Raw genomic sequence first — 144,179 nt, 5'->3', positions numbered from 1 at the left:
CTACACATCCTTTACTATCCATGTTACATAACTAGTCTGGGTTACCCTACACATCCTTTACTATCCATGTTACATAACTAGTCTGGGTTACCCTACACATCCTTTACTATCCATGTTACATAACTAGTCTGGGTTACCCTCCACATCCTTTACTATCCATGTTACATAACTAGTCTGGGTTACCCTCCACATCCTTTACTATCCATGTTACATAACTAGTCTGGGTTACCCTACACATCCTTTACTATCCATGTTACATAACTAGTCTGGGTTACCCTACACATCCTTTACTATCCATGTTACATAACTAGTCTGGGTTACCCTACACATCCTTTACTATCCATGTTACATAACTAGTCTGGGTTACCCTACAAATCCTTTACTATCCATGTTACATAACTAGTCTGAGTTACCCTACACATCCTTTACTATCCATGTTACATAACTAGTCTGGGTTACCCTACACATCCTTTACTATCCATGTTACATAACTAGTCTGGGTTACCCTCCACATCCTTTACTATCCATGTTACATAACTAGTCTGGGTTACCCTACAAATCCTTTACTATCCATGTTACATAACTAGTCTGGGTTACCCTACACATCCTTTACTATCCATGTTACATAACTAGTCTGAGTTACCCTACACATCCTTTACTATCCATGTTACATAACTAGTCTGGGTTACCCTACACATCCTTTACTATCCATGTTACATAACTAGTCTGGGTTACCCTTACCCTACACATCCTTTACTATCCATGTTACATAACTAGTCTGGGTTACCCTACACATCCTTTACTATCCATGTTACATAACTAGTCTGAGTTACCCTACACATCCTTTACTATCCATGTTACATAACTAGTCTGGGTTACCCTACACATCCTTTACTATCCATGTTACATAACTAGTCTGGGTTACCCTACACATCCTTTACTATCCATGTTACATAACTAGTCTGGGTTACCCTACACATCCTTTACTATCCATGTTACATAACTAGTCTGGGTTACCCTACACATCCTTTACTATCCATGTTACATAACTAGTCTGGGTTACCCTCCACATCCTTTACTATCCATGTTACATAACTAGTCTGGGTTACCCTCCACATCCTTTACTATCCATGTTACATAACTAGTCTGGGTTACCCTCCACATCCTTTACTATCCATGTTACATAACTAGTCTGGGTTACCCTCCACATCCTTTACTATCCATGTTACATAACTAGTCTGGGTTACCCTCCACATCCTTTACTATCCATGTTACATAACTAGTCTGGGTTACCCTCCACATCCTTTACTATCCATGTTACATAACTAGTCTGGGTTACCCTCCACATCCTTTACTATCCATGTTACATAACTAGTCTGGGTTACCCTACACATCCTTTACTATCCATGTTACATAACTAGTCTGGGTTACCCTACACATCCTTTACTATCCATGTTACATAACTAGTCTGGGTTACCCTACAAATCCTTTACTATCCATGTTACATAACTAGTCTGAGTTACCCTACACATCCTTTACTATCCATGTTACATAACTAGTCTGGGTTACCCTACACATCCTTTACTATCCATGTTACATAACTAGTCTGGGTTACCCTACACATCCTTTACTATCCATGTTACATAACTAGTCTGAGTTACCCTACACATCCTTTACTATCCATGTTACATAACTAGTCTGGGTTACCCTACACATCCTTTACTATCCATGTTACATAACTAGTCTGGGTTACCCTTACCCTACACATCCTTTACTATCCATGTTACATAACTAGTCTGGGTTACCCTACACATCCTTTACTATCCATGTTACATAACTAGTCTGGGTTACCCTACACATCCTTTACTATCCATGTTACATAACTAGTCTGGGTTACCCTACACATCCTTTACTATCCATGTTACATAACTAGTCTGAGTTACCCTACACATCCTTTACTATCCATGTTACATAACTAGTCTGGGTTACCCTACACATCCTTTACTATCCATGTTACATAACTAGTCTGGGTTACCCTACACATCCTTTACTATCCATGTTACATAACTAGTCTGGGTTACCCTACACATCCTTTACTATCCATGTTACATAACTAGTCTGGGTTACCCTACACATCCTTTACTATCCATGTTACATAACTAGTCTGAGTTACCCTACACATCCTTTACTATCCATGTTACATAACTAGTCTGGGTTACCCTACACATCCTTTACTATCCATGTTACATAACTAGTCTGGGTTACCCTACACATCCTTTACTATCCATGTTACATAACTAGTCTGGGTTACCCTCCACATCCTTTACTATCCATGTTACATAACTAGTCTGGGTTACCCTCCACATCCTTTACTATCCATGTTACATAACTAGTCTGGGTTACCCTACACATCCTTTACTATCCATGTTACATAACTAGTCTGGGTTACCCTTACCCTACACATCCTTTACTATCCATGTTTGTAAGTTGGAGAGAAGCTCCCAGTCCCAAACACTCACCACCTCCATCGGCGTCTGCCCGTCGTAGCCTGGCGTGTCTAGGTCTCCCCCAGCCAGGTGCCACATCTCCAGGCCCTTGATGTCAGCACAGGCTGCCAGACTGCGACACAGTACCAGATAATTCATCGGGAAGGTTGATATTCAAGAGGTTTCATGATAAAGGGACTAAACAAGCAATCAGATATCTACAGTAATAACATCAGGTTTTATAGAGAATAAACACGCTACTTGATTCTGAATAGGACTGAGTGTGCTTGTTTGCTTCCAGAGACAAAGGCCTTGCTCCAGTAACAGACAAAATATTCACTTAAAAAAAAAGAGAGATATCAGTTAAACGGAGCAATTCAGGGTTCTGTGGTGGTGGTGATGTTTGGATGCTGCAGAGGTATGAAGCTATGTGGTCAGGGAGCATTCCAAGTGTTTATGGCAAGACAACTAGGACAACTGGTCATACCTGCACAAACTATGTAGGATCAGTCTTTGGCCAATGTATGTGTGAGAAAGTGCTGTGTGTTTCTCACCTGCACAGCTCTGAGCCGGCATCCTCCAACTCATCCCTGGAGAAATGAGCTCCAGTCTTTCTCAGCAGCTTCACCACCTCTTTGTGTCTGAATGGACAGACAGACACACATGCATAGATATGACCGACCCTTTTCAAATATAGATGCTATACACAGTGTACAAGAATCAAGGAAAAGATGAAAGGTAGAAAGAAAATCAACATCACACAGTGTGAGTCGGAGTCAACTGAAACCATACGGTGGAACAGTACTGATCCATTGTTTGAGGTCTGATTTATTAGGACTGCAACGTGCATTAGTCATATTTCTAGTTTTCAAAGTATCTGCTGACAGTGACCGGTTATGGCACTGTGACTGGGTGCTAAACAAGCAGGGACGAGTTCCAGTTAACCACCCACACATGGAGTTTTAACAGAAAGTCTCAGCAGCTTCAAGGATACACTACACAATGGGGGGGGGCAAAAGGCAACGCTCCAAGTTGGCACACTCCTCAAACAGAGACATTTCTAAAGATGGCCAGAACCAGGGACACTTTGAGATAAGGTTTGGCCATAGACAGTGGCAAGCCAAGGCTAATGTATTTCCAGTCCTTTTGTTAGAGACTAGTCACAGTTTCTATCATCCATGAAACTGAAGACAGACAGGTAAGACTGGTTCAAGCAGCTCCACTCAGTTTCACTCCTTATATGGTCATAAGGAAGGTGGCTTTTGAAATGTGGTCTAAACTTAAAATGGCATAAAGCCTAAAAAACAAACAAATTCCATAAATTGTTATTTATTGCAAGTACTGTAACTGTTACAAAATGGAACATATTGCATTATCATAGAGACTTAGTGATTTTGACAGTGTAAGAGAGCCTGAATGGGACAAGGCTATTTCCTCAAGCACACAGGTGTCTGAGGTTAATTATGCTGCCAGGTTGAAAATCCCCTATCTGCAACCCTCTGTCCTTCAGTTCCAAGTAAACATGGGCATGCCTGTGCCTGCCCTGGCAACGGTTTACAGCCACTTTTCTTGGTGCTCTCGCACATACACAAACACACACTTGTACACACTTGTGTATTTCTCCTTGAGCACCCACAACATGATATTTAAGACTGCAGCCTTGAATGTCTTACTGTACCCAAGCGATGAGCACACTGCAATGTCAATGGATGATAATAAATACATGAAAATAACAATTTTGGGTGAAAATAAATACTGTCGCTATTGGCAGATTACAACTAGCAGCTAATTATTGTGGTGGCCTCAACTCCATCAAAACTCCTCTAGTTTCAACCCCCACCTGAAAGACCCAGTAGCAGTCCTCCCCTCCTGGACATTATAGTAATTTAGCAGGCCCAGACTCCCTGCCTCAGAAACTGTAATGAGCTGCAGTCTAACGGCCTGATGTTTGTACACTATTCCCTCTAAAGACTGCCATGGAAATATATGGAGGTTGTTAATGGCCAATGGGGGATTTCAAATGCCCCACTTAATTCTGTGTGAATGATATCATTACTGTGTGATGCACACCCTCCTCCCTGGGCAAATAAAAGCAGTCAGTTAGAATGGGCTACTGGGGGGCTTGAGTCATAGGGGATGGGTGAACATCAACTGTAGAGGCAAAGCTTTTAAGGACATATCATACTCCATTTCCACCAACACCCATCTCTCTATCCCTCAATGCACCTCAGCCCCCCCCAAATGTAAAGCTCTCATCTTGGCCCACATGTTAGCTCAACCCTACCTGAAGCGCACAGCATTGCGCAGGGGTGTGTCCCCATAGCGATCTCTGGCGTAGACAGTGGCGCCCTGGCTCAGTAGATACTGCACCACATTGAGGTGGCCCTCACAGGAAGCGATGTGCAGAGGGGTACGTCCATCATAGTCCCCCAGACTTAAGTTACTGCCCTGATGACAAGAAACACATCTCATACTGTATAGTTAAATAAAGGTTCAATAATAAATCAATATTACGGTGCCATGATCATACTGTGTATTTTAAAACCATGTGTTGAGGTATCAAACCCATGTAGTGCTACACATTGACCTGTTGCACACCTTACTGTCACCGTTCAGACTCATCTCGAATTGATACTGGGTGGCTTGAGCCCTGAATGCTGATTGGCTGACAGCCGTGGTATATCAGACCGTATACAACGTGTATGACAAAACATGTATTTTTACTGCTCTAATTAACTAGGTAAACAGTTTATAATAGCAATATGGCACCTAGAGGTTTTGTGATATACGGACGATATACCATGGCTAAGGGCTGTGTCCAGGCACTCCACATTGAGTCGTGCATAAGAACAGTCCTTAGCCGTGGTATATTAGCCATATACCACACCCCCTCGGGCCTTATTGCTTAAATATATCCCTTAGAAAATAAGCTAATTTCCCAAATAAGTATGTTATATAACATTTAATTGCCTGGAAACACAAGGCAATCATTCTCATGTCAAAAGTTCACTGCAAAGGAAGCCATATCAAAATCAATCTTTACATCTAACACAGTATGACTACTGAGTTTACTGTCTGCCATTTGATGAAACTCTGCAGGTATCTTTGGTATGTACAGCACTGACCGGTTCAACCAACTGTAGCGTGGGACTGAGGGAGTAATACAAGCACACACATTTCTCTTTCACCCTGTACACTGATGATATTCTGGGTCAATTTGACACAATACACTAAATACATACATATTTGATACTTATACCAAAGTCATAAATGAAATGACATTTTAATTTTTTGCCAAACTTCAGATCACTGTCCTTCGGCCTCTGAACATCACGAGGAAAACATACTTATATCCTAGAGATAGTCATGGTTAGACCTTTACTGCATAAAATACAATTTGTCTCTAGCACAAAGGTCAAAGGTCAACTTGCAGGTCAAGTACAGAGTTATTTTGTTTTACAAATTAATTAACCCTACCGAGAGGACTAGATGAGGGGTCATTGTGAAAAAATGAAAATAGTATTTCAGTGTTAAACTCACTACGGGTTCAAATTGACCTTCAACATAAGGGGTCTCGTAAAAGAAAATCAAATATGCTGGATTCTTTTCTAGGTGAACAGTCTTCAGAGTGGAACAAGAATAGATAGAACTGGTATTTAACATTGGATTTTGAGAGTAATTTGGGCTACTAGGTATCTATCTGCATTCTGCATTGAGCCAGTGAATGTAGCAGAACCAGTCAGGTCATCATAACATATGTGACGTTCATGGTACAGTGCAAAGTCTGTGGTATCAGTATGGAAACGTGTCTATTAACACACAAACATATGGTTTGAACTTTGTCCTGTAATCATGTCGTTGGAACAGGTGTTTTCTTCTCCCCCTCCTGAAAGTATGTGAGGTCAGTTGTTGCAGTGATTATTTTTACTAACAGACATGTTATATTTATGTAAATGTTCCTCACCATCTCCTTTATGGCATCCAAGGCCTCCAAGTCTCCTATCTTAGAAGCGGCACAAGCTAAGGTGGGTGTCAGAGCATCCCGGACGGCTTCTAGCTCCTGGAAATATCAGCAGAAAAACCATCAGCTGTCATGTCAATACAAAGACTGACAATCAGTGGAGGAATGCTGTATGTAACGTGTTGTAAGTGACACCTATAAAAATTGGATTTAACACTTTGGAAAAAACCCTACCGCTGGGCATTGCAATTACTTTTTTGTACTTCATTGGGAGCTCTGTCCGATCAGATAAGCCAGAGCCCGATGAAAACATGTTAGGTGGAAAGTAACCCTGCAGACTCAGTGGTGGTGACAGTGTGTGTGATGTGGCTGGCTGTGCGGTGGCCTCACCTCCTTACAGCTGATGCTCAGGGACTTGGCGATGACCTGGATGAAGCGACTGTCACTCAGAGTGAGCTTGGCCCCCTGCAGGTCAGCGATCATCTCTCCCCGCAGGTTCTGACTCAGCATCTGGACAGGTACAACAGAGACAACAAAGGACAGATAACACACAAACACAGTCAACACAGACAAGCATGATCAAGGATTACACCATCGTGTCACTGACCTTAATCCGCATGTGAATCATCTCTGCCATCTATTGCCGTTACCTTCTTGTTAAAATGGGACTAAGACAAATGTCACTCTAAAGTTCAGCCTAATGTTGACATTCGCTTCAAAAGATTTTCTATAAGGGGCCTACAAAGTGTAGTGAGGTAATGAGTGTGTTTTGACTGGGACTCCTACCTTTCTTTTGGCCTCTATGCTGAGGTCCGTCCTGGCCAGCACGTAGGACAGCTTGCACAGGGCAGCCTCAGGAGTCATGTCACAGCCTGCCACCAGTCCTGCGTCACTCAAGGCCTGAGGGGATCGGGACGACATGTTAACAAACATCCATCCACATCATGTGTACTCTCCCACTCCCACTGAACACAGGGTTCTGGTGTACCTTTCCAGTGGCGTACGATGTGGTGACAGAACCCCTCAGACACTGGGTGCAGTTGACCATGATCACGCCCCTCTCTGTGGCATTTCGGAACTCCTCAAGCAGGTCAGCACGGTTATCAGGGGCGTTTCCACTACCATACGTCTCCAGGACAATGGCCTCCATGGGCGCCTGCAGGAAGGACTTCACCTGCGCACACACACAGACAGCGGGATGAGCGGCCATCTCAGTCTGGCTTGTGGACAAAGAAGGAGTGTATGAAGCTAGGATCGGGTTTAACAACCCCCCCAGGGTGATTCACTGGCTCCAGGATCGCTCTTTAAGAACACCAGCTCTGGTATCTGGAGAGGAGATGGATCAAACGGCCAGGCACGGGGAACCATTAACTTCAAGGTGTTCAGAGACAGCATCATTTCACTTGGCAACTGTCCTTAGACCTAACTTGTGGAGGGAGGGAATCATAGCAAGTTATCTTCCATTAGATTTCAGATAAAGCAGCTAGCTAGCCAAAAATGTGTGCAACACAGAACTCCAAATAAACCCCATGCTGGCAGAGACCATGGAAGGCAGAGGAGACACTGATGCATAATCAAAGAAGCAGATAATAACATACATTTAAAAAAAGCATCATGGCCAGCGTCGGCAGAGGGACCAGATTGAGACAGTAAAGCCATCCTCCCCTCAATCTGTAGCGAGGGAGGCGTATCTAAGCGTTTAAGTGTCTGTGCCAAGCCCCTCGTCTTTAACGGGTAATTGGACATGCCCCATAACCCAGTCTCATTTTTCACTGGACTAAATGCAGCTGGCAGCCCAAAGCACCTCCCGGCTGTATGCAGACCACTTGGAACGCCACACGATGCTGGCTCGTCAGAAAACACAGTAGGACCTGCATGAGAGGATTCACCACAACAGAGCTACAATGAAGAGTTCTGGATAAATATGGCCCCAAATGGCTGTTCTGATTTAGTCTTTCTACAATAGGGTATTACTTTCACTATTACCGTACATCAGAAGTAGGAAGGCCGTAATAATGTGGTTGAATGGGCAACAGAAACAGGGCAGCCACTATCCTCCCCTTCTCACCCCCACCCTGGGAAGCCTCTTACGGTCATCGCAGTGATGCCTGGGAAGAGTCTCAGCAGACCCACGTTACGGTTCATCTGAGTGCTCACTCTGAACCGCGAGGTTGTGTTTGCTCTCCACACTGTGTCCCAGTTAACTGCAGGGGAGAGGGAAAGAGTTCAGGGAAAACATCAATCCATCGGCCATGTCAAAGATTTGAACACAGGACAGACCCAATATTACACCACTTTATTACTTTTAATATCCACTTCAGCATTGGCCAGAGGAGCCAAGTTAGGAGAATTGAAGGCATTGAAACTCCCAGAATCCACCTTGGTCACACGGTTGCCCCGGTACAGCTTGTTGTGGAAATACAGACAAACCTAGAGACACAGATGAGAATTAATTAAACCTCCTAAGACATCATTATTAAGCAGGTACACTGAACCAAAATATAAAATGCAACATGTAAAGTGTTGGTCCCATGTTTCATGAGCTGAAATAAAATGTCCCAGAAATGATCCATATACACAAAAAGCTTATTTCTCTCAAATTTTGTGCACAAATTTGTTTACATCCCTGTTAGTGAGCAGTTCTCCTTTGACAAGATATTCCATCCACCTGACATGTGTGGCATATCAGGAAGCTGATTAAACAGCATGATCATTACACAGGTGCACCTTGTGCTGGGGACACAAGGCCACTAAAATGTGAAGTTTTGTCACAACACAATGCCACAGATGTCTCAAGTTGAGGGAGTGTGCAATTGGCATGCTGACTGCAGGAAAGTTCTACACAGCTGTTCCCAGATAATTAAATGTTAATTTCTCTACCATAAGGCGCCTTCAATGTCATTTTAGAGAATTTGGCAGTACGTTCAACCGGCTTCACAACCTCTGATCGCGTTGTGTGGGCGAGCGGTTTGCTGATGTCAACGTTGTGAACAGAGTGCCCCATTGTGGAGGTGGAGTTATGGTATGGGCAGCTATGGACAACGAATACAATATAATTTTATCAAAGTCAATTTCTACGCAGAGATACCTTGACAAGAATCTGAGGCCCATTGTCCTGCCATTCAGCTTCTCTTCCCCTCTAACCCTGACCTGCGGCACTCCAGGAACGGGGTTGTCTACACGGAGTGTATAAAACAAGGTGTCGAAAGTGTTCCACAGGGATGCTGGTCCATGTTGACTCCAATGCTTCCCACGTTGTGTCAAGTTGGCTGGATGTCCTTCAGGTAGTGCACCATTCTTGATACACACATGGGAAACTGTTGAGCGTTAAAAAAAATAAAAAAATCCAGAAGCATTGCAGTTCTTGACACAAAGTGGTGTGCCTGGCTACTACTACCATCAAAGGCACTTAAATGTTTTGTCTTCCCCATTCACCCTGTGAATGGCACACATATACAATCCATGTCTCAATTGTCTCCAGGCTTAAATCATTGTTTAACCTGTCTCCTCCCCTTCATCTACACTGATTGACATCAATAAGGGATCGTAGCTGTCACATGGATTCACCTGGTGAGTTTGTCATGGAAAAAGCGTCTTCTTAATGTTTTGTACACTTTGTATGCACCCTTCAACAGTCACAGCCATTTTGTGCTATTGATGTAACAGAGCTTATGACAAACCAATTGATAAAACACAATTACAATCACATTTTCCTCATATCTTCATTTAAAATATATCATTCCATCTTTATCGATAGTAGCACATTGTCTAGATACAGCATTATATAAAGGTTCCGGAGAGTGTGTACATTTTGTTATTCTCGTGAAGATAAACACGCTTTGACAACTCTGAAGTCTCATCTGGCAGGTTCAGGTACTGTATTGTGACACCTTCATGCTTTACTGAACAGTCTTGTTAGACAAGTGGTTTAAGGCCTTTGGTGCCTATTGTCTGCCAAAAAAGTTCATCCTCACACCTTTATCAATCAGGGAGGACATAGCCAGTTATAAAACCTTAATACCATAGCAGGCTAAAAAGCTAGACACATGTCAACAGCTTGGACAATAGTATGAACACACGTTCAATTTAGAGAGAAGTGATACAGTTCTCTTCTAAAAATGTGCAACTGGAATAGGGTGATATTTGGCCAAGATGATTCAACTACATTGCATTCAAAAACAAGTGCAGGTGCCATGCAGTCAGGTGTGTGTGAGTGCTGCTCCAAGAAGTGTGCCTCCCTCCTCTACTCACCTCAGGAATAACAAACTGACCAGCGATCAGCAGCGCCCCCAACAGGTTGTCTCTTCCATCGTTCCTCATCTCATAGATCGGCACCTGAAAGAGGTCATAAAATAACATTTCACCCTTCTGTTATCTTATCTTTATGAAGCAGTTTAGCTGTATGGATGGCAGGTGTACCTGGGAGCTGGTGAGGATGACAGGCTTCCCCAGATGCTCACACATGAAGGACAGAGCGGATGCTGTGTAGGCCATGGTGTCCGTGCCGTGGAGAATGACAAAACTGTCATACTTCTCAGTGTTTCTGGAACCAAGAGACAAAGAGAACAGGATCAGACTTGAACCCAAGGTTCCAAGGTCAACATGTGTAGCCTACATCTTGCCACAGGCTACTTGAAATAAGTACTGTATTTAATACAAAAGCTGTACAGTACATTTACATAAAAGGAAAGGGACAACTGACTTTTACTTCAGTGGATGACTGGAGATTGTTGTTTTACTGCATTATAATGCCTCTGCTTATGTAAATGGTAAAAGTCAGGGTTATGGTTAATGTGAAGTGCAAGATAAATAAAATGACCACACCAAGTACCTCAATGTCCTTCCCAATTGTAGCCCAGTCATCTGTGGTCATATTGCAAGAGTCCAGCAAGGGGCTGTACTCTAAAACAGTGTACACTATCCTCTTATTTTGTTTGCACAGCCTGGGAAAAGACAAGTTGAGTCATAATGATCGAATAATAACCAAATCTACAGAAAACACCCAAAGAAGCTCTGTGCATCAACAGATCAGACAGTTTACATAGACACACAAACAATCCAGGTTAAGCAAATGTGGCTATTACATAACATAAGGAAATCCCTTTAAGGGTGTAGAGACACCCCTCTTTTTTGACTTGGTTATTCTGTTTACTTTACAAACTCATTAAGACATGGAGCCGGTTCTGTTTACATGAGGAAAAGGCAGAAGATAAAGGAAAAGAGTGAAACAAGCCTAGCCTGCGTTATGAAGCGAGACAGAGTCTATTTGGTTGGGCCTTCTGTTTCAGCAGCAGGGTGCACAAACCAGTTCCTAAGCGCTGGGTGTGAATTATGGGCATGATGAGGGAGGGGGCGACTCCCTGGGAAGTCTACGACGCTCTATGAGGAGTTACTAATTTGCGGGTGTTCTGAGGGGTAAGGGGTGCCTTTTGGGATTATGGAGGGGGGTTGAAAAGGGGTGTGTTCGAGAGCGAGACCCCATGTTCTAATTAGACAGGGGCAGCTCATCCTGGCCTCCCATGCATATTAATATGTCCTCTAGATGGAGGTAACGTTGGCGTCTCGTATTCTCCTGCTTGCGCTTTATTAAGAGATTGTGCCTGGGCTAAGCAGCTGTGCAAAGATCTTTCCCCTTAATCTCCCTTTTTAAGACACGGGACAAGACACTGGAGGGCGGAGGGTGCAAACCATTGAACCCCCTTATTGGGGGTTCAATAGAACAGCAGGGGAAATAGCAAGCTTACCCTCAGCACCTAACCAAAGCCCTAAAGACACTACCCTAATTATCCCTGGCTCCAGACACAATCCTCAAACATATGTTGTTCATAATCTTAGTGATTGTGTCGCTGTAAACAATATTCAAATCACAAATTACTCATTTATCTCCTGGTATAGCCGACGGTGTGGCAGAGAAAAGGGTATTAGCATATAGAGGGTTGGGTAGGATGCCTGCTGGCGAGGAACAGAGTGGTGAGAGGGGCAAATGGGAGGTTGAGGTAAAGGCTACCCACAGGGAAGCTCACTACTGCTTTTCACTCCGCTATTCAACAAATCAATTTCCTACTCCACACAATGTTAAACATTTAATCAATGTTAGGATTTATTGACATGATCTTTGTCAATGTTATTTCAAGTCCACTGCACATGCTCACTGCAAAGCATAATATAAAAAAAAATAACTCAGGCATTAGGGACATTTAATAGCAATGTTTGGTGACAGCTAGTATGTGTTAATCAACATTAACTTGAAGCAACAAAAAAGGAACATAATGATCGTAATAATTCAAATGAACCTTACAGAAAGAAGCAAGTAGGAAAGAGGAGGATTGAATAAACTACTGAAATTACACCGAAAACATAATGAGACTGATACATTTGTCTGTGGGACGGATTCTGAATCCATACGTCCTATGAATCTCCTGTGAGACTGTTGAAGCGATGAGGAGTAGAAGGCTATGGAGGTGACATGGCAGTCCTCCAAACAAATATTACCATGATCCAAGCAGGCACAGTGCCACCATCCCTCCTTCATGCAAACAGCTTTAAAAATAGCGCACTTGTGTAATTCTCTTATCTGTCCCCTATAACCCAGCCCCACCCTGCCCCCTCCAGTCTCTATATCTGTGGTCCTGAGCTGCTCTGGGTTTTAGGTGGTGGGACTGAGCCCTGTGCTGGTTGTCTGTGTAGAGATTAGCGTGCAGGCAGGCAGAGGCGCCCCCACTGTCACCGGCATCACAGGCCCAGAAAGGAGAGGAGGTTGCTGGGAGGGATTTGACCCAGGATGCCTTGGCCTGGGCTCAGGCAACCTCCATTTGGAGGGGCAATAGCCGACAACCTTTGGATCCGACCTGCCAGGACCATATTCAGCAGAGGGCCCTCTCGCTGCTCCTGAACACACGCACTGAGAATCAGACTACAGGAATCAAACACACTCAACACAGATTATCCTCGCTCTCTGCCAGCGTGGCACCAGCAACCCCTCGCAGGCCTATTCTCTCTCTCTGGCAGCAGCAAAACTCCTGGGGTACTACTGTAACATTACATAAGTGTTATGAGAACTTGTCTGTTCTGCACTGGTTTTAGCTAGACATGAACCAATGGGAGGAGCTCCCTCCAGTGGGAGTGAGGAGAGGTATCAGAAGAGAGGAAATAAGGGTAGAATGTCAGACAGGCGTGAACACCACTACTGAAATGCTGAAGCACAACTCCCTGCAGGTGTGTGCTCCAATGATCACTCCCTGACAGGTCCACACAGACAACAGCAGCAAACCGTTCCTGCCAGGCACTTTTTGACACCAGGCGGAACGGATACAGAGGATTCAAACCACACAGCGTAGCGCAGGCACACAGTATGCTACCAGTATTTCAGGACCTTTTTGATAGTTCATCAGCGAGGTCTGTCGGCATCCTGTCAAAACAACAGACAGTTTTAGAGTGAAATGTTCCCAGGCATGCAGGGAATAGAAACGTGTGTATGATATCCCCTAACAAGCATTGTATATCCTGTAGGCCTACTGCTATGGAGGCATCATAGTGAACAGATTTTGGGGGAGGATGTCAACCTTTATCCTGCCTTGTAGGTTGAAAAAGCCCTGAAATAAAAGCTGTCAATGGTTATAAAACAGGAAGCGGAGCTTCAGTCTTGTGGGATGCAACGCTACCGTGGACCCACAGGTCGGTAGGTATCACGCTTTGTGGGTCACGCTAATGGTACGGTTTCGCTATCTTTATATTTAAGAAAATCATTTAAAACACATCACCCTTAAAACAACGAACTCTTTATTTTGCCTGTAGACAAATCAAACTTTCCATCCAGTAAAATGGCAGCATGACTGACTACGCCTGGTTTCTGTCTCTACTGTATGAAATCAAGGGGAGAAAAACATTACAATTAAAAGTGCTTCTTAGCTTTGACAACCTGTAGCTCTTCATCTCCCAATCCAGTACATAGTGAACCGTCACAGTGAGGTAGCTTTGAGTTGCTCTGCAGGGCCAACTATCAGTGGAGAGCTAGATTGGGTGTCTGTGTCAATTCCTTTTCAATTTCTCTCCGTGATGTTTCACAGAGTTTGGGAATTTGTTAGCTGCTTGAAATGTCTGTGTCAATAATGCGCTAATCATTTTTTATCAGGTGACGAAATCCCGAGTCAGTAACCACCGAATAGGGCTGCAAATCTTCAGATATGAATACTCCCACTGCTCTCGTTATTTCGTTGTTTTTCTGAATTTGTCCCAAATTGTTGTTGGAAGGCAGCAGCGAGAGATTGTTCTGTTTTGGCGAACGAGTGGACTCTCCTTGCTCCAGCTCCACCTGCAAGGGATACGGCCGGGTGATGGCCACATAAACGACACGTTAGAAGTGTTTCCACTCGAGTAGCCGACAGTGGCCAAGCAACACTTGCAGACTGTACTTTGTTTGTTTATGGTCTTCTTACCCCCATCATCGTATTGACCGCTGAATCCAAAATGTTCCCACACAACAGATTTGAAAGAAGACAGTGCCTCTTTAAATGTGCTTCTCTCTGTCTCGCTAGCGCTCGCCATTGCCACGTCGGAGATGAGATAATATTTGTTTTTAGTTTCCCCCCTCTTCATGGGGACCCTTTAGAGAGATTTCCTACTGGGAAGTCATTGCAAATCGTCCATTAGTTGTTTAACAGGGAGGGGGTTGCGGTCACTACATTTTGAGACATTGGTGTGGAGTAAAGTTCGTCAGCCCTCTAGAAGCCCCCTAATGGCCACAAACTGCACGGTTCCCTGGATGTGAATGTACAACGTGCGTATAGTCTGCAGCGCAATAAGAACATTTTGGAAATTATAGGAAGATGACAGGCATACCGTAATTCTGCTGTTCACGTGTGCACATTGAACTGTACGGGGCGTACCGAACGGTTCGATAACACTGTACTGTTGCATCCCTACAATAGACACTCATCTCCTGTGTAATGAAATGGTAAGGGCGTGAAAATGTATGTATCGGTAGAACAGGTAGGTTGAGGTCCCCTTCACATATTTTTATAAGACCAGTTATAGACTAACTACTCTTACTCTACTCTAATTTTATCATCATCTGTATCAAACTACAAACTCTCCATCTGAAGTTTGTCAGTCAAATAGCACCTTTTCACAGTTTGAATGATTGTACGAAGACTGTACAATAAAGTAAACCATGTCAACATTTAACTCTAGCCTATATATTAATAACAGCAAAGAAAGTAAAAACCCCCAGAGAAAACAGAAATAGAAGGCTGCAGAGGAGCCCAGGAGAGGTGGGGTGAGGGGGAGGCGGAGTGTATGGGTGACTTACGGCAGGACAAGGGTGTTCTCCTGTGGGCCACTCGTGCTGTAGTAGTCGTACATACGGGTCTGCAGGGCATACTGCTCATCATGGAGGATGGGAAGCTTTCGCAGGGCCTTCACAAACGCATTAGGCTCTGGGGACAGCACTGTGGATGAGAGAGAGACAGAGAGAGAAGGTGTTGCCATTCGTGTACAGAGCAACATAACTAATCAGTCAGAGTTCAGGAAAGGTGAGCCCAATAATAGCCTACATAGATCTGAGTGTGGTGTTACTTTTGAAAAGAGGGTGGCAGTACACAACATTTTGGAGCGTTCAGATAGGAATATGCCATGTAGAACACACGCTGTTTCTGACATGTAGAATAAGGTTTCACGTCAGCTCTATTCGTGGCATTTCTATCTGCAACGTTCAATAACGTTTGGCTACGAAAGCGTTTGGCTATCGAATGTAGCCCAGGTTTACTATTCCCAGTAAATCATGCCTTGTAATATACTCAACCCTAGAGGCAAATGTAAGAATCACATCAATATGAAAAGCAGGCTGTTTGGAATATAGTTCTAATCATTCATCTATTGGGAAATGTCTTATATAACTCATCATAGGTCAATAGCCTACCAGAATATGCTAATCTGATAAACCAACAACAGAGCCTGGGTCTTCAATGATGAAGTCAGTTACCACTGAGTGCCTATTTCCAGAAATTAGTCCCCAAGTAGCCAGAGTAGGAGAAGGCTGCAGGCTAAGTGTCACACTGGAACATGACTGCTAATGCGTTTCAATGGGAGAGATGAGGCAGGGCAGCTGAGAGGAGTGAAACCTGAGTCCAAGCCACTGGAAAAAACTGCTGACTAAAATTAGGACCTGTGAAAAGTGGACCACCAGCCACTGGTTACAGTAGATGGAAAGATTGCATAAAGACAATTCTCGGGGCCATTCCAAACAGAATCTTTGGAATGGTGTAAAAACAGTGTACCTAGAAACTATGGCCATGTTATTTATGGTCTAGTGTTTACTCCAAGTACAATCCACAGTAGTGGAAGCTGAATGAAATGAGAAGGGCTGGTTAGCCTAGAGATATTATTCAGCAGACATCTGATCCAAAATGCTTGACAGTTAATGTTTCCTTGGCCCACGAAGGAATATTCATTCTTTCCACATTTCCCTTTCCAGGACATAAATTATACAGGAAAGAGTAGCCTTTGGTTTTCCTCAAGGTTCCGTTTTAGGATCTCTCTCTCTCCCCTCCTTTTACTGCTATCTGTACATTTTAATGAAACATGGTGAAGCCTCAAAATGGCCTACCCTGGAAGCATGTGTTTCAGTCATAAGGAAGAGGATGGCAGCAAATGTTTTACTTTTAAACGCAGACCAAACAGAGATGCTAGTTCTAGGTCCAATGAAACAAAGAGATCTGCTGTTTGATCTGACAATTAATCTCAATGGTTGTACAGTCGTCTCTAGTAAAATCGTATAAGACCTCAGTGTTACTCTGGACCCTGATCTCTTTTGACAAACATATCAAGAACATTTCAAGGGCAGCGTTTTTCCATCTTCGTAACATGGCAAAAATCTGAAACCTTTTATCATTTTATGCAGAAAAGCTATTCCCTGCTTTTGTCACTTCTAGATTAGACTACTGCAATTCTCTACTCTCAGCCAACCTGGATAAAGCACTAAATAAACTTTAGCTAGTGCTAAATATGGCTGCTAGAATCTTGACTAGAACCCCCCAAAATGTATCATATTAATCCAATGCTAGCCTCTACACCTTCTTCCTGTTAATGCTAGGGCTGATTTCAAGATGTTACTGCTAAACTACAAAGCACTACATGGACGTTCTCATACTCATCTCTCCGATTTGGCCCTGCCATACATACCTACACATAGCCTACGGTCACAAGACACAGTCCTCCTTACTGTCCCTAGACTTTCTAAGCAAACATCTGGAGGCAGGGCTTTCACCTATGGAGCTACATTTTAATGGAATGGTCTGTCTCTCCATGTGAGACGCAAACTTGGTCTGAAACTTAAGACTTTACTGGAGATTCATCTCTTCAGTAGGTCCTGTGATTGAGTGTAGGTGAACGGAAAGGTGAACGGGAAGGCACTGGAGTGATGAACCGGCCTTGCCATCTCCCCACGGGAACTCTCTGCCACTATTACGGGGGCTGAGAGTTTCTCTCTCTCTCCAAAGACTGGGGTTGAAAAGATGGGCAGATTAAAGTTCCAGTGTTGTGTCACAAATGTAATTATCTTTGTAAGGGTGTGTGGATGAAAGCTCCTGATTCAGCTGATCTTTTCCTCAAACTCATTCTAGACTGGCAAAGGTTTGTGGTGAACACCATCATTTAGGTCAACTGTGACTGATTGGACAGTTAACCAGTACTGAAACAAACAATACCTTTGGTTGTCTTGTACCCTTAACATAATATTATGAAGTTGAATCCTGCTGTTGCCTAATCTTGTACGTCATAGGTAGTTAATCATTAGTTGACCGTTAGGGCAGTACTCATCCATCCACATAGTGAGTGTGTTCTCAAATCCATCTTACAATGGGAGGAAGGAAGTGAGTTGAAAATGTAATCTTCACTAACCATGCATGGACAAACATGATCATGATCTTCAAGGGGCAACCAATATATGTTGCAAGAAGTTCACATGACCTTCTACAGCAGGATTCCCCTACTGGCAGCCCAAATGTGGCCGGTTTTACCCCCCCCCAACGTTTCTTGAACAAAAATAATATTTTTTTCATGTTTTATTTTTTATTGTTGGGCTCCCGAATGGCGCAGCGGTCTAAGGCACTGCATCTCAGTGATAGACCTGCCACTACAGACCCTGGTTCGATTCCAGGCTGTATCGCAACCGGCCGTGATTGGGAGTCCCATAAGGCAGCGCACAGCGTCGTCCAGGTTAGGCTTTGGCCAGGGTAGGCCGTCATTGTAAATAAGAATCTGTTCTTAACGGACTTAAATAAAAGAGAGACGTGATCATATACAACAGTAATGCATGTTAGAAATGACTGTCACATATTATCTCTGTTTGGGCTTCTTGTTATCAATTTGCAGTTATTTGTAATTATGTTCCACCATACGATCATCCGCGGCTGAATCTAGTTGATGGTAGATAATTACGTCTAAGTGTTTTATTGTTATAATTTACAAAACAAGTGTAGCAGCAATTTCATTTGACAACTCACGAGACTCGACCCGAGTGCCGGGGGTGTATTCATAACGTTTCGCAACGGAAACAGTTTACCGTTTAAGAACCAAACGGAAGGAAACGGAGAGGGACCTACCAGAATTTAACCAATATAAACTCGTTTCCGCTGGAATAGTTTTTTGTTTCGAGTAAATGGTTTCTGTTGCAAAACCTTTCGTCTGCGTAATGAATACACTGCGACTGTAGCTAGCAAGTTTCCTCCATCAATGTGTTCCATCAACACGCTTAACACAGCATCATTCAAATCAAATAAATGCACTTTGTTTGGGCAACAACAAATATATTTTTAAAAGTCCCGGTCAAAACCTATTTACCGTTATTATGGTACATCATCCCGATAGTTCCTCCGGTGTTGATGACCAAGACTCGCGCTTCAGCACTGGGGCTCACATCCAGAGACTCAACACTGTTGCTGCTCGACAACCTCCTCCGTCGGCCTGGCTGTACCACATTGCTCCGGTAAACAGAAGTATGCGACTTGAACACAGACTGATCAGGTTGACTCAACCTTGAATGGGACAAAGCTCTAGCGAGAGAGGTCATTTCTGAAGCTGGAGACGGACATGAGGTAGACTTTTTACATTCCGCCATGATTCCTAGACGGCTGGTGGCGGGGGAAGAGTGGAAGTCAAACCAAGGGATGTTCTTAAAGTGACAGACTACCAATGACAGGTTGTTGTGAAGTGACAAAACGCAATTTCAAGAGAAATTTAGCCATATCAGAACTGTAATGTTACTAATCTGCTTGATTGTATTATAAACCTAAGCAAATATAATGATTCACAAAAATAATGTTGCCCAAAATGTTTTTCCAAGTAAAACAATGCACATGCAATGATAACAATGAGACTAACACCATGCCCAGACCCGGGCCATCCTGCGCAAATTGATTTTGTCCAATCAGACCAAACGCGATCACGACACTGAAATATCAAAACAAACTCTGTACCAATTATATTCATTTGTGGAAATGGAAAAAGCATCGAAAAGTTGCTGTTATTTTACCTGAAATTGCACAAGGTCCTCTACGCAGACCATTGATCCACACATAAAATGGTCAACGGAATCGTTTCTTGTCATCTCTCCTCCTGCCAGGCTTTTTCTTCTTTGGACTTTATATGGCAATTGACATCTAACTTTCATAATAAGTTGTATTACCACTACCGACCAAACTCAGTTCATCTTTCAATCACCCACGTGAGTATAACCAATGTGGAGATGGCATGTGGGTATCTGCCTCTATAAACTAATGAAGAGATGGGAGAGGCAGGACTTGCACTGTGTTCAACATCACAAATAGAACTGACTTCTATTTTAGCGCTAAGCAACACAGACGCTCATTGGCACATGTGATCAGTGTGGATGCAGTGATTGAATAACATGTATGTGTAAATATATTTTGCAAAGCTCTGTGGTCAGCATGTGAGACTCACCAGAAGAAGTCTATGTGGTATGATAAGGGACATATATAAGCCTAGGCAACTGTACCACCTGACATGACATGACGCCAACGCGTTACTAACGTCTGCGTGACTCCTGTGTTACGTGTCTGACTTACATGATTAGTGAGATATTTAACATTTCTTCTTCATTATGGAGAATGACTAGTTCTGAAAACGAACGTTTGTCTGTCTCATTCTGTTACACTATTAATTCAGGCATGTAATGTGTGAAAATGCTATATGACTCAAAATATTGAGGTAATATGGTTAATTACATAGTCCATGAGTTTGGTGATGTTTGAAGGCAGTTTTAACTGAGTGGAGAACTGGTTGGTATTTTCCCCATTGTAAGTAAGTTGATGGAGTTAGGCTAGGTTGCTAATGGTTTACATGAACGAGAAGGGATTAATTAACATGGTGTCCAACCTTTGTGTACTATTTTTTTCAACCTTATAGGTCCAATTTGTTTTATTTTCTATGAACAAAGGCTCAGTTTACTTTAGGTAATATATGTAAATATGTGATGTCACGATCAAATGTGTCAGTGTTAATATTTATACGAAAATAGCGTGTAAAAGTTTGCTAGCTTGATGCTAACCAAATTTAGCTTGGAGTTTTTTTAGAAATTGACACTGATAGTACAATGAGTTTATAAATATACATACACATACAGTGTACATATACAGTTGAAGTCGGAAGTTTACATACACCTTAGCCAAATACATTTAAACTCAGTTTTTCACAATTCCTGACATTTAATCCTAGTACAGATTCCCTGTTTCAGGTCAGTTAGGATCACCACTTTATTTTAAGAATGTGAAATGTCAGAATAATAGTAGAGAAAATGATTTATTACAGATTTTATTTATTTCATCACATTCTCTGTGGGTCAGTAGTTTACATACACTCAATTAGTATTTGGTAGTTGTTAGAGGAATTTAATTCCTATATGTTCATTAACCAATTCAATTATAACAAAGCAAAACACTTTGTCCGTTTCTAAGAATTTGTAAGGTTCTTATTTGCAAAAATAGACAAAGATCAGTCTCAATATTAATCAATAGCGTTTATTCCCGAGAGCTCTGATCATAATACCATGTACATTGGTTTATATACCTCACATTTCGTCATAAATGTCTCTCCTCCTCTCAGATACAATGGCAATATCGTTCACAAGTCTTCTCACATTGTCACGCCTTGGTCATAGTGTTTTGTGTTTTCGTTATAATTTTGGTCAGGCCAGAGTGTGACATGGGTTTATGTTGTGTTTCTTATTGGGGGTTTTGTAGGTATTGGGATTGCGGCTGAGTAGGGGTGGAGCATAAGTTGGCTGCCTGAGGCAGTTCTCAATCAGAGTCAGGTGATTCTCGTTGTCTCTGATTGGGAACCGTATTTAGGTAGCCTGGGTTTCGCTTTGTATTTCGTGGGTGATTGTTCCTGTCTCTGTGTAGTGTTCTCCAGATAGGCTGTAATAGGTTTCACGTTCCGTTTGTTGTTTTTGTATTTATTAGTTATTTCATGTATCGTTCCGTTTTTCTTCATTAAAGACATGAGTAACCACCACGCTGCATTTCGGTCCGACTCTCTTTCTACAAACAAAGAACGCCGTTACAGAATCACCCACCACACACAGACCGAGCAGCGTGTTAACAGGCAGCGACAGCATGAGCAGCGAAGGGAGGACGTTATGGACAGCAGAGGCATGGAGTATACTACGTGGGAAGAAATAGACAGGTGGGCAGTCGACCCAGAGAGAGTGCCGGCGCCCGCCTGGGATTCGCTGGAGCAGTGCGAAGAGGGCTATAGGAGAATGGAGTCGAAGAGAAAGACAAGGCAGCGACAGCATGAGCAGCGAAAGGAGGATTAATTATTCGGAGAATGGACATGGGAAGACGTGTTGGATGGCAAAGGTTGTTACACTTGGGAGGAGATACTGGCCGGAAGAGATCGCCTCCCATGGGAACAGGTGGAGGCACTTAGGAGAGCAGAGGCAGCAGGAGTTAGGAGCCGACGATACGAGGGAACACGGTTGGCAAGGAAGCCCGAAAAGCAGCCCAAAAAATTATTGGGGGGGGGGGCTTACAGGGAGTATGGCTATGCCAGGTAGGAGACCTGCGCAAACTCCCTGTGCTTACTGGGGGGCTAGAGAGACCGGGCAGGCACCGTGTTATGCTATGGAGCGCACAGTGTTTCCAGTGCGGGTGCATAGCCCGGTGCGGTTCATACCAGCCCTTCGTATTGGCCGGGCTAGAGTGGGCATCGAGCCAGGTAAGGTTGGGCAGGCTCGGTGCTCAAGAGCTCCAGTGCGCCTGCACGGTCCGGTCTATCCAGAGCCACCTCCACACACCAGTCCCCCGGTAGCAGCTCCCCGCACCAGGCTTCCTGTGCGTGTCCTTGATCCTGTAGCACCAGTTCCAGCACCACGCACCAGGCCGTCAGTGCGCCTCGCCTGTTCAGCACAGCCAGAGCCTTCCTTCCCTCCTGCGCTGTCGGAGTCTCCCGCCTGTTCAGCGCTATAAGGGGCCTTCCTCCTCTACAGTGCTGCTGGAGTCTCCTGTCTGTTCAGCGCTATCAGAGCCTTCCTCCTCTACAGCGCTGCCGGAGCCTCCTGCCTGTTCAGAGCAGCCTGAGCTGTCAGTCTGCATGAAGCAGCCAGAGCTGTCAGTCTGCATGAAGCAGCCAGAGCTGTCAGTCTGCATGAAGCAGCCAGAGCTGTCAGTCTGCAAAGAGCTGTCAGTCTGCAAAGAGCTGCCAGTCTGCAAGGAGCTGTCAGTCTGCAAGGAGCTGTCAGTCTGCAGGTTGCTGTCAGTCTGCATAGAGCAGCTAGATCCGCCAGTCAGCCATGATCTTCTAGATCTGCCAGTCAACCAGATTCTTCCAGATCTGCCAGTCAACCAGTCTCTTCCAGATCTGCCAGTCAACCAGTCTCTTCCAGATCTGCTAGTCAACCAGAATCTTCCAGATCCGCCAGCCAGCCAGGATCTACCGGAGCCTACTACCTGCCTGAGCTTCATCTCAGTACTGGGCTGCCCCTCAGTCCCGGGCTGCCCCTCAGTCCCGGGCTGGCCCTCAGTTCCGGGCTGCCCCTCAGTCCCGAGCTGCCTCTCAGTCCCGAGCTGCCCCTCAGTCCCGAGCTGCCCCTCAGTCACGAGCTGCTCCTCAGTTCAGTGGGGTTCTGGGTGAGGACTATTAGGCCATGGTCGGCGGCGAGGGTGGATTATCCCAGGACGCGAAGGGGAGGAACTAGGACATTAATGGAGTGGGGTCCACGTCCCGAGCCGGAACCGCCACCATGGACAGACGCCCACCCGGACCCTCCCTGTGGTTTTGAGGTGCGTCCGGGAGTTTGCACCTTAGGGGGGTTCTGTCATGTGTTTTCGTTATAATTTTGGTCAGGCCAGGGTGTGACATGGGTTTATGTTGTGTTTCGTATTGGGGGTTTTGTAGGTATTGGGATTGCGGCTGAGTAGGGGTGTAGCATAGGTTGGCTGCCTGAGGCGGTTCTCAATCAGAGTCAGGTGATTCTCGTTGTCTCTGATTGGGAACCGTATTTAGGTAGCCTGGGTTTCGCTTTGTATTTCGTGGGTGATTGTTCCTGTCTCTGTGTAGTGTTCACCAGATAGGCTGTAATAGGTTTCACGTTCCGTTTGTTGTTTTTGTATTTATTAGTTATTTCATGTATCGTTCCGTTTTTCTTCATTAAAGACATGAGTAACCACCACGCTGCATTTCGGTCCGACTCTCTTTCTACAAACGAAGAACGCTGTTACACACATTGTCTGCCACCTGTTAAACAATCTACTACAAGCCCAAGGCCCCTCCCCTCCCTGGGTAGGGACAGAATGTCCTGTAAGGAACACAGTATTCCAGCCAGTCTGACGATAGCTCCATTCGTTTCTAACAAGGAACAGAAAGTCCTTGTTCTAATTCTTGACTACACACTGTATATTCAGTATTATGATTATAATAAGATTCATACATTCATACAGTAACAGGGTAGTATTCTGTTTATTTATCATTCTAAGCTAAATGTATACATCATTTAGTCAGTATTCATAAAAATCCCATAACAGTAGTACTGCCTTTAAATTGTTTGACTTGGGTCAAACGTTTCGGGTAGCCTTTCACAAGCTTCCCACAATAAGTTGGGTGAATATTGGCCCATTCCTCCTGACAGAGCTGGTGTAACTGAGTCAGGTTAGTAGGCCTCCTTGCTCAGACACGTTTTCTTTTTCAGTTCTTGTCCACAAATATTCTGTGGGATTGAGGTCAGGGCTTTGTGATGGCCACTCCAATACCTTGACTTTCTTAAGCCATTTTGCCGCAACTTTGGAAGTATGCTTGGGGTCATTGTCCATTTGGAAGACCCATTTTCGACCAAGCTTTAACTTCCCGACTGATGTCTTGAGATGTTGCTTCAATATATCCACATAATTTTCCATCCTCATGATGCCATCTATTTTGTGAAGTGCACCAGTCCCTCCTGCAGCAAAGCACACCCACAACATGATGCTGCTACCCCCGTGCTTCACTGTTGGGATGGTGTTCTTCAGCTTGCAAGCCTCCCCCTTTTAATAACAATGGTCATTATGGCCAAACAGTTCTATTTTTGTTTCATCAGACCAGAGGACATTTCTCCAAAAAGTAAACTGTAGTCTGACTTTTTTTATGGCGGTTTTGGAGCAGTGACTTCTTCCTTGCTGAGCAGCCTTTCAGGTTATGTCGATATAGAACATGTTTTACTGTAGATATAGATACTTTTGTACCTGTTTCCTCCAGCATCTTCACAAGGTCCTTTGCTGTTGTTCTGCGATTGATTTCTACTTTTCGCACCAAAGTACGTTCATCTCTAGGAGACAGAACGCGTCTCCTTCCTGAGCGGTATGACGGCTGCGTGGTCCCATGGTGTTTATACTTGCGTACTATTGTTTGTACAGATTAATGTGGTACCTTCAGCCATTTGGAAATTGCTCCCAAGGATGAACCAGACTTGTGGAGGTCTGAAATTTATTTTCTGAGGTCTTGGCTGATTTCTTTTGATTTCCGCATGATGTCAAGCAAAGAGGCACTGAATTTGAAGGTAAGCCTTGAAATACATCCACAGGTACACCTCCAATTGACTCAAATGATGTCAATTCGCCTATCAGAAACTTCTAAAGCCACATCATTTTCTGGAATTTTCCAAGCTGTTTAAAGGCACAGTCAACTTAGTGTATGTAAACTTCTGACCCACTGGAATTGTGATACAGTGAATTATAAGTGAAATAATCTGTCTGTAAACAATTGTTGGAAAAATTACTTGTAATTTTTATTAGATGTCCTAACCAACTTGCCAAAACTATAGTTTGTTAACAAGAAATATGTGGAGTGGTTGAACATTTTGTTTTAATGACTCCAAGCTAAGTGTATGTAAACTTCTGACTTCAACTGTATATATAACCTGAATGTGTAGATGTATGGTGACTTCACGTTTGGGTGAACGGACCAACGGAACTGCCATGGTCAAGTCCCTTGACAGGTACCAGGAATGGTGGAAGGAGGAAAATCTGAAGGTAATTATCTTTGCACACAACACAGCAGTGTCCAGACCTCCAGAGTATTCACTCTGAATCGCCTGCTATATGGAGGGAGCCGCAGCAGTTAATTAACTGATGTAAACAATATATAACATTATTGCATGTACTGTAGTATCAAAAATGTTTGATTGACTTAGTGTTTTTACTTTGCTGTTTTTGTATAACGTACTTTGAGGTCACTGATACTCCACCTGATGTGGAAGTTGTCAAACCAGATCAGAATGCCTTCGAAGTCCACTTTCAGGATGGATGTGGAGGTTTTTGACCAGGTAAAAATAATTGTCCGCTGTTAATTTTATTTTCTGGCCTTCCAAGAGATATATAAGAGATGTATTTGTAATAATATGACGTTTAATTGCATTTATTTCTTTTATCAATCAAGGTGAGACTGAACATGGACCGGGCGCATGAGAAAAAGGAGAGCCACCTGAGAAGAATCAAGGGGACCAAGTGCTTCAACATCTGGGTGAATTACTTGGCTTGGAAGAAGGACGAAAGGAAGGCGAGACCCAGGAAAGACCATCCCTTACCAACCCCACTGACATCAAAAATTAGACAGGTATCTTTCCTTTCTGTCTGCGATTAACATTATTGCATGTCTAATCAAGCATTTAAATTAAATAATTAAATAACTGTATTTTTACATACCTGATAATAATTTAACCTGTGTGTTTGCTTGTTTAAGTCTGTCTCCTACCCTGTTCCCTTTACTCTGCTCCTGTTCTCCAGGACCTAGGGATTCTGCCTAACACCCAGACATGATGTCCTCCATTACCAACCACCCTCCAACTTTTCATTACACCAGTTACTGTTATTGTCAAGTTGTCATTATCTGCTAAGAAAGAGCAAAACAACTATCATACTGGGCACATACTGTGAGGTGCACAGATTAGCTAAAAACACTAGCACTGCAAACACTCAGAACAAAGAGAGCAGCAGCGCCTCTTTGAGTTCACTACCTGTTGAAAACAAGTGACAGGCAGAACCTCCCATCCACACAAGACCCACCCACCTCCTCTCTATTCCACACACCATAATTATGTATTTCAGTCTGATTGCCATGTGACTGTACAAAAAATCTGAAAGTAAATTGACACATGTACCAAAAAAATATCAATGGTTATGTTTTTAAATCTAAAATATTGCTAGATTGGTTTTCACAGCTGTTTCATAAGGTGTTCATTGTTGTAAATTGTAACATCTCTTGATGGTATTTGTTAGTTCAACATTATTAATTGTATCATAAGACATCCAATATATATATATTCAAACACAAGGGTGTTCTAATGAGCTATGATTTAAAAAATAATAATTGTATCAATATTGAGGACTAAAGTTATTTCAGTGTAGGTAAGGGAATGCCTGTTTAAAATGAATACATGCCAGCCAGATAAGCCAGTGTATGAATCAAATGTATTTGCTTATGAATGGAATGGAAATTGGTTCACTTTGTGATCTGTAAGGTAAGTAACATTAATGTATGTGGGGGGCATTGGAATTATATTATGTTTATCCTGATGCCTGTTTATTCATAAAAAGCAGAAGATGATAAATAACATTAATCGCAATGGTTATTTTATGCAAATTATTTGGAATACATTTAGCCTAATTGTAATATGATGTGGGGGAAAATCGGGATCCTAGTCAGGAATTTCCAGGTTTAAAAAAGGTCTTCATGTCTATCAAATCTGTTGGCAATTGTGGGCCAAATCAATAACAAACAGATTAAATGTTCATGCTTCATCATGACGTGATCAAAACAGGCTGGGGGTTTTTCGGTTCCGTTAAATCTAGCTGCGCAAGACCTTCGGTAGGCTAGACATTGTTATAGCCTAGACTTTATAAAATCGGGACAGTTGCTTTCTTATGGCTAAACAAACACGTGGTAGCATATGTTTTTTTCACGTCTCTATAACAAAGCCTATATCCTCACATAACCCCTCAATTCGAACCCTGCTTTTAAGCATAAAACATCTCCACAGAAATGTAAAGACTACTATGATTGCATGGTGACAGTCTGTTAATCCGGTAAACTGGGAAGTGGGGGGAAACGAGGTCAAATCCTGACATCAGGGATTTTCAGGTCAGAGAAAGATGCCAGAGATTCCGAGTTGGATGACTGTTCAAAACAAAAATCCCAGTCTGAGCTAGTTTTTTTCAGAGTTCCCAGTTGTCTTGAATGTACTCTACTCGGAAGTCAGATTTCCGAGTTGTTTTGAATGCGTTACTAGAGACCTAGACTACCCCCATCAAAGAAAAGGAAAGGAGGATACCTAGTCAGATGTAAAAAACCGAATGCATTCAACTGACATGTGTCTTTCTCATTTAACCCAACCCCTCTGACTCAGAGAGGTGCGGGGGGATGCCTTAATCTAAATCCACGTATTCGTCGCCCGGGGAACAGCCTCACAATTGTGTCATTCTGCCTTGCCCGAAACCTGTTCTTTTTAACTTATTATTTATCTTTCTGCAATATTCCTACCATTGCATGACATTATATTGCTGTTGATATATTGTCAATGCTATCATAATGTTTGGTGTTTTTACAACAGTCGTTTCTAAACTTTCATTCTTCTCTCCACTAAAACGTCATCGTCCTTGAATGGATGTTCCGTTATTTGCCAGTAGATGGCACACAATTACACATAATGTAATTACACAGGACAATAACAACGACATAGTTGTGTCTAGTAAGTGACTAACAGACGTCCATTAAACTCAGCTCACTCTGCTGACCTATCTTGAATATCTTCAGTGAGATTGCCGTTAGCCTGGTTACCATCTCTGTTCAGCTATTACATTACACTCCTTGCCACTCCTGTCATTGAATACCACTCATTGCCACTCCTGTCATTTGCCAATGGATATGCAGGATAGGAACACTCCATTCCATCTAAACAATGGATATATAGCAATTAGCAAAAACAGTAATATTTTACTAGAGGTCGAACAATTATGATTATTGGAGGACCAAAAAAAGCCGATACCGATTAAATCGACCGATATGTATTTATTTATTTGTAATAATCTGTAGCTCAGTTGGTAGAGCATGGCGCTTGTAACGCCAGGGTAGTGGGTTTGATTCCCGGGACCACCCATACGTAGAATGTATGCACACATGACTGTAAGTCGCTTTGGATAAAAGCGTCTGCTAAATGGCATATTATTATAATGACAATTACAACAATACTGAATGAACACTTATTTTAACTTAATATAATACATCAATAAAATTAATTTAGCCTCAAATAAATAATGAAACATGTTCAATTTGGTTTAAATAATGCAAAAACAAAGTGTTGGAGAAGAAAGTAAAAGTGCAATATGTGCCATGTAAGAAAGCTAATGTTTAAATTCCTTGCTCAGAACATGAGAACATATGAAAGCTGGTGGTTCCTTTTAACATGAGTCTTCAATATTCCCAGGTAAGAAGTTTTAGGTTGTAGTTATTATAGGAATTATAGGACTATTTCTCTCTATACCATTTGTATTTCATTAACCTTAGTATTGCCAGTGTAACAGCTTCCGTCCCTCTCCTCGCTCCTACCTGGGCTCGAACCAGGAACACATCGACAACAGCCACCCTCGAAGCAGCGTTACCCATGCAGAGCAAGGGGAACAACCACTCCAAGTCTCAGAGCGAGTGATGTTTGAAATGCTATTAGCGCGCACCCCGCTAACTAGCTAGCCATTTACATCGGTTACACCAGCCTAATCTCGGGAGTTGATAGGCTTGAAGTCATAAACAAGGCAATGCTTGAAGCATTACGAAGAGCTGCTGGCAAAACAGATGAAAGTTCTGTTTGAATGAATGCTTATGAGCCTGCTTGTGCCTACCACCGTTCAGTCAGACTGCTCTTTCAAATCATAGACTTAGTTATAACATAATAACACACTGAAATACGAGCCTTAGATCATTAATATGGTCGAATCCGGAAACTATCATCTCGAAAACAAGACATTTATTCTTTCCGTGAAATACGGAACAGTTCCGTATTTTATCTAACGGGTGGCATCCATACGTCTAAATATTCCTGTTACATTGCACAACCTTCAATGTTGTCATAATTATGTAAAATTCTGGCAAATTAGGAGGCCTAAACTGTTGCATATACACTGACTCTGAGTGCAATGAACGCAAGAGAAGTGACACAATTTCACCTGGTTAATATTACCTGCTAACCTGGATTTCTTTTAGCTAAATATTCAGGTTTAAAAATATATAATTCTGTGTATTGATTTTAAGAAAGGCATTGATGTTTATGGTTAGGTACACATTGGAGCAACGACAGTCCTTTTTCACGAATACGCACTGCATCGATTATATGCACGCAGGACACGCTAGATAAACTAGTAATATCATCAATAATGTGTAGTTAACTAGTGATTATGATTGATTGATTGTTTTTTATAAGATAAGTTTAATGCTTGGCTTACTGCATTCACTTAACAGCCAGGCTCCTTTTGGAGTGCAATATAATCAGGTGGTTAGAGAGTTGGACTAGTTAACTGTAAGGTTGCAAGATTGAATCCCCGAGTTGACAAGATAAAAATCTGTCGTTCTGCCCCTGAACAGGCAGTTAACCCACTGTTCCTAGGCCGTCATTGTAAATAAGAATTTGCTCTTAACTGACTTGCCTAGTAAAATAATGGTAAAAAAAAATTAAAACACACACATGAACGTACACATAAACAATCATTTCTGATGAAAAAACACAAATGGGAAAAATGTGGAATTCTGGAATAAACTCTTCTGGATATACATAAGAGTACAAAACATTAGGAACACCGGCTCTTTCCATGACATAGACTGGCCAGGTGAATTGAGGTGAAAGTTATGATCCCTTATCGAAGTCACTTGTTAAATCCACTTCAATCAGTGTAAATGAAGGGAAGGAGACAGGTTGAAGAAGGATTTTTAAGCCTTTAGACATGGATTGTGCATGTGTGCCATTAAGACGGTGAGTGGGCAAGACAAAAGATTGAAGTGCTTTTGAACGGGGTATAGTAGTAGTTGCCAGGCACACTGGTTTGAGTGTGTCAAGAACTGCACATCTGCTGGGTTTTCACACTCAACAGTTCCCCATGTGTATCAAGAATGGTCTACGACCTAAACAACATCCATCCAACTTGGCACAACTGTGGTAAACATTGGAGTCAACATGGGCAGTGGTGGAAAAAGTACCAAATTGTCATACTTGAGTAAAAGTAAAGCTATCTAAATAGAAAATCACTCAAGTAAAATAGAAAGTCACACAGTAAAATCCTACTTCAGTAAAAGTCAAAGTATTTGGTTTTAAATATAGTATCAAAAGTACATGTAATTGCTAAAATATACTTAAGTATCAAAATAAAATATAAATAATTTTAAATTCCTTAAATTACGCAAACCAGACGTCACAACTTTCTGTTTTTTATTTATTTACAGATAGCCAGTGTAACACTCCAATGCTCAGACATAATTTACAAACGAAGCATGTGTGTTTAGTGAGTTCGCCAGATCAAAGGCAGTAGGGATGACCAGAGATGTTCTCTTGATAAGTGCATGAATTGGATAATTTTCCTGTCCTGCTCAGCATTCGAAATGTAACTTTTGGGGGACATGGAAAATATGTGGAGTAAAAAGTATATAATTTAATTTAGGAATGTAGTGAAGTAATATTAAAAGTTTGCTGTAAATATTTCATAGCCACAAGTCTGTCATTGGCTCTTTCTTACACCACAACAATAATGTAACTCACATGCAATGTCCTGAGAGCTATAGCTAAATAATGGACATACCAACTCTCAATAGTGGGGTTTACATGCTCTTTTAAATAAAAAGGGTCACCTGTCAATTAGCAGGGATTAAATTGTTCTACTTTGTTAATGAAGTAAATGAAATCCATAGGGTTGTAAATAAGGCTTATCAAGAGATCACATGACTACCAACATCTACATGGGCCAGGGGATCAGATTACATAATGAGAGAGAGAGAGAGAGAGAGAGAGAGAGAGAGAGAGAGAGAGAGAGACTCCCTATAAAGTAGAGAAAACACAACCAACTTTACGCTTGAGTTCCCTGTGAGATTTGGGGAAATGACACAGTAGCAGATATGTGTCTCGTCAAATTCATCAAAGGGATGCTGATTTCATTCTCAGGTTAGTGCAATTTATTTGACTTACTCTGAAAAACATCCTTTGATGAGTAAAATGAATAAATGAGTTTGAACAAGGATATTTGTATGAGGTGTCTATCCATAGTATGATTTTACATTCCTTTAAAATGAGAACGATGTATTGATGAAGACCTTTGTTATTACACAAGAGTAAGGGCCATTCCTTTTTACATTGTTGTAACAATATAAACAACACAATGCTCAACTCCATTACGAAGCAATTATCACATGTTAATATAATGGCGATACCACAGGAAATACACAGTTACTTCACTGGTATAGCTAATTATTGAACTACCATTGTTTTGCAATCCGTTCCCCCACACGGTGATACTACAGAAGCCACTGACAACTAAATGCAGAAGCCGTTGACTGCCACGAAGCACGGACTACACAGGTACCAAGTCCAACAGCATAAGGGCCTGCTCCGTCGCCTGGATTTGGAGCATAGATACTGTATGAGGGGGATCGAGCAGCAGCAGAGACAGTACTACAGGGCACTGGGGAGACTGGGGCCTGGCTGCTGTCCCTCATCCCAGAGGTCTAGAGCAAAGACTCCCGGCAGCTCCACTCTTCCTGCCCTCCACAGTGCACAGACAGGGAGCTGGAGAATGGGGTCTACCAGGGCCCAGATGGCCACATCTGTGGATGGGAGGAGTGACACTGAGGAACCACAACCCGACCCGAGATTGTCCTTGGACCATTCTGCCGGTGTTGAGACTAACATGATTTGGAATAGGGCTGTTGTCAGACAGCCTACTTGGGCAACCTTGACGTTTGCAGATATAAGACACAGACACATGGCCATGATCCAAACGATGGAACCCTTCAGGAAATGGAAACACATCATTTTGTCATCTACATGTCAGCCAGACACCAAACAAGAGCCTAGCTGGAACCAGCAAGATCCAAACAGCCCACAGGTCATGAGGTCAGCCAGCATCAGAACACAGAGAGTGTATCCACATGCATCCACACAGAGGTTTAAACAGTTTAACAAAACTGACAGATAATAGACAACCTACCCACCACTATTGGTGCTCCAAGAGATAGACTAGGACTTTAAACTGTTCAGTCATTGTCTGCAAACAACAATAAAACACTTAATTCACCACTCCAAAATGCATGCTTCATTCCTCCACCTAGCTACAAACACTGCCCTGGGGCAGTAAACCTGGTTTCTCTGTGGCCAGAGGGCAGAGGTCAGAGGTTAAGAGAGAAGTGAGGTCTGCCTGCCAATGACCTCTACCTCTAACTGCTCAGATTAATCCAAGTCTGCAAACCCTTAAACCGCTGCAAGGCTTTCTCTGTTAATCGTTCTGGGTAATCTTTGCCATTTGTGAAGTCCACTCTGTATTCATATTCTTATGTTTTAGTATATACTATATGTACCTATGGGGGGGGGTGCTTGTTGACTGACCTGTACCCTTGTTGCAGTCATAACACAATACCTACTTATCTCTTCTAGCCATCAGAACAACCCTGCATAAACTCACACTGGCACTGGCTGTACAAAAAACAAAGACATACAGTACACACACACACATTTCTAAACATACACAATGGAAGCGACTGGAATCAAAACAATTTCAACCAATGAATATATTGGTTAACTTACAATGCTCTTACATTGAACACAGTGAGAATAGAAACAAAACATGAAGGAATGTTTCTAAAGGACATTGTTTGTACAGTGTCTATCATCAACTATAAACTTTGCTTGACAAGGAGCTTCAGGGATGCAAGCTTTGAAAGCAGAGTGTCGATACACCAGCTTGTATACCTAACACACAATGGTTTTCTTTCCCTGAGCCCTTTTTTCTCTTTCAAGGTTTGGGTGATAGTCAGAGATAGGGAGGGAGGATACTCATTTCAACCACCATATCAAGTAACGGTCAGCATGTCTAGACCAGAGGTTTCAGATGCTGTTGCCTGGTCATCGCTGAGGAATTAAAGCCCTTGTGGGTCACAATACCGCCGGGCTTTAGGGCCTTTAGAAACCCAATGGCCCATTGTTGTCACTGACAGCTCCTTAACTTTTCATGAGATGGCTGACAGTGCAGACAAAACAAACCTTCCTCCTCCCAATCCATCACATGGCACGGCCAAAATATTGAGTAACCCTTTCAGGGCAGAAACCATCTGAAGGAGTGTAGGAGGGGGGTATTGTTCATTAAGTGCGGGTGGATCTGAGCCAGGTGTACAGGTATTGTCTTTCTATAGACATGTTGAATGTTGACAGATCCTCTGATTACGGGAGAGGGGTAATTAGTGCTTTGAACATGAGGTTAGCCTTTAAGTGACCATCTTTCCCCTGATTATACCTTACCTTGCCTTCATGTCCAGCCACATGAAATATAGTGTAATATCTGATGTAGTCATCCAAACGTTCTGCCATTTACCATTGAAGAGTCTTGTTAGTTTTTAATGATATGAATCAAATACTGTACATTAACCAGTTGAATGCCTTTGATTGGGGGTGAGAATCAATTCTGCAGAACCTCAGTGTCTCCACTTCAGCTGCCTCTTAAGCAACGCCCGTTCTTCTTTAATGCTCTTCTGTCTAACAATGTCTAGTTAATGTGTGTCCAAGTCACTGTATTTTACTTTAGAGCAGGGTCTTACCTCAAGGACAAAACTCCATCATGACAGAGTTAAGCTTTAGTATTACTCTAAGTTGAGACTTGACATATTGTATTAAGATTAGTAGGTATTACGTGATTGGCTGTATTTAGTGAGGTAGAGTAGAATGGGTGATGTCAGACAAAGCACATGCCAGCTATAAATATTAAAACAAAAGATGTTGGTGACACGGGAACGGCTCCTCTGAAAATGAAACAGGTACTTAAAGTCGGCAAGAGTGAAAAAAGACTAATTGCTGTCACTGGTTGAAGTCACCTTCAATGTTCTAATGCTGACCCTGCGTTTCCCTCGACAACACCTCCCAGCACAGCAGCAGCCGTCTCCCTCCCAGTCCAGCTGTAGTGTATGCTGGCTGCTGCTACTCTGAGCTCCTTCAGGTTGACACTGAGCCAGTGGCCCAGAATATAGAGACACTAGTGAGAACAGGAGCTCTTTAAGTTCCCCAATGAGTTACAACAACAACGTTAGACTGACCTGATAGGGTTCTTTGAAAGAGAAACAGGATAACACAAAAGCCACCTCTGAAGCAGTTCACTGTGTCTTTGTATTTCCTAGTGAAGTCTCCCAAGCCAGTCCCTGCCTAGGGATACAGCATAGCACACTCATTAAACCCAAACTGTCTTCCTTGAATGTATCTGTTGGTTGTTACTGCTACTGTACTTGAAAAATAAGTCTACTGTCACGACTTCCGCCAAAGTTGGTGCCTCTCCTTGTTTGGGCGGCGATCGGAGGTCAACGTCACCGGCTTTCTAGCCTCCACCGATCTACATTTTAGTTCCATTTGTTTTGTCTGTATTGTACACACCTGGTTCCCATTACGTTTGAATTATTTCCTTATTTAACCCTCTGGAGCCATCATGGTTTTGTGCGTGTTTATTGTTGTCAGTTGTCTCGTTTATGTGATTCTGGATTTTCGTTCTCCTTGTTGGAAGAATATTTTTGAGTAAAGTTACTATAATTAATGTGTCCTGCACCTGACTCCGCCTTACCCACATCACCTAGCCTCTGACATCTACAGGAAGCAGAGGGGGGATTGTCTAGTGGGCAGGCTGACGTCCTCATCACAAAAACGGGACGGCAGGAGAATAGGGCAAGTAGGGGGGTGTCGTGGCTTTACTTTCATTAATCTGATGACTCTTATTTAATCAACTAACTATGTTTAATTGTTACCCAATTTAAATTAATCATGTAACAATTAACTCATTAGGATTTGGGGCACCACGTGAGCAGTTGTCTAAAGAGTTACCATCTTGCAAATTAAACTCTAAAGGTCTTTACCTATCACATCAAAAAAACAGTCAATGTATTCATCATTACCTCTTATAATATCATCATTCTGAACAGTCATAACCTTCTTGGATCTGCAAAAACCCCAGCCTTGCTTATGATTCAGTACTACACAAATTGGTTAAATCATTTATTTACTAGCTAACTAAATAATAAAACAGGATAATATACACACTTAATACATGAGAAAAAGGTCCCTAGCGGACTGACAACATATGGCGGCTTGCTACACAGAAAATGAAGAGTTGGGGAGAAAAAGGGACACTTATCATTCATACATTCTTTAAACTATTCTCACAGTAATCATATACTTTGCACACGAACCACCACCTGTTTGAAGTAAGACATCATGAATATATTTATGTTTGAATGCCTTCGTTCGTCGTTAATCTCTGTCGGAACCAGACCTCCTTAGGAAGGTTGTTGGCCTTTCAGCGACACGCTTGTATGGCTCTGATTATCCGAAAGGGGTCTCTCCTTTCCCGTCTTCTATTGTTGTTCACTCTGGAAGATGCTCCTCGGAAGTGGTTAGCCAGTTGTGTCGATGGTTCCCATTGGTGATGAGAGTAGCATACCACAGTGATTTGAGAAGAGTAGTTCAGTAGGATGATTTGAAGAGTAGTAGGATGGTCCCACTCAGATTCGCATTCCTAAATGTTTTACTCAAGACAGCTAATCAGCCGTATCAGTGATTGTCTGAGAGGGGAGTTTTCTCCACTCTCCACCTCGTGTTGATGGTCAGACTTTGAACCACTCTACACATGCAGCTGCAGCCTGGCGATGTTCTGGTCTAGTCTGGGAGGTGAGTGTATTTCCTTCACCTCATGTTGAGGTTCAAAGTTCCAAACATTTCCAATGTGTAGCGACTGCACCACGCTTTTCTCGTCTTTGTGATTCAAGTTTTAACCACTTTAGACGTGGGCTGCAACTCCCCTTCTTTCCTGGTCTCATGTTAATTTGTTACCCGTCATTTTATACAGTTCATTCAAAAGGGAGGTTCCGTCAGGCTGACATGCTCTCTGACCTCACTTAAGTGCGTGGCTACTTACTATGCACAATTTATAGGAGATAGATTCTCTTATGGCTCCTAAAATCCCATTCATGTCTTAATTAACAAAAATACTTTAATCAATTTTCCATTTATCATTTACAATAATAAGGATGGAAACATGACAGGATGTGAACTGTCATCCAACATGGTTCCCAATCAGAGGCAGCTGTTTATCGTTGTCTCTGATTGGGGATCATATTTAGGCAGCCATTTCCCCTTTGTGTTTTGTGGGATCTTGTCTAGGTATAGTTAGTTGCCTGCGAGCACTACTTTTGAGCTTCACGTTTCATTTTACGCTTTATTGTTTCTGTCTTTGAGTTTCTCTTCCAAATAAAGAGGATGGAAACATACCACGCTGCATCTTGGTCCATTCATTATAACAATCGTGACAGATAGTATATGTCTGTTGGCGGAGGGGGGACTTACCTGATACTTCAATATATAGAGATCTGATATGATTTAGGCCACCCCGCATAGAGACTAGACCACACATACAGAGGAAAGTTTTTCCCCGTCCCGTATCTCCCTGTTCCCATAAGACATTGGGTGTTGAGGGGATTCAGAGGAGGCTGGAGGGTTTGTAATCCAAGGTAAGCATGAGACCGTCCCTCAACACAACAACAAAGGAGAAGAAACCCTGGGGCAAACTCACGCAGAAGCAACAACAACAAAAAGAGGCCTGTATTTAACAGCGATGGGAATTGTGGGGCGAGCCATAATGGAACACTTTCAATGCATGGCGAAGGTCAATTGGGACATAACTACGTCACTCCCTTATTTTCTCCCCTCCTTGCCCCCCCACCCCCACCCCTCTCTCCTCAAAAATAAAGAGAGAAGCATTGTTTAGCATAACAATGAACCACTTCCAAACATCTTTCAGTCTCAGACGATGAGTTTTCACATCCATAAACAGCTTGTGGCCGTGAGCAGAGGAATAAAAAAGACTTCACAGGAAGACTGGGACATTATAATTGAAGTCATTACCCCACAGCCTCTCATGACTCCGTGATCTACAGAGGAGAAGGACTTGATATGTATTACCTCTACACCCAACCAGAGGACAAAAGCAGCTCTATAATAAGGTGTGTTGGTATGGGGAGTTATAGCCACAGCTAGGGCTGTTGCGGTGACCATATTACCGACACACCAGCGGTCACGAATCATGAAGGCAGTCAAATTCAATATGACCGTTGAGTCACCGTAATTAGGTTTCTCCAAACTCTGAGGCTGGCCTTGTTAGTTATTGGTCTGTCACATGTTATGAACCAGTATTGGTCGGTCACATGAATGAAGCAAAACAGTAATGATTAATTAATTATGATAAATCATGCAAATATATAACTTGTCTGTGTATAGCCTTATATAAGATGACTGCCAAAGCAGAGCTCCTGATTGACGTGTACATTGAGTTGGTTGGAACCTCTCCAGTGCCTGACAAATAAGGATGATTCATTTAAGATTTAGTTCGAGTGTCCCTGTATAAGAATTTCCCAAATTGAGGATATTAGATTGACATAGGCTAGTGCTTTTGCTGTTCCTTAGGCCTACTCATCTTGTTGGCTGACGAAAAGTAAATGTGGACAGTTTTTCCAATATCTTCAGTATGCACCTCGGAATTGGATGAGGACACGCATAGTTGCGTCCCGGATGTGTCTGACTTGTAAGCGTGTGAGAAAGACCCAATCACGTTGTGACGGCCCTGAATTTTTCTGAACCGTCTCAGTGCTTCTCCTTCCAATAGGGCACTTTCCCATGAATTCCCAATTAAATAGCCAGCATCAGCTGCGCAAAAGTGGGGTTGTGATGGAGACGTGAATGAGGATGTGTTCAACCCTCAGTTCCGAAACTTCTCTATTCCGTTTGTTTTGTTGCCGTTAAACGTGTGTTTTGTAGGCTAATAGAGTTTACCCAGGATCGGATCCACTCTTTACATCCGTGGACTACACCTCTCCGTTCTTCGTGGCCTTTCTCCGCTGGAGATCTATTGGCGGATTGGATTGTCTGATTGACCGACTACCACCTTTTTGTATACGGTATTTCATTTGTTTTGATGTGATGTATAAGGTGATGATTTATGTAGTTAGTTGTAGTTGAGGACTAAGTAAGAGTTGATACGTTTTAAAGTTCTGTGGTAAAATATATATATAAAATTGTTATATTGATTGTATGATTAATACTGGGTTTACGCTACACTTGAATTAATGAACACACATTGCGTGACAAAGGTCACTTGAGTTCCCTGAACTCCTTTACCAGGCTGGACTCTTTAGGCCCGAGGTACAGGACATTGCTAGAAGAACCAGAACTCATTGATATGTGTGTGTAATCATTGATGTTGCTAATACAACCCACGCAAAATAATATAGTTGTTTTTGAAGTTCTTTCCAATGTTTTAAGGGTTTATGAAAAGTTTATTTCCATCCTGACTTTTACATAAGTCCTTTGTATTGGTGTAGACTTGACGGACCAGATGGGACTCATTCCCTCCCAAACCAAAAGGAGAAACCAAAGTCTTCTCTGGTAGGCACAACCTACCTGGCACCCCTATAAATAAATAATAACCTCAAGTCAAAACCGTTACAACGTGACGGAGAGCCATGTGAGTGTGAGACGCTTCGGATTGCGCAGCACTCTCAGCGAGAAGGGCACAACACAGCACTCTGGCCTCAAAATGAATGGATTTTTTTAGGGTGCATTACTGCCACGAAGGGGATACCGCCATGAATTTCGAGGGCATTATCAAGGCATGCTTGTCAAATTGTGGTTGAGTGACATTTGGAGTGTGTACAGCCTTCACAAAAAAAACAAAGCAGAGCTCGTGCCTTTCAAGCAACTTTTCAAAATCATCATTAGTCTCATGCAGCCTTACGATGTATTAAAAATCGAAACATATAGCTACATATACATATAACATTCTTTGTAGAACAACTAAAGGTATATTAATAACTCTAAAATAACCATATAGGGGTACATATTTCTGTGCGCACTCCCTCAAATAATTTGGAGAAAATATCTACATTTTATTCAGCTTTGTGCAATTGTATTCTTCATACTATAACATAATAAAAAAGAATGCCACGGAATTATAAGCAAATCTTGTCTGCTAAGTGAACTAGTGTAGCCCACAGCCATTTGGCATAGCCACATCAGGACCTAACATAAGGATAGCTATTTTTTATTTATTCGGAAATAGACTACATTTTCTTCATTACGCTTCTTTACAACTGTCTCTAAATAATGGATTTATTGGTGTAGGTTATATTACAGGGATTTATTCGACTTTTGAAATTGCTTGTTGGCTGTGTGGAAGGCAGGATGTGTTTACATTAATTAACGGTCATTTACCGTGAGACCAACAGCTATTTGCTTGACAATCAACACAGCTTGAGCAACAGCTACTACATGCTGGGAATACAGAGCTCACAAGTCTTACAGCCATGTGTACCCATTGCACTGGACTATCTCATAGGCACATTTGCAGTGAGTACAAACATAAAACCATCGGAGGGGTGCCCATCAGTGATGAGGAACACAAGGCAAAGCTGGGGCATGGGTCATGACTCAGGACATAGTCAGAAACCTGCAGAATCACAGTGCATGCCTACAGTTATCTACACTGGGAGGAGGGTTTTATTCTGAGCATGACATCTGTGTCCCTATATCCCCTGCAATAAATGAGTGGAAGTTGGAACCAAGGCAGCCTGTCATTGTCATGCAAACCGAACATTTACGGGTCAAATACAACCAGCACTTGAGTGTCAAAGTAAAGTTAAACGTTTATTCTGGGTCTGCCAAGACCAGCGCTTGCCTCTTCAGCTCAGTCACATTAATTTGACATTGTTGGCAAAAGCTTCCTTTGCCGTCCCTTCTCTCTGACTCGGAGACGGTCACCGACCCAGCGCCCTCGGGTGGTGGCCGGCTGTTACACCGCGCATACTCGGATGAGTGAAGAATTTTCCTGGTATTCAGATCAAGAGGGAACCGCGACTCTCCGCTGGGACAACCCTCCACCTTCGTCAGGAGAGAAACGCAAGTCAGTTCAAATAGATTCATTGATTTCTATGTAGGAAAATACAATGGTTTCAAACTTGTAGACGCACAACCACAGGTGTGGAAGCCTAACGTTACTTGTCTGGAGTTGTTTATTGAATGCCTTGACAAACTGCATGAATGTCAATATGAATAGGTAAACATTACCAATCTGCAGAGGTAGGCAAAATGCGATCCAAAACAAAAGGGTGTGCTGCGACAGGTGTTATTGTAAATCGGAACCGAACACTTTAACTGTATGTGTAAAACACTTTATATGACAAACACTTACAGTAAACCTGCAGTTGTCAGGGTCCCGTCCATGAGTTGCATTTCCCCGAAATGAGTTCATTCTCCTTGGTCTGGGTATTCCTACTAGACGTAGTTCTCACATACACTCAACTGCGAAGTTGTAAATTGAAGTGTCAGTGCCTACACACTTGTGACGAAAGCAAACCCGTCTGCTAGCTACCACTTCTGTAGAGAGTAGACTAATAACCATGGTTGTGTGCTGCACTGGATCAGTCCCATGACAGTACATTACGAGAGAAATTAAGTATTTGTCCTGAGGGCGGGAATGAACTCTTTTAAATGGGTGGGGTTCACAAGACAACTTTTGGGAAACCTTTTGGCGCATGATTTGACACTGCAATAGTAAATCACTTAAAAACCGTAGGTTCATGGATCAGACATGGTAGTTCAATGTGTGGTAGTTGTATTAGGTTTGTAGGTTATTAGGCTAGATATTTATAAACCTGAACTTGCCCATTGTAATTGCTGCTTTTATCAATGCATTGCAGTAATTTCAAGTTGTATTAGTCGTATGTACAGGATACACATGGAATACAGAATACCGTCTAACGAAATGCTTACTTGCAGGTTCCTTATCGAGAATGGAACAATAAGACATAATAAAATATAAGATATATGAACATAAAGTCCAGTAGAATATAATAAACATTTTAGCGTTTTACAATAAACAAGTATAATACAGGAAGTAATGTTCAATATTTAGACATGTATCAGAGACAGGGGCGATTTGGGGTGCAAGTGTTTAAATTGTAATGCAACAGCTTCGCAATGAGCCGGTGAAACAAGGCTTGTGACTTGTCCCTTTTATCTTAGTTGGATCTTCCCGTTTTTTAATGAAACTATTTTGTAGGGAAAACCGTGAATTGATCAGTGCAGTGCACACAGAGTCAGAACTTGCATTCAGGTGTGTGTAACTTGTAACGATTGTCCCGTAGGAAGGATCGGAGGACCAATGAGCAGCGCACTAAATGTCCATTTTAATATATAAAACTGAACACTACAAAAATACAAAATACCAACGTGAATGAACAAAAGAAAATCGAAACAGTCCCGTATGGTACAGACACAGGAAACAATCACCCACAACTCAAGTGATACCAGGCTACCTCAGTATGGTTCTCAATCAGGGACAACGAATGACAGCTGGCTCTGATTAAGAACCATAAGAATCATAGAAAAAGGAACATAAACAACCCACCAAGCTCACGCCCTGACCATACTAAAACAAAGACATAACAAAATAACTAAGGTCAGAACGTGACATAACTTAGGGCTATTCATTACAAGGCTAATATATGTAGGCTGTTGGCTTAGCTGCCTTCCAGTTCCAGATCAAATGTTAATATGTAAAAAAAACTTAATGACAAAAATGAATGTCTTATTTTCAAAGCATTATCAAATACAGAGCCGTTTAAACTGCAATTTCAAAGTAGATAATGTATATTTTATGTGCTTTGATAGCTGAACAAAGGACATGAGGCTATTCTCTTAAGAAAACATCTTATCTGGGGGCACAGAGGACCTTGTATTAGATCAAATTTTATTTGTCACATACACATGGTTAGCAGATGTTAATGCGAGGGTAGCGAAATGCTTGTGCTTCTAGTTCCGACAATGCTGTAATAACCAAAGAGTAATTTAACCTAACAATTTCGCAACAACTACCTTACACACAAGTGTAAAGGGATGAAGAATATGTACATAAAGATATATGAATGAGTGATGGTACAGAACGGCATAGGTAAGATGCAGTAGATGGTATCGAGTACAGTATATACATATGAGATCAGTAATGTAGGGTATGTAAACATATAGAAGTGGCATGTTTTAAAGTGGCAAGTGATACATGTATTCCATAAAGATGGCAGTTGCAGTAGATGCTATAGAGTACAGTATATACATATGAGATCAGTAATGTAGGGTATGTAAACATTATATTAAGTGGCATTGTTTAACTTCTTACGTCGAGCCATCCCGGATCCGGTATCGTGACTACAGCCTCAAGCTCATTACCATAATGCAACGTTAACTATTCATGAAAATCGCAAATTAAATGAAATTAATCTATTTGCTCTCAAGCTTAGCCTTTTGTTAACAACACTGTCACCTCAGATTTCCAAAATATGCTTCTCAACCATTGCAAAACAAGCATTTGTGTAACAGTATTGATGGCTAACGTACCATTTAGCATTAGCATTGAGCATGAAACATTTTCCACCAAAACCATAAAAGCATTTAAAATCATTTACCTTTGAAGAACTTCAGATGTTTTCAATGAGGAGACTCTGTTAGATAGCAAATGTTCAGTTTTTACAAAAAATATTATTTGTGTCGACTAATCGCTCCGTTTTGTTCATCGCGTTTTGGTAAGGAAAATAATAAAAAAATAAGTAATTAAAACGCAAACTTTTTTCCAAATTAACTCCATAATATCGACAGAAACATGGCAAACAATGTTTAGAATCAATCCTCAAGGTGTTTTTCACATATCTATCGAAGATAAAATCCATCGTGGCAGTTTACTTTCAATTCTGAAGAAATGGAACACGCATGGACTTACTGATTACGCACACAGGACACCGGGCGGGACACCAGGTCAATGTAGTCTCTTATGGTCAATCTTCCAATGATATGCCTACAAACAGGTCACAATGCTGCAGACACCTAGGGGAATATACAGAAAGCACAGGCTCATTCCTGGCGCATTCACAGCCATATAAGGAGACATTGGAACACAGCGCCTTCAGAATCCGGGGCATTTCCTGTATGAAACATCATCTTGGTTTTTTCGCCTGTTGCATTAGTTCTGGGGCACGCACAGATCATATCTTTGCAGTTTTGGAGATGTCAGAGTTGTGTCTTTCCAAGGCTGTCAATTCCATGCATAGTCGAGCATCTTTTCGTGACAAAATATTGCGCTTAAAACGGGCACGTCTTTTTATCCAATAATGACACAGCGCCCCTATAGGTTCAAGAGGTTAAAGTGGCTAGTGATACATTTTGCATTATAAAAGTGGCTGAAGTTGAGTCAGTATGTTTGCAGCAGCCACTCAATGTTAGTGGTGTCTGTTTAACAGTCTGATGGCCTTGAGATAGAAGCTGTTTTTCAGTCTCTCGGTCCCTGCTTTGATGCACCTGTACTGACCTCTCCTTCTGGATGATAGCGAGGTGAACAGGCAGTGGCTCGGGTGGTTGTTGTCCTTGATGATCTTTATGGCCTTCCTGTGACATTGGGTGGTGTAGGTGTCCTGGGCAGGTAGTTTGCCCCCGGTGATGCGTTGTGCAGACCTTACTACCCTCTTGAGAGCCTTACGGTTGTGGGCGGAGCAGTTGCCGTACCAGGCGGTGATACAGCCCGACAGGATGCTCTCGATTGTGCATCTGTAAAAGTTTGAGTGCTTTTGGTGACAAGCCAAATTTCTTCAGCTTCCTGAGGTTGAAGAGGCTCTGCTGCGCCTTCTTAACCACGCTGTCTGTGTGGGTGGACCAATTCAGTTTGTACGTGATGTGTACGCAGAGGAACTTAACTTACTACCCTCTCCACTACTGTCCCGGCGATGTGGATAGGGGGTGCTCCCTCTGCTGTTTCCTGAAGTCTACGATCATCTCCTTTGTTTTGTTGACATTGAGTGTGAGGTTACTTTCCTGACATCACACTCCGAGGGCCCTCACCTCCTCCCTGTAGGCCGTCTCGTCGTTGTTGGTAATCAAGTCTACCACTGTAGTGTCGTCTGCAAACTTGATGATTGAGTTGGAGGCATGCATGGCCACGCAGTCGTGGGTGAACCGGGAGTACAGGAGAGGGCTCAGAACGCACCCTTGTGGGGCCCCAGTGTTGAGGATCAGCGGGGTGGAGATGTTGGTACCTACCCTCACCACCTGGGGGCGGCCCGTCAGGAAGCCCCATAGGGGGGCTGAGTGACTGAGAACATTTCCACTGAACATAAACATTGAAATTCCTAAACATACACTCGACCCCCTTCAGGATGGGCTCCAAAGACAAAGAACTCTGTCAAGAGCCAATGGGATACGGACACCAGGCTGGAGGGGACTGTCAATCACCTACAAGCAACCTACCAGAAGCCAGGACTACCAAAATCTACATATGTCATTTCAATGTATAAAATGGACTGCCCATCATGTTTTAGGTCTCTTTTTCCGATAGCTCCATAAGAACTAGACGAATGAGCCGTGCAGCACGTTTTGCCAGATATCATTACGCTTGAATAAACGGCCTTTACTACACCATATCCGCCTTGTCCAGAGTCTCAACTTGGTCTCGTTTCTCATATAGCTATTCATCAACACTGGCTAATGTGTCCTATTTAGCTAGCTTGCTGTAGATAGCTAATTTGTCCTGGGATATAAACATTGAGTTGTTATTTTTCCTGAAATTCACAAGGTCCTCTACTCCAACAATTAATCCCCACATAAAACGGTCAACCAAATAATTTCTAGTCATCTCTCTTCCTTCCAGGCCTTTTCTTCTCTTGACTTTATGTTGCGATTGGCAACTTTCATAAATTGGGTGCATTACCGCCACTGACCTCATTCGTCTTTCAGTCACCCACATGAGTATAACCAATGAGGAGATGGCACGTGGGTACCTGACTCTATAAACCAATGAGATGGGAGAGGCAGGACTTGCAGCACGATCTGCGTTATAAATAGAACTGACTTCTATTTTAGCCATTGGCAATGCAGACGCTAGTTGGCGCGCACGCCAGCAGTGTGGGTGCAATAATTTAATCATATAGATTTCAACGCTCAGGCACACAACGGGAGCTGTGTAGTCAGGGTATCAGTTCCGAAGCGTCTTTACCCCGTTCGTTTTGTTGTATTAAAAAGTGTGCTTTGTAGCCTAGTCTCAAGTTTAACCATGATCGGATCCACTCATCGCTTCCTTTAGACTACACATCTTAGTTGTTCTCTGTGGCCTTTCTCTGCTGGAGATCAAATCAATTCAAATGTGTTTGTATAGCCCTTCTTAAATCATCTGATATCTCAAAGTGCTGTTCAGAAACCCAGGCTAAAACCCCAAACAGCAAGCAATGCAGGTGTAGAAGCACGGTGGCTAGGAAAAACTCCCTAGAATGGCCAAAATGTGATCAATAACCGGTGCGTTCCCAAAAGATAACAACATTGTTGCGAAGCTTTGACAAACAAACCAACAAACCATCAGATGGACAGACAATGCAACCGCAAGCCTCAAGTCAACAGCTAAGACCCCCTCTATTCTCCCCCCACACACCCATTCATACTCCCTGTACTTCCCCCCTGGGAGGTAATACAGGTTATTGCAAATCCTCTATTGTTGATGAGTGGGTTGTTTCTATGAAGTTGCGCTTGTCAATTGTTTTTTATGAAGTTGCTGTTAAGTTACAAATATGTATGACAAAACCATGCCATGGATTGACACATACTAATGATAATTGTATTGACATTTTAATTGAATCAAATAGTTAATTGACCATGAACATAGCAAGTGGAGAAGTGTAGCGATGTCCAGCAATATGACATTGGTCTCTGTCCGGGCTGTTAGAGTAGGGAAACAAGGAAGCACTTCCGACAGTTATGTCATGTTGGCTGGATGTCCTTTAGGTGGTGGACCATTCTTGGGAAACTGTTGAGCTTATAAAATCCAGGAGCGTTGCAGTTCTTGACACAAACGGTTGTGCCTGGCACCTACTACCATACCTCGTTCAAAGGCACTTAAATATTTGGTCTTGCCCATTCACCCTGTGAATGGCACACATATACAATCTGTCTCAATTGTCTCCAGGCTTAAATCATTGTTTAACCTGTCTCCTCCCCTTCATCTACACTGATTGACATCAATAAGGGATCGTAGCTGTCACATGGATTCACCTGGTGAGTTTGTCATGGAAAAAGCGTCTTCTTAATGTTTTGTACACTTTGTATGCACCCTTCAACAGTCACAGCCATTTTGTGCTATTGATGTAACAGAGCATATGACAAACCAATTGATAAAACACAATTACAATCACATTTTCCTCATATCTTCATTTAAAATGTATCATTCCATCTTTATCGATAGTAGCACATTGTCTAGATACAGCATTATATAAAGGCCCCGGAGAGTGTGTACATTTTGTTATTCTCTTGAAGATAAACACGCCTTGACAACTCTGAAGTCTCATCTGGCAGTTTCAGGTCCTGTATTGTGACACTCACACCTTCATGCTTTACTGAACAGTCTTGTTAGACAAGTGGCTTAAGGCTTTTGGTGCCTATTGTCTGCCAACAAAGTTCATCCTCACACCTTTATCAATCAGGGAGGACATAGCCAGTTATAACACCTTAATACCATAGCAGGCTAAAAAGCTAGACACATGTCAACAGCATGGACAATATTATGAACACATTCATTTGAGAGAGAAATGTGATATAGTTCTCATCACCCTTCTGCGGAGGGTGCAAACCATCCCCTTATTGGGGGGTTCAATGACAAGAGCAGGGCAAAAAGCAAGCTTACCCTCAGCACCTAACCAAAGGTCTAAAGACACTACCCTTTTAATTGAGCCTTGGCTCAGGGTTATGGTTAATGTTAGTGTGAAGTGCAGACAAAATGACAAACATTTAGGTTTGTTTGAAACTGTTTTAATCTCAAACATATGTTGTTCATAATCTTAGAGATTGTGTACACTATCCTCTTATTTTGTTTGCTGCCTGGGAAACAATATTCAAATCAAATCTACAAAAACACCCAAAGAAGCTTATCAACAGATCATTTATATAGACACACAAACAATCCTGGTATTAGCCCTTTAAGAGACACCCCTCTTTTTTGACTTGTGTGGACAGGGAAAGGAAAAGGCAGAAGATAAAGGGTGAAACAAGCCTAGCATATAGACAGAGTCTATTTGGTTGGGTAGGATGCTTCCTAAGCCCATGTGGCCTGGCCTGCTGATGAGGACCATTATGGAGTGGTGAAAGAGGCAAGCTCATGGGAGGATGGAGGTGGAGCGTCCCGTGCATATTAATATGGCTTCACTCCTGCCAAAGAATCTCACTGCTGCTTTTCCCCTCAATCTCCCTTTTTAAGACAGCTGGAGGGCAGCTCAATAGACCAGGGCAAAAAGCAAGCTTACCCTCAGCACCTAACTCCACACCCTAATTAGCCCTGGCTCTACATTTATCTCCTGGTATAGCCGACGGTGTGGCAGGGAAATGGGTATTAGCATATAGAGGGTTGGGTAGGATGCTGCCCTGTGGCCTGGCCTGCTGATGAGGACCAGAGTGGTGAAAGAGGCAAATGTTAAAAACCAATTTTTTTAAAATTTTTTTTTGAATCAATGTTAGGATTTATTGACATTATCTTTGTCAATGTTCTGGATAAGAGCGTCTGCTAAATGACTTAAATGTAAATGTAAATGTAATGTTATTTCAAGTCCACTGCACATGCTCACTGCAAAGCATAATATAAAAAATAAATAACTCCGGCATTAGGGACATTTAATAGCAATGTTTGGTGACAGCTAGTATGTGTTAATCAACATTAACTTGAAGCCACAAAAAGGAACATAATGATGGTAATACTGAAAATTAACCTTACAGAAGCAAGGAGGAAAGAGGATGATAGAATCAACTACTGAAATTACATTGAAAACATACAAGACTGATACATTTGTCGGTGGGACGGAATCTGAATCCATACGTCCTATGTATCTCCTGTGAGACATTTGAAGCGATGAGGAGTAGAAGGCTATGGAGGTGACATGGCAGTCCTCCAAACAAATATTACCATGATCCAAGCAGGCACAGTGCCACTATCCCCCCTTCACGCAAACAGCATTAAAATAGCACGCTTCTGTAATTCTCTTATCTATCCCCTATAACCCAGCCCCACCCTGCCCCCTCCAGTCTCTATATCTGTGGTCTTGAGCTGCTCTGAGTGAGATTGAGGTGGAGGAGCTGAGCCCTATGCTGGCTATCGAGGGGCGATAGCCAACACCCCTTGAAGCCAACACCCCTTGAATCCGACCTGCCAGGACCATATTCAGCAGAGGGCCCTCTCGCTGCTCCTGAACACACGCACTGAGAACCAGACTACAGAAATCAAACACACTCAACACAGATTATCCTCACTCTCTGTCAGTGTGGCACCAGCAAACACTCACAGGAATATTCTCTCTCTCTGGCAACAGCAAAACTCCTGGGGTTGCTACTGCAACATTACAGAAGCGTTATGAGAACTTGACTGTTCTGCACTGGTTTTAGCTAGACATGAACCAATGGGAGGAGCTCCCTCCAGTGGGAGTGAGGAGAGGTATCAGAAGAGAGGAAATAAGGGTAGAATGTCAGGCAGGCGTGAACACCGCTACTGAAATGCTGAAGCACAACTCCCTGCAGGTCTGTGCTCCAATGATCACTCCCTGACAGGTCCACACAGACAACAGCAGCAAACTGTTCCTGCCAGGCACTTTTTGACACCAGGCGGAACGGATACAGATGATTCAAACCACACAGCGTAGCGCAGGCACACAGTATGCTACCAGTATTTCAGGACCTTTTTGATAGTTCATCAGCGAGGTCTGTCGGCATCCTGTCAAAACAACAGACAGTTTTAGAGTGAAATGTTCCCAGGCATGCAGGGAATAGAAACGTGTGTATGATATCCCCTAACAAGCATTGTATATCCTGTAGGCCTACTGCTATGGAGGCATCATAGTGAACAGATTTTGGGGGAGGAGGTCAACCTTTATCCTGACATGATATGCTGTGCACTAGAATATGTTGCTATTCAAAGAGCTTTTGAAAAAGTGTTGTATGCCTTGTAGGTTGAAAAAGCCATGAAATAAAAGCTGTCAATGGTTAAAAAACAGGAAGCAGAGCTTCAGTCTTGTGTTTGAATTTGACAGTCAAATTAAGAAGTTACTCTAATCCAGTATGTGCAATACACGCATATCTCCTGTGTAAAGAAATGGTATGGGCTTGAAAATGTATGTATCGGTAGAACCGGTAGGTTGAGGTCCCCTTCACATAGTTCTATAACACCAGTTATAGACTAACTACTATTACTCTAATTTTATCATCATCTGTATCCAACTCCAAGCTCTCCATCGGAAGTGTGTCAGTCAAATAGCACAAGGTTTCATTACTCTAAATCTATAGTGATGATCTGTTACATGGATAGTAATCTTTTCAGTTTGAATGATTGTACGAAGACCGTACAATAAAGTAAACCATGTCAACATTTAACTCTAGCCTATATATTAATAACAGCAAAGACAAAGTAAGGGGGGTGGAGTGTATGGGTGACTTACGGCAGGACAAGGGTGTTCTCCTGTGGGCCACTTGTGCTGTCGTCCAGGGCATACTGCTTATCATGGAGGTTGGGAAGCTTTCGCAGGGCCTTCACAAACACATTAGGACCTGGGGGTGAGAGCACTGTGGATGAGAGCGAGACAGAGAGAGAAGGTGTTGCCATTCGTGTACAGAGCAATATAACTAATCAGTCAGAGTTCAGGAAAGGTGAGCCCAATAATAGCCTACATAGATCTGAGTGTGGTGTTACTTTTGAAAAGAGGGTAGCAGTACGCAACATTTTGGAGCGTTCAGATAGAAATATGCCATGTAGAACACACTCTCTTTCTGACATGTAGAATAAGGTTTCACGTCAGCTCTTTTCGTGGCATTTCTATCTGCAACGTTCAATAACGTTTGGCTATGAAAGCGTTTAGCTACCGAATGGAGCCCAGGTTTACCATTCCCAGTAAATCATGTATATGTCTTGTATTGTACTCAACCCTAGCGGCAAATGTGAGCATCACATCAATATGAAAAGTAGGCTGTTTGGAATATAGTTCTAATCATTCATGTATTGGGAAATGTCTTACAGTTCAAGTCTGAAGTTTACATACACCTTAGCCAAATATATTTCAACTTAGGTTTACATAATTCCTGACATTTAATCCTAGTAACAATTCTCTGTCTTAGGTCAGTTAGATCACCACTTTATTTTAAGAATGTGAAATGCCAGAATAATAGAGAGAATGATTTATTTCAGCTTTTATTTCTTTCATCACATTCCCAGTGGGTCAGAAGTTTACATACACTCAATTAGTATTTGGTAGCATTGCCTTTAAATTGTTTAACTTGGGTCAAACGTTTTGGGTAGAGTTCCACAAGCTTCCCACAATAAGTTGGGTGAATGTTGTCTCATTCCTCCTGACAGAGCTGGTGTAACTGAGTTAGGTTTGTAGGCCTCCTTGCTTGCATACGCTTTTCAGTTCTGCCCACAAATGTTCTATGGGATTGAGGTTAGGGCTTTGTGTTGGAAACTTCAATACCTTGACTTTGTTGTCCTTAAGCCATTTTGCCACAACTAACCATCTTAAATAAGCATGCCCCATTCAAGAAATGTAGAACCAGGAACAGATATAGCCCTTGGTTCTCCCCAGACCTGACTGCCCTTAAAACTAGTTAGGGATAGGCGGGACGCAAATGTCTCAACTGGCCAATTGCCAGGGAAAATGCAGAGCGCCAGATTCAAATAAAATACTATAAAATTCAAACTTTCTTTAAATCACACATGTAAGATACTCAATTAAAGCTACACTCGTTGTGAATCCAGCCAACATGTCAGATTTTAAAAATGCTTTTCGGCGAAAGCATCACAAGCTATTATCTGATCGCCTGCACCAGCAGTAAACAAAGGGGTTAGCATATTTCAACCCTGCAGGCGCTACACAAAACGCTGAAATAAAATATAAAACATGCATTACCTTTGACTAGCTTCTTTTGTTGGCACTCCAATATGTCTCATAAACATCACAATTTGTCCTTTTGATCGATTCATTCCGTCCATATATATCCAAAATGTCCATTTATAAAGCACGTTTGATCCAGAAAAAAACAGCTTACAAAAAATGCAACGTCACCACAAAATATTTCAAAAGTTGCCTATAAACTTTGCCAAAATATTTCAAACTACTTTTATAATACAACTTTGGGTATTTTTAAACGTTAATAATCGATCAAATTGTAGACAGGGCAATCTGTGTTCAATGAATGAAAACAAACCAGTGCAACTTTTCACGTCTTGCGCAACTCACAAAAGTGTACCCAGTTCCTAGTTGGCCTACTGCTTCATTGCACAAAGGAATAACCTCAACCAAATTCCAAAGACTGGTGACTACCAGTGGAAGCGGTAGGAACTGAATACAGGTTTCTAAGAAATATCCCTTGGCAATGACAAGTCAGGAAACTGAGAGAGGCAACAAAAAAAAGAAATCTGAACAGTTAGTCCTCAGGGTTTTGCCTGCTACATAAGTTCTGTTATACTTACAGACATGATTCAAATAGTTTCAGAAACTTCAGAGTTTTCTATCCAAATCTACTATTAATATGCATATCTGAAATTCTTGGCAAGAGTAGCAGGACGTTTAAATTGGGCACGCTATTTATCCAAAAGTGAAAATTCTGCCCCCTAGCCTCAACACAAAAACCTCCTATGGCGTTCTGTATTAGCATCGAACAGCCCCGGTGATATGCAGCTTTTCAGGGAAGCTAGAAACCAATATACACAGGCAGTTAGAAAAGCCAAGGCTAGCTTTTTCAAGCAGTATTTTGCTTCCTGCAACACTAACTCAAAAAAGTTCTGGGACACTGTAAAGTCCATGGAGAATAAGAACACCTCCTCCCAGCTGCCCACTGCACTGAAGATAGGAAACACTGTCACCACTGAAAAATCCACTATAATTGAGAATTTCAATAAGCATTTTTCTACAGCTGGCCATGCCTTCCACCTGGCTACTCCTACCCCGGTCAACAGCACTGCACCCCCCACAGAAACTCGCCCAAGCCTTCCCCATTTCTCCTTCTCCCAAATCCAGTCAGCTGATGTTCTGAAAGAGCTGCAAAATCTGGACCCCTACAAATCAGCCGGGCTAGACAATCTGGATCCTTTCTTTCTAAAATGATCGGCCGAAATTGTTGCCACCTCTATTACTAGCCTGTTCAACCTCTCTTTCGTGTTGTCTGAGATTCCCAAAGATTGGAAAGCAGCTGTGGACATCCCCCTCTTCAAAGGGGGGGAACACTCTTGACCCAAACTGCTACAGACCTATATATATCCTATCCTGCCTTTCTAAGGTCTTCAAAAGCTCAAGTCAACAAACAGATTACCGACCATTTCGAATCTCACCATACCCTCTCTGCTATGCAATCTGGTTTCAGAGCTGGTCATGAGGGTGCACCTCAGCCACGCTCAAGGTCCTAAACGATATCTTAACCGCCATCGATAAGAAACATTACTGTGCAGCCATATTCATTGATCTGGCCAAGGCTTTCGACTCAAGGCTGTCAATCACCACATCCTCATCGGCAGACTCGACAGCCTTTTCTCAAATGATTGCCACGCCTGGTTCATCAACTACTTCTCTGATAGAGTTCAGTGTGTCAAATCGGAGGGTCTGTTGTCCGGACTTCTAGCAGTCTCTATGGGGGTGCCACATGGTTCAATTCTTGGACCGACTTTCTTCTCTGTATACATCAATGATGTCGCTCTTGCTGCTGGTGAGTCTCTGATCCACCTCTACGCAGACGACACCATTCTGTATACTTCTGGCCCTTCTTTGGACATTGTGTTAACAACCCTCCAGGCAAGCTTCAATACCATACAACTCTTCTTCCATGGCCTCCAATTGCTCTTAAATACAAGTCGAACTAAATGCGTGGTCTTCAACCGATCGCTGCCTGCACCTGCCCGCCTGTCCAACATCACTACTCTGGACGGCTCTGACTTACGTGAACAACTACAAATACCTAGGTGTCTGGTTAGACTGTAAACTCTTCTTCCAGACCCACATCAAACATCTCCAATCCAAAGTTAAATCTAGAATTGGCTTCCTATTTCGCAACAAAGCATCCTTCACTCATGCTGCCAAACATACCCTTGTAAAACTGACCATCCTACCAATCCTCGACTTCGGCGATGTCATTGACAAAATAGCCTCCAATACCCTACTCAACAAATTGGATGCAGTCTATCACAGTGCCATCCGTTTTGTCACCAAAGCCCCATATACTACCCACCATTGCGACCTGTACGCTCTCGTTGGCTGGCCCTTGCTTCATACTCATCGCCAAAACCACTGGCTCCATGTCATCTACAAGACCCTGCTAGGTAAAGTCCCCCCTTATTTCAGCTCGCTGGTCACCATAGCATCACCCACCTGTAGCATGCACTCCAGCAGGTATATCTCTCTGGTCACCCTCAAAACCAATTCTTTCTTTGGCCGCCTCTCCTTCCAGTTCTCTGCTGCCAATGACTGGAACGAACTACAAAAATCTCTGAAACTGGAAACACTTATCTCCCTCACTAGCTTTAAGCACCAGCTGTCAGAGCAGCTCACAGATTACTGTACCTGTACATAGCCCATCTATAATTTAGCCCAAACAACTACCTCTTTCCCTACTGTATATACTGCTACTAATACTAATACTTCCCTACTGCTCCTTTGCACCCCATTATTTTTATTTCTACTTTGCACATTCTTCCACTGCAAATCTACCATTCCAGTGTTTTACTTGCTATATTGTATTTACTTTGCCACCGTGGCCTTTTTTTTTACTCCATGTGTAACTCTGTGTCGAACTGCTTTGCTTTATCTTGGCCAGGTCGCAATTGTAAATGAGAACTTGTTCTCAACTTGCCGACCTGGTTAAATAAAGGTAAAATAAAAAATGTCTTTAGAAGCTTCTGACCTCATTTGAGTCAATTGGAGGTGTACCTGTGGATGTATTTCAAGGCCTACCGCAAACTCACTGCCTCTTAGCTTGACATCATGGGAAAATCAAAAGAAATCGGCCAAATCTGGTTCATCCTTGGGAGCAATTTCCAAATGCCTGAAGGTACCATGTTCATATGTAAAACAATAGTATGCAAGTATAAACACCATGGGACCATGCCGCATCAAACCGCTCAGGAAGGAGATGCATTCTGTCTCCTAGAGATGAACGTACTTTGGTGCGAAAAGTGCAAGCATATCACAGAACAACAGCAAAGGACCTTGTAAAGATGCTGGAGGAAACGGGTACGAAAGTATCTATATCCACAGTAAAACGAGTCCTATATCGACATGACCTGAAAGGCCGCTCAGCAAGGAAGAAGCCACTGCTAAAAAACAGCCATAAAAAAGCCAGACTACGGTTTGCAACTGCACATGGGGAAAAACATCATACTTTTTGGAGTAATGTCCTCTGGTCTGATGAAACAAAAATAGAACTGTTAGACCATAAAGACCATCGTTATGTTTGGACTAAAAAGGGGGAGGCTTGCAAGCTGAAGAACACCATCCCAACCGTGAAGCACTGGGGTGGCAGCATCATGTTGTGGGTGTGCTTTGCTGCAGGAGGGATTGGTGCAATTTTCACCTTTATTTAACTAGGCAAGTCAGTTAGGAGCAAATTCTTATTTTCAATGATGGCCTCGGAACAGTGGGTTAACCGCTTTGTTCAGGGGCAGAACGACAGATTTTTACCTTGCCAGCTCGGGGATTCGATCTTGCAACCTTTCGGTTACTCGTCCAACGCTCTATCCACTAGGCTACCTCCTGCCCCATGACATCATTTTCTGTAATTTCCCAAGCTGTTTAAAGGCACAGTCAACTTAAGGTATGTAAACGTCTGACCCACTGGAATTGTGATTAAGTGAAATAATCTGTCTGTAAACAATTGTTGGAAAAATTATTTGTGTCACGCACAAAGTAGTACTAACCGACTTGCCAAAACTATAGAACACCATCATGATGGTGGCAGCATCATGCTGTGGGTATGTTTTTCATTGACTGGGAAACTGTTCAGAATTGAAGGAATGATGGATGGTGCTAAATACATGGAAATTCTTGAGGGGAAACCTGTTTCAGTCTTCCAGAGATTTAAGACAGGGACGGAGGTTCGTTCACCTTCTAGCAGGACAATGACCCTAAGCATACTGCTAAAACAACACTCGAGTGGTTTAAGGGGAAACATTCAAATGTCTTGGAATGGCGTATTCAAAGCCCAGACCTCAGTCCAATAGAGAAACTGTGACTTAAAGATTGCTGTTCACCACAGAACCCATCCAACTTGAAGGAGCTGAAGCAGTTTTGCCTTGAAGAATGGACAAAAATCCTAGTGGCTAGATTTGCCAAGCTTATAGCTTACATACCCCAAGAGACTTGCAGCTGTAATTGCTCCAAAAGGTGGCTCTACAAAGTAGTGACTTTGGGGGGGGTGAATAGTTATGCATGTTTAAGTTCTGTTTTTTTGTCTTATTTCTTGTTTTTTTACAATAAAAAAATATTTTGCATCTTCAAAGTGGTAGGCATGTTGTGTAAATCAAATGATACAAACCCCACAAAAATGTGTTTTAATTCCAGGTTGTAAGGCAACAAAATAGGAAAAATGCCAAGGGGGGTGAATACTTTCGCATGCTAAAAACAGAGAACACATAAAAACAACACATACAAAAACATTAGAACAGCACGTCATCATCACTATGCACACTGGCCTGTACAGTGTCTCTTGGGGATGATGTTTCTATGACCCCCAAGCTGGTACAGCTTCTTTATCTTCAAGCCAAAGTTTTCATGCGTTTTGCAAGAACATGTTTCTTTGTCTGTAACTCTCTGGTGGCCAGTCCAAAATAGCTTAAGTTTAAATAATTGAGGTTGGCCTTATCAGACAGAAATCTTCTACGAAGATAGTGTCTGTTAAGGCTCTCTTACGGAATATCTGGCCCTTTTTGCGGATTTCTGCAGATTTCTCATTCATTACAGTGGAGACTTCATCTTGATGAAGGAAGCCGTTAACAAGTGTGCGCATTAGTCTTCTCTGGCTGTTATTGGGTAATGTTCTCTGATAACCTCTCTTTGTAGTTTTCTTCTGGACCTTTCTGCCTTCCATGTTGACAATTCCCTGCTTCCTCTTGGCCATCATCTGAAGTCTTTTCAGTTTTTTCTTGAGGTTGATCATCTCTTCGGTCCTCTCCAGAAGCTTCTCTTCTGTGTAACGCAACTTTGACCTACATTTTTATCGTGTTTTCTTTCTTCTGTTCCTCTTTTTTTGGTGATTCCTTTGGGGTAGATGACTTCATTTGTCCTGGTGTCTGTAGAGATGTCTCTCTTCTTTCACAAGTTGAGATGATGGCAGGGACATTTACCTGCTGAGGTGAGAATGGCTGTTCTCTTGGGGAGGCTGTGTCTTCTTGAAGATTTTGAATAACTTCTTCATTTGCTTCTTGTTGAAGTGTATCATCTTCCTGTCTTTATGATGTCATGTCCAATACCGATTTGAGCTGTTTCTTTCTTCTGTAATACCTTTTCGAGTTTGACCGCCACAGTTTTTTCTTCTTTTCATGTTGCTTCTTTGTCAGATCTTGAGTTTTCTTTATTTTACCATTTTGATTTTGTTTTTGATATCTGGAACTGGAAAGGAAGCATGACATGAAATGAGCATGTCTCAAAACATGGGAAAAATCTTACTGTTATGGACACGTCATTTTATAGTATAGACTTCCGGCGCCGACAGAGATGGCCGCCTCGCTTCGAGTTCCTAGGAAACTATGCAGTTTTTTGTTTTTTTTACGTGTTATTTCTTACATTAGTACCCCAGGTCATCTTAGGTTTCATTACATACAGTCGAGAAGAACTACTGAATATAAGATCAGCGTCAACTCACCATCAGTACGACCAAGAATATGTTTTTCGCGACGCGGATCCTGTGTTCTGCCTTACAAACAGGACAACGGAATGGATCCCATGCAGCGACCCCCAAAACAAAAACGACTCCGGAAAAGAGGGAAACGAGGCGGTCTTCTGGTCAGACTCCGGAGACGGGCACACCGTGCACCACTCCCTTGCATTCTTCTTGCCAATGTCCAGTCTCTTGACAACAAGGTTGATGAAATCCGAGCAAGGGTAGCATTCCAGAGGGACATCAGAGACTGTAACGTTCTTTGCTTCACGGAAACATGGCTCACTGGAGAGACGCCATCCGAGGCGGTGCAGCTAATCTGAAAACAAGACTCCCTAAATTGTATCAGTATATCGATTGCGCAACCAGGGGTGGAAAAACCTTGGATCATTGTTACTCTAACTTCCGCGACGCATATAAGGCCCTGCCCCGCCCCCCTTTCGGAAAAGCTGACCACGACTCCATTTTGTTGATCCCTGCCTACAGACAGAAACTAAAACAAGAGGCTCCCACGCTGAGGTCTGTCCAACGCTGGTCCGACCAAGCTGACTCCACACTCCAAGACTGCTTCCATCTAGTGGACTGGGATATGTTTCGTATTGCGTCAGATAACAATATTGACGAATATGCTGATTCGGTGTGCGAGTTCATTAGAACTCTTCAACCTCAGGAGGCTGAAGAAATTCGGCTTGTCACCTAAAGTACTCACAAACTTCTACAGATGCACAATCCAGAGCATCCTGGCGGGCTGTATCACCGCCTGGTACGGCAACTGCTCCGCCCTCAACCGTGAGGCTCTCCAGAGGGTAGTGAGGTCTGCACAACGCATCACCGGGGGCAAACTACCTGCCCTCCAGGACACCTACACCACCCGATGTTACAGGAAGGCCATAAAGATCATCAAGGACATCAACCACCCGAGCCACTGCCTGTTCACCCCGCTATCATCCAGAAGGCGAGGTCAGTACAGCTGCATCAAAGCTGGGACCGAGAGACTGAAAAACAGCTTCTATCTCAAGGCCATCAGACTGTTAAACAGCCACCACTAACATTGAGTGGCTGCTGCCAACACACTGACACTGACTCAACTCCAGCCACTTTAATAATGGGAATTGATGGGAAATGATGTAAATATATCACTAGCCACTTCAAACAATGCTACCTTATATAATGTTACTTACCCTACATTATTCATCTCGTATGCATACGTATATACTGTACTTTATATCATCGACTGCATCCTTATGTAATACATGTATCACTAGCCACTTTAACTATGCCACTTTGTTTACATCTCATATGTATATACTGTACTCGATACCATCTACTGTATCTTGCCTATGCTGCTCTGTACCATCACTCATTCATATATCCTTATGTACACATTCTTTATCCCCTTACACTGTGTATAAGACAGTAGTTTTGGAATTGTTAGTTAGATTACTTGTTGGTTATTACTGCATTGTCGGAACTAGAAGCACAAGCATTTCGCTACACTCGCATTAACATCTGCTAACCATGTGTATGTGACAAATAAAATTTGGTTTGATTTGAATGGCTTACAGACTGTGTGTGCGCGTATGCATCCTACAGTAGGGACTGAATGGCTTACAGACTGTGTGTGTGTCTGTGTGTACACATCCTATAGTAGGGACTGAATGGCTTACAGACTGTGTCTGTATGTACACATCCTATAGTCGGGACTGAATGGCTTACAGACTGTGTGTGTGTCTGTGTGTACACATCCTATATTAGGGACTGAATGGCTTACAGACTGTGTGTGTCTGTGTGTACACATCCTATATTAGGGACTGAATATCTTACAGACCGTGTGTGTGTCTGTGTGTACACATCCTATAGTAGGGACTGAATATCTTACAGACTGTGTGTGTGTCTGTGTGTACACATCCTATAGTAGGGACTGAATATCTTACAGACTGTGTGTGTGTCTGTGTGTACACATCCTATAGTAGGGACTGAATATCTTACAGACCGTGTGTGTGTCTGTGTGTACACATCCTATAGTAGGGACTGAATATCTTATAGACCGTGTGTGTGTCTGTGTGTACACATCCTATAGTAGGGACTGAATATCTTAGACTGTCTGTGTGGACATCCTATCATACAAACTAAATGGCTTACTGATTGTGTGTGTGTGTGTGGTGGACGTGTGACATCCTATAGACACTGTATGAGGGAATAAGCTTTCTATAGACTATATATATGCTAACTACTCTTGCTGTAACCTCTCCAACCCCTAAACTCTCTCTCTCCTTCCTTATATACTCTTCCAGCAGTTCTGTGTTGGGGTGAACTTTTTCTCTGAATTTAGTCAGCCTAGCCTTTGCTAAAGCTTTATTTTTTTCCCTTGCTGACTGTTTGCAATTAAACAAGACAAAGAAAAATATCAACAGGTAGTAAATAATATTTTAATTAATAGTTAATTATATAGATATTTAAAAAATATAGTCTGTGATTCAATTCTCATTACCGAAACAGAAGTTCTCTCTACTGCAACTGGCCTTAAATTGCAGCGGTAAGTGAGAATGGTGTTGCGGAGGTTGAGAAACCTTAGCATGTTTTGCTAACAATAGAGAAGACATGATGACTGAGCAAATGTACATAATTAGACATTAATATAGTATATTTTCATAGAAAATGTTAAATCTAACATTTTTCTAAATGTGGAAACCTACCTGTATCGGTAATGATAATTAATACTGTCGTGTACGCAGTCTGACAAGAGAATGTTTAACATTTAACTGGAGAAATATAAAGATATCTGCTTCCCCGGTAGCCATCTTGAAGGTACTGGCAGATGTGTTGCTTCCTTCAAAATCACATTTTGTTTAAAATACTGTGTGTGTGTGAGTAAACAGTCCTTAAACAATGTTGCGGAGGGTGAGTACATCAGTCATGGACACTTCATTTTCCCACTATTTTTTTCATTATTATTATACATGAATATTCAGTTAATATTTTCATTTTACTCTGTTTAAATTACAACATAACATACATTCAGACAGAGCTGGACGGTAATGAGTTCTTCAGCAGAAAATGCAATAAAATACCAAAATAATTCATTCCTATGTTGAAATTACTCTTTGTGCAAGGCAGAGGACACTTATCTTTATTATGATATTTTGTTATATTACTAAATGACATGTTTTCTATTTAAAATCGTTACTGCCATGGTATTTGAATGGTTTCATGAGAATGACCCAATAAAGCAACAACAGAACCTGGGTCTTCAATGGTGAAGTCAGTTACCACTGAGTGCATATTTCCAGAAATTAGTCCCCAAGTAGCCTGAGTAGGAGAAGGCTGCAGGCTAAGTGGTACACTGGCACATGACTGCTAATGCGTTTCAATGGGAGAGATGAGGCAGGGCAGCTGAGAGGAGTGAAACCTGAGTGCAAGGAGTGAAACCTGAGAGCAAGAACAAACTGGCTGACTAAAATTATGACCTGTGAAGATGGAAAGATTGCATATAGACAGATCTTGGGACTTCCAAACAGAATCTTTGGAACAGTGTGAAAACATTAGACCTAGAAACTATTGCCATGTTATTTATGGTCTGGTGTTTACTCCAAGTACCATCCACAGTAGTGGATGCTGAATGAAATGAGAAGGGCTGGTTAGCCTAAAGATATTATTCAGCAGAGATCTGATCCAAAATGCTTGACAGTTAACGTTTCCTTAGCCCACGAAGGAATATTCATTCTTTCCACATGTCCCTTTCCAGGAAATTAATTATACAGGAAACAGTAGCCTTAGGTGTTCCTCAAGGTTCTGTTTCAGGATCTCTCACCCCTGGTAAACTGCGACTGTAGCTAGAAAGTTTCCTCCATCAATGTGTTGCATCAACATGCGTTACACAGCATCATTCAAATAAACAAATAAATGTACTTTGTTTGGGGAACAACAAATACATTCTAAAAGTCCCGGTCAAAAACTCTTTACCTTCATCATGGTACACCATCCCGATAGTTCCTCCGGTATGGATGACCAAGAGTCGCGCTTTAGGGTGTGAAGCTGGAGCCAGACATGACTTTTTACATTCTGCCATGATGACTAGACATCTGATGGCAGGGGAAGAATGCATATCAAACTAAGGGATGTTCTTAAAGTGACAGATCGCTACCAATGATGGCGTTGTGAAGTGCCAAAACGTGATTTACAGATAAAATTAGCTATATCAAATCTGTAATGTTACTAATCTGCTTGATTTGATTATAAACCTAAGCAAATAATGATTCACAATGATAATATTGCCCAAAATGTTTTTCCAAGTTAAAATAATCCACATGCAATGCAATGATGGACTCACCAGAAGATAGAAGTTGCTATAGTGTAGAGATACGAGTAGAGGACGTACATTAATGGCTATACGTCAATAGCCTCCAAGGATAATTTCAAAGGAGTGCCGTTTTCAACCAATAAAGAAAAATGGTAGGCCTATCCTTGTTGGTAAAAACAAGTGATCATTTAGAGAGTAATTAACCCTTGTGTGGTTTTCATGTTTTTGTTATTCACCCAATGTACACGGGGGTCTGATGGACTCACAACATTATTGGGTTTTTAAAACAATACAGACATAATAATTTACGTAAAAATACATAATACTTAATACCTAGATGTTAACTTATATCAATTACAAGCAATATAGACAGCATTCGTGGTTAATATTAGCCATTTACCTCTGCAAGATCACATTTATCAATGAAAGTGCTATTCGTTTTTTGGGATAAAATGTGAGGTCTTACCAATGCCTGGCCCAGCTCCTAGAGAGAGAGCTGTCTCCTCCTCTGGAGCTTCCCTCTGTTCCAATCTGGGTTCAACGCCATTCCAGATGACAAACACGTTGTACGCCGAGATGTCCAATATGTTGAGGAATATCACAAGTGGCCAACGTAGGGTTCTTTTTTTGCATTTTTCCTTTCCTTGGCACGTAGGACACTTGGGACGTGTCGGCCTTGAACACAAAGGCCTATTCCTTGTATTCAGCAGCTGAGGTGGGAGCTCTGGCTTGTTTTCTCGTACTGTTCCTACCATCATCAGCCTCCTCCTTAAGGAGCTCTTGTCCCAGCTTGCGCAAACTAAAATGTTTCATTGCATGTGATGTGGCAACGGAGTCCCTGTGTCACGTCCAGGACAACCCGCATCCCTTGGTTCTTCTCAGGGGCTCCTCCATCTGGCTTCCGCGTATATACTTGCAAGTTCCACACAAATGATGAAGCAGCATCACAGGCAGCCCAGATCTTGATTCCATATTTTGCGGGTTTAGACGGTATGTACTGCCTGAAGGGGCAGAAGCCCCTAAATGGCATAAGCTGCTCATCAGCAGTAACGTTGGGCCCAGGGTTGTCAAACAGGGGAAGGCCCACTTGTCCCACACTGACCTGATTGCAGCTAACTTGTCTCTCTGCCGCCGAGCTGGTCTGGTGTCTCGGTTAACGAAGCAGATAGTAACATTGTGCAGGTTCCTGCAAGACATTGTGTAGTTTCACATACTGTACTACAAAGGGTAAAGAGTGCGAGAAAAGCGGGAGACAGGCAGACAGGTTCTTGGTGCTATGTTGAAACAGCAAGCCCAGGGAGGAGGAAGACCGAGTGAAAGCACACAGCAAACCTTTTTGTTTAATATTTACCTACACACACACTTTTACTACCCTCAGGTCCGTCCAGTGGACCTGAACACCACATATGTAATATAAATGTGTGGGGGGGTGCACAGTGTGTACTCAATTGAAAATCTGTTATTTTACATGTTCTTCACAGAAAATGAGCCAAGGCCAATGAGTCAGGTTGTAAAAATAATTAATTGTATTATTGTTCTTTAAGTAAACATTGAAAATGGGTCCCACAGACCGTACACCACACAAGGGTTAAAGGCTCTAATTTTATAATTTGTCATTTTGCTTTTTATTAGTTTCCATGGTTCTCATCTGTAATCCTGACAGTGGAGACATAAGTCTGGCACAAAAATCAAGGTCTCTGGCTACAACAGATACATTAGAAACCAGAATGGTGACATTTCATTTTGTATGCAGTTCACAAATAGCCACTTCTGCCTCCCAATTGTGTCATTCTGCCTTGCCCAAAACCTTCTTTTTAACTTCTTATTTATATTTCTGCAGTATATTTTTCCTCCTACCACAGCATGTATTGATATTTTCAATAATTAGATTACTGTTAATATATTTTCAATGCTATCATAATGTTTGGTGTTTTTACGACTACAGTCGTTTCTAAACTTTCTGTTTCTATTTAATTCTTCCCTCTACTTAAATGTCATCGTCCTTGGAATGGACATTCCGTTATTTGCCAGTAGATTGTGCAAAATTACACACTGCAATTAAACAGGACAATACAGTTTTTTACAAACGCTTACACACAAGTGAAACCATTAACTCATGTACCTGATCTTCAGACCAAGTCTGCAAAACTGCAAGCACGTTATCTGCTTTACACTCAGTTTGCAATTGTAAAACACACTTTTTGCAAAACACTAAACAGAGTCTCTATATTAGACACATCATTCAAAACTAACAGGTCTTGTGTTTCGTTTGGAAAACACTGCCATACCATTTTTCGGACTTAAAAACGGTGACCCCGGACATGCCGAATTTGCGACATTCTGGAAAGGACCCCGAAAATAATTTTTAACCATTTTCACAAAAAAGTGATATTTTTTTTTTTTTTTTTTCACCGATTACCTACACCCAGTGCTGACGTGTGAAAAGACTAATTTCTTCACTTAGAAATCCGAGCTTGAGCACCATAAATAGGCTTCAGGTTGGCTTTCTTGGTTTCGACAACAATGGAGGCCAATTTTGGAGAGAGAGTTGGTGGAAGAGGAGTGAGAATAAGATGGAGAAGAGGACAAGGACATGGAGCAGGACAAGCCAATTTGTTTATCTTCTACTGTATTTGTTTTGTCACTGTTCATCCCAAAATCTGGATGAAAATACAATGTTTTGAGAAAGAAATACATTTTATTTTCCCTCTTGCATTTCTGTTGACAGTGTAAATATATGCAGAATATGCACACATACTTTATATATTTGTGCACATACATGTACAGTTGAAGTCAGAAGTTTGCATACACCTTAGCCAAATACATTTAAACTCAGTTTTACACAATTCCTGACAAATAATCAGAGTACAAATTCCCTGTTTTAGGTCAGTTAGGATCACCACTTTATTTTAAGAATGTGAAATGTCAGAATAATAGTAGAGCGAATGATTTATTACAGATTTGATTTCTTTCATCACATTCTCTGTGGGTCAGTAGTTTACATACACTCAATTAGTATTTGGTAGCGTTGCCTTTAAATTATTTAACTTGGGTTAAATGGTTAGGGTAGCCTTCCACAAGCTTCCCACAATAAATTGGGTGAATTTTGGCCCATTCCTCCTGACAGAGCTGGTGTAACTGAGTCAGGTTTGTAGGCCTCCTTGCTCGCACACAGGTTGTGCTGTGGGAGAGATCTTTGTGGGCTATACTCGGCCTTGTCTCAGGACGGTAAATTGGTGGTTGAAGATATCCCTCTGGTTATGTGGGGGCTGTGCTTTGGCAAAGTGGGTGGGGTTACATCCTGCCTGTTTGACCCTGTCTGGGGTATCATTGGACGGGGCCACAGTGTCTCTCGATCCCTCCTGTCTCAGCCTCCAGTATTTATGATGCAGTAGTTTATGTCGGGGGGCTAGGATCAGTCTGTTATATCTGGAGTATTTCTCCTGTCTTATCTGGTGTCCTGTGTGAATTAAAGTATGCTCTCTCTAATTCTCTCGGTATTGCTCTCTCTTTCCTTTATTACTCTCGCTCTCTCGGAGGACCTGATCCCTAGGACCATGCCTCAGGACTACCTGGCTTGATGACTCCTTGCTGTCCCCAGTCCACCTGGCCGTGCTGCTGCTCCAGTTTCAACTGTTCTGCCTGCGACTATGGAAACCTGACCTGTTCACCGGACGTGCCATCTTGTCTCAGACCTGCTGTTTTCAACACTCTAGAGACAGCAGGAGCGGTAGAGATACTCTGAATGATCGGCTATGAAAAGCCAACTGACATTTACTCCTGAGGTGCTGACCTGTTGCACCCTCGACAACCACTGTGATTACTATTATTTGACCCTGCTGGTCATCTATGAACATTTGAACATCTTGGCCATGTTATGTTATAATCTCCACCTGGCCCCTCATAGCCTGGTTCCTCTCTAGGTTCTGGCCTTTCTAGGGAGTTTTTCCTAGCCACCATGCTTCTACACCAGCATTGCTTGCTGTTTGGGGTTTTAGGCTGGGTTTCTGCATAGCACTATTGTGACACTTTGTTTTCCATAGGTTAACAAATCATTGGCCAGAGTGTCAAGTGTGCGCTCTCAACGCTCTAAGCAAAATTAGATGGGTGGGGATAAAGCTTAAGAGGGTGTGAACGATGCTGAATGGGTGTAGACAAAGAAGAGCTCTTCACTACATACCAACTGTCACGTCTACCCCCGCTCCCCCTCTCTGGCGCTCGAGGGTGCCAGGCTGCCCATCATTACGCACACCTGTCACCGTCGTTATGTGCGTCTGCGCTTCATTGGACTCACCTGGACTCCATCACTTTATTGATTGCCTCCTGTCTTTGCTTCAATTTGATCCCTTTGCCAGCATTAATGTCGTTGGGTTTCCCCTGTCCAGACACTGTCCATGTTTTGTTTCATGTCTGTTATTTATTAAATATTCACTCCCTGTACCTGCTTCTCGTCTCCCAGTGTCTGTCCTCACAAAAACTTAAAATGCCATTTTCTCAAAAGTGAGTTTACAAGTGTCTTACTTTCAAAGCAGAATAACTTTCCAATTGTTCCACAAGAATGCAGTGTATGATATCATTTTGAAGCTCTGAGTCTCTACTTTTATCCAAAGTTAAACACCATTTCAAATTTTGCTACATAAGACAAGTCACATTTACCATTTGAAGTTGTTCGTTTTTAATGATATTAACCAGGTGAATGCCTTTGATTGGGGGTGAGAACCAATTCTGCAGAACCTTTGTGTCTCCACTAATGCTGCCTCTTAACTTATTTGGGGTAGGGGGCAGTATTGGGTAGCTTGGATGAAAACCGTGCCCAAATTAAGCTGCCTGCTACTCAGCCGTAAAAGCTAGAATATGCATAGAATTAGTACATTTGGAATAGAAAACACTCTGAAGTTTCTAAAACCGTTTGAATGATGTCTGTGAGTATAACACAACTCATATGGCAGGCAAAACCCTGAGAAAAAATCCAACCAGGAAGTGGGAAATCTGAGGTTTGTAGTTTTTCAACTTAGCCCCCATTGAAGATGGGTGATATTCGTTGTGTTTCACTTCCCAAGGCTTCCACTAGATGTCAACATTATTTAGAACCTGTTTTGAGGATTCTACTCTAAAGGAGGGGCTCATAAGGGCTCTTTGAGTGAGTGGTCTGGCAGAGTGCCACAGCCTCGGTCTGGCGCGCTCACGTGAAATGGTACCCTAGACTGTCCTGATCAACTTGTTTGAGCATTCCAGATCATTCCTCCATTCCACAGAAATTTCCCATCCACATAGTACAATATTAGATGTGCTGATAGACCAAAGCCCAGTCTACTTAACTGTTACTATAGTCAATTCTGTGGGTTATGGTATTTAAATATGTTTCCAATTTAGTAGTCAACCAAGTTACCCTAGAAATCGTGGCTACGTTCCACATAATTTGTACAGAGAAAGGAATTGTCCGGTTGGAACATTAATGAAGTTTTATGTAGAAAATATCCTAAAGATTGATTCCATACTTAGTTTGGCATGTTTCTACGGGCTGTAACGGAACTTTTTGAACTTTTCATCTGACGCGACCTGAACGCGCTTTTGGATTTGTTTACCAAACGCCTTAACATAAGAAGATATTTGGACACAACTGATGGACATTATCAAACATTTATGATGGAACTGGGATTCCTGGGAGTGCATTCTGATGAACATCATCAAAGGTAAGTGAATATTTAAAATGCTATTTCTGAGTAATGTTGACTACCCAATATGGCAGGTATCTTTTTGGCTGCTTTGTTGTCTAAAGGCTGTACTCAGATTATTGCATGGTTTGCTTTCTCCATAAAAAAATTGAAATCTGACACAGCGGTTGCATTAAGGAGAAGTTTATCTAAAGTTCCATGTTTAATAGCCGTATCTTTATCCATGTTTATTATGAGTATTTCTGTAAATTGCTGTGGATCTCTGCAATATCACCACATGTTTAGAACTACTGAACGTAACGCGCCAATGTAAACTCAGATTTTGTTATATAAATATGAACTTGCATCCCACTTGGGCAAAAGCCAGGGAAAATGCAGCGCGGCAAATAAAAAATAAATGATATAAAAATCTAAATTTCATTAAATCACATATGAAGGATACTTAATTAAAGCTACACTCGTTGTGAATCCAGCCAACATGTCAGACTTTAATATCTGATGATAGCACAACAGTAAACAAAGGGGTTAGCATATTTCAGCCCTTGCAGGCGCTACACAAAACGCAGAAATAAAATATAAAACATGCCTTACCTTTGACGAGCTTCTTTTGTTGGCACTCCAATATGTCCCATAAACATCACAATTGGTCCTTTTGTTCGATTAATTCCGTCCATATATATCCAAAATGTCAATTTATTTGGCCCGTTTGATCCAGAAAAAAACAGCTTCCAAAATGCGCAATGTCACTACAAAATATTTCAAAAGTTGCCTATAAACTTTGCCAAAATATTTCAAACTACTTTTGTAATACAACCTTAGGTATTTTTAAACGTTAATAATAGATCAAATCTGTTTTCAATAGATGACGAGAGGAAACTAACGCTACTTTTCAAGTCTAACGCAACTCTCAATAGTGTTACCCATTTCCTAGATGGCCGGACTTCTTCATTGCACAAAGGAATAACCTCAACCAAATTCCAAAGACTGGTGACATCCAGTGGAAGCGGTAGGAACTGAAAACAAGTTCCTAAGAAATATCGTTTGCCAATGAGACCTCACTGAACAGAGACCTCAAAAAAACACAATTCTGAACAGTTAGTCCTCGGGGTTTTGCCTGCTACATAAGTTATGTTATACTCACATACATGATTCAAACAGTTTTAGAAACTTCAGAGTGTTTTCTATCCAAATCTACTATTAATATGCATATCTTATATTCCTGGCATGAGCAGCAGGAAGATGAAATTGGGCATGCTATTTATCCAAATGTGAAAATGCTGCCCCCTATACCTTAAGAAGTTAACAAAGTAATTCCTTTGGTTAATACTGGATGGGAAAGGGGGTCCTCTTCTCCTGTAATTTACAACAGGTTGTGAACTGTCATCCACCCAGCAGCCCCCCCTCTGTGGGTGAGAGAGGGCCTGGCTACTGTCATCCACCACCAACATAATCTGACCCATTCTGATCCTCACAGGACAGTCATGACAGGGGAAAGCCCTCAGATAAACAACCTCTACTCTCGCATGACAAGTACAGAAAAACTCTAGCTCTGATGCCAGGAGCACCAACAACCCAGTACAGCAATCTTTCCACCACACATCACCTGGCCCTCGTCCACCAAAGGAAATCTATGAAAGCCATCCATCCACGACCACATCCAGTCCAGAGACTCCAGGTGGGCAGCACAGGCCCAAGAGGACAATGGAGCCCTTTCTCCTGCAGCTGGCGAAATTGATTCCATGAGGCAAGGACAATAAGAGCTCTTTACCATCTTAGAATTAGTGCCCAATTTAGCAATCAACATGTGCATAATGGGAGAAGGAACTCATCCCAACCCCTCTACACCCGGAGAAGACCACACAGGTAACTGAGAGGGGAGAACTCAGTTCCCATGGAGGACTGGCAGGTGGGATAGTGTGTCTGTTGGGCAAGGGGGGACTTACCTGATACTTAAATATATACAGTAGAGATCTGATATGAGTTAGACCACACATACAGAATAACTGAAGTTCAATTCCTCCAAAAAGTTTCCCCCCATCCTATATCTCCCTATCCCATAAGAAATTAGGTGTTGAGCGGATTCAGAGGAGGCTGGATGGTTTGTAATCCAAGGTAAGCATGAGACCGTCCCTCCAACCCGACAACAAAGGAGAAGAAACCCTGGGGAAAACCCACGCAGAAGCGACAACAACAAAAGGTCTGAGGGCCTATATTTAACAGTGATGGGAATTGTGGGGCGAGCCATACAGGAACACTTTCAATGCATGGTGAAGGTCAATTGGGGCTTATTTTCTCCCCCCCACCCCTCTCTCCTCAGCAATAAATAGATGAGCATTGTTTAGCAAAACAATGAGCCACTTCCAAAGACCGGCCTTTTAGTCTCAGAGGCTGAGTTCACACATCCATGAACAGCGTGTGGCTGTGAGCAGAGAAATAAGACTTCACAGGAAGTGGGAACTGGGACGTTATAATCGGAGTCATTAACCCACAGCCTCTCATGACTCCAGTATCTACAGAGGAGAAGACTTGATATGTATTACCTCTACAACCAACCAGAGGACAAATGCAGCTGTATAAGGTGTGTTGGTATGGGGAGTTATAGCCACATCTAGAGCTGTTGCGGTGACAGTATTACCGCCACACCAGCGAGCACGAGTCATGAATGCAGTCAAATTCAACATTACTGTTGTCATGGAGAGAGAGAGTCATTTCTTCAAAACAATCATCTTTATTTAATATTGATTAATTATTGCAATAATGACGCTGTCGACCCCACAGCCGAGTGTTGGACTGAGAGCCTTCACAATAATGAAAAAACAGAGGTCTTATATAGTAGGCCTAAAAATGCTTAGTCATGGCTGATTCCACCCCTCCCATGCAGATCGGGGCATCGTAAGCCACCTTGGGTTCATCTTGTTTTACCCCCAACACAGTTTAGTTTCCCAGATGCAAGGATGATTAGAAACAATAAGGGGTTTTGTTCTACTCCTCCAGGCTATCTCCATCTTGAGTCACACGCCACATCTTGTCTATGGAATGCAGGCTGTAGGTTATCACCAAGCCATAAATAAATTGTCAGTTCAAGCCCCAGAGCCCCAAATTAGTCCCACAAAAGGTCCCAAAGTTCAAAGGGGCCGAATACTTTCGCAAGGCACTGTATATCATGTGACGATAGAAATGTTTCTATTGTTTCAGTATGCTCTATCACACTCTTGATGGCAATATTTTATGTCAATTGGACGAATCTTAGCGCTTGTGTAGAAGAAAATTTGCAACACAAACACGGAGGAGAGTGAACATATATATATATATGTATATATATGTATGTATGTATGTATGTATGTATGTATGTATGTATGTATGTATGTATGTATGTATGTATATATATATATATATATATATATATATATATATATATATATATATATATATATATATATATATATATGTATATGTAGAAGGATATATATATATATACACAGTTGAAGTCGGAAGTTTACATACACCTTAGCCAAATACATTTAAACTCGGTTTTTTACAATTCCTGACATTTAATCATGTAAAAATTCCCTGTTTTAGGTCAGTTAGGATAGCCACTCCAATACCTTGACTTTGTTGTCCTTAATCCATTTTGCCACAACTTTGGAAGTATGCTTGGGGTCATTGTCCATTTGGAAGACTCATTTGCGACCAAGCTTTAACTTCCTGACTGATGTCTTGAGATGTTGCTTCAATATATCCACATAATTTTCCATCCTCATGATGCCATTTATTTTGTGAAGCGCACCAGTCCCTCCTACAGCAAAGCACGCCCACAACCTGATGCTGCCACCCACGTGCTTCGCGGTTGGGATGGTGTTCTTCGGCTTGCAAGCATCGCCCTTTTTCCTCCAAACATAACGATGGTCATTATGGGCAAACGGTTCTATTTTTTTGTCATCAGACTATGATTTCAGTTTAGAAGGATTTCACAAGGATTTCAGTTTAGAATAAATTGCACTCTACACTAAGCATTTCATAAAGTACATCTAAAGGCACCGCATTCTACCCATCAAGTGCCTAGCATAAAGTACAGCATTCTACCCATCAAGTGCCTAGCATAAAGTACAGCATTCTACCCATCAAGTGCCTAGCATAAAGTACAGCATTCTACCCTGTGCTTCCAATGATCACTGATAATACTCTTAATGCAAACCGAGTGAATTGCTCCACATGCATCATATACTGTGGTACATACAAAGCAAACAGATATAGTGCTGCCCGTTCTAGGCACAGTGCATCCATATTACTTGACATCCAATGTTGTGCTACTAGTGCTTTTACAACTACAGTTAAGCAACAGTAAATGAGATTATCGCAAACATATCAATTGTAAAATGGTTTGGATGAATCTAAATAAAATCTGCAAGCTTGTGCAAATGTCCAGTGTAAGAGAGTGAAATGGAAAGAGATATGGAGAGTGATGGGGATGGATGGAGAGGTAAAAGAGTTGAGGATCTATCTTAGTCTTCAGGATTCTTTTGGACAGGCTGAGAACTCAATGTATTCTCCATTCTGAAACACACAGGAGGAGAACAGTTAAGAGGTAAAGTTCAAGCAGTGCTGTTCAATACAAAGAGCAGCAGTGATGACATCAAATGAAGGCTTTCTTTGCAATCTCTGCTACCAATCAACAATGCATCTCAGAGTAAACATCTCACCAGGCGGTCATCATACCAGACAACACAGCTTAGAGGCCATCACAGGAACAAATCACCAAAGCCAGGCAGACTACAACTGCAAAGGTTTGTGTCACTGTCTAATTGAACTCAACCAGGCAGCCATTTTGAAAACACCTGTTCAGGCCAGGCTACAACGAGTGGTACTCATGTAGGTCATACTCAGATGCAACACATCACCATACGATGAGAGGAGACACAGGTACGACCACCAAGCATAGGAGAATCCATAGAGCTAGCTGTGGCCATTCTAGACTTACCTCAGCATCATCTTTAAACAGAGGCTGGAAGTAAAGCAAAACAAAACATGTAATTGGAGCACATGGCAAAGTTGAAACGACGTCCCTATTCTGTAGCCTACATGGTTTTACTAGCCTATATGTCAAATCCAATGTATAGGCTACCTCTTGGATGCTTCATGCCACACCATTCATTAACAATCATGGATCGTAGTAATGTTTTAGTTGTCGTAAATATATTGCTAAACTTGGTCAAATCTATTAATATACAGGGATGAGATGAGACTCATTCTCGACCGAAGATGGATTACCTCATTACTTTCATCTGACTGATGAGGAAAAACAGTGGTGACTAGGAGGTTTTTAATAAACAGGAAATAGTGACAAGTTGAAGATAGAAAAAAAGTGGATAATACAGTGTGCTGAACTGGTTTAGGTTCGTCAGACAATATAAACTGACAAAGACCGGTACAGTAAAATATTATTCACTTCATTTGATTTCAGTGAGCTCAGGTCGGAGAGCTAAGCTCTCTTAATTGAAGCAGAGATGAATGCTGTTGGAGGAGCACAGAGGAGAACAGTAACGCTAGATCATAGTCCATCTCTTACCTGGGCGTGGGACTGGCTGACCTGGTGTATGAAGTCAATCACAACTTCATTCCCCACAGCCTTAGCCTAAAAGAGAAAACCTAATGATCCATCTTACAAAACTAGTCTGGGTTACCTTCGTCAAATCACATTTTATTGGTCACATGCAGTTGTAGCGAAATGCTTGTGTTTTTAGCTCCAACAGCGCAGTAATATCTAACAATTCATAACAATACACACATCTAAAAGTAAAAGAATGGAATGTCAGAGTTGCATAGACTAAAATACAGTCTAATAGAATACAGTATATACATATGAGATGAGTAAAGCAAAAATATGTAAACATCATTAGTGACTAGTTTTCCATTATTAAAGTTGCTAGTGATTTCAAGTCTATGTATAGAGGGCAGCAGCCTCTAAGGTGCAGGGTTATGTAAACAGGGTGGAAGCTGCCTAGTGATGGCTATTTAACAGTCTGATGACCTTGAGATTGAAGCTGTTTTTCAGTCTCTCGGGCCCAGCTTTGATGCACCTTTACTGACCTCAACTTCTGGATGAACAGGCACTGGCTCGGGTGGTTGTTGTCCTTGATGATCGTGCAGTTGCCGTACCAGGTGGTGATATACAGTCCAACAGGATGCTCTCAATTGTGCATCTGTAAAAGTTTGAGGGTTTTAGGTGCCAAGCCAAATTTCTTTAGCCTCCTGAGTTTGAAGAGGCGCTGTTGTGCCTTCTTCACCACACTGCCTGTGGGTGGACCATTTCAGATCGTCAGTGACGTGTACGCCAAGGAACTTGAAGATTTCCACCTGCTCCACTCTGATGTTTCCTGAAGTCCATGATCAGCTCCTTTGTTTTGTCAACATTGTGGTAGTCAGGCCAACTACTGTTGTGTCGTCTGCAAACTTGATGATTGAGTTGGAGGTGTGCGTGGCCACCCAGTCATGGGTAAACAGGGAGTACGGGAGGGGGCTGAGCAAGCACCCTTGTGGGGCCCCTGTATTGTGGATCAGCGAAATGTTGGTGTTGTTTCCTACCTCCACCACCTGGATGCTGCCCGTCAGGAAGTCCAGAACCCAGTTGCACAGGGCGGGGTTCAGACCCAGGGCACCAAGCTTTATGATGCACTTGGAGGGTACTATGGTGTTGAATGCTGACCTATAGTCAATGAACAGCATTCTTACATAGGTATTCCTCTTGTCCAGATGGGACAGGGCAGAGTAATGGCGATTGCATCGTCTGTGGATCTATTGGGGCGGTAAGCAAATTGAAGTGGGTCTATGGTGTAAGGTAGAGGTGATATGATCCTTAACTAACCTCTCAAAGCACTTCATGATGACAAAAGTGAGTGCTATGGGGCGATAGTCAGTTAGTATACAATCCTTTACTTTTCATGTTACATAACTAGTCTGTGTTCCCTATATTATCCATGTTACATAACTAGTCTGTGTTCCCTATATTATCCATGTTACATAACTAGTCTGTGTTGCCTTTACGATCCATGTTTGTAAGTTGGAGAGAAGCTCCCAGTCCCAAACACTCACCACCTCCATCGGCGTCTGCCCGTCGTAGCCTGGCGTGTCTAGGTCTCCCCCAGCCAGGTGCCACATCTCCAGGCCCTTGATGTCAGCACTGGCTGCCAGACTGCGACACAGTACCAGATAATTCAATGGGAGGGTTGATATTCAAGAGGTTTCATGATAAAGGGACTAAACAAGCAATCAGATATCATAGTATAATCTTAGAATAAACACACTACTTGATTCTGAATAGGACTGAGTGTGCTTGTTTGCTTCCAAAGACAAAGGCCTTTCTCCAGTAACAGACAAAATATTAACTTTAATAAAAGAGAGATATCAGTTAAACGGAGCAATTCAGGGTTCTGTGGTGGTGGTGATGTTTGGATGCTGCAGAGGTATGAAGCTATGTGGTCAGGGAGCATTCCAAGTGTTTATGGCAACAACTGGTCATACCTGCACAAACTATGTAGGATCAGTCTTTGGGCAATGCATGTGTGAGAAAGTGCTGTGTGTTTCTCACCTGCACAGCTCTGAGCCGGCATCCTCCAACTCATCCCTGGAGAAATGAGCTCCAGTCTTTCTCAGCAGCTTCACCACCTCTTTGTGTCTGAATGGACAGACAGACACACATGCATAGATATGACCGACCCTTTTCAAATATAGATGCTATACACAGTGTACAAGAATCAAGGAAAAGATGAAAGGTAGAAAGAAAATCAACATCACCCAGTGTGAGTCGGAGTCAACTGAAACCATAAGGTGGAACAGTACTGATCCATTGTTTGAGGTCTGATTTATTAGGACTGCAACGTGCATTAGTCATATTTCTAGTTTTCAAAGTATCTGCTGACAGTGACCGGTTATGGCACTGTGACTGGGTGCTAAACAAGCAGGGACAAGTTCCAGTTAACCACCCACACATGGAGTTTTAACAGCGCATCTTATTTTTATTTTAGAATTTTGTTGGAGGGGGCTTACCTGTTTTGCATGTTATTTTGGCACTATATGTGTCACATACATTTGCAAACAATGTAATACAATTTAAAAAAAGATATATATTAGAGGTGTCGACCTATTATGATTTTTCAACGCCAATACTGATTATCGGAGGACCAAAAAAAGCCGATACTGATTAATAAGGCCAAGTTTTATATATATATTTGTAATAATGACAATTACAACACTGAATGAACTTATTTTAACTTAATATAATACATCAATAAAATTAACTTAGTCTCAAATAAATAATGAAACATGTTCAATTTGGTTTAAATAATGCAAAAACAGAGAAGGAAGTAAAAATGCAATATGTGCCATATAAAAAAAGCTTATGTTTAAGTTCCTTGCTCACTACATACAGTGCCTTGCGAAAGTATTCGGCCCCCTTGAACTTTGCGACCTTTTGCCACATTTCAGGCTTCAAACATAAAGATATAAAACTATATTTTTTTGTGAAGAATCAACAACAAGTGGGACACAATCATGAAGTGGAGCGACATTTATTGGATATTTCAAACTTTTTTAACAAATCAAAAACTGAAAAATTGGGCGTGCAAAATTATTCAGCCCCCTGAAGTTAATACTTTGTAGCGCCACCTTTTGCTGTGATTACAGCTGTAAGTCGCCTGGGGTATGTCTCTATCAGTTTTGCACATCGAGAGACTTTTTTCCCATTCCTCCTTGCAAAACAGCTCGAGCTCAGTGAGGTTGGATGGAGAGCATTTGTGAACAGCAGTTTTCAGTTCTTTCCACAGATTCTCGATTGGATTCAGGTCTGGACTTTGACTTGGCCATTCTAACACCTGGATATGTTTATTTTTGAACCATTCCATTGTAGATTTTGCTTTATGTTTTGGATCATTGTCTTGTTGGAAGACAAATTTCCCGTTCCAGTCTCAGGTCTTTTGCAGACTCCATCAGGTTTTCTTCCAGAATGGTCCTGTATTTGGCTCCATCCATCTTCCCATCAATTTTAACCATCTTCCCTGTCCCTGCTGAAGAAAAGCAGGCCCAAACCATGATGCTGCCACCACCATGTTTGACAGTGGGGATGGTGTGTTCAAGATGATGAGCTGTGTTGCTTTCACGCCAAACATAACGTTTTGCATTGTTGCCAAAAAGTTCAATTTTGGTTTCATCTGACCAGAGCACCTTCTTCCACATGTTTGGTGTGTCTCCCAGGTGCCATGTGGCAAACTTTAAACAACACTTTTTATGGATATCTTTAAGAAATGGCTTTCTTCTTGCCACTCTTCCATAAAGGCCAGATTTGTGCAATATACGACTGATTGTTGTCCTATGGACAGAGTCTCCCACCTCAGCTGTAGATCTCTGCAGTTCATCCAGAGTGATCATGGGCCTCTTGGCTGCATCTCTGATCAGTCTTCTCCTTGTATGAGCTGAAAGTTTAGAGGGACGGCCAGTTCTTGGTAGATTTGCAGTGGTCTGATACTCCTTCCATTTCAATATTATCGCTTGCACAGTGCTCCTTGGGATGTTTAAAGCTTGGGAAATCTTTTTGTATCCAAATCCGGCTTTAAACTTCTTCACAACAGTATCTCGGACCTGCCTGGTGTGTTCCTTGTTCTTCATGATGCTCTCTGCGCTTTTAACGGACCTCTGAGACTATCACAGTGCAGGTGCATTTATACGGAGACTTGATTACACACAGGTGGATTGTATTTATCATCATTAGTCATTTAGGTCAACATTGGATCATTCAGAGATCCTCACTGAACTTCTGGAGAGAGTTTGCTGCACTGAAAGTAAAGGGGCTGAATAATTTTGCACGCCCAATTTTTCAGTTTTTGATTTGTTAAAAAAGTTTGAAATATCCAATAAATGTCGTTCCACTTCATGATTGTGTCCCACTTGTTGTTGATTCTTCACAAAAAAATACAGTTTTATATCTTTATTTTTGAAGCCTGAAATGTGGCAAAAGGTCGCAAAGTTCAAGGGGACCGAATACTTTCGCAAGGCACTGTATGAAAGCTGGTGGTTCCTTTTAACATGGGTCTTCAATATTCCCAGGTAAGAAGTTTTAGGTTGTAGTTATTATAGGACTATTTTTCTCTATACCATTTGTATTTCATATACCTTTGACTATTGGATGTTCTAATACGTACTTTAGTATTGCCAGCCTAATCTTGGGAGTTGATAGGCTTGAAGTCATTAACAGCGCAATGCTTGAAGCACAGTGAAGAGCTGCTAGCAAATGCAGGAAAGTGCTGTTTGAATTAATGCTTACGAGCCTGCTGCTGCCTACCACCGCTCAGTCAGACTGCTCTATCATAGACTTAATTATAATATAATAACACACAGAAATACGAGCCTTAGGTCATTAATATGGTCAATTGGGGAGGCAGGGTAGCCTAGTGGTTAGAGTGTTGGACTAGTAACCGGAAGGTTGCAAGTTTAAACCCCCGAGCCGACAAAGTACAAATCTGTCGTTCTGCCCCTGAATAGGCAGTTAACCCACTGTTCCTAGGCCGTCATTGAAAATAAGAATTTGTTCTTAACTGACTTGCATAGTTAAATATAGGTTAAAAAATAAAAAATATGGAAACTATCATTTTGAAAACAAAACGTTTATTCTTTCAGTGAAATACGGAACCGTTCCGTATTTTATTCAACGGGTGGCATCCATAAGTCTAAATGTTGCTGTTACATTGCACAACCAATGTTATGTCATAATTATGTACAATTCTGGTAAATTAATTACGGTCTTTGTTAGGAAGAAATGGTCTTCACACAGTTCACAACGAGCCAGGCGGCCAAAACTGCTGCATATACCCGGGCTCTGCTTGCACATAACTCAAGAAAAGTGACACAATTTCCCTAGTTAAAAGAAATTCATGTTAGCAGGCAATATTAACGAAATACGCAGGTTTAAAAATATATACTTGTGTATTGATTTTAAGAAAGGCATTGATGTTTATGCTTAGGTACACATTGGTGTAACGACAGTGCTTTTTTTCACGAATGTGCTTGTTAAATCACCCGTTTGGCGAAGTAGGCTGTGATTCAATAATAAATTAACAGGCACAGCATCGATTATACGCAACTCAGGACAAGCTAGATAAAGTAGTAATATCATCAACCATGTGTAGTTAACTAGTGATTATGTTAAGATTGATAGTTTTTTATAAGATAAGTTTAATGCTAGCTAGCACCTTACCTTGGCTCCTTGCTGCACTTGCATAACAGGTAGTCAGCCTGCCACGCAGTCTCCTCGTGGAGTGCAATATAATCAGCCATAATCGTGTCCAAATATTCAGATTACCGATTGTTATGAAAACTTGAAATCGGTCCCAATTAATCGGCCATTCCGATTAAATCGGTCGACCTCATTTATATAATTGTTTATTTATTAATTAAGCCGCATACAAACAGTCACTTTTGTTTTCTTGAGTAAAGCCGCTCCAAAATGCTGGTGTTTCAGCCTAGCTCAGTGCTTTGTGGTGGTGGGGAAAGCCAGTAGAAAATACGGAGAGTTGCGCCATGATTGGCTCAGAATTATGTCACTCATGGGGACACTGAATCACTGACAAGTCTAAGGGTAGACCTAGAAAATTCTAGCCCCTTGGGTGCTACCATAGAGTTACAATAGAAGTGCCCATCCAAGAAGGCTCAAGGTCATTGGCCACAGATAAATTGAAATCAAACCACATTAAATGTACAGTAGCTTTGATTGGACTGATCATGTCAACATCCTACTTTCAAAATCTTAGCTAGCAGTCATCATTATGAATCAAGTCGACAATCTACTGGCAAATCCTTTTTAATCCTTATGAGTAGAAATAATAGATAAAGCTCATTGGCCATACATACAACAAGTTGGAAATCGCAAATTCAACCAGGAGTGGTTTGGAAGGAATCAGTGGCTAATGGCAAGCATTGCAAAGCAATCACTAGCCTGCTATTCAGTGGAGTGGCTTTGCTGTCCCAAATCTGGGATTAAGGGGCTCTTTTCCAAGTTTAAAATTATGAACATTCAACATTGGCCAGGCTGTCAATGAAGCATAATTTGTGCCGCACTCAAAACAACTTAAGTCAGAACTGCGAAAACTTTACTTCAGTGAGTTCAAGACAACTGGGAAGTTGGGAATAAACAATCTTAGTAGCCCATGTACTACTAACATGGTCTATTTTCACCTCATCATTTTGTCTACTGTTCTGACTTGGTGGTGCACATGTAGCCTATAACCTGTGTGAGAAATGTAATCATTGAATATTGTAAGAGCTTTCATTGTCTGCTTACATGCCCCACGGTTCTGACCTGGTGCACAGGGACAACACTGTAAGAACGGCCCATGTTCTGAATTCTGTCCCTGTACATTTCAAAAGTGCTGAACAAATAGTTATTGACCTTGTCCGTCCTAGCTCGCTCATAAATGTCTTAATCGAAATTACAGATTGCCTCTTATCCTCGTCGTCCCCTTATGCCATAGTTTGTACATCTCAATTGTCAGCAGAAATCACATTTGTTTAAGCAAGTCGCCATATCAGCAATGTTTTTTTAAAGTCAGTAAATGAGGCTGAATGATCTGTTTGGCTGCCAGAAAAGGCTCCACTGATAGCCAGGTGTAGTAGTGGTAAGGTGTTGGGACTGCTGTTAGGACTCTGCTGTTGGGATAGCTTTATGTAGGCCCTAACAGTTGTTGGGCACCGGTTGTCACCATTATAGTGCAAATAATATAATGTTGTGTAGTGGCTTTGCTGGCATTAATCCACTTGTTGTTTTTTGCCCCATGTCGGGTACTCAGGCAGCAAAATAAATGGGATATTAAACTCAGGGCTGATAAGTGTAACCTAGTCAAGAATGAGGTCTGTTATTTAGGAAAAATAATTTCTGCTGAGGATTACAGAATGGATGTTAAAGAAATAGTAGCAGTGCAATAACTGATAAACAGGCCACCAACAAATGTGAGAGAGCTTAGGAAACTACTGGGGTTTCTAGGGTACTATAGGGGTTATGTACAGAACTTCACACAACATGCTAAATGTCTCTATGACTTACTAGCAGTGAAGTCGGAGACCCCAGCATCCGGGAAGAGAAGGAACAAGGTAGCTATGCAGTCGGGACAGGCTCTGCCCCACCAGAAAGTTATATGGGAGTATACTCACCAGAGAGCATTAGAACATTTGGTGAGTATGTTGACTAATCCACCTGTGCTTGCTTACCCAGATTTCAAGGAGCCTTTTATCCTGCATGCTGATGCCTCCGAAGAGGGATTGGGAGGTGTGTTATACCAATGACAAAGTGGAAAACTGGGAGCCATTGTATATGGTTCCCGCACCCTGACTTGAGCAGAGAGAAACTATCACCTTCACTCTGGCAAACTGGAATTCTTTGCCCTTAAATGGGCAGTGACTGAGCGGTTCCGAGATGACCTATTTTATGCTCCCTGTGACAGTGTACAGTGATAATAACCCCTTGACATATGTACTAACTACAGAAAGACTGAATGCCACCGGTAATCGCTAGGTGGCGGAGCTGTCTGACTGTAATCTCACACTGAAGTATCTTCCTGGAAAGGTAAACACTGACACAGACTTCCTGTCACGCTCTCCTTTGCATGCTGAACATTACACACAAGAATGCACAGAGAAACACTCACTTGAGATGGTAAAAGCAACACTCAATAATGTTCAGACACAACAGAATGACTGTGTAACTTGGATATCCATGGTCACACTAAAGCCATTAGTGCAAGATGAGCTGTCATGGTGGGGGGGAACAGTTACAGACCGACTGTTTCCACACGATCTCATGCAGGCTCAGTTAAAGGATGCGGCTGTATGGAGAATCTTGGAACTGAAAAGTCAAAGAACTAAGCCTTAACCAACAGAATGTCAACAAGAGTGCAACTAAGTCAAACAGTTACTGCAAGAGTGGAACAGGCTCCATGTCTCACCAGATGGATCATTACAAAGGAAAACAGCAAAAAGGACACAAGATGTGGTACCAAGTCAGTATAGAACACTGATTTACAAGTACTTACACACTGAAATGGCCCAACTAGGAACAGAAAGTGTTGAACTTAGCACGAGAACACTTATTGGCCGCGCATGCAACATGACATTGAACACTTTATCACCAAAGTGTGTAAGTGTATCAAACAGAAGAAACTCAGTGTAATACTTGGCCTCCACTGCAACATGTACGAGCTACAGTTCCTTCCCAGATGATTTCAATTGACTATGTGCATTTGAAGAAGAGCAGAGGGTGCTACGAGTACATTTGAGTTATTTTAGATAACTTTACAAAATGTGCACAAGCCTACCCCACCAGAGATAAGTCAGGGAAAACTGCAGCAAAAAGACTTTGCTGATTTTTTCCCCAAGGTTTGACATTGTGTCAAAAATCCATCATGATCAGGGAAGAGTTTGAAAATCAGTTATTCAGAGCCTTGCAGAACTGCACGAGAATAGTCCATTCCAGAACCTCTCTATATCATCCACAGGGGAATCCGGTGGAGAGATTTAACTGTATACTGTTGCGCACACTAGATGAAGAGAAAAAGGCCAACTGGGGTGATATAATTGTACCACCAGGGATGCTACTGGTTTCTCATTGTATTCCCTGCTCTTTGGAAGGGCTCCATTGCTACCTGTTGACGTTGTCTTTGGGTTACAGATAAAGGAACAGGAGAAATCATACCAGGATTATGCTAAGAAGTGGCAGTAACAGATGGTCAACAGCAAAGGGAAAAGCCTACTACAATCGGAAGAAAATGAGTTCGGTTCTGGTCTCAGGGGATCGTGTACTTGTGAGTAACATGTCAGAACGTGGGGGGCCGGGAAAGCTAAGATTACACTGGGAAGACCAAATACATGTGGTGGTACCAGGAAAGGTGATGACAGCCCTGTCTATGAGGTCAAACCCAAGAGGGGTACAGGCAGGGCCCGGGTTCTGCATCACAATGTGCTCATGTCATGTAATTGTTTACCCTTTGAGGAACCTGTTGAAACACTCAGTAGATGTCTGTGGAAAAGGGAACCACCCCAGAAAAAGCAGCAAAATGGGGAGAGCGCTGAGTCTGAGAGCTCAGATGAGGATTCTTATCCAGTTTTCATCAACAGGCCACGTAGGGGTGAAGAGAGCAGACAGAGTAGCACACAGCTAGTATCAGATAATAGTGAGGAACGGGGTCAGACTGAAAGAAACTTCACTGTGAAGGAGTGCGAGACAGTCTTCAGAGACAGCCCGGAGAGGACGGGGGTAAATATGGAAACAGCTGAGGGCTCAGAGACTCAATCATCTCATGATGAAGTGGACACGGATTCATTGGGGTCACCCATGACCTTGCCCCGCCGTTCAGCCCGGCAGAGGAGGCCCAGAGACATTCTAACCTATAACACTTTAGGGCTGCCAAGCTCTTATCAGGATACCAACTAGAGATGCTCAGATGTGTATATATTTTCTCGTTTACCTTTACTAATCACAGTGTGATAATGTTTAGTGGAGGTTGTGTCTTTGCCCATAAAGGTAGACTGGACATGTCTAGATAGTTATATGGCTGTTAGCCCAGTTCTCAGTTGTTTTCATGACCAGTACTTACATCCTCTGTTTTGAGGCCAGTGAAATGTTTGGGAAAACATTTCATTTTTGCAGGGGAGGTGTTGTAAGGGGCTTAATACGGTTGTATTCCAGCCACTAGGGGGAAGTCTGGTGAAACCCATGGGAAATAAAGAAATATAGTTTAAGTGAATTGGGGAGAGGAGGAAGAAGAAACAAAAAGTGCTGTAAACTGCTGTTACATGTGCTGACATGATTAAAAGTGAAGTAAACTGTACCTTTCGCGTTGTAGTTTATATTATAAGCTCATAGAAAGGGTAACAATATCATTACTGTGTGATGCACACCCTCCTCCCTGGGCAAATAAAAGCTGTCAGTTAGAATGGGCTGCTGGGGGGCTTGAATCATAAGGGATGGGTGAACATCAACTGTAGAGGCAAAGCTTTTAAGGACATATCATACGTCATTTCCACCAACACCCATCCCTCAATGCACCTCAGCCCCCCCCCCCAAAAAAAAATGTAAAGCTCTCATCTTGGCCCACATGTTAGCTCAACCCTACCTGAAGCGCACAGCATTGCGCAGGGGTGTGTCCCCATAGCGATCTTTGGCGTAGACAGTGGCGCCCTGGCTCAGTAGATACTGCACCACATTGAGGTGGCCCTCACAGGAAGCGATGTGCAGAGGGGTACGTCCATCATAGTCCCCCAGACTTAAGTTACTGCCCTGATGACAAGAAACACATCTCATACTGTATAGTTAAATAAAGGTTCAATAATAAATCAATATTACGGTGCCATGATCATACTGTGTATTTTAAAACCATGTGTTGAGGTATCAAACCCATGTAGTGCTACACATTGACCTGTTGCACACCTTACTGTCACCGTTCAGACTCATCTCGAATTGATACTGGGTGGCTTGAGCCCTGAATGCTGATTGGCTGACAGCCGTGGTATATCAGACCTTATACAACGTGTATGACAAAACATGTCATTTTACTGCTCTAATTAAGTTGATAACCAGTTTATAATAGCAATAAGGCACCTGGGTTGGTTTGTGATACAGTGGGGCAAAAACTATTTAGTCAGCCACCAATTGTGCAAGTTCTCCCACTTAAAAAGATGAGAGGCCTGTAATTTTCATCACAGGTATACTTCAACTATGACAGACAAAATGAGAAAAAAAATCCAGAAAATCACATTGTAGGATTTTTTATTTATTCATTTGCAAATGATGGTGGAAAATAAGTATTTGGTCACCTACAAAACAAGCAAGATTTCTGGCTCTCACAGACCTGTAACTTCTTCTTTAAGAGGCTCCTCTGTCCTCCGCTCGTTACCTGTATTAATGGCACCTGTTTGAACTTGTTATCAGTATAAAAGACACCTGTGCACAACCTCAAACAGTCACACTCCAAACTCCACTATGGCCAAGACCATAGAGCTGTCAAAGGACACCAGAAACAAAATTGTAGACCTGCACCAGGCTGGGAAGACTGAATCTCCAATAGGTAAGCAGCTTGGTTTGAAGAAATCAACTGTGGGAGAAATTATTAGGAAATGGAAGACATACAAAACCACTGATAATCTCCCTCGATCTGGAGCTCCACGCAAGATCTCACCCCGTGGGGTCAAAATGATCACAAGAACGGTGAGCAAAAATCCCAGAACCACACGGGGGGACCTAGTGAATGACCTGCAGAGAGCTGGGACCAAAGTAACAAAGTCTACCATCAGTAACACACTACACCGTCAGGGACTCAAATCCTGCAGTGCCAGACGTGTCCCCCTACTTAAGCCAGTACATGTCCGGGCCCGTCTGAAGTTTGCTAGAGAGCATTTGGATGACCCAGAAGAAGATTGGGAGAATGCCATGTGGTCAGATGAAACCAAAATATAACTTCTGGGTAAAAACTCAACTTGTCGTGTTTGGAGGACAAAGAATGCTGAGTTGCATCCAAAGAACACCATACCTACTGTGAAGCATGGGGGTGGAAACATCATGCTTTGGGGCTGTTTTTCTGCAAAGGGAAGGGACCAGGATGAGTGATCCGTGTAAAGGAAAGAATGAATGGGGCCACGTATCGTGAGATTTTGAGTGAAAACCTCCTTCCATCAGCAAAGGCATTGAAGATGAAACGTGGCTGGGTCTTTCAGCATGACAATGATCCCAAACACACCGCCCGGGCAACGAAGGAGTGGCTTCGTAAGAAGCATTTCAAGGTCCTGGAGTGGCCTAGCCAGTCTCCAAATCTCAACCCCATAGAAAATCTTTGGAGGGAGTTGAAAGTCCGTGTTGCCCAGCAACAGCCCCAAAACATCACTGCTCTAAAGGAGATCTGCATGGAGGAATGGGCCAAAATACCAGCAACCGTGTGTGAAAACCTTGTGAAGACTTACAGAAAACGTTTGACCTCTGTCATTGCCAACAAAGTGTATAAAACAAAGTATTGAGATAAACTTTTGTTATTGGCCAAATACTTATTTTCCACCATAATCTGCAAATAAATTCATTAAAAATCCTACAATGTGATTTTCTGGATTTTTTAAATGTTTTTTGTCTGTCATAGATGAAGTGTACCTATGATGAAAATTGGGGCCCCACACTGGGGCCCCACAAGGGTGCGTTCTGAGCCCTCTCCTGTACTCCCTGTTCACCCATGACTGCGTGGCCAAGCACGCCTCCAACTCAATCATCAAGATTGCGGACGACACAACAGTGGTAGGCTTGATTACCAACAACGACGGGATGACCTACAGGGAGGAGATGAGGGCCCTCGGAGTGTGGTGTCAGGAAAATAACCTCACACTCAACGTCAACAAAACTAAGGAGATGATTGTGGACTTCAGGAAACTGCAGAGGGAACACCCCCCTATCCACATCGATGGAACAGTAGTGGAGAGGGTAGCAAGTTTTAAGTTCCTCAGCATACACATCACAGACAAACTGAATTGGTCCACTCACACAGACAGCATCGTGAAGAAGGCGCAGCAGCGCCTCTTCAACCTCAGGAGGCTGAAGAAATTTGGCTTGTCACCAAAAGCACTCACAAACTTCTACAGATGCACAATCGAGAGCATCCTGGCGGGCTGTATCACCGCCTGGTACGGCAACTGCTCCGCCCTCAACCGTGAGGCTCTCCAGAGGGTAGTGAGGTCTGCACAACGCATCACCGGGGGCAAACTACCTGCCCTCCAGGACACCTACACCACCCGCTGTTACAGAAAGGCCATAAAGATCATCAAGGACATCAACCACCCGAGCCACTGCCTGTTCACCCCGCTATCATCCAGAAGGCGAGGTCAGTACAGGTGCATCAAAGCTGGGACCAAGAGACTGAAAAACAGCTTCTATCTCAAGGCCATCAGACTGTTAAACAGCCACCACTAACATTGAGTGGCTGCTGCCAACACACTGACACTGACTCAACTCCAGCCACTTTAATAATGGGAATTGATGGGAAATGATGTAAATATATCACTAGCCACTTTAAACAATGCTACCTTATATAATGTCACTTACCCTACATTATTCATCTCATATGCATACGTATATACTGTACTCTATATCATCGACTGCATCCTTATGTAATACATGTATCACTAGCCATTTTAACTATGCCACTTTGTTTACATACTCATCTCATATGTATATACTGTACTCGATACCATCTACTGTATCTTGCCTATGCTGCTCTGTACCATCACTCATTCATATATCCTTATGTACATATTCTTTATCCCCTTACGCTGTGTACAAGACAGTAGTTTTGGAATTGTTAGTTAGATTATTTGTTGGTTATTACTGCATTGTCGGAACTAGAAGCACAAGCATTTCGCTACACTCGCATTAACATCTGCTAACCATGTGTATGTGACAAATAAAATTTGATTTGATATGATACAGCCCGACAGGATGCTCTCGATTGTGCATCTGTAAAAGTTTGTGAGTGCTTTTGGTGACAAGCCGAATTTCTTCAGCCTCCTGAGGTTGAAGAGGCGCTGCTACGTCTTCTTCCCCATGCTGTCTGTGTGGGTGGACCAATTCAGTTTGTTCGTGATGTGTACGCCGAGGAACTTAAAACGTTCCACCTTCTCCAGTACTGTCCCGTTCATGTGGATAGGGGGGTGCTCCCTCTGCTGTTTCTTGAAGTCCACGATCATCTCCTTTGTTTTGTTGACGTTGAGTGTGAGGTTATTTTCCTGACACCACACTCCGAGGGCCCTCGCCTCCTCCCTGTAGGCCGTCTCGTCGTGGTTGTTAATCAAGCCTACCACTGTAGTGACGTCCGCAAACTTGATGATTGAGTTGGAGGTGTGCATGGCCACGCAGTCGTGGGCGAACAGGGAGTACAGGAGAGGGCTCAGAATGCACCCTTGTGGGGACCCAGTGTTGAGGATCAGCGGGGTGGAGATGTTGTTACCTACCCTCACCACCTGGGGGCGGCCCGTCAGGAAGTCCAGTACCCAGTTGCACAGGGCGGGGTCGAGGCCCAGGGCCTCGAGTTTGGAGGGTACTATGGTGTTAATTGCTGAGCTGTAGTCGATGAACAGCATTCTAGTGGGTCTAGGGTGTCTGGTAGGCTGGACGTGATATGGTCCTTGACTAGTCTCTCAAGTCTCTCAAAGCACTTCATGATGACGGAAGCGAGTGCTACGGGGCGGTAGTCATTTAGCTCAGTTACCTTAGCTTTCTTGGAAACAGGAACAATGGTGGCCCTCTTGAAGCATGTGGGGACAGCAGACTGGGATAAGAATTGATTGAATATGTCCGTAAACACACCAGCCAGCTGGTCTGCGCATGCTCTGAGGGCGCGGCTGGGGATCCCGTCCGGGCCTACAGCCTTGCAAGGCTTGACACGTTTAAACGTTTTACTCATGTCGGCTGCAGTGAAGGAGAGTCCGCAGGTTTTGATAGCAGGCCGTGTCAGTGGCACTGTATTGACCTCAAAGCGAGCAAAGAAGTTATTTAGTCTGTCTGGGAGCAAGACATCATGGTCTGCAACGGGGCTAGTTTTCTTTTTGTAATCCGTGATTGACTGTAGACCCTGCCACATACCTTGTGTCTGAGCCATTGAATTGCGACTCTACTTAGCCGTGGTATATTGGCAATATACCACATCCCCTCGGGCCTTATTGCTTAAATATATCACCTATAAAATAAAATAGGTTCAACCAACTGTAGCGTGGGACTGAGGGAGTAATACAAGCACACACATGTTTCTCTTTCACCCAGTACACTGATGATGTTCTGGGTCAATTTGACCCAATACACTAAATACAGTAAGTACATAAATACACGATTTTAACCTCCAAACATGAATTTTCAGTAGTTGAGGATGTCCTCTTTACTATGCTGTATTTGCTATGTTTATTTACCGAACTATTCTAAATGTAGAGCCAAATGTTTAATACTTATACCAAAGTCATAAATCAAATGTCATTTTAAGCTCATTTTTAGCCAAACTTCAGATCACTATCCTTACAAGTTAATTAACCCTACCTAGAGGACTAGATAAGAGGTCATTGTGAAAAAATGAAGTTAAATAGTATTTCAGTGTTCAACTCACTACTGAGTCAAATTGACCTTCAACATAAGGGGTCTCGTAAAAGACAATCAAATATGCTGGATTCTTTTCTAGGTGAACAGTCTTCAGAGTGGAACAAGAATAGATAGAACTGGTATTTAACATTGGATTTTGAGAGTAATTTGGGCTACTAGGTATCTATCTGCATTCTGCATTGAGCCAGTGAATGTAGCAGAACCACTCAGGTCATCATAACATATGTGACGTTCATGGTACAGTGCAAAGTCTGTGGTATCAGTATGGAAACGTGTCTATTAACACATAAACATATGGTTTGAACTTTGTCCTGTAATCATGTCGTTGGAACAGGTGTTTTCTTCTCCCCCTCCTGAAAGTATGTGAGGTCAGTTGTTGCAGTGATTATTTTTACTAACAGACATGTTATATTTATGTAAATGTTCCTCACCATCTCCTTTATGGCATCCAAGGCCTCCAAGTCTCCTATCTTAGAAGCGGCACAAGCTAAGGTGGGTGTCAGAGCATCCCGGACGGCTTCTAGCTCCTGGAAATATCAGCAGAAAAACCATCAGCTGTCATGTCAATACAAAGACTGACAATCAGTGGAGGAATGCTGTATGTAACGTGTTGTAAGTGACACCTATAAAAATTGGATTTAACACTTTGGAAAAAACCCTACCGCTGGGCATTGCAATTACTTTTTTTGTACTTCATTGGGAGCTCTGTCCTATCAGATAAGCCAGACACATTTCTCTTTCACCCTGTACACTGATGATATTCTGGGTCAATTGAGCCCGATGAAAACATGTTAGGTGGAAAGTAACCCTGCAGACTCAGTGGTGGTGACAGTGTGTGTGTGATGTGGCTGGCTGTGCGGTGGCCTCACCTCCTTACAGCTGATGCTCAGGGACTTGGCGATGACCTGGATGAAGCGACTGTCACTCAGAGTGAGCTTGGCCCCCTGCAGGTCAGCGATCATCTCTCCCCGCAGGTTCTGACTCAGCATCTGGACAGGTACAACAGAGACAACAAAGGACAGATAACACACAAACACAGTCAACTCAGACAAGCATAATCAAGGATTACACCATCGTTTCACTGACCTTAATCCGCATGTGAATCATCTCTGCCATCTATTGCCGCTACCTTCTTGTTAAAATAGAACTAACACAGATGTCACTCTAAAGTTCAGCCTAATGTTGACATTCGCTTCAAAAGATTTTCTATAAGGGGCCTACAAATTGTAGTGAGGTAATGAGTGTGTTTTGACTGGGACTCCTACCTTTCTTTTGGCCTCTATGCTGAGGTCCGTCCTGGCCAGCACGTAGGACAGCTTGCACAGGGCAGCCTCAGGAGTCATGTCACAGCCTGCCACCAGTCCTGCGTCACTCAAGGCCTGAGGGGATCAGGAAGACATGTTAACAAACATCCATCCACATGATGTGTACTCTCCCACTCCCACTGAACACAGGGTTCTGGTGTACCTTTCCAGTGGCGTACGATGTGGTGACAGAACCCCTCAGACACTGGGTGCAGTTGACCATGATCACACCCCTCTCTGTGGCATTTCGGAACTCCTCAAGCAGGTCAGCACAGTTATCAGGGGCGTTTCCACTACCATACGTCTCCAGGACAATGCCCTCCATGGGCGCCTGCAGGAAGGACTTCACCTGCGCACGGGCACACACGCACACACACACACAGAGAGAGATACAGCCAACAAGATGAGCGGCCATCTCAGTCTGGCTTGTCCAGACCTACCCTCCCCCCTCCTCCAGACCATTATATCTCGGGGTGATTCACTGGATCCAGGAGATCTCTTCAAAATACCAGCTCTGGCATCTGGAGAGGAAATGGCTCAAATGGCCAGGCACGGGGAACCATTAACTTCAAGGTTAATGATTGACAGCATCATTTCACTTGGCAGCGAACCTTAGACCTAACTTGTGGAGGGAGGGAAACATAGCAAGTTATCTTCCATTGGATTTTGGATCAAGCGTCTAGCTAGCCAAAAATGTAAACAGAATCCCAAATAAACCCCATGCTGGCAGAGACCGCGGAAGGAGGAGGAGGAGAGACTGATGCATAATAACAGAAGCAAATAAAAACATATAAAAAACAATAACAAACAATGAGACAGTAAACATTGAGACAGATTGAGACAGTAAAACCATCCTCCCCTCAATCTGTTGCGAGGGAGGCGTATCTAAGTGTTTAAGCCAAGCCCCTCGTCTTTAGCGGGTAGTTGGACATGCCCCATAACCCGGTCTCCTTTTTCACTGGACTAAACGCCGCTCCCGGCTGTATGCAGACCACTTGGAACGCCACACGATGCTGGCTCGTCAGAAAACACAGTAGGACCTGCATGAGAGGATTCACCACAACAGAGCTACAATGAAGAGTTTTAGATAAATATGGCCCCAAATGGCTGTTCTGATTTAGTCTTTCTACAATAGGGTATTACTTTCACTATTACTGTATATCAGAAGTAGGAATACAGTTGTGATTTAATGATGTGGTTGAGTAGGCAACAGAAACAGGGCAGAGCCACTATCCACCCCTTCTCACCCCCACCCCGGGAAGCCTCTTACGGTCATCGCAGTGATGCCTGGGAAGAGTCTCAGCAGACCCACGTTACGGTTCATCAGAGTGCTCACTCTGAACTGCGAGGTTGTGTTCACTCGCCACACCGTGTCCCAGTTAACTGCAGGGGAAATGGAAAAAGTTTAGTGAAAAGATCCATCCTACACCATGGAAAAGATTTGACTTGATATACACTACTATTCAAAAGTTTGGGGTCACTTAGAAATGTCCTAGTTTTTGAAAGAAAAGCATTTTTTGTCCATTAAAATAACATCTGATTGATTCGAAATACAGTGTAGACATTGTTAATGTTGTAAATAACTATTGTAGCTGGAAACAGCTGATTTTTTGGAGGCCAGCATCCCGGAGTCGCATCTTCACTGTTGACGTTGAGACTGGCGTTTTGCGGGTACTATTTAATGAAGCTGACAGTTGAGGGCTTGTGAAGCATGTGTTTCTCGAACTAGACACTCCAATGTACTTGTGCTCTTGCTCAGTTGTGTACCAGGGCCTCCCACTCCTCTTTCTATTCTGGTTATATCCAGTTTCCGCTGTTCTGTCAAGGGAGTAGTACACAGCGTTGTACGAGATCTTCAGATTCTTGGCAATTTGTCGCATGTAATAGCCTTCATTTCTCAGAACAGGAATAGACTGACGAGGGGGCCTCCCGGGTGGCGCAGTGATTCTGGGTTCGAGCCTAGGCTCTATCGCAGCCGGCCGTGACCGGGAGGCCCATGGGGCGGCGCACAATTGGCCCAGCGTCGTCCGGGTTAGTGAGGGTTTGGCCGGCAGGGATATCCTTGTCTCATCGCGCACTAGCGACTCCTGTGGCGGTGACCAGGTGTACGGTGTTTCCTCAGACACATTGGTGCGGCTGGCTTCCGGGTTGGATGTGCATTGTGTCAAGAAGCAGTGCGGCTTGGTTGGGTTGTGTTTCGGAGGACGCATAGCTCTCGACCTTCGCCTCCTCTCCCGAGTCGGTCCGATGAGACAAGACTGTAACTACTACCAGCGATGAGACAAGACTGTAACTACTACCAATTGGATACCACGAAATTGGGGACAAAAAAGGCGTCAAATATATACAGTGCCTTGCGAAAGTAGGTGGGTCCTTCTGTAGCTCAGTTGGTAGAGCATGGCGCTTGTAACGCCAGGGTAGTGGGTTCGATCCCCGGGACCACCCATACGTAGAATGTATGCACACATGACTGTAAGTCGCTTTGGATAAAAGCGTCTGCTAAATGGCATATATTATTATTATTATTATTATTATAAGTATTCGGCCCCCTTGAACTTTGAGACCTTTTGCCAGATTTCAGGCTTCAAACATAAAGATATAAAACTGTATTTTTTTGTGAAGAATCAACAACAAGTGGGACACAATCATGAAGTGGAACGACATTTATTGGATATTTCTAACTTTTTTAACATTTCAAAAACTGAAAAATTGGGCGTGCAAAATTATTCAGCCCCTTTACTTTCAGTGCAGCAAACTCTCTCCAGAAGTTCAGTGAGGATCTCTGAATGATCCAATGTTGACCTAAATGACTAATGATGATAAATACAATCCACCTGTGTGTAATCAAGTCTCCGTATAAATGCACCTGCACTGTGATAGTCTCAGAGGTCCGTTAAAAGCGCAGAGAGCATCATGAAGAACAAGGAACACACCAGGCAGGTCCGAGATACTGTTGTGAAGAAGTTTAAAGCTGGATTTGGATACAAAAAGATTTCCCAAGCTTTAAACATCCCAAGGAGCACTGTGCAAGCGATAATATTGAAATGGAAGGAGTATCAGACCACTGCAAATCTACCAAGACCTGGCCGTCCCTCCAAACTTTCAGCTCATACAAGGAGAAGACTGATCAGAGATGCAGCCAAGAGGCCCATGATCACTCTGGATGAACTGCAGAGATCTACAGCTGAGGTGGGAGACTCTGTCCATAGGACAACAATCAGTCGTATATTGCACAAATCTGGCCTTTATGGAAGTGGCAAGAAGAAAGCCATTTCTTAAAGATATCTATAAAAGGTGTTGTTTAAAGTTTGCCACGAGCCACCTGGGAGACACACCAAACATGTGGAAGAAGGTGCTCTGGTCAGATGAAACCAAAATTGAACTTTTTGGCAACAATGCAAAATGTTATGTTTGGCGTAAAAGCAACACAGCTCATCACCCTGAACACACCATCCCCACTGTTAAACATGGTGGTGGCAGCATCATGGTTTGGGCCTGCTTTTCTTCAGCAGGGACAGGGAAGATGGTTAAAATTGATGGGAAGATGGATGGAGCCATTCTGGAAGAAAGCTGATGGAGTCTGCAAAAGACCTGAGACTGGGACAGAGATTTGTCTTCCAACAAGACAATGATCCAAAACATAAAGCAAAATCTACAATGGAATGGTTCAAAAATAAACATATCCAGGTGTTAGAATGGCCAAGTCAAAGTCCAGACCTGAATACAATCGAGAATCTGTGGAAAGAACTGAAAACTGCGGTTCACAAATGCTCTCCATTCAACCTCACTGAGCTCGAGCTGTTTTGCAAGGAGGAATGGGAAAAAATGTCAGTCTCTCGATGTGCAAAACTGATAGAGACATACCCCAAGCGACTTACAGCTGTAATCGCAGCAAAAGGTGGCGCTACAAAGTATTAACTTCAGGGGGCTGAATAATTTTGCACGCCCAATTTTTCAGTTTTTGATTTGTTAAAAAAGTTTGAAATATCCAATAAATGTCGTTCCACTTCATGATTGTGTCCCACTTGTTGTTGATTCTTCACAAAAAATACAGTTTTATATATTTATGTTTGAAGCCTGAAATGTAGCAAAAGGTCGCAAAGTTCAAGGGGGCCGAATACTTTCGCAAGGCACTGTATATATATATTTTCTTTCAAGAATAGATATGGCCATTTTTGCCTGTAATCGAACCCAAAAACGTTGATGCTCAAGATACTCAACTAGTCTAAAGAAGGGCAGTTTAATTGCTTCTTTAATCAAGACAACAGTTTTCAGCTGTGCTAATGTAACAGTGTAGCTTCTGTCCCTTTCCTACCTGGGCCCGAACACAGGAGTGATGGTTGCTGATAATGGGCCTCTGTACACCTATGTAGATATTCCATTAAAAATCAGCCATTTCCAGCTACAATAGTCATTTACAACATTAACAATGTCTACACTGCATTTCTGATCAATTTGATGTTGTTTGAAATGGACAAAAATGTGCTTTTCTTTCAAAAACAAGGACATTTCTAAGTGACCCCAAACTTTTGAATGGTAGTATAGATAAACACATAACAGGACAGACCAAATATTACACCACTTGATTACTTTTAATATCCACTTCAGCAATGGCCAGAGGAGCCAAGTTAGGAGAACTGAAGGCATTGAAACTCCCAGAATCCACCTTGGTTACACGGTTCCCCCGGTACAGCTTGTGGTGGAAATACAAACAAACCTAGAGATGTAGATGGAGAATGAATGAAACCTCCTAAGACATCATTATTAAGCATATACACTGAACGAAAATATAAAACGCAACATGTAAGGTGTTAGTGAGTATTTCTCCTTTTACAAGTTATTCCATCCCCATGACATGTGTGGCATATCAAGAAGCTGAATAAACAGCACAATCATTACACAGGTGCACCTTGTGCTGGGGAAACAAGGCAATTAAAATGTGGGGTTTTGTTACAACACAATGCCGCAGATGTCTCAAGTTGAGGGTGTGTGCAATTGGTATGCTGACTGCAATAATGTCCTACACAGCTGTGGCCAGGTAATTGAATGTTTCTGTACCATAAGGTGATTCCAATGTCATTTTAGAGAATTTGGCAGTATGTCCAACTGGCCTCTTAAACCGCAGACCACATGTATGGCGTTGTGTGGGCGAGCGGTTTGCTGATGTCAACGTTGTGAACAGAGTCCCCCATTGTAAAGGTGGGGTTATGGTATAGGCAGCTACGGACAGCAGATACAATAGCATTTTATCAAAGTCAATTTCTACGCACAGAGATACCTTGACAAGAACCTGAGGCCCATTGTCCTGCCATTCAGCTTCTCTTCCCCTCTAACCCTGGTCTGGGAGTTCCGCAGGCACTTCATGTTTTTGATTTGACCTGCGGCACTCCAGGAACAGGGTTGTCTACCCCTGTACTACTTTTATGGTTTATACACTGTGTACACAACAAGGTTCCACAGGGATGCTGGCCCATGTTGACACCAATACATCCGTCAGTTATGTCATGTTGGCTGGATGTCCTTTAGGTGGTGGACCATTCTTGATACACATGGGAAACTGTTGAGCTTGAAAAATACATCAGCGTAGCAGTTCTTCACACAATTGATGCGGCTAGCACCTACTACCATACCCCGTTCAAAGGCACTTAAATATTTTGTCTTGCCCATTCACCCTCTGAATGGCACACATACACAATCCATGTCTCAAGGCTTAAAAATCCTTCTTTAACCTGTGTCATGATTAAATTAATCATGTAACAATTAAATCATTAGGAATTTGGGGCACCACGGAGGAAGTTGTTTAACGAGTTACCATCTCCCGAATTAAACTGCAAAGATATATCAATATAGGTTATATCGATAACAGTCACTTACTAATCATTATCTCATATCAGTCTCATTCTGAACATCGCAGACCTCTTGAATCCGCAAGAACCCCAGCCTTTTCATATTATTCAGTTCTACACAACCTATTGTAATTATTTATTTACTAACTAACTAAATAATAACACAGACTACACACTTACATGAGACAAAAGTCCCTAGTGGACTGACAAGATATGACGGCTTGTTACACATATGGAGAGGGAGGGGTAGATAAAGAGTCAAACTTATTGTACATTTGGAAACTACCCTCAAAACTAATAATAATAATACTTTGCTCACAAACCACCGCTCGTTTGGGTAAGGAATGCAATGTATTTACGTGTAGATGTCTCTGTCCTTCGTCTCTCTGAAACCAATCGATCCTTCTATGGGAAGTGGCTCGATGGATGTAAGGCTCTGGTTGTCCTCCAGTGGTCACAATGTTCTTAGTTGTTCTGGCATGGAGTGGATGTTTCATCATATGCACCAATGATTGTCGAGATGGTATCTTCTCCTTCCTTTCTCGGTAGATAGTCAAATTCTAGATCCCTTTATATGAACAGCTGCAGAATGTCAAATGTTCTGGTCAACTCTATTTTCTCCACCTCATGTTGAGGTTTTCTAAGCATTTCAACGTGTGGCCACAGCTTCACGTCTGCTGGTCTGGTAGTTGAGTCTTAGAGTTTCAACCATTGATAGAGGAATTTCTAAATTCCTTATTGTTTTACAGCCAAAACCAAATTCGCACTCGTTTCTAATTCATTAATGAGGATTCTCACAAGAGCCCATTGTTTTTAGGTCTGGAACTCTTCTTCTACCCCCCCTATAAACTACATTCCAAACTGTCTAAAAGATATACTTTTCTCCACTAATGGAACACCACCCAAACCTTTCTTATCTGTCTGAAAAGCTATAGCATCTCTCCCCCTTAAACTTCCCAAGAGGCACAGACAATTAATTCGTTCTGCTTACATTTTCAGTAACAGCCTAGAACCAAGAACCCATACTTTTCATACCATAACATAATAATATTAGAATAAATGGTTCTTATCAATAATGTATACATAATTAATCATTTCAACCATAATTTCCTCTATCAATCCTCCCTTTGATCAAATATTATACATTCAAATCTACAAAATAAAAATATTATTATAAATGTTTATCTGACTCTTCACCCATCATTAATCAAATCTAACCTTAACTCCAACTGTTTTTAAACCTACATCAGAATCATAACTCCTTTTTCAGGATTTTTGCCACAATCTTTATTAAAAAAAGTTTAATCCTTGAAACAAATTACAATCTAATTCCCCTTCATCTCAACACTATTCTCATCAAACATAAATTCCCCACAAATGACAGATTCAGATTCGTCCACTTCCTCTGTAGACATGCCTTCAGTCCTCCACGGGTCAGAACCTGGAATCGGCCCATAACACCCCATCTGTAGTGTCATTGATCTCTCCAGAGTGCTGGAAACAAGGCCTCACACACAGGGAATTAGACAACAGCCGTATAAAATTAAAACAGTCATGCAGGTGGATGCAGCCCATGACACAGTGATTATAACATTTTTCCATTTTCCAAACGTACTATCAAACCAATTAGTCAGGGGAGTATTCACCCCAGAGTTTTCTGCCAACCCGTGAGCCAGGGTGGTCAAACCAGCTGAGGCTTCGGGCACTGATTTGTCCGGAGCTGTGTTACCCCGGGATGTAAGACATGGTCCTGATTATCACGCCCACTTCCCCCTTTTATCTAATGCAATTCTATTCTGTCAGGTCTTCCAGCTGGTTGCTTCAGTCTGTTCTACAAAACCTTTAATAACACCTTTGGTATTCCTGCTAAAGCGCTGTTGATTATCATAACTATAATTAATCCAGTCCACGCTCTTGTGAGAGTAGAACCCCGGAAATGCTTAACTCTAATCCTGCTAGGATTTGATTTCTTGCTTTGACTCATCTGGCACCTCTCCTGGAACCCCAATGTTATCAATGTATACCTTGTCATCAAATGACCCAGATGAAGTGCTTCTCTTTTCCCTTTTAGATAACTTCATGTCCTGTTGTCTGCGCACATGACCCACACAACCACTAGGTGTCAACACTGGCCCATTTTATTTTATTGAAATCCCCAGAGTTCAACTAGCCTGTCAATTCAGACATGGTCTCGTCAGTGGTCATATTCTCTGTCTTATTGCAAGTACTAACTTCCCCCACGTATTTCCCATGTGTACTGTATCTGGCCAAACAGTAATATTCTCCTCTCGTCACAGTAAAGGGAGGAAGTCTTGATGTAAGGGGAACCTGGGGATATAAATAGTGCAAATCAATACAACTGTCATTATCTGGCATTCCTGCTTTCATGAACAGCTTTACCATACCGACCCACACTCCTCTACCCAGAACCGTACTAGGGTGTCGACCAAGACCTGGTCATCTCCCTACCACAACCCTTGATCCTTTTCATTTCTTATTTAAAGAGTTAAGCATTTCCTTATGCCACTCCACTCTACCTTTTCCTATACTGGGTGAGTGGATTCATATAGCCCTCTCTCCCCATGGGGTATGACCTGTGTCCACGATCAATATGGGAACCTGCACCGATATCTCTTCTATTTTGGAACAAAATCCTCACCGTCTAAACCATGGGTCAAATTACCACTCTCCGCATATCTAGTAGGACGTGCTGTATCAGGAATATGTCACCCACGATAAAACAGCTTCAGACGAACAGCTCCCATGTGAAGCCCCACCCTCTCCCCTAGAACACATCGCTTAGCAAGAGCCAGACACATTTTCACTTCTATGAACAACAACAGTGAGGAAAGGACAGGTAAGGTATTTTTCATTCGAGAGATGGCCCCCAGAATTCTGTTAATTCCAGTTCTCCTCTCGAACTCTGTTATTGTTCGACAGAGTAAAATGTATCTTACCCTCCCGCAGTGCGATATGAATCCGGGTGGCCTATGGGACTGGATTGAGTGACTTCACCTGTAGTTCACCTGTAGTGCATAAACTCTTGGACATACAGGTTTGGTTAATAAAACAGTTTCTTATTCGTTCTGTTTATTAGCTAAAAAAAAAAAATGTATTAGTTAATTATCCCGTAGGTCACATCCTATTCTCGAACACTATTTACCCATCCCCCCTTTGTTACCTGGCTCTGCCCAGGTAACAACCTTGCCTTATTCTTACACAATGACTTAGGTAAGATTTAGTGAATTATCCTTATGTCTGACATTATCATTTAGGAGTGTCCCTTTCATTTTCCACATGTCCAATTCTCGCTTTTGTCTCCACTCAGTAACTGTTATCTACACACTATGTTATCTTTGCTCGTCCTGGCTCCCCTTCTAAAACTTCTCTGCTCTCCAACCTTACCTACCTATACCTCTCTCGGCTTCAGCGGGATCCACATAATCCTTGCCGTTCCCTTGTAGCTATGGTATCTAATCACTTTCTATATCATTTTTAAATTCTATGTGCGTGCAGTTCTATAAATTTGTAATTTACCGTTACTTAGTTACTTGTAGTTATTCTTCTGTCTGCCTATGTGTGTGTTCCTTTAAAAATAATCAGTATGTATTTTCCATCCTGTGAACCGCGTCCATAGAAGACTTTTGATCGGACATCACATTTCACCCATAGGATATTCCTTTTGAGACTTTCAACGTTAAAGTCTCGGATCTCACTACTCTAGACTAAGTTGACCTCTCCTGTGAACCACGTCTATAGAAGACTTTTGATCGGACATCCCATTTCACCCATAGGATAATCCTTTTGGGACTTTCAACGTTAATGTCTCAAATCTCACTACTCTAGACTAATCACTTATCATTTGATATTAATTTCTTTCAGCATCGTACAGGTTCAATTATTCTGTTCGCCTAGAATTACCCTGCCTTCTCACCAAGCCTAATTTATCCTCACCTGTTTTAACATATCTATCTGCTACTTTCCACAGTCAGACTACTTCCCATATACAGATAGACTATTAGGTAAAAACTTTATTTAGGTATGTTTATTGAATTATTGGCCATCCTATTTGTACGGAACAAGCGTCCTAATTCTCCAATGAGTACTATATCACTCCTTAATAATCCTTCTGGCTTGCAAGACCAGGCTTTATTAAGCTCTAGTTTATTTGATGGTAGCGCCCCTTACCTCAGGTCAATTTCGGACCTGCTTCCTTTTTATCGATATCCTGGTTAATACCCCCGGTAGAAACCCATTTCTATTTGTTCGGAATATTCAAGCACCTATTATTGATCAAATTCAACTCCTTCATAACATTTTAATCAATAAATATCCTAAATAATCCCTCCCAAATTCGAGAATAAAGGCTACTTTACCTGCTGCCGACTGGGATAAGCATTGTTCGTTTGAATCTAGTCACCCTCTCTGTCCTCTGTGATAATATGCCGGCCTGTTTCAATTTTAACCTCAATTCAGAGGTCAGGTCTTTAGTAAAACGAGTCAAAAACTCGTCCGTGCACGATTTTCCAGCGTACTACCTCCAGGCACAGGGAGAGGTATTTAGATCCGGCTCGAAGGACCAAATTGACAGAGGAATTTCTAAATTCCTTATTGTTTTACAGCCAAAACCAAATTCGCACTCGTTTGTAATTCATTAATGAGGTGTAAGTTCATTAATTATGTATGAAGTAGATCGAGACCAGTCTTAAAAGTCAGGTAAGAGCGTTTAATTCCAGAGAGTACTAAATGCATACACACATTTCCACAGGTTATAAACTGGAAATAACATCATCAGTTTCCCACCCTCTCTCCGATTCTCACAAGAGCACATTGTTTTTAGGTCTGGAACTCTTCTTCTACCCCCCCATAAACTACATTCCAAACTGTCTAAAAGATATACTTTTCTCCACTAATGGAACACCACCCAAACCTTTCTTATCTGTCTGAAAAGCTATAGCATCTCCATCCCTTAAACCTCCCAAGAGGCACAGACAATTAATTTGTTCTGCTTACATTTTCAGTAACAGCCTAGAACCAAGAACCCATACTTTTCATACCATAACATAATAATATTAGAATAAATGGTTCTAATCAATAATGTATACATAATTAATAATTTCAACCATAATTTCCTCTATCAACCATTCGTAACATTCAGCTCACGCTGTCCGTCTGCTGGTCTGGAATGTTAATTCTTAGCGAATCCTTTTAAGCACTCTGGCCGGAAAGGCGGTTCCATCACACTGACACTCTTCTGACCTCATTAGGGGCGTGGCTTAGTTAATGTGCCAGGGACATGAAAAACCATTATCTCATTAGGAAACCAAAACACATTGCTATCTTAAACATAGTTTCCTCGTTCTTCATATTATATTAGCATCAAGCGTGCGGCCCACGCTTGGATTGCGTCCTACCTGACAGGTCGCTCCTACCAGGTGGCGTGGCGAGAATCTGTCTCCTCACCACGCGCTCTCACCACTGGTGTCCCCCAGGGCTCTGTTCTAGGCCCTCTCCTATTCTCGCTATACACCAAGTCACTTGGCTCTGTCATAACCTCACATGGTCTCTCCTATCATTGCTATGCAGACGACACACAATTAATCTTCTCCTTTCCCCCTTCTGATGACCAGGTGGCGAATCGCATCTCTGCATGTCTGGCAGACATATCAGTGTGGATGACGGATCACCACCTCAAGCTGAACCTCGGCAAGACGGAGCTGCTCTTCCTCCCGGGGAAGGACTGCCCGTTCCATGATCTCGCCATCACGGTTGACAACTCCATTATGTCCTCCTCCCAGAGCGCTAAGAACCTTGGCGTGATCCTGGACAACACCCTGTCGTTCTCAACTAACATCAAGGCGGTGGCCCGTTCCTGTAGGTTCATGCTCTACAACATCCGCAGAGTACGACCCTGCCTCACACAGGAAGCGGCGCAGGTCCTAATCCAGGCACTTGTCATCTCCCGTCTGGACTACTGCAACTCGCTATTGGCTGGGCTCCCTGCCTGTGCCATTAAACCCCTACAACTCATCCAGAACGCCACAGCCCGTCTGGTGTTCAACCTTCCCAAGTTCTCTCACGTCACCCCGCTCCTCCGCTCTCTCCACTGGCTTCCAGTTGAAGCTCGCATCTGCTACAAGACCATGGTGCTTGCCTACGGAGCTGTGAGGGGAACGGCACCTCAGTACCTCCAGGCTCTGATCAGGCCCTACACCCAAACAAGGGCACTGCGTTCATCCACCTCTGGCCTGCTCGCCTCCCTACCACTGAGGAAGTACAGTTCCCGCTCAGCCCAGTCAAAACTGTTTGTTGCTCTGGCCCCCCAATGGTGGAACAAACTCCCTCACGACGCCAGGACAGCAGAGTCAATCACCACCTTCCGGAGACACCTGAAACCCCACCTCTTTAAGGAATACCTAGGATAGGATAAGTAATCCTTCTCACCCCCCTTTAAGATTTAGATGCACTATTGTAAAGTGACTATTCTACTGGATGTCATAAGGTGAATGCACCAATTTGTAAGTCGCTCTGGATAAGAGCGTCTGCTAAATGACTTAAATGTAAATGTAAATATTGGATGGAAACTTTACAGCTAGAATGCATTTCCTTCCTAAGTTACAGTATTTACGTTATACAGTTTTTAATGACATCAAAATGAAAAGCAATATGACAGGATCCCCACGGACCATTCTTAACATTCCTATGTTATAAATATTGTTCCCGTATTCACTTTTTGAACAAAAAAAATGTGGGTGGCAAAATGTCTCTGTAACAAAGACATTCCAATCTTTGTTACAGGAACAACACAGCTGCCTGCATATACGTCATCAGATACCAGATATACAGATACGTCATCAGATACCAGATATACAGATACGTCATCAGATACCAGATATACAGATACGTCATCAGATACCAGATATACAGATACGTCATCAGATACCAGATATACAGATACGTCATCAGATACCAGATATACAGATACGTCATCAGATACCAGATATACAGATACGTCATCAGATACCAGATATACAGATACGTCATCAGAGCGCACAACAGAACATTGTACTGTCTACACTCGGTTTGTTGTTTATATTAACATTGTTTCATTAAATCGATTTTAATCATCAGAACTAAAGTTTAATTGCGAAGGACTCCACGACGTGGTTAGCCTTTATGGATGGGACTGCAAGTTTGTGTTCCATTTTTTTGTGTGGATTCCTCGAGTGCTCGTTGGCTGTACTACAGACCCCTGTCGACGTCGTGGGAAAGACTCATTGTTATCTTTTCGCCAAACAACTGGTTGCAGCTAAGGAGATCCTGAGGGAAATCAACGAGAACCAACAGCTTTACGCTATGAAGGAACAACATACTCCATCATGGAAAGATCCGACAACCTCACAAAATAACTTTAACCCGAGAAAAAAAAGGAAAAACAGATTCATCTACAGACACGGACGATTTTCTGGCTGGAATCCATGCAACACTGGAAAAGTTGTGTGAGGAGGTAACAGGGTTGAGGGGGAGTTTGAAATTCTCATGCTCCAAGGAGAAAACAAGGCACTCACAGCCAAGGTAAAAATCCAAAATTCCAACATGGATTGTCTACTCAGGGAAAACAGGGTGATGGAGTCGCTACTAGACATACAAAGTCGTAGCATGCGTGAAAATATATTTTTTTCTGGGTTTCCTGAGGACGCATCCAATAATCCAGAGGGCGCGATCAGAGAATTACACGCAACATTCACAAAAACCAGCAAAGGGATCAAATAAAATAATTTACCTTTGAAGAACTTCAGATGTTTCAATGAGGAGACTCTCAGTTACATAGCAGATGTCCAGTTTTTCCTGAAAGATGCTTGTGTAGGACACAACGTTCCGTTTTGTTACTATGCATTTGGCTACCGAAACTAATTACTAAACATATTTTGAAAATCTGAGACGACAGGATTGTTAAGAAAAGGATAAGCTTGAGGACAGGCATATTTATTTCATTTCATTTGCAATTTTCAGAAATCGCTAATGTTGCGTTATGGTAATGAGCTTGAGGCTGTAGTCACGATCCCGCATGCGGGATGGGGCGGCCTAAGAGGTTTTAAGTACCTCAATGGACCGTAAAGGTAATCACTCCACAAACTATCATCACCGTGCCCTTAAGGAAATCACCAATATTATGGACACATTAGAAATAGTGGATATTTGGAGACTAAAAAACCCCGACCTAGTGAGATATACATGGAGATTTAATCAAGCTATGTCGTCTTGACTACTTTCTTGTCTCTTTCTCTCTTGCGTCAAAGGTTAAAAAAGTTTCAATAGGAGACAGAACGCGATCGGATCATCATCTATTTGGCATTCACATAACTCTTATAGATTTTACACATGGACAGGGATAATGGAAAAGTAAACAAAGTTTACTGGAGGACAACCTATTTTGAACAAAATAATTTATAACTGAATTTTTCGAGTTTAATATAGGTTCAGCAAATCCCCTTATTGTTAGGGATACCTTAAAAATGTACCTTCAAATATCGGTCAATTCAATATTCATCAATAAAAAAACAGTTTCTGCCTAAAGAGACAAGACTAACAAGGGAAATCCATTAACTAATAGTACAGGTAGATAGCAATAAAAACGATACTACAGAGATACAAAATAAGTTAGAGGAAAAACAAAAAGAACTTGAGGAACTTATTCAAGAATGATCTAGTGTAATATACAAACTTCACCCTGAATTTCCAATACAGGAACGCTAACAAAAATAATTTGCAGAAACTCGTTACTGAAGACAGAGTCAACTATGATTCTCCTAATTATATTTTAAAAGAGGAAGCTAATTATTTTAGACAGATGTTCTCTTTTCCGTTTCATCCTCTCCCACTGAATGAAGATTATGGTAAGGAATTCTTTCCAAATAACATAGAAAATGGGAAATTAACAGAAAGATCAGTGCGAAGGCCAAATTACAGAGGAAGAACTTTGAGGCTATTAAATCCTTTCAGTCTGGAAAAACCCCAGGGCTTGACGGCATACTGGTACAGGTATATCAAGTATTTTTTGATATACTAAAATCTCCATTGTTAGATTGGTTTTACTACTCCTATAGAAATGGTAGTCTGTCAGGTACTCAGGAGGTAGGTCTGATTTCTCTATTATTAAAACAAGACCCAGATGGCAAATATAAAGACCTAGTCTAAAAAACTTGAGGCCCCTTACACATCAATGTTGTGATGCAAAAATACTAGCGAAATGCATAGCACTCAGATATTGCACCAGGTATTGTTCATCCTGATCAGACACACAATGAATTTCAATAGAAAAGTTGTAAAAATATCCTGCAACCATGGAGAGGTAAATACCTGTCTATTTATGGAAAAATTGACCTGATTAACTCCTTAGTCATATCTCAGTTTGCTCAATTACTTATGACGCTGTCTACACCTGATGATTTCTTTTTTTCAAATCATATGAGCAAAAAATATTTCGCTTTATTTGGGAAGTTAAACCAGACAAAATAAAACGTGCCTATCTATATAATGAATAGGATGGGTTGAGATTAAATATAAAAGCACTAAACCGCTCTCTAAAGGCTTCACTTATTCAAAAGTTTTACTTGAACCCTAAATGGTTCAAGTAGATTACTAAGAAAAGCTCATCCATTGATTAAAAATGGCATTTTTCCTTTTGTGCAGATTGCCATGTCTCATTTTCGATTAATTGAAAATTATACTTTTTTTCAAAGTCTCTCTCTTCTTCAAACAAGCATTGCAGACCTGGCTACAATTTCAATTTCATCCCCTGAAAAGACAGAACAAATATTACAACAAAAATTATGGCTGAACTCAAATTTGCTGGTTGATAAAATACCTGTATTTATGGGAAAGATGTTTGAAAATTGTATTTTGTTCTTAAATTATATTGTAAATTGGAATGGTAGAGTTATGTCCTACATGGAGTTATCAGAATTGTATAGGAAGGTCTGCTCAATCCAAGAGTACAACCAATTGATTACAGCATTACCCCAAAAAGGGAGGAGGCGGGTGGCAGCGGAAGGAGGCAGGGAACTGGTCTGTCTGCTCAATATAAAGGATCAAAACTGGCGGAGGAATAAAAATAGCATAAATAGGAAAGTATACCAGCTTCATTTGAGGACCAGGATGTTGACAAGTGTGCCATACAGATTGCAAAATAGTTAGGAAGAGATTTTTGATGTACCGATTCCATGGTACAGGGTGTATGAGTTGATATATAAAACAATGCAAGAGTCAAGATTTCATGCTTTTCAGCTAAAATGATTATATAGAACTCTTGTCACCAACAAAATGTTTGGGGCATAAAATCTATGAAGTCCTTCAGATTTTGTTGTGAGGATACAGAATCAATAAACCATTTATTTTGGTATTGCCCTAAGGTAGGCTGTTTCTGGTCTCAGGTTCAGGAATGGCTGAAAATGCATAGCATTGATCTAAAATACTATTAGGAGATCTGGAGAGACCGGATCAGTCTATTACTAGTAAAAGTATTAATCTTCAACACGCAATCTGTGGATTCTATTCGATTAGAAAGATTGAAATTGTACGTTAAACATCACAGCATAGTTGAAAGATATGTGTTGCGAAGAAACCCGAAGTGTGTGGACAGCAGAGATAGATGGGATGGGCTGAGGGAAGGGACGTGGAATTGGAGACAAGTAGGAGTAGAGTTTCTGTGCAGGAGATAGAATGATGGTCAAAGATAAAAGTTTAAAAAAATCTAAATAAAACATAATAAAAAAGTATGTTTGAATAACACTAAGGGGCAGTGTTTTTACAACTAATGCCGGTTTGCCTGAGGCTGATGCCATGCAGGTGTTTCTACACATGCATATACACACACTCTCAAATAAATGCATACAAGAGCACACATATGCATGTAATAGTGCCAGACATGCACACAGACATATACAGATGGCATTGCTGTTGTGATTTAAGTTGTCCTTGGTTTTAAATGTTGTTTTTTGCATTGTTGTTTGCCGTTTTCTTCTGTATTTTTCCCAGTTGCACAGTTTTAGATGAACAGTTTATTCTACATTTACATTTACATTTAAGTCTTGGTTGTTGGTGCATTGAGGGGTTCTTCGGGGTGGGGAATGGAATTAATTGTATTTTTTTCCTTTTTTCTTGGGAGGGGTCTCGAATGGTTGCGAAACAGCTTTTGGGGAACTGTGGGGCGGGATCTTGGAGGGTTGGGGTTCACGTTTTTTGGCCTGGTGGGAGATCTGTCAATGTGCCCTTGAGCAGGGCATTGACCCTGGATGCTTCTGTGTGTGGCTCTGAATGGGAGTCTGTTGGATGACTGGTATGATGTAAAGTTGAAGTCGGAAGTTTACATACAGTTAGGTTGGAGTCATTAAAACCTGTTTTTCAACCACTCCACAAATTTCTTGATAACAAACTATAATTTTGGCAAATCAGTTAGGACATCTACTTTGTGCATGACACTAGTCATTTTTCCAACAAATGTTTACAGACAGATTATATCACTGTATCGCAATTCCAGTGGGTCAGAAGTTTACATACACTAAGTTGACTGTGCCTTTAAACAGCTTGGAAAATTCCATAAAATTATGTCATGGCTTTAGAAGCTTCTGATAGGCTAAGTGACATCGAGTCAATTGGAGGTGTACCTGTGGATGTTTTTCAAGGCCTACCTTCAAACTCAGTGCCTCTTTGCTTGACATCATGAGAAAATCAAAAGAAATCAGCCAAGACTTCAGAAAAAAAATTGTGGACCTCCACAAGTCTGGTTCATCCTTGGGAGCAATTTCCAAATGCCTGAAGGTACCATGTTCATCTGAACAAACAATATTACACAAGTATAAACACAATGGTACCACGCAGCCGTCATACCGCTCAGGAAGGAGACGTGTTCTGTCTCCTAGAGATGAACGTATTTTGGTGCGAAAAGTGCAAATCAATCCCAGAACAACAGCAAAGGACCTTGTGAAGATGCTGGAGGAAACAGGTACAAAATAATCTATATCCACAGTAAAACGAGTCATATATCAACATAACCTGAAAGGCCACTCAGCAAGGAAGAAGCCACGTCTCCAAAACCGCCATAAAAACGCCAGACTACGATTTGCAACTGCACATGGGGACAAATATTGTACTTTTTGGAGAAATGTCTTCTGGTCTGATGAAACAAAAATAGAACTGTTTGGCCATAATGACCATCTTCATGTTTGGAGGAAAAAGGGGGAGGCTTGCAAGCTGAAGAACACCATCCCAACCATGAACCACGGGTGTGGCAGCATCATGTTGTGGGGGTGCATTGCTGCAGGAGGGACTCGTGCACTTCACAAAATAGATGGCTTCATGAGAAAGGAAAATATGTGAATATACTGAAGCAACATCTCATCAGTCAGGAAGTTAAAGCATGGTCGCAAATGGGTCTTCCAATGGGTCTGTCAAATGGACAATGCATAGCATACTTCCAAAGTTGTGGCAAAATGGCTTAAGGACAACAAAGTCAAGGTATTGGAGTGGCCATCACAAAGCCCTGACCTCAACCCTATTTGTGGGCAGAACTGAAAAAGCGTATGCGAGTAAGGAGGCCTACAAATCTGACTCAGATACACCAACTATGTCAGGAGGAATGAGACAAAATTCAACCATCTTATTGTGGGAATCTTGTGGAAGGCTACCCAAAGTGTTTGACCCAAGTTAAACAATTTAAAGGCAATGCTACCAAATAATAATTGAGTGTATGTAAAATCTGACCCACTGGGAAAGTGATGAAAGAAAAAAAAGCTGAAATAAATCATTCTCTCTACTATTATTCTGACATTTCACATTCTTAAAATATATTGGTGATCCAAACTGACCTAAGACAGGGAATTTTTACTAGGGTTAAATGTCAGGAATTGTGAAAAACTGAGTTTAAATATATTTGGCTAAGGTGTATGTAAACTTATTACTTCAACTGTCGTTGTTGAGCGGCTTCACTGCAAGTATGTTGTTTGTTTCAGATATTCAATAAAAAAAGTATTTTTAAAAACATTCAAATCTTGCATCTATAGAGCCAGTGGGAGAGTTCTATCCCTCTTAATTTACGACAGGGGGTGAAGGTGTGGTTAATTGTCTGCCAACAAAGTTAATCCTCACACCTTTATCAATCAGGGAAGACTGCCATAGCAGGCTAAAAAGCTAGACACATGTCAACAGCTTGGACAATAGTACGAACACACGTTCAATTTAGAGAGAAATGTGATATATTTGTTCATCTAAAACTGTGCAACTGGGAATATTTGGCCAAGATTATTCGACAACATTGTGCAGGTGACATGCAGTCAGGTGTGTGTGAGTGCTGCTCCAAGAAGTGTGCCTCCCTCCTCTTACTCACCTCAGGAATAACAAACTGACCAGCGATCAGCAGCGCCCCCAACAGGTTGTCTCTTCCATCGTTCCTCATCTCATAGATCGGCACCTGAAAGAGGTCATAAAACAACATTTCACCCTTCTGTTATCTTATCTTTATGAAGCAGTTTAGCTGTATGGATGGCAGGTGTACCTGGGAGCCGGTGAGGATGACAGGCTTCCCCAGATGCTCACACATGAAGGACAGAGCGGATGCTGTGTAGGCCATGGTGTCCGTGCCGTGGAGAATGACAAAACCGTCATACTTCTCATAGTGTTTCTGGAACCAAGAGACAAAGAGAACAGGATCAGACTTGAACCCAAGGTTCCAAGGTCAACATGTGTAGCCTACATCTTGCCACAGGCTACTTGAAATAAGTACTGTATTTAATACAAAAGCTGTACAGTACATTTACATAAAAGGAAAGGGACAACTGACTTTTACTTCAGTGGATGACTTGAGATTGTTGTTTTATTGCATTATAATGCCTCTGCTTATGTAAATGGTAAAAGTCAGGGTTATGGTTAATGTGTAGTGCAAGATAAATAAAATGACCACACCAAGTACCTCAATGTCCTTCCCAATTGTAGCCCAGTCATCTGTGGTCATATTGCAAGAGTCCAGCAAGGGACTGTACTCTAAAACAGTGTACACTATCCTCTTATTTTGTTTGCACAGCCTGGGAAAAGACAAGTTGAGTCATAATCATCCTATAATAACCAAATCTACAGAAAACACCCAAAGAAGCTCTGTGCATCAACAGAGCAGACAGTTTACATAGACACACAAACAATCCAGGTTAAGCAAATGTGGCTAAATCCCTTTAGGGGTGTAGAGACACCCCTCTTTTTGACTTGGTTATTCTGTTTACTTTACAAACTCATTAAGACATGGAGCCGGTTCTGTTTACATGAGGAAAAGGCAGAAGATCAAGGAAAAGAGTGAACAACAAGTCTAGCCTACGTCATGAAGCGAGACAGAGTCTATTTGGTTGGGCCTTCTGTTTCAGCAGCAGGGTGCCCAAACCAGTTCCTAAGTGCTGGGTGTGAATTATGGGCATGATGAGGGAGGGGGCGACTCCCTGGGAAGTCTGTATGAGGAGTTACTAATTTGCGGGTGTTCTTTATTTATTTATTTCACCTTTATTTAAGCAGGTAGGTATGTTGAGAACAAGTTCTCATTTACAATTGCGACCTGGCCAAGATAAAGCAAAGCAGTTCAACAGATACAACGACACAGAGTTACACAAACATTTTTTAATTTTTTTATTTTATTTAACTAGGCAAGTCAGTTAAGATCAAATTCTTATTTTCAATGACAGCCTAGGAACAGTGGGTTAACTGCCTGTTCAGGGGCAGAATGACAGATTTGTACCTTGTCAGCTCGGGGATTTGAACTTGCAACCTTTCGGTTACTAATCCAATGCTCTAACCACTAGGCTACCCTGCCGCCCCAGGGCATACAGTCAATAAACAAGTCTATATACAATGTGAGCAAATGAGGTGAGAAGGGAGGTAAAGGCAAAAAAGGCCATGGTGGCAAAGTAAATACAATATAGCAAGTAAAGCACTGGAATGGTAGTTTTGCAATTGAAGAATGTGCAAAGTAGAAATAAAAATAATGGGGTGCAAAGGAGCAAAATAAATAAATAAATTAAATACAGTCTGGAAAGCGGTAGTTGTTTGGGCTAAATTTTAGGTGGGCTATGTACAGGTGCAGTAATCTGTGAGCTGCTCTGACAGTTGGTGCTTAAAGCTAGTGAGGGAGATAAGTGTTTCCAATTTCAGAGATTTTTGTAGTTCGTTCCAGTCATTGGCAGCAGAGAACTGGAAGGAGAGGCGGCCAAAGAAAGAATTGGTTTTGGGGGTGACTAGAGAGATGGAGCGTGTGCTACAGGTGGGAGATGCTATGGTGACCAGCGAGCTGAGATAAGGGGGGACTTTACCTAGCAGAGGGGTAAGGGGTGCCTTTTGGGAGTATGGAGGGGGGTTGAAAAGGGGTGTGTTCGAGAGCGAGACCCCATGTTCTAATTAGACAGGGGCAGCTCATCCTGGTCTCCCATGTGTAGCCGATGTGAAATGGCTAGTGATGGTGTGCGCTAGTAGCGTTTCAATCGGTGACATCACTTGCTCTGAGACCTTGAAGTAGAGGTTCCCCTTGCTCTGCAAGGGCCGTGGCTTTTGTGGAGCGATGGGTAACGATGCTTCGAGGGTGACTGTTGACGTGTGCAGAGCGTCCCTGGTTCGCTCCCAGGTCGGGGCGAGGGGACGGACGTAAAGTCTATACTGTTACACATGCATATTAATATGTCCTCCAGATGGAGGTAACGTTGGCGTCCCGTATTCTCCTGCTTGCGCTCTATAAAGAGATTATGCCTGGGCTAAGCAGCTGTTCATTTTTAAGACACGGGACAAGACGCTGGAGGGCGGAGGGTGCAAACCATTGAATTGGGGGTTCAATAGAACAGCAGGGCAAATAGCAGGCTTACCCCTCAGCACCTCACCAAAGGCCTAAAGACACTACACTAATTATCCCTGGCTCCAGACACAATCCTCAAACATATGTTTTTTTTTTTTTCCCCCCCGGTGATGCGTTGTGCAGACCTCACTACCCTCTGGAGAGCCTTACGGTTGTGGGCGGAGCAGTTGCCGTACCAGGCGGTGATACAGCCCGCCAGGATGCTCTCGATTGTGCATCTGTAGAAGTTTGTGAGTGCTTTTGGTGACAAGCCGAATTTCTTCAGCCTCCTGAGGTTGAAGAGGCGCTGCTGCGCCTTCTTCACGATGCTGTCTGTGTGAGTGGACCAATTCAGTTTGTCTGTGATGTGTATGCCGAGGAACTTAAAACTTGCTACCCTCTCCACTACTGTTCCATCGATGTGGATAGGGGGGTGTTCCCTCTGCTGTTTCCTGAAGTCCACAATCATCTCCTTAGTTTTGTTGACGTTGAGTGTGAGGTTATTTTCCTGACACCACACTCCGAGGGCCCTCACCTCCTCCCTGTAGGCCATCTCGTCGTTGTTGGTAATCAAGCCTACCACTGTTGTGTCGTCCGCAAACTTGATGATTGAGTTGGAGGCGTGCGTGGCTACGCAGTCGTGGGTGAACAGCGAGTACAGGAGAGGGCTCAGAATGCACCCTTGTGGGGTCCCAGTGTTGAGGATCAGCGGGATGGAGATGTTGTTGCCTACCCTCACCACCTGGGGGCGGCCCGTCAGGAAGTCCAGTACCCAGTTGCACAGGGCGGGGTCGAGACCCAGGGTCTCGAGCTTGATGACGAGTTTGGAGGGTACTATGGTGTTGAATGCCGAGCTGTAGTCGATGAACAGCATTCTCACATAGGTATTCCTCTTGTCCAGATGGGTTAGGGCAGTGTGCAGTGTGGTTGAGATTGCATCGTCTGTGGACCTATTTGGGCGGTAAGCAAATTGGAGTGGGTCTAGGGTGTCAGGTAGGGTGGAGGTGATATGGTCCTTGACTAGTCTCTCAAAGCACTTCATGATGACGGAAGTGAGTGCTACGGGGCGGTAGTCGTTTAGCTCAGTTACCTTAGCTTTCTTGGGAGCAGGAACAATGATGGCCCTCTTGAAGCATGTGGGAACAGCAGACTGGTATAGGGATTGATTGAATATGTCCGTAAACACACCGGCCAGCTGGTCTGCGCATGCTCTGAGGGAGCGGCTGGGGATGCCGTCTGGGCCTGCAGCCTTGCGAGGGTTAACACGTTTAAATGTCTTACTCACCTCGGCTGCAGTGAAGGAGAGTCCGCATGTTTTCGTTGCAGGCCGTGTCAGTGGCACTGTATTGTCCTCAAAGCGGGAAAAAAAGTGATTTAGTCTGCCCGGGAGCAAGACATCCTGGTCCATGACTGGGCTGGATTTCTTCTTGTAGTCCGTGATTGACTATAGACCCTGCCACATGCCTCTTGTGTCTGAGCCGTTGAATTGAGATTCTACTTTGTCTCTGTACTGACGCTTGGCTTGTTTGATAGCCTTGCGGAGGGAATAGCTGCACTGTTTGTATTCGGTCATGTTACCAGTCACCTTGCCCTGATTAAAAGCAGTGGTTCGCGCTTTCAGTTTCACGCGAATGCTGCCATCAATCCACGGTTTCTGGTTAGGGAATGTTTTAATCATTGCTATGGGAACGACATCTTCAACGCACGTTCTAATGAACTCGCACACCGAATCAGCGTATTCGTCAATATTGTTAGCTGACGCAATACGAAACATATCCCAGTCCACGTGATGGGAGCAGTCCTGGAGTGTGGAGTCAGCTTGGTCGGACCAGCGTTGGACAGACCTCAGCGTGGGAGCCTCTTGTTTTAGTTTCTGTCTGTAGGCAGGGATCAACAAAATGGAGTCGTGGTCAGCTTTTCCGAAAGGAGGGCGGGGCAGGGCCTTATATGCGTCGCGGAAGTTAGAGTAACAATGATCCAAGGTTTTTCCACCCCTGGTTGCGCAATCGATATGCTCGATAAAATTTAGGGAGTCTTGTTTTCAGATGAGCCTTGTTTAAATCCCCAGCTACAATGAATGCAGCCTCCGGATAAATGGATTCCAGTTTGCAAAGAGTCAAATAAAGTTCGTTCAGAGCCATCGATGTGTCTGCTTGGGGGGGATATATACGGCTGTGATTATCTTGGTAGATAATGCGGTCTACATTTGATTGTGAGGAATTCTAAATCAGGTGAACAGAAGGATTTGAGTTCCTGTATGTTTCTTTCATCACACCATGTCTCGTTAGCCATGAGGCATACGCCCCCGCCCCTCTTCTTACCAGAAAGATGTTTGTTTCTGTCGGCGCGATGCGTGGAGAAACCCGCTGGCTGCACCGATTCCGATAGCGTCTCTCCAGTGAGCCATGTTTCCGTGAAGCAAAGAACGTTACAGTCTCTGATGTTCCTCTGGAATGCTACCCTTGCTCGGATTTCATCAATCTTGTTGTCAAGAGACTGGACATTGGCGAGAAGAATGCTAGTTAGTGGTGCACGATGTGCCCGTCTCCGGAGTCTGACCAGAAGACCGCCTCGTTTCCCTGTTTTACGGAGTTGTTTTTTTGGGTCGCTGGATGGGATCCATTCCGTTGTCCTGTTTGAAAGGCAGAACACAGGATCCGCGTCGCGAAAAACATATTCTTGGTCGTACTGATGGTGAGTTGACGCTGATCTTATATTCAGTAGTTCTTCTCGACTGTATGTAATGAAACCTAAGATGACCTGGGGTACTAATGTAAGAAATAACACGTAAAAAAAACAAAAAACTGCATAGTTTCCTAGGAACGCGAAGCGAGGCGGCCATCTCTGTCGGCGCCGGAAGCAAGAGCAACATCATTGATACATACAGAGAAAAGAGTCGGCCCGAGAATTGAACCCTGTGGCACCCCCATAGAGACTGCCAGAGGACCGGACAACATGCCCTCTGATTTGACACACTGAACTTTGTCGTCTGCAAAGTAGTTGGTGAACCAGGCAAGGCAGTCAATAGAAAAACTGAGGCTACTGAGTCTGCCGATAAGAATATGGTGATTGACAGAGTCGAAAGCCTTGGCCAGGTCGATGAAGACGGCTGCACAGTACTGTCTTTTATCGATGGCGGTTATGATATCGTTTAGTACTTTGAGCGTGGCTGAGGTGCACCCATGACCGGCTCGGAAACCAGATTGCACAGCGGAGAAGGTACGGTGGGATTCGAGATGGTCAGTGATCTGTTTGTTGACTTGGCTTTCGAAGACCTTAGATAGGCAGGGCAGGATGGATATAGGTCTGTAAGAGTTTGGGTCCAGGGTGTCTCCCCCTTTGAAGAGGGGGGTGACTGCGGCAGCTTTCCAATCCTTAGGGATCTCAGACAATATGAAAGAGAGGTTGAACAGGCTGGTAATAGGGGTTGCGACAATGGCTGTTGGCCGAGGTTGGAGTAGCCAGGAGGAAGGCATGGCCAGCCGTTGAGAAATGCTTGTTGAAGTTTTCGATTATCATGGATTTATCGGTGGTGGTCGTGTTACCTAGCCTCAGTGCAGTGGGGAGGAGGTGCTCTTGTTCTCCGTGGACTTTACAGTGTCCCAGACATTTTTGGAGTTAGAGCTACAGGATGCAAATTTCTGCTTGAAAAAGCTGGCCTTTGCTTTCCTGACTGACTGCGTGTATTGGTTCCTGACTTCCCTGAACAGTTGCATATCGCAGGGACTATTCGATGCGATTGCAGTCCGCCACAGGATGTTTTTGTGCTGGTCGAGGGCAGTCAGGTCTGGAGTGAACCAAGGGCTATATCTGTTCTTAGTTCTGCATTTTTTGAACAGAGCATGATTATCTAAGATGGTGAGGAAGTTACTTTTAAAGAATGACCAGGCATCCTCAACTGACAGGATGAGGTCAATATCCTTCCAGGATACCCGGGCCAGGTCGATTAGAAAGGCCTGCTTGCAGAAGTGTTTTAGGGAGCGTTTGACAGTGATGAGGGGTGGTCGTTTGACTGCGGACCCGTAGCGGATACAGGCAATGAGGCAGTGATCGCTGAGATCCTGGTTAAAGACAGCGGAGGTGTATTTGGAGGGCCAGTTGGTCAGGATAACATCTATGAGTGTGCCCTTGTTTACAGATTTAGTGTTGTACCTGGTGGGTTCCTTGATGATTTGTGTAAGATTGAGGGCATCAAGTTTAGATTGTAGGACTGCAGAGGTGTTAAGAGAGACTTATTTCTGGAGAGAGTAATTTTTAAAATTAGTTGTTTGAACTGTTTGGGTATGGTCCTGGAAAGTATGACATTACTTTGCAGGCTATCGCTGCAGTAGACTGCAACTCCTCCCCCTTTGGCAGTTTCATCTTGACGGAAAATGTTATAGTTGGGTATGGAAATCTCAGAATTTTTGGTGGCCTTCCTAAGCCAGGATTCAGACACGGCAAGGACATCAGGGTTGGCAGAGTGTGCTAAAGCAGTGAGTAAAACAAACATAGGGAGGAGGCTTCTGATGTTGACATGCATGAAACCAAGGCTTTTTCGATCACAGAACTCAACAAATGAGGGTGCCTGGGGACATGCAGTGCCTGGGTTTACCTCCACATCACTGAGGAGGAGTAGTATGAGGGTGCGGCTAAAGGCTATCAAAACTGGTCACCTAGAGCGTTGGGGACAAAGAATAAAAGGAGCAGATTTCTGGGCATGGTAGAATATATTCAGGGCATAATGCGCAGACAGGGGTATGGTGGAGTGCAGGTACAGCGGTGGTAAGCCCAGGCACTGGGTGATGATAAGAGAGGTTGTATCTCTGGACATGCTGGAAATGGGTGAGGTCACCGCATGTGTGGGAGGTGGGACAAAGGAGGTATCAGAGGTATGAAGAGTGGAATTAGGGGCGTCCATTGTAAACTAAAACAATGATGACTAACCTGAACAACGGTATACAAGATATTGACATTTGAGAGAGACATACAGCGAGGCATAAAGTTATCGCAGGTGTTGATTGGGAGAGCTAGCTAAAACAACAGGTGAGACAACAACAGCTAATCAGCTAACACAACAACAGCAGGTAAAATAGCGAGGACTAGGCAGAGAGGGTTGGATTACCTACACACAGAGCCTGAGTTTGCGGATGGGGCCGACAGATAAAAAAATTTAAAAAACAGAATGGAGTACCGTGATTAATGGACAGTCCAGCAGGCATCATCTATGTAGCCAAGTGATCATAGTGTCCAGAGGGCAGCAGTAGATGGAACAGGAAACCCGCCACAACGTTAGCAGGCGACAAGGCGTTTAAAGTTAGTAGCCCTCCGACGGAGGCCGGTTGAAGGCACAGCGGATGAAGTATTCGTCGGCAAACCAGTCGTGGGGGTGCGGCGGGGGGCCGTGTCGACAGAGAATCCAAGCCAGATTGCGAAAGAGGTATTGTAGAATTTAGTTTGCTGGCCGGGAGATGCACCTGGCTCACGGCTAACTGGTGCTAGCTTCGTGGCAGTGGCGTTAGTTCACAGTGGCACCCAGTACCGAAGCTATTATCCAGGCTGAGCTGTGAGCTAGCTAGCTGCAAGCTAGCTGTGAAGATCAGAAGTAGTGGTCCAGGGATTACGGCAGGAATCTGGCGTTGTTGTGGAGAGACAGTCCGATACTAGTAGACTGGTGAGTATTATCCAGGCTGAGAACAGGGCTGGTATCTGTGCAGAAGGTAAAAGTTGCTAGCAGTGGCTAACAATGACTGAAAGCTAATTAGCTGGTTAGCTTCCGGAGGTTCTTGAATGTGTTCTAAAAAATTAAAAAATAGCGATACCGTATCACATTGGGTGAGGCAGGTTACCGGAAGGTATAATCGAATTAAAAATCGAAAAGGGATTGAAAATAAAATTGAAATATATATGCAAAAAAACACAAAAAATACAAAAGTACACGAGACAAAACATGTCTTCACTGCTACGCCATCTTGGTTGTTGTTGATAATATTAAAGTGATAGTGTCAAATCACCAATTATTAATTTATCTCCTGGTATAGCCGACAATGTGGCAGGGAAATGGGTATTAGCATATGGAGAATTGAGTAGGATGCTGCCCTGTAGCCTGGCCTGCTGATGAGGAACAGAGTGGTGAGAGGGGCAAATGGGAGGTTGAGGTAAAGGCTACCCACAGGGAAGCTCACTACTGCTTTTCACTCAGCTATTCAACAAATCAATTTCCTACTCCACACAATGTAAAAATTTGAATCAATGTTAGGATACATTGACATTATCTTTGTCAATGTTATTTCAAGTCCACTGCACATGCTCACTGCAAAGAATAACATAAACAAAACAAAAAACAAATAACTCAGGCATTAGGGACATTTAATAGCAATGTTTGGTGACAGCTAGTATGTGTTAATCAACATTAACTTGAAGCCACAAAAAGGAACATAATGATGGTAGTAATGAAAAATAACCTTACAGAAACACGGAGGAAAGAGGATTATTGAATCAACTACTGAAATGACACTGAAAACATAATGAGACATTTGTCTGTGGGACGGAATCTGAATCCATACGTCCTATGAATCTCCTGTGAGACTGTTGAAGCGATGAGGAGTAACGTAAACTCACCCCATTCTGTACAAATGTGCGCAACCGCAACATTCAAACGAGGCTACAAAGAAAACTAATGGGACTGTAGCAACTGTGTTGACTTCAAAATCTGGGGTATGAACAACGTTTCTATTCAAGCGTTGATCAACATTGGTAGTAATGGCTTTATAGTATTGGAGAACAGTTGAACAAAACTGACCCTCCGTTACATCGTGATGTGTCATGCCGTAACGTACAACACGCATGAAGCAACTATTTCTGTCTTACAATCTCTCTCCACCAGGTTTAGCACTTCTCTCATCCTTTAAAAACAAGAAATGGACAGTGACAGGGGTAAGGGTGGTAACTAGTCATTTTTTGCTTCATCACTGCATGCGATCATCATTCTCAAAGCCGCTGTTTACTTCTAAGATCACTTTAGCACCGTCCTAAAAACCCGATTCAAATTCGACACGAACCTTCAAATAAGTTTGTAATGACACATTATATAAACTCTCCATAGTGTTTTATTTACATTTTACAGGCGATAAGTTGGACAGCAATTTTCCCACACATCTCTCCTTCTCACTATCACGCATTAATTTTGCTTCCCCACCAGCCATTTTTTTAAAAGACCCGACGGGGCTCATTGCCTTCTAGAATCATGCAGAAATGGGCAGCGTGGGGGTCATATAATTGATTCTGTTGGAACGGGGAGAAATGATGCTTTACAATGGTATTGACATTACAGTTGATCTGGAAGTATTACGTTTTTTGGGGTGCTAAAATAACGTAAATTGTACGAACCAAGGCGATGTACAAAAGTGAGTGAGTTTACGTTAGAAGGCTATGGAGGTAACATGGCAGTCCTCCAAACAAATATTAACATGATCCAAGCATGCACAGTACCACCAGCCCCCCTTCACACAAACAGCTTTAAAAATAGCACGCTTGTGTAGTTCTCTTATCTATCCCCTATAACCCAGCCCCACCCTGCCCCCTCCAGTCTCTATATCTGTGGTCCTGAGCTGCTCTGAGTGGGTTTTAGGTGGCGGGACTGAGCCCTGTGCTGGTTGTCTGTGTAGAGATTAGCGTGCAGGCAGGCAGAGGCGCCCCCACTGTCACCGGCATCACAGGCCCAGAAAGGAGAGGAGGTTGCTGGGAGGGATTTGACCCAGGATGCCTTGGCTTGGGCTCAGGCAACCTCCATTTGGAGGGGCGATAGCCGACAACCTTTGGATCCGACCTGCCAGGACCATATTCAGCAGAGGGCCCTCTCGCTGCTCCTGAACACACGCACTGAGAACCAGACTACAGGAATCAAACACACTCAACACAGATTATCCTCACTCTCTGTCAGCGTGGCACCAGCAAACACTCGCAGGAATATTCTCTCTCTCTGGCAGCAGCAAAACTCCTGGGGTTGCTACTGCAACATTACATAAGTGTTATGAGAACTTGACTGTTCTGCACTGGTTTTAGCTAGACATGAACCAATGGGAATAGCTCCCTCCAGCGGGAGTGAGGAGAGGTATCTGAAGAGAGGAAATAAGGGTAGAATGTCAGACAGGCGTGAACACCACTACTGAAATGCTGCAGCACAACTCCCTGCGGGTCTGTGCTCCAATGATCACTCCCTGACAGGTCCACACAGACAGCAGCAGCAAACTGTTCCTGACAGGCACTTTTTGACACCAGGCGGAACGGATACAGAGGATTCAAACCACACAGCGTAGCGCAGGCACACAGTATGCTACCAGTATTTCAGGACCTTTTTGATAATTCATCAGCGAGGTCTGTCGGCATCCTGTCAAAACAACAGACAGTTTTAGAGTGAAATGTTCCCAGGCATGCAGGGAATAGAAACGTGTGTATGTTATCCCCTAACAAGCATTGTATATCCTGTAGGCCTACTGCTATGGAGGCATCATAGTGAACAGATTTTGGGGGAGGAGGTCAACCTTTATCCTGACATGATATGCTGTGCACTAGAATATGTTGCTATTCAAAGAGCTTTTGAAAAAGCGTTGTATGCCTTGTAGGTTGAAAAAGCCATGAAATAAAAGCTGTCAATGGTTATAAAACAGGAAGCAGAGCTTCAGTCTTGTTTGAATTTGACAGTCAAATTAAGAAGTTATTCTAATCCAGTATGTGCAATACACACTCATCTCCTGTGTAAAGAAATGGTAAGGGCTTGAAAATGTATGTATTGGTAGAACCGGTAGGTTGAGGTCCCCTTCACATATTTCTATAACACCAGTTATAGACTAACTACTATTACTCTACTCTAATTGTATCATCATCTGTATCAAACTCCAAGCTCTCCATCTGAAGTTTTCAGTCAAATAGCACAAGGTTTCATTACTCTAAAGTATTACTCTAATCTATAGTGATGATGTGTACATAGATAGTAATCTTTTCAGTTTGAATGATTGTACGAAGACTGTACAATAAAGTAAACCATGTCAACATTTAACTCTAGCCTATATATTAATAACAGCAAAGACTAAATAAAAACCCCCAGAGAAAACAGAAATAGAAGGCTGCAGAGGAGCCCAGGAGAGGTGGGGTGAGGGGGAGGCGGAGTGTATGGGTGACTTACGGCAGGACAAGGGTGTTCTCCTGTGGGCCACTTGTGCTGTAGTAGTCATACATACGGGTCTGCAGGGCATACTGCTCATCATGGAGGTTGGGAAGCTTTCGCAGGGCCTTCACAAACACATTAGGCTCTGGGCACAGCACTGTGGAAGAGAGGGACAAAGAGAGAAGGTGTTGCCATTAGTGTACAGAGCAACATAACTAATCTGTCAGAGTTCAGGAAAGGTGAGCCCAATAATAGCCTACCGGTACATAGATCTGAGTGTGGTGTTACTTTTGAAAAGAGGGTAGCAGTATGCAACGTTTTGGAGCGTTCAGATAGGAATATGCCATGTAGAACACACGCTCTCTGACATGTAGAATAAGGTTTCACATCAACTCTATTCGTGGCATTTCTATCTGCAAAATACAATAACGTTTGGCTACGAAAGCGTTTGGCTATCGAATGTAGCCCAGGTTTACAATTCCCAGTAAATCATGCCTTGTATTATACTCAACCCTAGTGGCAAATGTGAGAATCACATCAATATGAAAAGTATGCTGTTTGGAATAGAGTTCTAATCATTCATGCATTGGGAAATGTCTTGTATAACTCATCATAGTCCAAACCGCTGGAACGAACTGGCTGACTAAAATTAGGACCTGTGAAAAGTGGACCACCAGCCACTGGTTACAGTGGATGGAAAGATTGCATATAGACAAATATTGGGACTTCCAAACGGAACCTTTGGAACGGTGTGAAAACGGTAGACCTAGAAACTATGTCCATGTTATTTATGGTCTAGTGTTTACTCCAAGTACCATCCACAGTAGTGGATACGGAATTAAATGAGAAGGGCTGGTTAGCCTAGAGATCTCATTCAGAAGACATTTGATCCAAAGCACTTAACATTTAACGTTTCCGTGGCCCACGGAGGAATCTTCAATCTTTCTCCATAGCAGCTGTTACATTTGACAGCTCACGAGACCCTTGCGTGCCAGTATGGAAGGCCAAGAGATTAAAATCGTCTCGATTTGAACGCTTGTTATGCGCATTTTTACACACGTTCATTACACCTGTTTAGTGTGCATTTACAGGTGATTAGAACGTTTGAATATTGTACCTTCAGACTCATGAAATTGTGCCACTGCACACGTTCTGGTTCTGAACGCCTGTGTAGTAACGGGTACATTTCATGCGACTGAAAGTACCACATTGTAGCCACCTCAATTTCCGTGAGTTTTACTTGGTTTGACTTCTGGCCTGTTGCGATGAGTCGCTTACTCAGGGAGGGAGATGTTTCTGAATTAATTTGTCAATTACATTTACAGCATGTAAACGCTACAGCAAGTCGCATTTTTGGTGAGAAAAATGGAGAAAGATATTAAAACAACTTTTTCCTACAAAACTACAAATCTCACGCTGGCTAGCTAGCTTATTTTCATTATTTTCACTAGCATGGCTCGTTAGTTAACTATCAATAGTCTATTGTCTAGCCTTTAACTAATGGTTGTTACATTGTGGAATAGAGCAATAGTTCTTTGTACTTGGCATTTGGTTGAGACAAACAATAGTTTAGAAAATAATTGTTAACTTTGTATATTTGTTGTGTAATTGGTTGGCTTTGCTAGTTAGCAAGCTGATATTTATTTGCTCAAATTGGCCAATTTAGCTTTTAGCTAATGCTTTAGAACAGGCTAGCTCCATGCAGAATCTAGACAATAGAGAATGGGGAATAAGACATGGCTGTTGCAGTTCCCAGGCGAAGTGATAGAACTGCTACAGAGGTAAAAAGGTAAGATCTATATCGAGTAGCTATATTTCAAGGTTGAACCAATGCAATAGGTATTTTATTGGCTTGCTAAATGAGCTGCGTTTCCTGAAAATGTCTCCGATAAAGTTGTTAGTTCTAGTTGTTCTTATGCAACGTCCAGGAAATGTCAAGTACTCAAGCATTTGCAGACCAGTGAGGAGGAGGAAAGCTTATAGAACAAGAATTACTAGCTAGTTATATCAGACATTTTATTGGCTTGCCAAATGAGCTGCTTTTCCGGAAATGTCTCTAAAGCTACACTCTTAGAAAAAAAAGTTCCATCTCGAACTTAAAGTTCTTCAGCTGTCCCCATAGGATAACATTTTGAGGAGCCCTTGTTGGTTTTAGGTTGAACCATTTTGGGTTCAATGTATAACCCTTTCCACAGAGGGTTCTACATGGAACCCAAAACGGTTCTCCCTGGAACCAACAAGGGTTATACTATGGGGACAGTTGAATAACCCTTTTTCAAAGAGTGTATCTAGTTCTAATGCAATGTCCATGTTACAGCCACAACATGATGATCATGTTGTCAAGCATCTGAAGACTAGCGAAGAGGAGAAAAGCCTGTTTTGGATGAGCAAGGAAGAACAATAAACTAGCTATATGAGTTAAACATGTTCAGGAAAAGCAGGGAGAGAGAAAGCTAGTAGTAGTAACATTATTATTTCAAACCTCACATGCATCTGTTATATTTAGGCAATATCTTCCTAACAAGAATTTAGACCAGTTGACAATTCAACAGAATTCAGTCTTGCGGGCGGCAGCGTAGCCTAGTGGTTAGAGCGTTGGACTAGTAACCGGAAGGTTGTGAGTTCAAACCCCCGAGCTGACAAGGTACAAATCTGTCGTTCTGCCCCTGAACAGCAACACCCACTGTTCCCAGGCCGTCATTGAAAATAAGAATATGTTCTTAACTGACTTGCCTGGTTAAATAAAGGTAAAATTAAAAATTAAATTGTTCATGTTGATGATCGGTACAACATGAGACAGATAGCAAGCCATGGTATATCAGGCCAAATACCAATGGTATGAGTCAATATTACTTGTTTACTGTTGTAATTATGTTGCTAACCAGTTTAATAGTAGTAAGGCACCTTGGGGTTTGTGGTATATGGCAAATATACCACGGCTATGTGCTCTATCCAGGCGTTGAGTCGTGCAAAGAACAGTCCTAAGCCGTGGTATATTGTCCATATACCACAAACCCCAAGGTGCCTTACTACTATTAAACTGGTTAGCAACGTAATTACAACAGTAAACAAGTCACATTGACTCATACCATTGGTATTTGGCCTGATATACCATGGCTTGCTATCAGTCTCATGTTGTACCGATCATCAACTTGAACAAGACTGAATTCTGTTGAATTGTCAACTGGTCTAAATTCTTGTTAGGAAGATGTTGCTGTTCAGAATTACATGTTTATGACTGATGTTCACAGGAATCTCCAAATTATATGTTGAACGAGCACCACGGATGAAGGAGGAAAACAGCTTCTTTCTACCACACCTTCAAGTCATACAATGTTGGGCCCTGCGGCCTTGTGAATTTTGACCTGTTTAAAAGGTCTTACTCACATTGGCTGCGGAGAGCGTGATCACACAGTCTTCCAGAACAGCTAGTGCTCTCATGCATGTTTCAGTGTTATTTGTCTCGAAGAGAGCATAGAAGTAGTTTAGCTCGTCTGGTAGGCTCGTGTCACTGGGCAGCTCTTGGCTGTGCTTCCCTTTGTAGTCTATATTGGTTTGCAAGCCCTGCCACATCTGACGAGCGTCAGAGCCGGTGTAGTACTTTCGATCTTAGGCCTGTATTGACACTTTGCCTGGTTGATGGTTTGTCGGAGGGCATAGCGGTATTTCTTATAATCTTCCGGGTTGGAGTCACGCTCCTTGGAAGCGGCAGCTCTACCCTTTAGCTCAGTGCATATGTTGCCTGTAATCCATGGCTTCTGGTTGGGGTATGTATGTACAGTCACTGTGGGGACAACGTCATTGATGCACTTATTGATGAAGCCAATGACTGATGTGGCGTACTCCTCAATTCCATCTGAGGAATCGCACAACATATTCCAGTCTGTGCTAGAAAAACAGTCCTGGAGCTTAGCATCTTTTTTTATTAATCTAGTCACTAGTGCTTCCTGCTTTAAATTCAGCTTGTAAACAGGAATCAGGATAGAAATATGGTCAGATTTGCCAAATGGAGGGCGAGGGACAGCTTTCTATGCATATCTATGTGGAGTAAAGGTGGTCCAGAGTTTTTTCCCGATCTGGTTGCACATTTAACATGCTGATGGAAATGTGCTGATGGAAATTTGCTGAAATGGATTTAAAATTCCCTGCATTAAAGTGCCCGGCTACTAGGAGCGCCGCCTCTGGGTGAGCGTTTTCCTGTTTGCTTATGGTGGAATACAGCTCATTCAATGCTGTCTTAGTGTCAGCATCAGTCTGTGGTGGTATATAGACAGCTAAGAAAAATACAGATGAAAACTCTAGGTAGAAGGTGTGGTCTACAGCTTATCATGAGATACTCTACCTCAGGTAAGCAAAAGCTCAAGACTTGCACCAGTTGTTATTTACAAAAAGACATAGTCCGCCGCCCCTTGTCTTACCAGACGCCGCTGTTTTGTCGGCACAGCATATAACCAGCTGTATGTTGATAGCGTCGTCATTCAGCCACGACTCCATGAAGCATAAGGTATTAGTTTTGAATGTCACGCTGGTAGTTTAATCTTCCGAGTAGGTCATCTACTTTATTCTCCAAAGAATGCACGTTTGCTAGCAGAATGGAAGGAAGTGGAGGTTTATTCGATCGCCTACGAATTCTCAGAAGGCAGCCCGCCCTCGGGCACCTTTTTCTCCGCCTCCTCTTCATGCAAATCACGGGGATCTGGGCCTGTTCCCGAGAAAGCAGTATATCATTTGCGTCGGACTCATCAGACTCATTAAAGGAAAGAAATAATTCAAATCAAATCACATTTTATTGGTCGCATAGTGTAGCGAAATGCTTGTGCTTCTAGTTCCGACCGTGCAGTAATATCTAACAAGTAATCTAACAATTTCACAACAACTACCTTATACACATAAGTGTAAAGGAATGATTAAGATTGAGCGATGGCCAAACGGCATAGGCAAGATGCAGTAGATAGTATAGAGTACAGTATATACATGAGATGAGTAATGTAGGGTGTCATGACGTGACCCTCTTTGCGAGCACCCTCCCCCTCTCTCTACCTCTTTCTTCCCCCTACATCCAGCCTCTGTTGTTATCACAGGTCATAAATTCCTAGAGTCACCGCTCTCCTCATGGCCAGGCAGTGTAGAGAGAATGTTTCACAGGAGAACAAAGGAACCTCTTCTCCATCATATAACTTGAGAACTGAACAATGTCCATGTTTTGGAGAATGTGTACACGGTCGGGGGAGAATCCAGCTCCGACCGGTCCATTTTGTTTATTGTTTGTGAAACTCATGAGAGACAATTCAGCAACATTACCATAACTCTGTTTATACAAGAGTCTCAGTTGTGAGGCTTGCATCTAATTGTTGTATAAAATGAATGAGTAAAGATGAACCTATTTGTGAAATTATGTAATGTGATTTTAAACTGTTTAATGAAGGAAACTCCCTTTGGAGTTTAACTCAGTCATAGGCCCACCCCATGAGCACAGACATTGCTCAGGCGTCATGGGACAGCCCTTTCCTACGGTTCTGGATATAACCCCCACCTTGGGAATTTCCCAGCAGGCCAGTACCTCGATCACAGAGGGAGCTAAGGTTTAAGTAGACACCAAGCTTCCCTCGACTACCGAGAGGGCTAAGGTTTGAGTAGAGACCATAAACCTGAGTATAAGCTAGGGTTGTAATGTTTGTTGAAACTCAGACTATCAATACCGACAGAAGAGCAAATCTTTGATACTAATTACTAGTCTGCAGCTAAGAATTCTATACCATTGATTGCGAAGGCTGACAATCGCCAAAACATCTATCTATAACAACATTTATGAATGGGACTCTGAAGTACCCATTCTAACTACGAAAGACGATTCCAACAGAGATCACAACGACACACTGAGCGTATATATATATATATATTGATTGCAATTATTCCCGAATGAGTGAGCGTTCATGTGCAACGGATTAGCATTTCAATTAATATAATTATCAAGTGTGTAGTGACTCCTTTGCATAATTTCCACCTTTCTCAGTCTACACCCACTTCTCTTTTGTCCACCAAGCCGTAATACCGGTTTATCCCACTAGGGAACCTCCCCTATCATTTCCTTGTAACCATATGTACAACTGTAAGTTTATGCATTTCTGTGATTATTTAGTTAATAAATGATTGAGACAATTGATGAATGATTCATAGTGAAGACTGGGTTTGTGCAGATAACCAACAATTTACGACGTTTGCAATGAGACACGTGAGGTAAAGAATAATTCATTAATTAGAAGACTAATTGATCATATATTAAAATATCTGAAAAGTTGCATTAGGAAAATTATAATCTGAATATTTTCCTTGGTGCCTCGACTTCCTAGTTGACTAGAATAATCACGTAATAATAATTACAGAATTTATTTGATAAAACTGTCTTCATTTTAATGATGCCAAAGACACAACAGGTATGTAAACATTATATAAAGTGGTATTGTTTAAGTGACTAGTGATACATTTATTAAATCTAATTATTCATCATTAAAGTGGCTAAAGAATGAGTCTGTATGTTGGCCGCAACCACTCAATGTTAGTGATGTGATGGCTGTTTAACAGTCTGATAGCCTTGAGATAGAGACTGAAAAACAGCTTCTCGGTCCCAGCTTTAATGCACCTGTACCGACCTCGCCTTTTGGATGATAGCGGGGTGAACATGCAGTGGCTCGTGTGGTTGTTGTCCTTGATGATATTTTTGGCCTTCCTGTGACATCGGGTGGTGTAGGTGTCCTGGAGGGCAGGTAGTTTGTCCCCGGTGATGTGTTGTGCAGACCTCACTACCCTCTGGAGAGCCTTACAGTTGTGGGTGGAGCAGTTGCCGTACCAGGCAATACAGCCGGACAGGATGCTCTCGATTGAGCATCTGTAAAGTTTTGTGAGTGTTTTTGGTGACAAGTCAAATTTCTTCATCACGCGGTCTGTGTGGGTGGACAAATTCAGTTTGTCCGTGATGTGTACGCCGAGGAACTTAAAACGTTCCACCTTCTCCACTACTGTCCCGTCGATGTGGATAGCGGGGTGCTCCCTCTGCTGTTTCCTGAAGTCCACGATCATCTCCTTTGTTTTGTTGACGTTGAGTGAGGTTATTTTCCTGACACCACACTCCGAGGGCCCTCACCTCCTCCCTGAGGGCTGAGAACGCACCCTTGTGGGGACCAAGTGTTGAGGATCAGCGGGGTGGAGATGTTGTTTCCTATCCTCACCACCTGAGGGCGGCCCGTCAGAAAGTCCAGGACCCAGTTGCACAGGGCGGGGTAGAGACCCATTCTGCCAGTCCATGGTGCATAATCACAGTCCTGATATCCAGAAGTTTGTTTTCGGTCATATGAGACGTAGCGGCAACATTATGTACAAAATAAGGAAACAAAGGAAAAAAACACAATCGGTTGGGGACACGTAAAACGTCAGCCTTCTTCTCCGGCGCCATTGTTACTTGATACTTCAGACAAGGAAAAATTATGGATTGCTAATTAAAAAGACCATGGTGCTTGCCTACGGAGCTGTGAGGGGAACGGCACCTCAGTACTTCCAGGCTCTGATCAGGCCCTACACCCAAACAAGGGCACTGCGTTCATCCACCTCTGGCCTGCTCGCCTCCCTACCACTGAGGAAGTACAGTTCCCGCTCAGCCCAGTCAAAACTGTTCGCTGCTCTGGCCCCCCAATGGTGGAACAAACTCCCTCACGACGCCAGGACAGCGGAGTCAATCACCACCTTCCGGAGACACCTGAAACCCCACCTCTTTAAGGAATACCTAGGATAGGATAAGTAATCCTTCTCACCCCCCCCTTTAAGATTTAGATGCACTATTGTAAAGTGACTGTTCTACTGGATGTCATAAGGTGAATGCACCAATTTGTAAGTCGCTCTGGATAAGAGCGTCTGCTAAATGACTTAAATGTAAATGTAAAAATACCTTTCAGAATTATGAAGCCTTTGTGCTTTTATTCAATACATAAATGCTTAAAAAATATATATATATATATGTGACATTCACTACCACACAAGTTGTTTTTGGCAATTATCCAAAAACAAACTACAAAAACGCCATTCTTTACCCAATAGGCTGAACAGGTGTAATGTACGCTTGTAAAAAATGTCCATAACAAGCGTTCTAATCACATGTAAATGTACACTGAACAGGTGCAATGAAAGCATGTAAAAATGCCCATAACAAGTGTTCACATCCAGAGACAACACTGTTACAGGTGGGTATAATTTGTGTAACGTTCCAACAGGAATCTGTTTCAAAAACTTCGTAAACAACAAGGTTGCCAACAAACAACGCATACAAAGTTGTATAGCGGCAGAATAAGATACTGCAGTGGGCAATTTAATTACGTTTTTCACTCACCACGTTCATTCCGAAAAGGTCTGTCCTCACTCTGGGAACCTATGGACAAACATTAAGAATAAACTACGTAGTGAGTTGATGACTATTCGGCAGATAGGTGAATTGATCATGCTAATTTGTATGCATTGTTTGTTGGCATCCTTGTACTTCAAAGTTTTTGATACAGATTCCTGTTGGAACTTTTCACAAATTATACCCACTCCACTCTCGCTGCTCGACAACATCCGTCGGCCTGGCTGTGCCACATTGCTCTGGGGAACAGAAGACTGCAATTTGAACAGACTAATCAGGTTAACTCAACCTTGAATGGGACAAAGCTGTAGCTAGAGAGGTTATTTCTGAAGCTGGTGATGGACATGAGGTACACTTTTTACATTCTGCCTTAATTACTACACTAAAAATAAAAGGTTCCTGGAATATCCTTTAGGGGTTCTTCAAATTAAAACTGTGGGGGAACCTATAAGTTCTTCGAAGAACCCCTCTTAATAGATCCTCGAAGAACCTTTAGGGGTTCATATCTGAACTACCTCCCCTATTATTATGCATAACAATAACACAATATTTTAGTTGTCAGTGTTCATTATGATTTAAGTGGCAAAGCAGAATAAAAATTCTAAAACGTGAGCCCCAAGTCCAATGGGTATATCCTCTGGCGTGTTGATGTTGATGTTCTCCGCGTCCATAGCCAGAATGATTTTGCAGTGCATGGTGATTGAGCAGGTTTCCTGGTATATTCATCAGAGGTGTAAGGAGGGTGAAATCTGAATCCCCCAAAAAAGAGTAATTAATACAGATGTTTAACTAAACATACACACAAAAGTATTCATAACTTGGTTTTTGTAGTAACTGTTTATGAAAAAAAAAAACGTTATGGTTTTCATACACATACCTTGTCCATAAGGTAGAGAGGCCTATGGGGTTTTCATTGAAGAGGCAAGGGAGGATGATACATGTGATCTCCATAACATACCGATAGACATACCTTTGTATGCCTCATCGTCTGTATACCTGCAGACAGACACAAAAGTGAGCAGTTCAGTCATCTGCACACAATGCAGCTATCCTTCAACATATTCCAAAAGCATACATATTCTTACCTCTTTGTTTATTGATATCCATTGAATTGTGTCCATTATCTGGTTTAGAAAGATTTGCACAAATATTTAAATATAGATTGTATCATCACTAAACAATATCAATTTAGATCATATAAAAGGGACAAATCTTACCTTAAATTGAGGAGATCTTTACAGTGAAGTGCCTGTACCTGCTGTCCTTTCAAATTCAAATGTTTCAGTTGGGCAGAACATCCACCAATTAAGGAGGTTCCTTGATGAACCCCACCTCCTATGGGGTTCTCAGAAGAACCTTTTGGGAGCAATTTTCAGTGCCAAGAACCCTAAGGTTCTTCAAAGAACTTTGAGGATCTTAGAAGAACCCTTGTTGAACCCCTAATTTTTAGTGTAGACATCTGGTGGCGGGAGAAGGAAGAGTGCCTGTCAAACCAAGGGATGTTCATGCTACCAATGCCAGTGTGCTGTAAAGTGCCAAAATGCAATTTACAGAGAAACCTATTGTAATTGTAATGTTACTAATCTGCTAGATTTTATTATAAGCCTAAGAAAATATGATTCATAATAATATTGCACAAAATGTTTTTCCAAGTTAAAATGCAATGATAAGTGAGACAGACTCACCAGAAGGATTAAGTCCATGCTAACACTATGGACGTTCCATTATTTGCCAGTAGATGGCGCACAATTACACAATGTAATTACACAATGTAAATACACAACGACACATTGTGTCCAGTAAGTGACTAACGGACATTGTCTATTAAACTCAGCTCACTCTTTTTTACCTATTTTGAATTCTAAAATCATTAGTTGTATTATGTACTGTCTTGAATTCCATGCAGGAATTCAATCTTCAGTGACATTGCTGTTAGCCTGGTTTCCATCTCTGTTCAGCTATTACATTACACTCCTTGCCACTCCTGTCATTTGCCAATGGATATGCAGGATACGAACATTCCAGGTAAACAATGGACATATAGCAATTAGCAAAATAACCCATTTTCATACGCGTCTAAAATCTGAATAAATGTGTGAACAGTAATATTTTACACATATGAACGTACCCATAAGCAATTTCTGATGAAAAAAAAACATGTGAAAAGTGTGTGGATATAGCATTTTGGAATTAAACTCATCAAATATACAATTGATATACACTGATGTACAAAACATTAGTAACACCTGCTACTTTCATGACAGACTGACCAGGTAAATTGAGGTGAAAGTTATGATCCCTTATTTATGTCACTTGTTAAATCACTTCAATCAGTGTAGATGATGTGGACAAGACGGCTTAATAATCTTTCATTAACCCACGGTAAAGTGGGCAAGACAAGTGCTTTTGAGGGGGGTATGCCAGACGCACCGGTTTGAGTGTGTCAAGAACTGCAACTCTGCTGGGGTTTTCACACTCGAGTTTCCAACGTGAATCAAGAATGGTCTACCACCTAAACGACGTCCAGCCAACTAGGGTAAACATGGGATGACCAGAGATGTTCTCTTGATAAGTGCGTGAATTGGATAACTTTCCTGTCCTGCTAAGAATATTCTAGACAGACAAAGGTTTGTGGTGAACACTATCATTTAGGTCAACTGTGACTGATTGGACAGTTAACCAGTACTGAAACAAACAATACCTTTGGTTGTCTTGCACCCTTGACATCATATTATGAAGTTGAGTCCTGCTGTTGCCTAATCTTGTACGTCATAGCTAATTATTCATTAGTTGAACCTTAGGGCAGTACACATCCATCCACAGTGTGTGTGTGTTCTCAAATACATCTTACAATGAGAGGAAGGAAGTGAGTTGGAAAGTTAATCTTTACTAACCATGCATGGACAAACATGACCATGATTTTCAAGGTGCAACCAAGATATGTTGCAAGAAGTTCACATGACCTTCTACAGCAGGGTTCCCCTACTGGCAGCCCAAATGTGGCCTGTGGGTGGTTTTATTCCCCCCTATTGTTTTCACAGAAAAACTCATAAATGTGTTCATGTAAAAACTGTAAAAACAACATGGAATCAGCTCAAGTGATTTTTATTTTGGAACTCTGTTCCCAAGTATTCTCACACATAAGAGAAACATGTTGTTTTTTAACCTTTATTTAACTAGGAAAGTCAGTTAAGAACAAATTCTTATTTACAATGACGGCCTACCCCGGACAAACCCAGACTACGCTGGACCAATTGTGCGCCGCCCTATATGGGACTCCCAATCACGGCTGGTTGTGATACAGCCTGGAATCGAACCAGGGTCTGTAGTGACGCCTCTAACACAAATGCTGTGCCTTAGACCGCTGTGCCAGTCAGGAGCAAATTATTTGTTAATATGTTCCGCCACCCGACCATCTGTGGCTGAAACTAGTTGATGATCCCTGATCTACAGGTAGATAATTACGCCTAAGTGTTTGCTTGTTACAATTTACAAAGCAAATGTAGCAGTAGTTACATTTGACAACTCACAAGACCCCTGCGTGCCAGGAGTGTATTCATTACGTCTTGCAACCAAAACAGTTTACCTTTTAAGAACCAAATGGAGCGAAACGGAGAGGGACCTATATGATTTTGACCAATATAAACTCTTTTCCCTTGCAAAAGTTCTCTTGTTTGGAGTAAACGGTTTCTGTTGTAACAGACGAAACGTTTTGCTACAAAATCGGTGTAATGAATACACCCCAGGTCAACTGCTACTGTACCTAGCGAGTTTCCGCCAATGTGTTGCATCAACATGCGTCACACAGCATCATTCAAATCAAATAAATGCACTTTGTTTTGGCAACAACAAATACACTTTAAAAGTCCCGGTCAAAAAGGCTTTACCGTTATTATGGTACATCATCCCGATAGTTCCTCCGGTGTTGATGACCAAGACTCGCGCTTCAGCACTGGGGCTCACATCCAGAGACTCAACACTGTTGCTGCTCGACAACCTCCTCCTTCGGCCTGGCTGTACCACATTGCTCCGGTAAACAGAAGTATGCGACTTGAACACAGACTGATCAAGTTGACTCAACCTTGAATGGGACAAAGCTCTAGCGACAGAGGTCATTACTGAAGCTGGAGACGGACATAAGATATACTTTTTACATTCCGCCATGATGACTAGACAACTGATGGCGGGGGAAGAGTGGAAGTCAAACCAAGGGATGTTCTTAAAGTGACAGACAATAATGACAAGTTGTTGTGAAGTGACAAAACGCAATTTACAGAGAAACTACGCTATATCAGAACTGTAATGTTACTAATCTGCTTGATTTTATTATAAACCTAAGTAAATATAATGATTCACAATGATGATATTACCGTAAATTGTTTTCCAAGTTAAAACAATGTACATACAATGCAATTATAAGAGTGAGACTGAGACCCACCAGAAGGAAGAAGTCCATAATGTAGTGTAGAGGACGTACGTTAATGGGTTTAGAGTTTTTCGTCAATAGCCTTCAAGGATAATTTCAAGAGTAGCGTCTTCAACCAATAGGAAAAAAATGGTAGAAGTTGTTGGCAAAAACACCATGATCACGTGGGAGTAATTATCCCTTGTTAAGGTTTTTGTTTTCTCACCCAATGTTCGCCGGTCTGATGGACCCACAACATTATTGGGTTTTTAAAACAATACAGCCATAACAATTTACATACAAATATTTCAAACTTAATACTTAAATGTTGACTTATTTGGGGGTTGCTGGATCGAATCCCCGAGCTGACAAGATAGAAATCTGTCGTTCTGCCCCAGAACAAGGCAGCGTCATTGTTAATAAGAAGAATACGAATTTGTTCTTAACTGACATACCTAGTTAAATAAAGGTTCAATCAAAAATAATTATCCATTTCAAGCAGCATACATGGTTAATATTTGCTATTTACCTCTGCTAGATCACATTTATCAATTAAAGCGCTATTTGTTTGGATAAAATGTGATTTTTGTCAAAATGAATCAATTATATTCAAGACATGGGTGGAATAAATCATGTTTATCTTGAACAAATATAAATGAAACAAGGTTTTCATCACTATTGACGTTTATTGCTTTGAACTGAATAAATTGAATGCCAGATTTTGCATACAGTATTTTATGGAAATGATAAATGAGCCCCATTTAACACAAATTAAGGCCTGTCTACACACCACATTAGGGACCGTATTACTGTGTGCGTGTTGCAAATGTATTTCTTGCAGTTGATGCATGTGTACTGTTTCTTCCTGTCCTTCTTGGGTCCACACACATCTCAGCGCTTCTTGTTACTACTGGCTGTAATCTAGAATGATGAAAACACTTAGTTCAGGAATTTTACGAACATCTCACTCACTCACATATATAGTTACAGCAGGCCAAGGTAGGAGAGTCAGACACACACACGCATGCAACAATATCACTCACACTTACTTTGGGAATTGGAGTAGTTGGTTCTGTGGGTCGGGCGGATGGGGCACCAGCATCCTCCTTGTGAATCCTCCTCATGATGGCTGCAGAAGCTGGGGTCATTGGAATTCAGTCTTCAGCGAGATTGTTGTTAGCCTGGTTGCCATCTCTGTTCAGCTATTACATTACACTCCTTGCCACTCCTGTCATTTGCCAATGGATATGCAGGATATGAACACTCCATTCCAGCTAAATAATGGACATATAGCAATAAGCAAAATTACACATTTTCATACACGTCTAAAATCTATGAATAAAAAATGTGAGAACAGTAATATTTTACACACACATGAACATACCCATAAGCAATGATTTCTGATTTAAAAAAACACAAATGTCAAAAACTTGTGGATGTAGAGTTTCGGAATTAAACTCCTCAAATATACAGTGGATATACAATTGATATACACTGAGTGTACAAAACATTAGGAACAGCTGCTCTTTTCATGACATAGACTGGCCGGGTGAATTGAAGTGAAAGCTATGATCCATTATTGATGTCACTTGTTAAATCCACTTCAATCAGTGTAGATGAAGGAGAGGAGACAGGTAAATAACGTTTTTTATGTATTAAGTATCAAAATAAAGTATAAATCATTTCAAATTCCTAATATCTTGGTTTTTTTTTTACAGATAGCCAGGGTAACACTCCAACACTCAGACATAATTTACAAACGAAGCATGTGTGTTTAGTGAGTCCTCCAGATCAAAGGCAGTGGGGATGACCATGGATGTTCTCTTGATAAGTGCTTGAATTTGATCATTTTCCTGTCCTGCTAATCATTAAAAATGTCCCTTTTGGGTGACAGGGAAAATGTATGGAGTAAAAAGTACATAATTTTCTTTACGAATGTAGTGAAGTAAAAGTAAAAGTTGTTCTAAAATAAAGTACAGATACCCGAAAAAGGTGAACGGCAAGGCACTGGAGTGATGACCGCCCTTGCCATCTCCCCACGGGGACTCTCTGCCACTATTACGGGGGCAGAGAGTTTCTCTCTCTCTCCAAAGACTGGAGTTGAAAAGATGGGCAGATTAAAGTTCCAGTGTTGTGTCACAAATGTAATTATCTTTGTAAGGGTGTGTGGATGAAAGCTCCTGATTCAGCTGATCTTTTCCTCAAACTCATTCTAGACTGGCAAAGGTTTGTGGTGAACACCATCATTTAGGTCAACTGTGACTGATTGGACAGTTAACCAGTACTGAAACAAACAATAACTTTGGTTGTCTTGTACCCTTAACATAATATTATGAAGCTGAGTCCTGCTGTTTCCTAATCGTGTACGTCATAGGTAGTTAATCATTAGTTGACCGTTAGGGCAGTACACATCCATCCACAGTGTGTGTGTGTTCTCAAATCCATCTTACAATGGGAGGAAGGAAGTGAGTTGAAAATGTAATCTTCATTAACCATGCATGGACAAACATGACCATGATCTTCAAGGGGCAACCAATATATGTTGCAAGAAGTTCACATGATCTTCTACAGCAGGGTTCCCCTACTGGCAGACCACATTTGGCCTGTGCTTGGTTTTATTCCCCACTACATTTTTTTGAGCTAAATTAAGTTGTATTTTTATTGTTGGATATCAACTGTAAAAACACCAGAAAATCAGCTCAAGTGACTTAAATTTTGGAACTCTGTTGAAGTATTCCCCTGCGTAATAGAGGCACTTGACCATACACAAAATGCATCCATGTTAGAAATTATTGTTTGTCAAACATTATATCTGTTTGGGCTTTTTGTTATCAATTTGCAGTCTGCAAATTAGTAGCGATGTTTTCCCGCTCTCCGACCATCCGCGGCTGAATCAATGTGATGATCCTTGTTGAACAGGGAGATAATGACGTCTAAGTGTTTGCTTGTTACATTTTACAAAACAAGTGTAGCAGCAGTTTCATTTGACAACTCACGAGACAGGACCCCTGCATGCAAGGGGTGGTGTATTCATTCATAATTGAAGGTTCTTCTTTTGTTATCAGTTGTCTTTTTATTAGTTTCCATGGTTCTCATATATAGTCCTGCCAGTGACTATATAAGTCTGGTACAAAAGTCAAGGTCTACATCAGATATATTAGAAACCAGAATGGTTGACATGTAATTTTTTTAGCAGTTCACAAATTGCCACTTCTGCCTCCCAATTGTGTCATTCTGCTTTGCCCAAAAGCCCAAAATTGCCCAAAACCTGTTCTCTTTAACTCCTTATTTATTTTTCTGCAGTATTTTTGTCCTACCACTGCATGTATTGATATTTTCTTCCAGCTACTAAAACGTCGTCGTCATTGAATGGATGTTGCGTTTTTTGCCAGCAGATGGCACACAATTACACATAATGTAATTACAAAGGACAATAACATTATGACACATTGTGTCCAGTGACTAGCCGACGTTGTCCGTTAATTAAACTCAGATCACTCTTTTTACCTATTTTGAATTCTAAAATCATTCGTTGCATTATGTATTATCTTGACTTTCATGCAGGAATTCAATCTTCAGTGAGATTGCTGTTAGCCTGGTTTCCATCTCTGTTCAGCTATTACATTCCACTCCTTGCCACCCCTGTCATTTGCAAATGTATATGCAGGAAACGAACGTTCTATTCCAGATAAACAATGGATATATAGCAATTAGCAACAACAACAAAAACACATTTGCTTACACGTCTATTGGCCAACGTGCAATAATTGGAAAACAAAATTGATGATATACGATTAAAAACTGTAATATCTTATGTTTCAGAGTCGTGGCTGAGCAACGACACAGATAATATAGAGTTGACAGGATTTTTCCATGCGTCAGCAGGACAGAGAAGCCACATCTGGTAAGACAAGGGGCAGGGGTGAGGTAGAGTACCTTATGATAAGCTGTAGACCACACTATCTACAAAGAGAGTCCTCATCTATATTATTCGTCGTAGACGTCTATTTACCACCACAAACCGATGCTGGCACTAAGATCGCACTCAACAAGCTGTATAAGGCCATAAGGAAAAGAGAAAATGCTCATCCAGAAGTGGCACTCCGAGTGGCCGGGGACTTTAATGCAGGAACACTTAAATCTGTCTTATCTCATTTCTACCAGCATGTCACGTGCAAACAAAGGAGAAAAAAACTCTAGACCACCTTAACTCCACACGCAGAGACACATACAAAGCTCTCTCTCGCCCTCCATTTGGCAAATCTGACCATAATTCTATCCTCCTGATTCCTGCTTACAAGCAAAAAGCAGGAAGTATTATTGACTCGCTCAATATGGAAGTGGTCAGATGATGCGGATGCTACCCTAAAGGACTGTTTTGCTAGCACAGACTGGAATATGTTCCGGGATTCATCCAATGGCAATGAGGATTATACAATCTCAGTCATCAGCTTCATCAATAAGTGCATCGATGACATCATCCCCACAGTGACCGTACGTACATATCCCAACCGGAAGCCATAGATTACAGGCGACATCCACATCGAGCTAAAGGCTAGAGCTGCCGTTTTCAAGGAGCGGGACACTGATCCAGACTCTTATAAGAAATCCCACTATGCTCTCAGACGAACAATCAAACAGAAAAGGCGTCAATACAGAATTAAGATTGAGTCATATACTACACCGGCTCTGATGCTCATCGGATGTGGCAGGGCTTGAAGACTATTACAGACAACAAAGGGAAACCCAGCCGTGAGCTGCCCAGTGACGCAAACCTACCAGACGAGCTAAATGCCTTTTATGCTCGCTTCGAGGTAAGCAACACTGAAGCATGCATGAGAGCACCAGCTGTTCCAGACGACTGTGTGATAACGTTCTCAGTAGCCGATGTGAGCAAGACCTTTAAACAGGTCAACATTCACAAAGGCCGCAGGGCCAGACGGATTACCAGGACATGTACTCAAAGCATGTGTGGACCAACTGACAAGTGTCTTCAGTGACATTTTCAACCTCTCCCTGACCGAGTCTGTAATACCTACATGTTTCAAGCAAACCACCATAGTCCCTGTGCCCAAGGAAGCGAAGGTAACCTTCCTAAATGATTACCGCCCCATAGCACTCACATCGGTAGCCATGACATTCTTTGAAAGGCTTGTCAAGGCTCACATCAACAGCATCATCCCGGATACCCTAGACCCACTCCAATTCGCATACCGCCACAACAGATCCACAGATAACGCAATTTCAATCGCACTCCACACTGCCCTTTCCCACCTGGACAAAAGGAACACCTATGTGAGAATGCTGTTCATTGACTACAGCTCAACGTTCAACACCATAGTGCCCACAAAGCTCACCACTAAGCTAAAGACCCTGGGACTAAACACCTCCCTCTGCAACTGGATCCTGGACTTCCTGATGGGCCGCTCCCAGGTGGTAAGGGTAGGCATCAACACGTCTGCCACGCTGATCGTCAACACTGGGGCCCCTCAAGGGTGCATGCTTAGTCCCTGTTCACCCACGACTGCATAGCCAAACACGACTCCAACACCATCATAAAGTGTGCTGACGACACAACAGTGGTAGGCCTGATTACCGACAATGATGTGAGATGGTCAAAGACCTGGCCGTGTGGTGCCAGGACAACAACCTCTCCCTCAATGTGAGCAAGACAAAGGAGCTGATCATGGACTACAGGAAAAGATGGGCCGAACAGGCCCCCATTATTAACATCAACAAGGCTGTAGTGGAGCGGGTCGAGCATTTCAAGTTCCTTGGAACATCACCAATGAATGATCATAGTCCAAACACACCAAAACAGTTGTGAAGAGGGCACAACAACACCTTTTGCTCTTTCAGGAGACTGAAAAGATTTTTGCATGGATAAGGTGCTACAGAGGGGAGTGCGTACGGCCCAGTACATCACTGAGGCCAAGCTTCCTCCATTCAGGACCTATATACTAGGCAGTTTCAGAGGAAAGCACAAAAAATTGTCAAAGACTCCAGTCACCCAAGTCATAGACTGTTCTCTCTGCTACCGCATGGCAGCTTCTACCCCCAAGCCATAAGCCCCCCACACACACACATTTGTTTTTACACTACTGCTACTCGCTGTTTATTATCTAAGTGACTACTTTACCCCTACCAACATGTACAAATGACCTCGACTAACCTGTATCTCCGCACAATGACTCGGTACCAGTACCCCCTGTATATAGCCTCATTATTGTTATTTTATTGTGTTATTTTGATTATTTTTTACTTTAGTTTATCTGGTAAATATTTTCTTAACTCTTTCTGGAACTGCATTGTTGGTTAAGGGCTTGTAAGTAAGCATTTCACAGTATGTGTTCATGTTCATGTTGTGTTCAGCACGTGACAAATAAAGTTTGATTTGATTTTAAATCTCTGAATAAAAATGTGAGAACAGTAATATTTTACACACACATGATTGTACCCATAAGCAATCATTTCTGATGAAAAGAACACAAATGTAAAACATGTGTGTATGTAGTGTTTTGGAATAAATATCTTCAAATATACAGTGGATATACAATTGATATACAATGAGTGTACAAAACATTAGGTTTTCTTTCCAAGACAGACTTACCAGGTGAATTGAGGTGACAGCTATGACCCCTTATTGATGTCACTTGTTAAATGCACTTCAATCAGTGTAGATGAAGGGGAGGAGACAGGTTGAAGAAGGATTTTTAAGCCTTGAGAAAATTGAGACATGGATTGTGTATGTGTGCCATTAAGACGGTGAGTGGGCAAGACAAAAGATTTAAGTACCTTTGAACGGGGTATGGTAGTAGGTGCCATGCGCACCAGTTTGAGTGTGTCAAGAACTGCAGCTCTGCTGGGTTTTTCACACTCAAGAGTTTCCCATGTATATCAAGAATGGTCTACCACCTATCCGGCCAACTTGGCACAACTGTGGTAAACATTGCAGTCAACATGGGCAGTGGTGAAAGAAGTACCCAATTGTCATACTTGAGTAAAAGTAAGGATATCTCAATAGAAAATGAATCAGGTAAAAGTGAGTCACCCAGAAAAAAACTACTTGAGTAAAAGTCATTAAAGTATTTGGTTTTAAATATACTTAAGTGTCAAAAGTTAATGTAATTGCTCAAATATACTTAAGTATCAAAATAAATGATAAATAATTTCAAATTCCTTATATTACTCAAACCAGACGTCAACATTTTCTTGTTTATTTTATTTACAGATAGCCAACGCTCCAACATTCAGACATCATTTACAAATGAAGCATGTGTGTTTAGTGAGTCCTCCAGATCAAAGGCAGTGTGGATGACCAGGGATGTTCTCTTGATAAGTGTGTGAATTTGATAATTTTCCTGTCCTGCTAAGCTAAGGGGAAATGTATGGAGTAAAAACTACATAATTTTCTTTAGGAATGTAGTGAAGTAAAAGTAAACTTTTTCACAAATATAAATAGTTACGTAGAGTACTGATACCCCAAAAAACAACTAGTACTTTTAAAGTATTTTACTTAAGTACTTTACACCACTGAACATGGGCCGGCTTTCCTGTGTAACGCTTTCAACAACTTGCAGAGTTCATAACGTGACAAATTGATGCTGTTCTGAGAGCAAAAGGGGTGCAAATCAATATTAGGAAGGTGTTCCTAATGGTTTGTAGACTCAGTGTACATGTACACATGTACAGTATCAGTATAAATATATCTAAATGCAGAGAGATGAATGGTGCAAATGCAGTATAGTGCAGTTATTTTGTGTACATGCGTTACATATTTGCAGTCATGTATTGCATTTATGGTTTTAGATATCCTACTCTTTCAGGCCATTGCTCTTTATTTAGCCTCTCAGATAGTGATCATAGTGTTCCACACCCTTCAGGTTCATGTACCTAATGTATACATTCACTGGCCATGAGGTTGATCCATGGAATTTAAAGTGATTCCACTACGGGGCCTCCGCTATTATTCCACAATTACTAGTATGTTCTGAGTTTGCAACACAAGCGTTGGAAAATGAAATGAAAATCTTCTGAAATGTGTGTCTTGTGCAGTTAGAGCTGGCAGTGTTATATAATTAAAGGACAGTGAAACTTGAATGATGAGCTACTCACACCTTCTTCTACACAGGCGCCTTAGTCATCTGAACTCTGCTGTAAATATTTCATAGCCACAAGTCTGTCATAGCCTCTTTCTTACACCACAACAATAACGTAAGTCACATGTATAGTCCCCTGGAATGTCCTGAGAGCTGGACATACCAACTCTCAATATTGGGGTTTACATGCTCTTTAAAATACAATTGGGTCACCTGTCAATTAGCAGGGATTAAATTGTTCTACTTTGTTAATGAAGTGAATGAAATCCAGAGGACTGTAAATAAAGCTTACCAAGAGATCACATGACTACCAACATATAAATGGGCCAGGGGATCAGATAATGAGAGAGAGAGAGAGAGAGAGAGAGAGAGAGAGAGAGAGAGAGAGAGAGAGAGAGAGAGAGAGAGAGAGAGAGAGAGAGAGAGAGAGAGAGAGAGAGAGAGAGAGAGAGAGAGACTCCCTATAAAGTAGAGAAGACACAACCAACTTTCCACTTGAGATTTGGGGAAATGACACAGTAGCCGATATATGTCTCATCAAATTCATCAAAGGGATACTGATTTCATTCTCAGGTTAGTGCAATTTATTTGACTTACTCTGAAACAACCTTTGATGAGTAAAATGAATAAATGAGTTTGAGCAAGGATATTTGTATGAGGTGTCTATCCATAGTATGATTTTACATTCCTTTAAAATGAGAACGATGTATTGATGAAGACCTTTGTTATTACACAAGAGTAAGGGCCATTCCTTTTTACATTGTTGTAATAATATAAACAACACAATGCTCAACTCCATTACAAAGCAATTATCACATGTTAATATAATAGTGATACCACAGGAAATACACAGTTACTTCACTGGTGTAGTTAATTATTGAGATTATATTGTTTTGCAATCCTTTCCTCCACAAGGTGATACTGTAGAAGCCACTGACAACTAAATCAAATCAAATCCAATTTTATTGGCCACATACACATGGTTAGCAGATGTTATTGTGAGTGTAGCGAAATGCTTATGCTTCAAGATCCGACAGTGCAGCAGTATCTAACAGGTAATATCTAACAATTCCACCACAAAACCTAATATCTAATCAATTCCACAACCAACTCTAATACACACAATCTAGTAAAGGAATGGGATGAGAATATTTAAGTATAAAATATATGGATGAGCAGTGACAGATCGGCGAAGATGCAATAGATAGTAAAGAATAGATAGTGAAGGATACAGTATACAGTTAATACATACAGTTGAAGTCGCAAGTTTACATACACTTAGGTTGGAGTCATTAAAACTTGTTTATCAACCACTCCACAAGATTCTTGTTAACAAACTATAGTTTTTGCAAGTCGGTTAGGACATCTACTTTGTGCATGACACAAGTCATTTTTCCAACAATTGTTTACAGACAGATTATTTAATTTATAATTCACTGTATCACAATTCCAGTGGGTCAGAAGTTTACATACACTAAGTTGACTGTGCCATTAAACAGCTTGGACAATTCCAGAAAATGATGTCATGGCTTTAGAAGCTTCTGATAGGCTAAGTGACATCATTTGAGTCAATTGGAGGTGTACCTCTGGATGTATTTCAAGGCATACCTTCAAACTCAGTGCCTCTTTGCTTGACATCATGGAAAATCAAAAGAAATCAGCCAAGCCCTCAGAAAAAAATTGTAGATCTCCACAAGTCTGGTTCATCCTTGGGAGCAATTTCCAAACGCCTGAAGATACCACGTTCATCTGTACAAACAAGAGTATGCAAGTATAAACACCATGGGACCACGCAGCCATCATACTGCTCAGGAAGGAGACGCATTCTGTCTCCTAGAGAT

General features: G+C 42.3%; 2 protein-coding genes and 2 long non-coding RNA genes across 13 annotated transcripts in view; 1 reads left to right on the top strand and 3 right to left on the bottom strand.

The window, feature by feature from the left end:
- Window positions 1-19,659, bottom strand: part of LOC118362530 (60 kDa lysophospholipase-like) — a 22,496-nt gene extending 2,837 nt beyond the window's left edge. Inside the window, exons 1-15 of the mRNA XM_052486248.1 lie at window positions 19,285-19,659; window positions 15,755-15,893; window positions 11,279-11,390; window positions 11,187-11,201; window positions 10,867-10,977; window positions 10,699-10,782; window positions 8,751-8,877; window positions 8,539-8,651; window positions 7,436-7,621; window positions 7,234-7,347; window positions 6,838-6,957; window positions 6,451-6,546; window positions 4,771-4,934; window positions 3,041-3,127; window positions 2,520-2,619 (exon numbers count right to left, since the gene is read on the bottom strand). Of these exons, the coding sequence (XP_052342208.1) occupies window positions 2,520-2,619; window positions 3,041-3,127; window positions 4,771-4,934; window positions 6,451-6,546; window positions 6,838-6,957; window positions 7,234-7,347; window positions 7,436-7,621; window positions 8,539-8,651; window positions 8,751-8,877; window positions 10,699-10,782; window positions 10,867-10,977; window positions 11,187-11,201; window positions 11,279-11,390; window positions 15,755-15,893; window positions 19,285-19,561 (1,845 nt within the window). The 5' untranslated portion in view covers window positions 19,562-19,659. The remainder of the gene's footprint in view (window positions 1-2,519; window positions 2,620-3,040; window positions 3,128-4,770; window positions 4,935-6,450; window positions 6,547-6,837; window positions 6,958-7,233; window positions 7,348-7,435; window positions 7,622-8,538; window positions 8,652-8,750; window positions 8,878-10,698; window positions 10,783-10,866; window positions 10,978-11,186; window positions 11,202-11,278; window positions 11,391-15,754; window positions 15,894-19,284) is intronic.
- A 4,901-nt stretch (window positions 19,660-24,560) lies between these two features.
- Window positions 24,561-27,516, top strand: LOC118362532 (uncharacterized). The gene is made up of 4 exons (XR_004821227.2): window positions 24,561-25,964; window positions 26,164-26,257; window positions 26,371-26,547; window positions 26,718-27,516. It is a non-coding gene; the product is annotated as an uncharacterized LOC118362532 (long non-coding RNA).
- A 13,374-nt stretch (window positions 27,517-40,890) lies between these two features.
- Window positions 40,891-41,706, bottom strand: LOC118362528 (uncharacterized). Its single transcript, XR_004821224.2, has 2 exons — window positions 41,448-41,706; window positions 40,891-41,137 (listed from the first exon to the last, which is right to left on the bottom strand). It is a non-coding gene; the product is annotated as an uncharacterized LOC118362528 (long non-coding RNA).
- Window positions 41,707-70,851: 29,145 nt separating this feature from the next.
- LOC118362527 (60 kDa lysophospholipase-like) lies at window positions 70,852-134,404 on the bottom strand. 10 transcript variants are annotated; one of them, XR_004821222.2, is made up of 18 exons: window positions 133,722-134,199; window positions 121,464-121,602; window positions 110,411-110,522; window positions 109,997-110,122; window positions 109,829-109,912; window positions 95,189-95,315; window positions 91,869-91,981; window positions 90,762-90,947; window positions 90,560-90,673; window positions 90,164-90,283; window positions 89,726-89,821; window positions 84,292-84,455; window positions 75,729-75,815; window positions 75,233-75,332; window positions 74,231-74,343; window positions 73,710-73,775; window positions 73,122-73,145; window positions 72,639-72,697 (listed from the first exon to the last, which is right to left on the bottom strand). XR_004821222.2 is itself a non-coding variant. In XM_035742924.2 (17 exons), exons 1-17 carry the CDS (start codon window positions 133,996-133,998, stop codon window positions 72,653-72,655), a joined length of 1,980 nt encoding a protein of 659 aa, XP_035598817.2. In that variant the 5' UTR covers window positions 133,999-134,204; the 3' UTR covers window positions 70,852-72,652. The 10 variants fall into 10 exon arrangements, 7 of the variants coding, with proteins under 7 accessions (XP_035598817.2, XP_035598818.2, XP_052342205.1 ...); XR_004821221.2 differs by lacking the exon at window positions 73,122-73,145 and having other exon boundaries at window positions 70,852-72,697; XM_035742924.2 differs by lacking the exon at window positions 74,231-74,343 and having other exon boundaries at window positions 70,852-72,697; window positions 133,722-134,204.
- Between the last annotated feature and the right edge of the window lie 9,775 nt (window positions 134,405-144,179).

The sequence above is a fragment of the Oncorhynchus keta genome, chromosome 29 (assembly GCF_023373465.1).
Source record: "Oncorhynchus keta strain PuntledgeMale-10-30-2019 chromosome 29, Oket_V2, whole genome shotgun sequence".
Lineage (NCBI taxonomy): Eukaryota > Metazoa > Chordata > Actinopteri > Salmoniformes > Salmonidae > Oncorhynchus > Oncorhynchus keta.
Note: the sequence above shows the minus strand (reverse complement) of the source record. Positions and strands in the feature narration are given on the sequence as shown.

Coding starts and splice junctions, on each gene's coding strand:
- LOC118362527 (XM_052486244.1), bottom strand. CDS start 133,998: ATGGCGGAATGTAAAAAGTATATCTTATGTCCGTCTCCAGCTTCAGTA. Junction 109,913..109,996: donor TCATCCTCACCGGCTCCCAG/GTACACCTGCCA, acceptor GACCTCTTTCAG/GTGCCGATCTATGAGATGAG. Junction 91,982..95,188: donor TGCTGAAGTGGATATTAAAA/GTAATCAAGTGG, acceptor TTTCCCCTGCAG/TTAACTGGGACACGGTGTGG.